General features: G+C 44.0%; 2 protein-coding genes across 4 annotated transcripts; one reads left to right on the top strand and one right to left on the bottom strand.

Moving 5' to 3' along the window:
- Nucleotides 1-341: 341 nt before the first annotated feature.
- Nucleotides 342-62,612, top strand: bmb (brambleberry). Its single transcript, XM_048549238.2, has 12 exons — nucleotides 342-694; nucleotides 20,088-20,216; nucleotides 21,836-22,021; nucleotides 22,432-22,654; nucleotides 33,372-33,488; nucleotides 35,559-35,738; nucleotides 37,699-37,905; nucleotides 46,585-46,711; nucleotides 47,098-47,159; nucleotides 56,550-56,737; nucleotides 58,771-58,856; nucleotides 60,407-62,612. The coding sequence occupies exons 1-12, from the start codon at nucleotides 458-460 to the stop codon at nucleotides 60,519-60,521; spliced, it is 1,857 nt and encodes a 618-aa protein (XP_048405195.1). The 5' UTR covers nucleotides 342-457; the 3' UTR covers nucleotides 60,522-62,612.
- Nucleotides 62,613-65,224: 2,612 nt separating this feature from the next.
- Nucleotides 65,225-83,258, bottom strand: gfus.1 (GDP-L-fucose synthase, tandem duplicate 1). Of its 3 annotated transcripts, none has more exons than XM_048521099.2 (11): nucleotides 83,240-83,258; nucleotides 80,711-80,870; nucleotides 80,124-80,238; nucleotides 79,263-79,391; nucleotides 77,135-77,208; nucleotides 76,846-76,979; nucleotides 74,941-75,005; nucleotides 74,056-74,122; nucleotides 71,928-72,007; nucleotides 68,123-68,222; nucleotides 65,225-66,254 (listed from the first exon to the last, which is right to left on the bottom strand). In XM_048521099.2, exons 2-11 carry the CDS (start codon nucleotides 80,866-80,868, stop codon nucleotides 66,199-66,201), a joined length of 978 nt encoding a protein of 325 aa, XP_048377056.1. In that variant the 5' UTR covers nucleotides 80,869-80,870; nucleotides 83,240-83,258; the 3' UTR covers nucleotides 65,225-66,198. The 3 variants fall into 3 exon arrangements, with proteins under 3 accessions (XP_048377056.1, XP_048377040.2, XP_048377044.1); XM_048521083.2 differs by lacking the exon at nucleotides 83,240-83,258 and adding an exon at nucleotides 82,580-82,706; XM_048521087.2 differs by lacking the exon at nucleotides 83,240-83,258 and adding an exon at nucleotides 82,576-82,661.
- Between the last annotated feature and the right edge of the window lie 17,950 nt (nucleotides 83,259-101,208).

Below are 101,208 nucleotides of genomic sequence, written 5' to 3' on the forward strand. Positions count from 1 at the left end.
TCTCTCTCTGATATGTAACGACTGTATGTCAGATTTATAATTCCTAGATCTCTCATTTATAACCACCATCTCTGTGATATTTAACTACTATATCTCGTGTGTAATTCCCGTCTCTGTCTGAAATGTAACTACGATAACTTTGATATCTGTAATAAAAGACAATTAGACGGACGCCCGCAATGGTCCTGCTCCCTGATTTGATTGCAGCTGACTAACCGCGGCAGTTGTATCACACCTGTAGGCGGGGCCATGAAGGATGAGCGGAGCTGATTGGCTTGTGGTCGGGCCCGCCCCTTGAAGGACGAAAGCACGCGGCGTATTCAAACCGGGAGACGGCTTAACAGCCACTTGCTCGCGCGCTCGCTAACCCACCCTGGACCAACCGTCCCCTCTCAGCGCGTCCCCGGGATCATCGCCCCTCACCAATTCTCCAAGCCCGTCTTCACGGTGAGCTGTCATGGCGGCTGGCTTCCGTGTCCTTTTCCTTCTCGTTCTCTCCTTTGCCCTCGCCACTGCCGGCTGCTCGGAAGCTTTCGGCTGGTTCCTCCGTAGGGAAGTGGCTGGGAGTCCCACTCCTTCTCCCACTACCGCCGGCGACCCGCAGCCCCTCTTCGAGATGACCGCGGTCGACGCGAAGTTTGTGTCCGAAGGCCGGCTACTGGATCTGAGCCTGCTGGACAACTGTCATCGACAGGTAATGCTCAAATCGGTGGGGTCATGTCAAAACAAATACTCGGATTTATATCACCTCGCCTTTTCCAAGTGGTGGTAAATAAGACCATAAGACATAGAAGTGGAAGAAAAGCCATTCGGCCCATCAAGTCCACTCCTCCATTTAAATCATGGCTGATGGGCATTTCAACTCCACTTACCCGCACTCTTCCCCCTAGCCCTTGATTCCTTGTGACAGCAAGAATTTATCAATCTCTGCCTTGAAGACATTTAATGTCCTGGCCTCCACTGCGCTCCGTGGCAATGAATTCCACAAGCCCACCACTCTCTGGCAAAAGAACTATCTCTTCATTTCCGTTTTAAATTTACCCCCTCTAATTCTAAGGCTGTGCCCACGGGTCCTAGTCTCCCTACCTAACAGAAACAACTTCCCAGCGTCCACCCTTTCTAAGCCATGCATTACCTTGTAAATTTCTATAAGATCTCCCTCAACCTTCTAAACTCTAATGAATACAATCCCAGGATCCTCAGCCATTCATCGTCCATTAAACCTACCATTCTAGGGATCATCTGTGTGAATCTCTGCTTAAAGTTTTCATGTTGTTTAGATTTTTTTTGTTCACTGAAGGGATGTGGGCATTGCTGTCACACCATAGGCAGTTATAATGTCTTTCAATATTTTATTCCATATCTCACATTGTGTATGATGAGCCTGCCGATAGTAGTGCTAACATTGCTAAACGAGCTTTTTGTCTTCGATTCACTCATGCGACGTGTGTGTGTGTGTGTGTCGGTCGCTGGCCGGACTAGCATTTATTGCCTGTTCCAAGTTACCCGTTGAGAAAATGGTGGTGAGCTCTCACCTTGAACTGCTGCAGTTCATTTGGTGTAGGAAGATTCATAATGCCATTAGGGAGGGAATTGCAGGATTTTGACCCAGTGACAGCCAAGGAACGGTGATATATTTCCAAGTCAGGATGGTGAGTGGTTTGAGGGGAACTTGCAAGTGGTGGTGTTTCCTCCCATGTGTTTGCTGCTATTTGTACATCTTCTAAATGTGTGTGATTGTAGGTTTTGAAGGTGAGGTCTCAGGAGCCTTAGTGAATTTCTGCACTGCATACAAGTAAAATACTGTGGATGCTAGAAATCTGAAACAAGCATAAAGAATGCTGGAGCAACTCAGCAGGCCTTGAAGCATCTGTGGGGCGAGGCACAAATTTCATGTTTCAAGTCTGGTATGAGAGAAAAGTAGTATTGGACTTGAAACATTAACTGTTTTTCTTTCCACAACTGCTGCCAGATCTGCTGGGTGTTCTCCATTTCCTGTGTTGGTTTGGAAGGTATACACTGCTGTTACTGAGCATCAGTGATAAGTGACTGGCACCACATCCACCTACAATACTCTCAAGCTTCTTGGTGTTGTTGGAGCTGAACTCATTCGGGCAAGAAGGGAATAGTTTGTCATACACCTGATGTGTGCCTTTAGATGGTGGACAACTTTAGGGAGTCAGGAAGTGAGTTACTGCAGGATTTCGAGTCTTTACCAGATCCTATTTGTATGGTTTAAGCCTCCTGTGCCATGCAATGAGGCCATGGTTAATCTGATAATCGTCAGCTCCGCTTTCCTGCCTCTTCCTCCATAACCCTTGTTTCAACTCCTAAATTAAAAGTCAGTGTTGAGGCATCTCGGCCCTTAATAATCTAGCCCCACAATCCCCAAAGGTAAAGAAATCCTTAAATTCACTATTCTTCTGATATTTTGAGCCCTATATATCTAATCCAATCTTTTCCCAATGTCAAAAATGACCTGAATGTCCTTGTTGTTAAGTCACTGAAGGCTAACGTTCAGATGCAGCAAGCTAGCGAGCCTTTGTTTTAAAAAAAATACTTACACCCAGCAGCAGTCTTTACACAGTCCCTTTCTCTGAACTATTGTTACATTTTGAGGCAACTGTGTGACCTTAACTGGAGCCCTCCAGGGATGTGTTCTCAGTCCCCTACTGTACTTCCTGCATGCACACAACAGTGTTGCCAAATTCCAAACAAACGCCAACTAGAAGTTTGCTGACAACACCACTGTGGTAGGATAGAAATTGAACAACATGTCAGAATATTGAAGAGAGATACAGAGGGCTTGGTGACATGGTGCACTGAGAACAACCCCTCTCTGTGTTGGCAAAACTAAAGAACTGATCATTGATGTCCCCATCTACGTGAATGGAGCTGAGGTTGAGAGGGTGAGAGTGTCAAGTCTGTAGGAGTGACAATAACGGACAAACTGTCCTGGACTCCTTATGTAGATATGACAGCCAAGAAGGCACGACAACACCACCTCTTCCTCAGGTGGTTCATGAAATTTTGGCATGTCCACAAGTTCCCTCACCAACCTTTGCGTAAGTACCACTGAAAGTATACTGTCCGGGTGCATAATGGCCTGGTGTAGCAATTGCTTTGTCCAGGATCATATGAAACTACAAAAGGTTGTGTGCACAGCCCCTAGACCATCACAGAAGCCAACCTTTCATCCGTAGACTGTATTTACGTGGCCTGTTGCCTTGGAAAGGCTGCCAACATCACCTGGGCAATACTCTCCTACCACCTCTTCCGTCAGGCAGAAAATATGGCAGCTCAAACACACGCACCAGCTGGTTCAAGAACAGTTTCTTTCCTGCAGTTGTTAGACTGATGAACTTTCTAACTTCAAGTAATGCTGATCTTGTGTAGCACATGCCCTGTGCAATGTAACTTATTTGCCTCTGTCTGCTTTTATTTTGCACCTAATGATCTGCTTGTACAGCTCATAAACAAAGCTTTTCAGTATACTTGGGTACACATGACACTAATTCAATTAAATCTGAGACTGAAACCTCTGGTAGCTGCTTCTTGGAGCTGTCATATAATTTAAATAAACTCTGCTTCAAATCTGTACCCTAGAACTTTGTGGGAAGCTAGGAAACTGCTGGGCCCTTACGGAGATATTAGTATCATCTATAGCCAGGAGTGATGTGCCTAAAGGCTGGAAGTTGGCCAACGTGGTGCCATTATTTAAGAATAGTGGTAGGGAAAAGCCAGGGAGGTACAGACTGGGGAGCCTGACATCATCAGTGGGCAAATTGTTGGAGGGGAATCTGAGGGACAGCATTTCTATGTATTTGGAAAGGCAAGGACTCGTTAGGGATAGTCAATATGGCTTTGTGCTAAGGAGATTGTCTCACTAACTTGATTGAGTTTTTTTTTTGAAGAGGTGGTAAAGAGGATTGATGAAGGTGGAGCTGTGGACTACAATAAGTGTTTGACAAGGTTCTGCAAGGTAGACTGGCTAAGAAGGTTAGATCACAGGGAATATGGGGAGAGCTAGCTATTTGAATACAAAATTGGCTTGAAGTTAGAAGATAAGGCTGGTGGTGGAGGGTTGTTTTTCCAGACTTGAGGCCTGTGATCAGCAGTGTGCCACAAGAAGTGGTACTGGGTCCACTGCTTTTTGTCACTTTTATATAAAATGATTTTGATGTGAATATAGGGGGTATGGTTGGTAAGTTTGCAAATGACACCAAGGTTGGAGGATGTAGTGGATAGCGAAGAAGGTCACTGAGTACAATGGGATCTTGATCAGATGGTCCATTGGGTCGACGAGTGGCAGATGGAGCTTAATCTAGATAAATGTGAGGTGCTGCTTTTTTTTTTCTTTGGAAAGGCAAATCAGGGCAGGACCTACATTCTTAATGGTAAGGTCCTGGGGAATGTTGTTGAACAAGTAGACATTGGAGTGCAGGCTCATAGTTCCTTGAAAGTAGAGTTACAGGTAGACAGGGTAGTGAAAAAGGCATTTGGTACACTTCTCTTTATTGGTCAGTGCACTGAATACAGGAGTTGGGAGGTCATGTTATGGCTGTACAGGACATTGGTTGGGTCACTTTTGGAACACTGTTCAAGTCTGGTCTCCTTCCTATAGGAAAGATGTTGTTAAACGTGAAAGTGTTCAGAAAAGATTGACAAGGATGTTGCCAGAGTTGGAAGGTTTGAGCTATAGGGAGAAGCTGGATAGGCTGGGGCTACTTTCCCTGTAGTGTCAGACTAAGGGATGACTGATAGTTTATAAAATCATGGGGGTCATAAATAGTGTGAATAGCCAAGTTCTTTTCCTCAGGGTAGCTGAGTTCAAAACTAGGGGACATAGGTTTAAGGTGAGAGGAGAAAGATTTAAAAGGGACCTAAGGGGCAACTTTTTCATGCAAAGGGTGGTGTATGTATGCAATGAACTGCCAGAGGAAGTGGTAGAGATGTCCATCCAGGTGCCCCTTTAAATGTTGTATGTCAACAGGAAGGGTTTAGATGTATATGGCCAAATGCTGGACGATGTGAGTAGATTAATACAGGATATCTGGTTGGTATGGACGAGTTGGACTGAAGCATTTGTGTCCTGCTGTACATCTCTGATTCTATAAATCCTCTTCAGGGTTTCATCCCAACCCTTCTGATTTGGATCTGTTACAAACTCCTTGTTCTAAGATAATCTGTTCTACTATTTCCTTTTCTCAGGAACACTGCTCTATGTGCGTAGGACCTTCGTAGATGTGCTGGAAACAAAGTTACTGCTGTAAGCTATGGGCATTTCCCTTGAACGTAGTGAAAACTCTGTCTTCAGAGTCCTCTAGCAGAAATCTTGAGATAGAATTGTCTACCTTGCTACATTGTTAAATCCCAAAATGAACAAACCCATTTGGCTGCCAAACTAACCCTCTCAAATTATTTTAAAATAAATCGCCATGGCTTACAGAAATACGAATTACATACAGGTTTTCTGAGTGCAGTTAATATGTTACAAACTCAAAATTCAAAACAAAACATAATTAAAATATGTATAAATAAAGGTTTATATCACAAAAATCCATTACAATTTATCTAATAGAGGATAGAGGAGAAGATAGGTGGGGAGGCACTCTCCTCTCCACCTATCTTCTTCTCCTCTAACCATCTTCAGTCTGCCTCCCCCTCTCTCCCTATTTATTTCAGAATCCTCTCCCCATTCCCCTTTTCTGATGAATGGTCTAGGCCCTAAACATTGCTTTTGAGCTCCTGAGATGCTGCTTGGCCTGCTGTGTTCACCCAGCTCCACACTTTGTTATCTTGGATTCTCCAGCATCTGCAGTTCCCACTATCTCTGATAGCAATCTTGATGGCTTGAATTGAGAGTAAACAGCTTTAACTAGACAGTACAGATAAGTAAAACGCAGCACCATGCTCAGGTGCAGAGTACGGTAACGGATGTGATTTATTGTAAAAATTTATTTATGCAAGCAGCTCACTAGCAAAATCACTTGTATTAAATTAAACATTGGGTATTAGTGAGGACACACAATAAAACAGCCTGCATTTAATATCCCTTTTTGTAGTAACTGATCTGTTATAGATACGTAGTAACTTTTGTGAGCTAAATTTGAAGAACTCAGATTTGCCTTCCCAATTCTAGAGTCCCTGTGTTCACTAATTGCTCTGATGGTTAATTTAAGGTCCCCTTTGTAGTATTTAATCCAGGAATTCTCCAGTGCCTTAATAAATAAATGCACTACCAGATGTCATGCTGAACTTTAATGCGGAAGAAAATCCTGGCTTTGGTTTCCTGACTGCTTGCCAATTTGATTACTTTCCTATCCGGCTACAATTGGTAAGAAAGTTAGTGCAGAAGGAAAGGAAAGTCTGCCGGAATGCAAAGGATTTAAAATTGATAATGGGATATTTTGGATGGGCTGTCAGTATGAAGAACAAAGAACATTGCAGCAGAGTTTGAGGCCCTTCGGCTCACCAAGACTGCACTGACACATGATGCCTTTCTTAACTAAAAACCTTTTGCATCTGTATGGTCCACATTCCTCTCTTCCCTGCCTATTTGTATATCTGTCAAGATGCCTCCTAATGTTGCTATTTTATCTGCCTCCACCATGTTTTCTGGCAGTGCATTCCAGGCACTTGCCACCCTCTGTTTTAAAACAAAAAGCACCTGCCAGTTGCATCTTTAAATTCACTCACTTATACCTCAACACGTGTCATAGAACATAGAACAGTACAGCACAGAACAGGCCCTTCAGCCCACGATGTTGTGCCGACCATTGATCCTCATGTATGCACTCTCAAATTTCTGTGACCATGTGCATGTCCAGCAGTCTCTTAAATGTCCCCAGTGACCTTGCTTCCACAACTGCTGCTGGCAACGCATTCCATGCTCTCACAACTCTCTGTGTAAAGAACCCGCCTCTGACATCCCCTCTATACTTTCCTCCAACCAGCTTAAAACCATGGCCCCTCGTGTTAGCCATTTCTGCCCTGGGAAATAGTCTCTGGCTATCAATTCTATCTATGCCTCTCATTATCTTGTATACCTCAATTAGGTCCCCTCTCCTCCTCCTTTTCTCCAATGAAAAAAGTCCGAGCTCAGTCAACCTCTCTTCAAAAGATAAGCCCTCCAGTCCAGGCAGCATCCTGGTAAACCTCCTCTGAATCATCTCCAAAGCATCCACATCTTTCCTATAATAGGGTGACCAGAACTGGACGCAGTATTCCAAGTGCGGTCTAACCAAAGTTTTATAGAGCTGCAACAAGATCTCTCGACTCTTAAACTCAATGCTCCTGCTAATGAAAGCCAAAGCACCATATGCTTTCTTAACAACCCTGTCCACTTGGGTGGCCATTTTAAGGGATCTATGTATCTGGACACCAAGATGCCTCTGTTCCTCCACACTGCCAAGAATCCTATCCTTAATCCTGTGCTCAGCTTTCAAATTCAACCTTCCGAAATGGATCACCTCGCATTTATCCAGGTTGAACTCCATCTGCCACCTCTCAGCCCATCTCTGCATCCTGTCAATGTCCCGCTGCAGCCTACAACAGCCCTCTATACTGTCAATGACACCTCCAACCTTTGTGTCGCCTGCAAACTTGCTGACCCATCCTTCAATCCCCTCATCCAAGTCATTAATAAAAATTACAAACAGTAGAGGCCCAAGGACAGAGCCCTGTGGAACCCCACTCACCACTGACTTCCAGGCAGAATATTTTCCTTCTACTACCACTCGCTGTCTTCTGTTGGCCAGCCAATTCTGTATCCCGACGGCTAAGTTCCCCTGTATCCCATTCCTCCTGACCTTCTGAATGAGCCTACCATGGGGAACCTTATCAAATGCCTTGCTGAAGTCCATATACACCACATCCACAGCTCGACCCTCATCAACTTTTCTAGTCACATCCTCAAAGAGATCGATAAGGTTTGTGAGGCATGACCTGCCTCCCTCAAAGCCGTGTTGACTGCGTTTAATCAAGCCATGCTCTTTCAGATGGTCATAAATCCTATCCCTCAGAATCCTTTCTAACACCTTGCAGATGACAGACGTGAGACTTACCGGTCTATAATTGCCGGGGATTTCCCTATTTCCTTTCTTGAAGAGAGGAATTACATTTGCCTCTCTCCAGTCCTCAGGTATGACTCCAGTGGAGAGCGAGGATGCAAAGATCTTCGCAAGTGGCGAAGCAATTGCATTTCTCGTTTCTCAAAGCAGCGGAGGACAAATCTGGTCTGGGCCTGGCGACTTGTCAATCTTAATGTTTGACAAAATTTTCAGCACATCAGCTTCTTCTATCTCTATCCATTCCAGCATGCACACCTGCTCTTCAAAGGTTTCATTTACTACAAAGTTTGTTTCTTTCGTAAAGACAGAAGCAAAAAACTCATTTAGAGCTTCCCCTACCTCCTCAGACTCCCCACACAAGTTCCCTATGCTATCCCTGATTGGCCCTACTCTTTCTTTGACCATTCTCTTATTCCTCACATAAGTGTAAAATGCCTTTGTGTTCTCCCTAATCCGTTCTGCCAAGCCTTTCTTGTGCCCCCTCCTGGCTCTCCTCAGACCCTAGCTTCCTCCACCTTATGTAACCTGCCTTCCTTTTGATGAGAAGCTCCACCGCTCTCGTCATCCAAGGTTCCTTTATCTTACCCCTTCTTGCCTGTCTCAGAGGGACGTATTTATTCATCACTCGCAACAACTGTTCCTTAAACAGTCTCCACATGTCTATAATGCCTTTACCATGGAACAATTGCTCCCAGTCCATGCTTCCTAAGTCATGTCTAATCGCGTCATAGTTTCCTCTTCCCCAATTAAATATCCTCCCATTTTGCCTAATCCTCTCCTTCTCCATAGCTATGTAGAATGTGAGGCAGTTATGGTCACTATCACCAAAATGCTCTCCCACCACAAGATCTGATGCCTGCCCCGGCTCGTTTCCGAGCACCAAGTCTAGAATGGCCCCTCCCCTCGTCGGCCTGTCAACGTACTGCGTTAGGAAACCCTCCTGAACACACCTTACAAAAACAGCTCCATTCAAATCTTCTGCTCGAAGGAGGTTCCAATCAATATTGGGAAAGTTAAAGTCACCCATTACAACAAACCTACTACGTCCACACTTTTCCAAAATCTGCCGACCTATGCTTTCTTCAATCTCGCTGCTGCTATTGGGGGGCCTGTAGTCAACCCCTAACGAGGTGACTACTCCCTTGCTGTTCCTAATTTCCACCCGTACTGACTTGTAGGCAGATCTTCCTCGACAATGGAAGCTTCTGTAGCTGTGATACCCATTTTGTCCATGCCCCTCAATTTTGTAAACTTCAATCAGATTTTCCCTCACACTTTGACACTCGAATGAAAACAAATCAAGTTTATCCAATCTCTCCTCATAGCTAATATCCTCCAAAACAGGTATCATCTTCGTAAACCTTTTCTGTACCCTCCCCAAACCTCCTCACCCCACTGATAGTGTGTGACTGGAACTGTATGCAATATTCCAAATGTAGCCTAACTAAAGTTCCGTACAGCTGCAACATGACTTACAAATTTTTGTACTCTATGCCCGACTGATGAAGAAGATAAGCGTGTCATATGCCATCTTCTGATGCCACTTTCAGGGAACTATGGACCCAGATCCTCTGTATATTAATGTTACCACAGGTGCTGCCATTTAACTGTATGCTTCCCTCCTGCATTAAACCTCCCAAAATACATTACCTAATATTGACTGGGATTAAACTCCACCTGGGCCTCTGGCCCATGTATATCCGCTGGCAATCCTCCTTACTATTTGTAGCTACCCAAAACTTTGTGTTATCTGCACGCTTACTAATCAGATCAGCTACATTCTCCTCCAAATCATTTATTTAAATTACAAACAACAGGTGTCCCAGCACTAGTCCCTGCGGGAGCACCACTGGCTACAAATCTGAGCTGAAAAACACTCTTACACCACTACTGTTTTCTATTGATATAATTATTGCTTCCCCAATAATTATAAGTTTTGCTGTAATAACAATGTGTTCGTAACAAGCTGAAGGTTGCAGCTGTTCTTCCCATGGATGGGGCTGTTACCTCTACTCAATGAAACATTGTTAACTACACTGCCTATCTGCTTATGACAACGTAAACAGTATGGGATGTGATAACATTTGGTCATGTCAGGTAGAGAAATATGTATGTTAATCACACAGGAGGGCTACAAATGTACTGCTTTTATGCTGTACACAGAGGTCTGATGAGAGTCCACCAAGTCGGTTACTCTGGTGTTGACTCCAAACCTCTCGCCGGCTAAGCTAAAATAAACAAGTTAGTGGAACTCTTGTGGGATCCGTAAGGTTTTGAGTCAACGCTATGACCAAGTCAGTTCTATATCCATCCTACCACCTCACTTGTGACTTTACATTTTGGTCAGCCTGCCATGTGGGACCTTGTCAAATGCCTTGCTAAATTTCATGTCAACAATATCTAATGTCCTGCCCTCATCAATCATATATGTCACTTACTCAAAAAAACTCAAACAAGTTTGTGAGACACGACCTCTCCTTATACAAAGTCATGCTGCCTGTCGCTAATACTGTAAGTCCAAATTTTTCCAAAGGTGAGTAAGTCCTATCCCGAAGAGTCATCTTCAATGATTTCCCTACTGCTGACGTAAGGCTCACTGGCCTATAATTTCCTGAATTGTCCCTGTTGCCCTTGCTTTAAAAAAAGAGCAGCATTTGTTATTCTCCAGTCTGTTTGAACCTCACCTATGGCTAAAGACGATATAAAAATTTTATATAAGGCCCCAGTAATTTCCTCCCTCATGTCCCTCAATATTTTGGGATAGATCCCATCAGCTCGCGGGGTCTTGTCTACTTGGTGCTTTTCAAAACATCCAACACCCATCGACGTGCCCTAGAATATCAACATACCCCCTCGAGACTCACCATCCACCATGTTCTTCTCCTTTGTGAGTACTGACCCAAAGCATTTATTAAGGACTTCACCCATACCCTCTAGCGCTATGCATACATTTCATCACTTTTTTTATTGGCATGGACCTACTCTTTCCCAAGCTACCTTCTTGCTGCTTTGCATACTTACATAAAACCTTGGGCTGTTCTTTAATTCTGGTTGCTGAGGTCATCTCACTTAATTTCATAAAGGGAGGGAGGCAGAAAATAGGATTTGGTTTGCTTTATTATTGTCACAAGGATGATCCCTGGAATGGTAGGTTTAACGTAAGATGAATGGCTAAGGATCCTGGGATTGTCCTCATTAGAGTTTAGAAGGTTGAGGGGAGATCTAATAGAAACTTAGGTAATGCATGGCTTAGAAAGGGTGGACGCTGGGAAGTTGTTTCTGTTAAGCAGGGAGACTAGGACCCGTGGGCACAGCCTTAGAATTAGAGGAGGTAATTTTAGAACATAATTGAGGAGACATTTCTTCAGCCGGAGAGTGGTGGGCCTGTGGAATTCATTGCCACGGGGTGCAGTGGAGGCCCGGACGTTAAATGTCTTCAAGGCAGAGATTGATTAAATTCTTGATCTCGCAAGGAATTAAGGGCTATGGGGAGTGTGTGGGTAAGTGGAGTTGAAATGCCATCAGCCATGATTAAATGGGGGAGTGGACTTGATGGGCCAAATGGCCTTACTTTCACTCCTATGTCTTATGGTCTTATATACTGAAATACAGTGAAAAGTATTGTTTTGCATGCTATCCAGGCTAATTATTGCTTACATAAGTACATCAGGGTAGTAAGGCAATGCAGAATATAGAATTACAGTTACATAGGCATAGAGAAAGATCAACTTTAATATGAGAGGATTGTTCAAAAGTCTCATTAGTGAGGAAGAACTTGCTCTCGAATCTGTTTGTACATGTTTTCAAACTTTTGTGTCTTCTGACTGATGGGAAAGAGTATAACTGGGTTGGAAGGAGTCCTTGATTGTGGTGGCTGCTTTCCTGAGGCAGTGGGAAGTATAGGTGGAGTCAATGGATGGCAGGCTGATTTGCGTATTAGTCTGAGCTGTGCTCACAGCCGTCTAATTTCTTACGGTCTTTGGAAGAGCAGTTGCTTTACGAAAGTGTGATGCTTCTGGCTAGGATGCTTTCTATCATGCATCTATGAAAATTGGTGAGAATCACTGTGGAATTTCCTTAGCCTTTTGGGGAAGTGGAGGTGTTGGTGTGCTTTTTTTAATGTAGTGTTGATGTGGATCGACCAGGACAAATTGTTGGCGATAATCACTCCTAGGAACTTGAAGCTCTCAACCATCTCCACCTCATGTCATTGACTACACTTCTTGAAGTTGATTACCAGTTCCTTCGTTTTGCTGACATTGAGGGGGAGATTGTCTTTGCACCATGGCATAAAGCAATGCCTCTAAGCTCTCTATCTCTTCCCTGTGCTTTGTTTCGTTGTTGTTTAATATTTGGCCTGCTATGGTGGTGTCATCAGCCAACTTCTAAATAGAGTTAGAGCAGAATTTGGCCATACAGTTGTGTATATTGTAATGGACTGAGTATGCAGCCTTGAACCTTACTGGTGATGAGCATTATTATGAAGGAGGTGTTATCACCAATCCTTACTGATTTCCATCTGTGGGTGAGGACATCCAGGATCCAGTTACACACGGGGGAAGCAGAGTTCTAGGTCTCGGTGTTTGGTGATTAATTTGTCTGGAATTATGGTGTTGAAGGTGGAGCTAAAATCAATAAGTAAGAGTGAGTTTTGAGAAGATTTGTAGCTCATGTTGAGTTTCTTTTGTGAGTTTGCTCGCTGAGCTGGAAGGTTAATTTTCAGACGTTTCGTCACTTTTTTATTTGAAAAAATATACTTATTTATACACCTACCCAATCATGCAAGCCGCTCTGGGTTACCCAGGGGGTGCGTACACCAACTAAAGGAAAAAAACAAACAAAGAAGAAAAAAAACAAAGCAAAGAAAATACCCTGGCAGTCGTCACCCTGCATAGCCCCAGTTGGCCCCCTGACCAGTTGGGGAAGGCGCCAGCTGGGCCCAGTTACCAGATAGGGCCCTTTTTTCTATTCTGGACGAGGGGTTTCATACCGTGGTCTTTCCCCACTGCGCCTTGGCGGCGGCTGCCCCAAGCTTTAGCGCGTCCCTCAGCACGTAGTCCTGGACCTTGGAGTGCGCCAGTCTGCAACACTCGGTCGGGGTCAGTTCTTTCAGCTGGCAGACCAGCAAGTTGCAGGCAGACCAAAGAACGTCTTTCACCGCATTGATGGTCCTCCAGGCGCAGTTGACGTTGGTCTCGGTGTGCATCCGGGAAACAGCCCGTAGAGCACGGAGTCCCGCGTCACGGAGCTGCTCGGGACGAACCTCTACAGATACCACTGCATCTCCCTCCAGACCTCCTGCGCATAGGCACACTCCAGAAGGAGGTGATCAACAGTCTCGTTTCCCCCCCCCGCAGCCGCCTCGAGGGCAGCGTGCGGTGGCGCAGAGATTCTGGGCATGCATAAAGGATCTCACTGGCAGAGCCCCTCTCACCGCCAGCCAAGCAATGTCCTTGTGCTTGTTTGAAAGTTCTGGCGATGAGGCAGACTGCCAAAGTCGTTTGGCAGAATGCCTCATCTTTTTAAATAACAAGAGTGATTTTATCATAGTATCTTTTAAGTTGTCATGATCTCTACCTCCGATGTTACTAAAGAATTATAATTAGCTGTGGAAAATGCCCACAATTCACTTTGAAGGAGCTCTGCATAAGCTGGTAACTCAGTAACAAGGATTATCTTGAATGATCATTTCCAAATCCCTTGAACACCTTTACTGCACATCCACTACTTAATCTTGCAGGGCCCAGCAAGTAAATGACCAATTGTCTGGTTTTGAAGCTTCACAGGTTTACATTTCATTTTTAGGCGTTTGGTGCTGCTCCTTCGATGCCCTCTGCACTCTTCATTGAACCAGGCTTGATTCCTTGGCTTGACAGTAATGGTGAGTTTTGAGTAGATATGTAGCTCAGGTTGAGTTTCTGGATGTGAGTTTGTTTGCTGAGCTGGAAGGTTAGTTTTCAGACATTTCGTCACCATTCTAGGTAACATCATCAGTGAGCCTCCGATGAAGCGGGACATAACACCAGCGCTTCATCGGAGGCTCACTGATGATGTTACCTAGAATGGTGACGAAACGTCTGAAAACTAACCTTCCAGCTCAGCGAACAAACTCACATCCAGTTGACAGTAAAGATAGAGTGAATTGTATGCCAGGCCCTGAGGTTCTTCTGCGAATGGCTCACAAGTGCCTCATGGATGCTCTGTCTTAACGTGCTTGATCTATTTGAAATTTGTTCCATTTAGTATGGTGATAATAGAGCTCAACATGACGCAAGGTATTACCAATGAGAACATGTTGATGCGGTTGAATTTGGTTGGCTCGCCGAGCTGGTTTCTTGTTTTGCAGATGTTTCATTACCATGGTTGGTAACATCCGCAGTGCAGCCTCTGATGGAGGCTCCATCGGAGGCTGCACTGCGGATGTTACCAAGCATGGTAACGAAATGTCTGCAAAACAAGAAACCAGCTCGGCGAGCCAACCAACTTCAACAACCTCAACACCCACAAGCCGAGCTACAAATCTACTCCAAAACCCAATGAGAACATTTCATCTTTCCTTGTGTTGCTGGGTTAAAATACTGTTATTCCCTCTCCTTTACTGACAATACTTGAATTACTGCAGTCCATTTGATGCAGAAGACTGCTTACTGAAAGTCCTCAAGAACTAGGGATGGTCATTAAATGGCCAATGATGCCTACATTGTCATGAATGAACTCGTTTTTTTAAAAAGCGGAAGTGAAAGGCTACTCATTCCAACCATTCCATAGCATACTCCCCATTTAACTATCCAGCAAAACCTTCTATTCTCTTCTCCCTCATCTGTTTATTTAATTGCTTCTTTAAAATTTATCTATTCTTATTGTTTCTCCTTAATTCCTTTATTGGATTGCTTAGATATCATCTTGTTGGCTTTCAAGGTTGCTCTTTCCTATAAGTGGAAACACTCCCTTTCTTTCTAATCTAATCAAAAGCATACACAATTTTAACAACTTTCCTTATATCATTCCTTGGTATCGTTTTTTAAATCGAGGGGTATAGATAAGGTGAATGGCAAATGGCAGAGTGTCTTTTCCTTTATGGTGGGTAATTTCAAGACTTGGGGGCATATATCTAACCTGAAAGGCAAAAGTTTCAAAAAGGATGCAAGGGGCAACTGTTTTTAAAGAGAGTAGTTTGTGTGTTATAGAGACATACAGCATGGAAATAAACTCTTTGGTCCAACCAGTCCACGTGAACATAATTCCAGACTAACCTAGTCTTGCTTGCCTGCTTCTAGCCCATATCACCCCCAAGCCTTTGCTATTCATGTACTTATCCAAATGTCTTTTAAATGTTGTAACTGTGCCTGCATCTATCACTGGAAATTCATTCTACACTTGATCCACCCTCTTTTTTTTTTTAAAAACAATTTGCCTATGTCTTTTTTTTAAATCTCTCTCATCCTACTTAACCTACTTCCCAGGAGGCATATTTTTATTACGTGCTAATTGCATCAGGGTAACAGAACAGAGTGCAGAATACAGTGTTACAGCTGCAGAGAGTGGTCCATTAAGAAGTCAAATAACAGTGGGGAAGACGCCATTCTTAAATCTGTTCACATGTGTATTCAAACGTTTGTATCTTCCATCCTGTGAAAGAGTGAATAACTGGGGTGTGGGTCTTGGATTATGTTGGTTGCTTTCTCAAGGCAGCAGCAGTATAGATGGCATCAAGTGGATGGAAGGCTGGACCAGGTAACGATGGCAGTTTCCTTCCCTGGAGGACATTTGTAAAATCCCACCTGGGCCTCTGCAGATGTATGGTTATCATTAGATGCTTGATTCCAGATCCTTAATGAATCTAAATGACAACATCTGCCATGGCAGGATTTGAACCTGGATCTCAAAAACATTATTTGGGTCTCTGGATTAACAGTCCAGCGATTAATGCCACGAGGCTGTTGCCTTGTGCAACTTGCCCGATACATTCTCCACAACAGTAGGATTCAAAACTAATCAATAATCCAGAAACTTGCAAAAGCTTCTGCGTAAATTCAAGTCTTTTTAAGATGAGCACATGGAAAAAGCTTTGCTTCCATTGTTTGGAGTTTGATCTGGATGCTATGGGCTGATCACGAATGATATTGGGAACATATGAATATACAGAAGAGGGGCAGGAGTAGGCCATTTGGCCCCTTGAACCACTGCTATTCCATAAGATCGTAGCAGATCAGAAGAAGGGTCTAGGCCCAAAACATCAGGCTTCCTGCTCCTCTGCTGCATGGCCTGCTGTGTTCATCCAACTCTACACCTTGTTATCTCACATCAGAATGTAACCTCTGTTCCATGTTCCTGCCTACATTCCTGATGACCTTCCACTCTCAAGAGCTTATTCACTTCTGCCTTAAAAAAATTCCAAAAAGACTCTGTTTCTACTGCCTTGGAGGAAGAACATTTCAAAGACCACCATATACCCAATTAAATTTCTTCTCATGTCATGAATGGGCAACCCCATTAGCAGTGACCAGAGAAGGCGATAGATACAGTTCTTAGGTCTCAAGGGATCAAGGGTTACAGGATGAAAGCAGGAGAATAGGTTCTTTGACCCCATCAGCCATGATTGAATGGTGAAGCAGACTCAGTGGGCCAAATGGCCTAATTTATGCTCCCATGTCTAAGATTTCAAAATCATCAGGGCCCTTCTATCTCCTCCCTGGTCTCCCACAGCAGCCTCGGATACAGCTCTTCAACATCTAGCAGTTTAAGCAGGCTTAAAATTGGACAATACATCCTCCCTTTTTGAATTGTAATTTTTTTGAATTATATCACAAACCCTCTTCCTGATTCCAATTCATAGAAATGTAGATAGGAGTAGACCATTCACCTCTGAGCCTGCTCTGCAATTCAATATAGTTGTGGCTGTTCATCCAATCCAGTCCCTTGTTCCTACATTCTCCCCATACCCTTTGATCCCTTGAGACCTAAGAACTGTATCTATAATCCTCCTTTTGACTTCTGCTTTCTATGGCAGAGAATTCCCCAGGCTCACTCTCTCTAGGTGAAGAAATTTCTCCTCATTTCAGTCTCTGGAACACCCTCCCCATGTTTTTAGACTGTGACTCTTGGTTATGGACCCTGGTCATCAGGAACATCCTTCCCATGTTTACCCTGTCTAGTCCTGTTAGTTTATTGGCTTGAGATTTCCCTCTTGTTCTTCTAATCTCTAGCAAATATAGCCCTTTCTAATCCAATTTATCTTTATACATTCATCTTGCAACCTCAGGAATCAGTCTGGTAACATTTGTTGCACTCCCTCCATAGCTAGAACATCTTTCCTGAAGTAACGAGATCAAAGTGGCACACAGTACTCCAGGTGTGGTCTCATCAAGTCCAGTACAATTACAGCAAGACATCCCTTTTTCTTGTATTCAAAACCTCTTGCTTTTTAGGCCAATGTACCATTTGCCATCTTCGTCACCTGCTGTGTCTGAATGTTCTCTTCCAGCCACTCATTGCACCTCCCACTTACCAAATATATTGCCATTCGGATAATAATGTGCCTCCCTGTTTTTGCCACTGAAATGGATAACCCTTGTATTTACAGGCAGTCCCTGGGGACCAATGGGTTCCATTCTTGAGTCTGCTCACAATCGGTGCATTCTGACTGGAGTACAAAATGTAGGACAATATAAAGTACCATGTGTAAATACAGGAAATGATTGAAAGGCAGATGTGTAAAATTACAATCTTGCAAGGAATCGCCATTTTATGTATAAGCATTTGTAAGTCACATGTTTGTAAATCAAGGTCCCCTGTTATCCACGTTGTATTTCATCTTCCATGTGCTTGACCACTTGCTGACTGAGTTCAATTCATATTGAAGGATCCCTGCATCCTCTCCACGGTTTATCCACGCAGCTTTGTGTTTCTGCAAACTTGGAGATTTATATTTAGTTTCCTCACTTAAGTCATTTTATATCATGGACCCCAGCTATTCAAGTACTGATCCCTGCGGTACCTCACGAGTCATTGCCTGCCACTTTGAAAAAGACATATTCATTCCTTCTCTTTGTTTCCTGTCTGCCAACGAGTTCCCTATCCATGTTGCAGTTACCCTAGTCCCATGCGCTTTAATTTTATGTTCTTATGTGGGACCTTATTGCAAGCCTTATGACGTGAACTACATCCTGTGGCTAGCCTTTATTAATCTGATCCGACCATGGTTTTCAAAGTGCCCTGCCATTAAATCTTTTGTAATAGCTTCTGCTGTTTTCCCCACTAATGTCAGACTAACTGGTATATAATTGTTTTCTCACTTTTTTAAATAGCGCTGTTAGGTTACATCCTTCTCTATCATGTTTACAGATATAAACTATTCATTTAAAACCTGTCTTCTAGCTCTACCCATTGTTTCGCTTGGGTCCCTAGTGGGCCTACTCTTCCATGATTATCCTCTTGTTCCTTATATACTTACAAAGTGCTTTTTGGATTGTACTTTGTTTTACCCACTAGTGTTTTCTCATGTCCCCTCTTTGCTCTCCAATTTCGTTTTTTTTAAGTAACCTTTCTATCTGCCTCTATGGCTTCTGGAGTTCTGAGCCCTCAGTATCTATTGTAAGCCTCCCTTCTTTTGTTTATTCCACCCCCCCCCCCCCATTTCTGAAAACAAACCTTCCACATTAGACAGGGGTTCACCTGCACCTCCATCAACGTGGTCTGTTGAATCTGTTGTTCCCAATGTGGCTGCCTTTATATCAGTGAGACCAAGAAGAGGCTTGGAGATCATTTTGTAGAATACCTGTCATCTGTTCATGACAAACAACAACACCTTCCAATTGCGAACCGCTCCCACTCCCAGGTTGACATGTCCATCCTGGGCCTCCTCCAGGGTCATAGTGATGCCACTCTCAAACTAGAAGAGCAGCACCTTGTTTCCACCTTGGGAGCCTATAGCCCAATGGCCTAAACGTGGATTTTACCAGTTTCAAAATCTCTCTCTCCCCCTCCCCCGGCTTCACCCCCATGACTTACTTACGTGCTTCCCTCCCTCCCTCCCCTACCTCCCTTCCCCCTCCCCATTTTTGAAGAAGGGTCCCCACCCAAAATGTCAACTTTCCTGGTCCCCTGCTGCCTGGCCTATTATGTTCTTCCAGTTCCATACTGTTACCCCTGTGTGCCTGCTGTCGGATCCGGGATGTCCGGTTTTACCCAAGTATATACACCTGGTCTTTTGTCTTACTGAGGCATGTCTGCCCCATACATCTAGGTGTAGAGCTGGATGAACACAGCAGGCCAAGCAGCATCAGAGGAGCAGGGAAGCTGATATTTCGGGCCTAGACCCTCCTTCAGAAAAAAGTGAGCTTCCCTGCTCCTCTGCTGCTTAATCCGCTGTTATTCCAGCTCAGCATCTTATTATCTCAGATTCTCCAGCATCTACAGTTCCTGCTATCTCTGCCCCATACATCTAGTTTAGTTTTTCTGGAAGGGTTGAACTGCCCTTTCACACTTGCTGATTTTTTTATTTTTATTTTCTGGTGTCTCTGATCTCAGTTCTTTGAGCTTGGGTCTTGACAGGACTTGCCCATAGGCAGCATTGCTCTGATGAAGGTTCCAGGCCTGAAACGTCAGCTTTTGTGCTCCTGAGATGCTGCTTGGCCAGCTGTGTTCATCCAGCTTCACGGTTATCTTGTCTTTTGAAAGAGTCTGTTTTGGCTCAGGCATCCCCAGCATACGTTGCTTTTTGGCCAATTTTGATGTCCTGTTTGAGTTGCTGTAGCTATATTTCTGGACTCCTGTTTTAAGGATTTTTATTTCACTTAAGCAGTTGCAGGCTGCTACTCCAAAACTGGTGTCTTTTTCCCTCATCTCTGCATTAGTACCATATTCAATTATGATACCCAAAAGTTGACCTTTCACTGAGAATGGGTCATGTCTTTATCAGTAAACAAACTAGCAAGCAGCTTTCTGTTCTTGCAGGTTGCAATAAAGACTGAAAGCTGAGACGCTTTGTTTTTAATTTTTTTTTCCTTTCTGTAGGTAATAGCTCAGTTAACAACCTCCTGCAGTGATCTCTCAGAAGAGGAGCTCGCCAAACTTGGGGTGTCCTTATTCAACTGTCAAGCGGCTGCTGAACATCGGCTAACTTACCTATGCACTGCAGATATGGTAATTCCATTGGGTGAATTTCTTTCCCTTGAGGTTGGGAACAGTGAGGGAAGAATTACAATCAAAATATTCCAGTCTGTTAGTTTGTGATTCAGTGTCATGGTTCTTTTAAATAGTGATGTGAATTTCAGGTTAAACTTCATATGGCTAAATTTCAATCCCTTTTGAAATATGCAGTTGAGCAAAGAATCAACATTCTTGTACTGGTAGACCTGTGCTGTTCTTTCAATAAGGTAGATTTGGGTCATGAATGGCAGCAAACTGAAAGAGAAAAACTGATAAATGTTAGGAAATTGCTGGTTAGTCTTTTGAGTAACTTCTGGTGGTCTCCAGAAAGTTAACCTGTGAAAGATAGAACTGGACCCAAATTTTACGCATGCACTTAGTGGTACACACTACAGGTATACAATACGCTACAAATACAGAAATCGTTATTTTGGTCTTTTTCTAGGGTGCTTTGCTAGTTTCTGGTGTTATTATACACCTCCTGGAGCAGGAGGAACTTGAACCTGAGGCAGGTGGAAGTTCACAAAATTGAGAGGACTGGATTGTTGGATTATTTTTCTCAGGATAAAAAATGTCAGTTACTAGTGGGCAAAGGCAAAAGGAGAGAAGTTTCAAGGAGATGAGACTTTTTTTGTTAGATGGTAGTTAGTACCTGGAAAGTGCTGCCAAAAAAGGTGGTGGAGACGAGTATGATAGCAATGTTTAAGAGGCATCTTTATAGGTAGATGAACACAGAGGGAATAGAAGATAGAAAGAGCCAAAAGGCACAATGTATTGGTGTACTTTTGGTGGGCTGAAGGCCTTGTTTCTGTGCTGCTCTATTCTTTATTCTTTGTAGTATCACTGCACCACAAAAAATCCTATTGTCTTGAAATTTTCTAATCGACATGTTCAGGGATAGGATTACACACCTCTGGAATAGATTGGTCTTGAACCCAGGCATCCTGGTTCAGAAGTGGGGCCGCTACCATTGCACCACAAGGATCTCTATGCTTTTTCTTCTTTCTCCCAATGAATGCCCACTACATGTATGCAATTAGTGCCAAATGCACCTTCAGTGTAGAATAGCAGGATTATAGACAATAGGTGCTGGAGTAGGCCATTTGGCCCTTCGAACATGAAGCACCACTTGAATTTACCACTATGATAGTAGCCTGTTCTCAACTCTCATGAGTAATAAGTGGACCATCCAATGATTCAATTTTCCAAATAATTGTTTGGGAAAATGGTGCCCTTTCCGACCCAATTACTGAAAACAGCTAATTTTTCCTGCTGTTTTGTTTCATTCATCAATAAACTGAGCTGAATGCTGCTTTTGGCCCTCAAGTGTACAGTATTTTTGTGACGACCCTGCACAACAAGGTTATCTCCATCTGTCCTATTGATCCTCCTCAAAACCCTGCACTTTTATGGACAGTCCTTTGTGACTAGCTAGGAGTTGGTGGACTTTCCTCCTTTTGTTCTTGTGATGGCACAATGCACTATAGCTGTTCAAAGAGCCATCAGATAAAATTAATGTTGATGATGGAGTAATTGTTGAAAGAAAAGACCTTGAATTTATGCATGTCTGGTATTGACTCTTCTTTTCTTGCTACTAATCTGTTTGCTCCAAGACGTTGGCTGAATGTACAGAGGCTATGGACCCTGACACCTGGAATGCATACCATATAATCAGTAATCGTGCACGCTCTGTGTGCTATGCCACGCGACAGCAGGATTTCAAAAAGAGGACTGAGATGACTGTGAACTCACTAGTGGCTTCAGCTTCCAGTCAGTTAGAAGCCATGAAAATCCTGAAGGTAATTGTGCTGTGACTCTCTGCACTCCGTGTAACCGTTCCTCAGAGAAAGCACCTTGGGCTCTTTCTCTATCTTAATGGCACCATAAAAATCAATGGCATGAATATTTGAACTAACAGGTTGGTTTACACAGGATGTAATGTTTCAATTTGCTTGTTCAATTGATCTTGGTAACCTTTGGTTGTGGAACACAGCATAGATTAAAATGCTGTTCAATAGTTTCCCTGAAGTTAGCAGATCTTTCACTATTAATTGGAGCTAGACTTGTATGTCTCTGACTTTAGCCTCTAACCGTCTTTAGCCTGTAACTGTCTTTAAAACTCAATCAAATGCCTTTCTCCTGAATGGAATGATTCTTTTTCTATTGAAATTCAGTAGTCAGTTTTGTCTTAAATAGTAATTTATCATAGGATGGACAAAAAGAACTACGAGAGCTCACTGCCTCGTCACTTGAAAAAGTCGTTAAGGGTCAGAATGAGTTGCTGGAACAGCAGGAGCAGCTTCAAGGTGGTCAGCACGAGCTGGAGACTTCAATCAATGGAAACCTGGAGAAGTTGACTAAGGAAAAAGAACTTATTGCTAGTGGACACCAGCAAGTTGCCAAGTTGATTGAAGGCATTACATTAACAATAGGTAAGATAGACCTTCTAACTGAATTCACTCCAACTATTGCAGAGGGCTATGCATCTATAAACAGAGTTTATTCATGACACTGATAGATATGTGGGCACTAAGTGAATCTGAGAGAAAAGGGGAGAGGGCAGGAACGTGAAATGCAGGCATTTAATCTTATTAAATAGTGGAACAGACTCAATGGGCCACAAAGTTTCAGCCTGGTCTCTTTCTCATCTTAAAAATCATGAAGCCATTGCCAATTGTTAAAAACAAAACAAAACAAAAATCTGGTTCATTAATGTCTTTCAGGGATGGAAAATTGCCATTGTTCCTTGGTTTGGCTTACGTGTGACTCCACAATTTACAACAATACGGTTGTCTGATCATCACCTTTTGAAATGGCCCAGTCAGCAACTTAGTTGTATCACCTGCTAGAAAGCTTAAAAATGAACCTGGATGGAGAACCTGTCTGACTTTGACACTGAAAACATTAATTGCAAACAGCTTTCTTTTTAAAAAATCATTTGTGGGATGTGAGTGTTGCTTAAATTTACATTTAAATTTATACCAATTCTTGGCCTCTTCACAACAAACAATTTACTTTTTTGAACTGTTAGCTGAGATATTGTAGTAAGTGACCTTGGTACTTTTTTGCACATAATATAGGATATTTTCCATTCAAAACAGTGGGAGGGATATTGCTTAAAATGTATGTGAAAGCTAGTGTTTTCCCCCACTTTAAGTTCCGTTTTAGGGAATGTACCCACCTGATAGGAAGTATATACAGCTATTGACTTCATTCAGTAGTATACTCTTGTCCTTTAAGTCAAAAGTAGCCAGGAAAATTGATACAGATTCTGATTCATCAATTGATGGGGAGGAGATGGCCTAGTAGTGCAATTGCTAGACATTAATTCAAAAACTTGACTAATGTTCTGGGGATAATGGGAACTGCAGATGCTGGAGATTCCAAGATAATAAAATGTGAGGCTGGATGAACACAGCAGGCCAAGCAGCATCTCAGGAGCACAAAAGCTGACGTTTCGGGCCTAGACCCTTCATCAGAGAGGGGGATGGGGGGAGGGAACTGGAATAAATAGGGAGCGAGGGGGAGGCGGACCGAAGATGGAGAGTAAAGAAGATAGGTGGAGAGGGTGTAGGTGGGGAGGTAGGGAGGGGATAGGTCAGTCCAGGGAAGACGGACAGGTCAAGGAGGTGGGATGAGGTTAGTAGGTAGCTGGGGGTGCGGCTTGGGGTGGGAGGAAGGGATGGGTGAGAGGAAGAACCGGTTAGGGAGGCAGAGACAGGTTGGACTGGTTTTGGGATGCAGTGGGTGGGGGGGGAAGAGCTGGGCTGGTTGTGTGGTGCAGTGGGGGGAGAGGATGAACTGGGCTGGTTTAGGGATGCAGTGGGGGAAGGGGAGATTTTGAAACTGGTGAGGGAGGTTGCAGGAACAGCAACTCCTATTCCGCCTGGGAACCCTGCAGCCATATGGTATCAATGTGGACTTCACCAGTTTCAAAATCTCCCCTTCCCCCACTGCATCCCTAAACCAGCCCAGTTCATCCCCTCCCCCCACTGCACCACACAACCAGCCCAGCTCTTCCCCCCCACCCACTGCATCCCAAAACCAGTCCAACCTGTCTCTGCCTCCCTAACCGGTTCTTCCTCTCACCCATCCCTTCCTCCCACCCCAAGCCGCACCCCCAGCTACCTACTAACCTCATCCCACCTCCTTGACCTGTCCGTCTTCCCTGGACTGACCTATCCCCTCCCTACCTCCCCACCTACACCCTCTCCACCTATCTTCTTTACTCTCCATCTTCGGTCCGCCTCCCCCTCTCTCCCTATTTATTCCAGTTCCCTCCCCCCATCCCCCTCTCTGATGGAGGGTCTAGGCCCGAAACGTCAGCTTTTGTGCTCCTGAGATGCTGCTTGGCCTGCTGTGTTCATCCAGCCTCACATTTTATTATCTTATAATGTTCTGGGGACCTTGGTTCAAATCTCACCATGGCAGATGATGGAATTAGAATTCAATAGAAAAAATCTGAAATTTAAAATCAACTGATGACCATGGAACCATTGTTAATTGTTGGAAAAATCCACCTTGCCCACTAATGTCCTGCAGGGAAGGAAATCCTCATCTGGTCTGACCTACCTGTGGTACTAGACCCACAGCAATGTGGATGACTCTCAGTTGCCACCTGAAAGATCCCAGCAAGCCAAGAGTTGTATCAATCGCTACAAATGCTCAAAAAAGAAATAAAATTGGACAGACCATCTGGTATTGACCTAGGCACTGGAAAAGAAAACGGCAGAAACCGTCTGGTTGACCTTGCAAAAGTCTCCTCCTAAAATCTTGGAGTTAGTGCCAAAATTAGGGGGAAACTGTCTCTCAAACTAGTCAAACAACAGCCTGATGTAGTCATGCTTGTGCAATCCTAGCCAAAATTCCCCGAAACCACAATCACCATCCCTGAATATACCCTGTCCCACCAACAAGATAGACCCAGCGGAGGTGGTGGCTCAGAGTACGTAGTCGGGATGGAGTTGCTATAGGAGTCCTCAACATGGACTCCACATCCCTTGATATCTCATGACGTCAGGTTAAATGCGGGCAAGGAAACCTCCTGCTGAATACCATTTGTTGTCCTCCCTCAGCTGATGAATTATTACTCCTCCATATTGAGTAACGTTTGGAGGCAGCACTGCAGGTGACAAGAGTGCAAAATGTACCAGTAGGAAATTCAATGTACACCACCAAGAGTGGCTTGGCAGCAGTGTGACTGATTTGAGCAGTTCGAGTCTTAGAGGACATAACTGTTAGACTGGGTTTCTGGCAGGTGGTGATGGAATCAATGAGAGAAAAGCATAAGACATAGAAGCAGAAATTAGGCCATTCAGCCCATTAAGTCTGCTCTGCCATTTGACTTATTGCTGATAAGTTCCTTAACCCCATTCTCCTGCATTCTCCCTGTAACCCTTGATCCTCTTGACAATCAAGAACTTGTCCATCTCTGTCTTAAATATAGTCAATGACCTGGCTTCCACAGCCGTCTGTGGCAGTGAATTCCATAGATTCACCACTCTCTGGCTGACTAGTTTCTCCTTATCTCCAATCCAAAAGGTCTTCCCTTTACTATAACGCTGTGCCCTTGGGTTCAAGTCTCTCCTACCAATGGGAACATCCTGTCAACATCCACTCTGTCCAGGCCATTCAGTATTCTGTAGTTTCAATTAGATCCTGCTTGATCCTCCTAAATTCCATCAAGCAAAGACCCAGAGTCCTTAAAGGTTCCTCATGTTAAGCTTTCCATTCCTGGGATCATTTTTGTGAATCTCCTCTGAACCCACTACAGGGCCAGTACATCTTTCCTGAGATATGGGGCCCAAAACGGCGTATACTACTCCAAATGCAGCCTGACCAGAGCTTTATAGAGCCTCAAAAGGACATCCCTGCTTTTATATTCATGCCCTGTTAAAATAAATGCCAAAGTTGCATTTGCCTTCCCAACTACTGACAACCTGCAAGTTTACCTTGAGAGAATCCTGGACTAGAATTCCCAAGTCTCTTTGCACTTCAGACTTCTGAATTTTCTCCCCATTTAGAAAATGGTCCATGCTTCTATTCTTCTTACCAAAGTGCATGACCTGACCCTTTCCCACGTTGTACTCCATCTTCCACTTCTTTGCCCACTCTCCTAACGTGTCCAAATTCTCCTTCAGCCTTCCCACATTCTCCTGACCCTCTATCTGTCTTTGTACTGTCTGCAAACATAGCCAGAATGCCCTCAGTTCTTTCATCTAGATCATTAAAGTATAAAGTGAAAAGTTGTGATCCCAACACTGGCCCTGTGAAACACCACTTGTCACCAGCTGCCATTCTGAGAAAGCCCCTTTTAACCCCACTACCTGCTTTCTGCATGACTGCTATCCATGCTAGCACCTTGCCTGTAATACCATGAGCCCTTACTTTACTCAGTGGCCTCTTGAGGGCATACTTGACTTCATCCTAACCGAATGACTGGCCACATATGCAACTGTCCTTGACACTATCAGTAAAAGTGAACATTGCACAGTTCTTGTGAGACCCCTTCACATTGAGAATAACCTCCGTCATGTTGTGTGACATTGTGATAAGTGGGACAGTCTTTGAATAGAACTATAAGACCATAAGCCATAGGAGTGGAAGTAAGGCCATTCAGCCCATCGAGTCCACTCCCCCATTTAATCATGGCTGATGGGCATTTCAACACCACTTCCCTGCATTTTCCCCGTAGCCCTTAATTCTTTGTGAGATCAAGAATTTATCAATCTCTGCTATGAAGACGTTTAAGGTCCCGGCCTCCACTGCAATCCGTGGCAATGAATTCCACAGGCCCACCACTCTCTGGCTGAGGAAATGTCTCCTCATTTACGTTCTAAATTTAACCCCTCTAATTCTACGGCTGTGTCCATGGGTCCTAGTCTCCCTGCCTAACGGAAACAACTTCCCAGCGTCCATCCTTTCGAAGCCATACATTTATCTTGTAAGTTTCTATTAGATCTCCCCTCAGCCTTCTAAACTGTAATGAGGACAATCCCAGGATCCTTAGCTGTTCATCTTACTTTAAACCTACCATTCCAGGGATTGTCCATGTGAATCTCTGGGCGCTCTCCAGCACCGGTGTGTCTTTCCTGAGGTGTGGGGCCCAAAATTGGACACCGTATTCTAAATGGGGACTAACTAGAGCTTTATAGAGTCTCAGAAGCACATCGCTGCTTTTATATTCCAACCCTCTTGAGATAAACGACGTTACATTCGCCTTATTAATCACAGACTCTACCTGCAAGTTAACCTTGAGAGAATCCTGGACTAACACTCCCAAATCCCTTTGTACTTCTGCTTTATGAATTTTCTCACTGTTTGGAAAATAGTCCATGCCTGTGTTCTTTTTTTCCCAAAGTGTGCAAGACCTCGCATTTGGTCATGTTGAATTTCATCAGCCATTTCCTGGACCACTCTCCTAAACTGTCTAAATCTTTCTGCAGCCTCCCCAAATCCTCAGTACCACCTGCCTGTCCACCTATCTTCGTATCATCAGCAAACTTCGCCAGAATGCCCCCGGTCCCTTCATCCAACTAGCAGCTTGGCTGGGCATCCATGAGACGTTGTGGGCAATCAGCAGCAGAATTATATGCCAACACAATCTGCACCTCATGGTCTGGCATATCCCACACCCAACCATCACCAGCAATCCTGGGGATGAACCCTGGTTCAATGGAGAGTGCAGGAGGGCATGCCAGGAACAGCAACAGGCATATCTGAAGATGTGGTGTCAACCTCATGACGCTATCAAGAAAGACCAATTGCATGCCAAACACTATAAGCTACAAGTGATAGATGGAGATAAGTGATCCCACAATCAACAGATCAGATCTAAGCTCAGCAGTCCTGCCACATCCAGTCGTGAATGATGATGGACAATTAAACAACTCACTGGAATAGGTGGCTCCACAGATGTCCTGATCCTTAATGATGGATGAGTCCAACACATCAGTGCAAAAGATGAGGCTGAAGCACTTGCTTCAATCTTCAGCCAAATGCACTGAGTGGACGATCTATCTTGGCCTTTTCCAATGGTCCCCAACATCACAGATAGCAGCCTTCAGCAAATTTGACTCGCCCTATGATATCAAGAAATGAGTGAAAGCACTGGATAATGCAAAGGTCCCTCAGGGTAGCGTCCTAAGCCAAACCATCTTCAGCTGCTTCATAAATGACCATCCCTCCACCAGAAGATCAGAAGTGAGGATGTTTGCTGATTACACAATGTTCAGCACCATTTGCAACAGCTCAGATACTGAAGCAGTCCATGTTCAAGTGCAATAAGAACTGTACAATAACCGGGCTTGGGCTGACAAATGGAAAGCCACAACAATGCCAGGCAATGATCATCTCCAGTAAGAGACGATCTAATGACTGCTCCTTGACATTCAATCTGCTACCATTACTGATTTCCCCCACTAATATATTAGGGTTTACTATTGACCAGAAACTCAACTGGACTCATCACAGTGGCTACAAGAGCAGGTCAGGTGTTAGGAGTACTATGATGGGTAACTCTCACTACCTGATTTCCCTGCCACCATCTACAAGGGACAAGTCAGGAGTGAAATGAAAAAGTCTGCACTTGCCTGCATGGGTGCAGCTCCTACGACACTCGGGAAGCTTTGCACCATCCAGGACAAGCCCCCCACTTGATTGGCACCACATCCACAGGCATCTATTCCATCCACCTCAGCAGCAGCGTGTACTATCTACAAGATGCGCTGCAAAAAATTCATCAAAGATCCTTAGACAGCACCATCTAAGCCCATGACCATTTCCACCTAGAAGGACAAAGGTAGCAGACATGTGGGAACACCACCACGTGTAAGTTCCCTTACAAGCCACTCTCGCTATCCCAACTTGATAATATGTTGCCATCCCTTTGCTGGTTCAATATCCTGGAATTGCCTGCCTAACAGTATTGTGGGTCAACCTACAGCATGTGGACTGCAAGGACAATAAATGCTGGCCATCCAGTGATATCCACATCCCAAAAGTGATTTTTTTTTTTAAAAAAACTATTTTATGGCTAGACCAAGCTAGCTTGGATGTATAGGAAGAAATTTTGGTATTTATTTAGTGCTTGTGTTTCCAGTATTCCAAAGTGTTTCACATAGAATGTGTGAACTGACTTGTGCAGCTTTTTAACCTTTACTTGTAGGCCCTGTAAACTGTATTAAGGTAAATAAAGAGGTATTCTTGACATTTTGTAATGAAGTGTTTACAGGTGTCAGGAAGACTACCTTCAAAATAGCAAATGAGACTTGTACATCTGATTTGAAACACTAGAACAGGTGTCAAGAACTCAGTTTCTTAGATTTTTTTACATAGAGGTTGCAGGTCCATCAATGCAGCACTTGACTGTTAGTCTAATTATTTAATTCCGCAGTGAGGTTTGAAACCACAGCATTCCTGATTTGCATGGAAGTATAATTAATTGAATCTTTTTTTTTAAATTCACTAATGGGAACGTGGATGTTGCTGGATGGTTGGTATTTATTGTCCATCCCTAGCTGCCCTTGGCCTAGCAAGCCAATTAGTTCATTTCAGAGTGTGGTTGACGGCCAACAACTTTGCTGTGGGTCTGGAATCACCTGTAGGCCAAACCAGATGAGGATGACCTGAAGGGCATTTGAACTGACAATAGTATCATAGTTATCAGCACTTTCTTAATTCCAGATTTTTGATTTGAATTTAAACTCCACCATCTACCATCTACCATGGCAGGATTCGAACCCAGGTCCCCAGAACATTGGTTGAGTTTCTGGATTTAATAGTCTAATGATAATATCACTAGGCCATTGCCTAGTTAATTGTCTTCCTCACAAAGCCAATAGGTAGTGGAAAAAGCATTTTGTTTCCTATAGAAGACAACAAAATGTGAGGCTGCATGAACGCAGCTGGCCAAGCAGCATCTCAGGAGCACAAAAGCTGACGTTTCGGGCCTAGACCCTTCATCAGAGACTGCCTGAGATGCTGCTGGGCCTGCTGTGTTCATCCAGCCTCACATTTTGTTGTCTTGGATTCTCCAGCATCTGCAGTTCCTGTTATCTTTGTTTCCTATAGAAACCTCTTTGTGGCATTCCAGCTTTGGACATCCAAACTGCAACACTGCAAAGCAATATATCAGCACTGTAAACATAAGACCATAAGCCATAGGAGTGGAAGTAAGGCCATTCGGCCCATTGAGTCCACTCTGCCATTTAATCATGGCTGATGGGCCACATCTGCTACCTTTTGTACTTCAAATAAGCTATAAATTGCTTGTCTTTTGTGGTATTTATTTTGATTTTTTTTGTGCAGTGTTGGTCTCAATACTTATTGACTTTAATTACAAACATAATGCCGGCATTGAAATGATAGAAAGGAGGCTTTTAGCATCCTTAAAAAGGAAGCAAATCAATGGAATCCCCAGTGGAACGTAAAACACACAATCCCTACAGTGTGAAAATAGGCCCTTGGGCCAATAAGTCCACATCAACCCTTAGAGCATCTCACCCAGACCCATTCCTTTATAACCCACCTAAGCTACACATCCCTGAACACTATGAGCAATTTAGCGTGGCCAATCCACCTAACCTGCACATCTTTGGACTGTGGGAGGAAACCCACGCAGACACTGAGAGAATGTGCAAACTCCACATAGACAGTCAGCCTGGGGTGGAATTGAACCTGGGTCCCTGGCACTGTGAGGCAGCAGTGCTAACCACTGAGCCACTGTGCTTTCCAGTGCAGGAGGATCTTAAGAAAGGAATTAGGAGAGCAAAAAGAGGGCATGATAAAACACTGGCAAGTAAGCTTAGGGAGAATCACAAGATATTGTATCAGGATATCAAAGCGAAAAGGATAATCAGGGAAAGAGTAGGTCCTGTTATGCATCAATGGGACAATCTGTGCATGGAACCAGAGGACAAATGAGTACTTCACATCTGTCTTTACTTTGGAGAAGGAGGATTTTAGGATCTGTGGAATTCCCTGCCCAGTGAAGTGGTTGAAGCTACCTCACTGTTTTTAAGGCAAGGCTAGATAAATTTTTGACCAGTAAAGGAATTAAGGGCAATGGTGAGTGGGTGAGTAAGTGGAGCTGAGTCTCTAAGATCGGCCATGATCTTATTAAATGGCAGGGCAGGCTCGAAGGGTCAGATGGCCTACTCCTGCTCCTAGTTTTTATGTTCTTACGTTCTATGGAGGTACAGAATACAGGAAGAAGGACTGAGGTTCTTGAGCAGTTTCATATAGAGTGAGGAGATGTTGGAAGCTCTGGCAGAATTAAAAGTGGACAAATCCCCAGGTCCTGGTGACTTGTACCCCAAGGAGCAGTGGGAGATGAGGGAGGAAATAATACTGGCTCTGACCCAACTTTTTAATTCCCTTCTGGCCACAGGGGTGGTGCGAGGATAGCCAATGTGGCTCCACTTTAAAGCAGACAGTTGAGGTAAACCTGAGAATTATAGATGAGTGATTCTTGCATCAGTTGCAGGGAAACCTTTGGAGAGAATTAATCACCACCTGGAAAGGCAACATTTATTCAGGAATAGCATGACGTTGTCAGAAGGAGATAAAACAAATCTAGTTGAATTTTTTGAGAAGGTGATCTAGTCTGTAGGTGAGTGCAGTGCAGTTGTTTATTGCTTATATGGATTTCAACAAAGTCTTTGGCAAATAGGAAACTGATAAAGAACGTAAAAACACATGGGATCTGGGGTAAGTTGGCAAGTTGGATCCAAAATTGACTTGGTGGGAGGAGATGGAGGGTGGTGGAAGAAGACACTTTGTTTGTCTGGAGGCTGGTGTCCCATAGCATATCTCAGGAATTAGCCTGAGATGTTTAGTGTTTATGTATAAATGATGTAGAAAAATGTGGAGTGATGACAAGTTTACAGGTGACAAAAAAAACTTGGCCAGGTAATTGACTGACAGGAAGAAAGAATGCATCTATAGCCTCCAAGAAGACATTGGTCATGGAGAATGTAACCTGTTAAATGGGACGTGATGCATTTTGGAAGACTCAACAAGATTAGGGAGTATTCCACGGATAGCAGTACTCTAGGAAGCTAGGAGGGATCTTAGGGTGCTTCTCCAAAGATCCCTGAATGAGTCAGGGATCCAACTTGCCCAGGAGCACAAAAGCTGACGTTTTGGCCCGAAAGCTCCTGGGCTGCTGCTTGGCCTGCTGCGTTTGTCCAGCTTCACACTTTGTTATCTTAGCTGAAGTACTGCGTGCAGTTTTGGTCACTACACTGTATGAAGGATGTGATTGTACTGGAGGCATGGAGAAATTCCCATGATGTTACCTGGGATGGAGCATTTTAGCTCTGAAGAGAGGCTGGATAAGCTTGATACAGCAGAGAAGGTTAAGAGATGACCTGGTAGGGGTGAATGAGATTCAGGGGCATTGACAGGATAGACAAAGCAACTGTTCCCCTTTAGTTGAAGGGTCAGTGACGAGGGGCCATAGTTTGTGGAAGGCAGGAGGTTTAGACGGGATTTGAGGAGATCTTTTTCACCCACACAGTGCAGAATTGCTTGGAAGAGTAGTTGAGGTGGGAAACCCCTCAACTTGGCGGGGGGGGGGGGGGGGGGGCGGCAAAGGAGGAGTGATGACACCTGAAATGTCAACAATCAAGGTTAAAGGCTAAGTGATGGAAAGTGTAACTAGTACAGATTTAGAGTAGTTGGAACATTTTCTCTGGAAAAGACATTGTCTCTTAGCCTAAGCAGATCTTTTAAAATTTAAAACAAGTCTTAGGGTAGTTCTTGAGAAAATGTATTTCCATTTGTAGTGGAGGGAAGGGTGGCTGCAAATGTTCACAGCTAGGATTCAATGCCAGTCACCACTAAATCCAATCAGAACTCTGGAAAAAATCTTAGCTAGATAGTGAGAATATGGCATAGTTTACCACATGGAGTTGTTGAAGAGGCTAGCATCAATGTGTATATAAAAGGAAACCTGATTTAAGCAGATGAAAAGAAATTTCTGAAAAAGGGTCCCGACCCAAAATGTCAGCTTTCCTGTTCCGCTGATGCTGCCTGACCTATGTTCCTCCAGCTCCACACTGTCATCTGACTCCAGCATTGGCTGCTCTTACTACCTCTTGAGTGAAGAAGTGTTGCATTCAATAAGCTTTGCTTTTTTTTAAATAGAAAATGTCACTAAACAATTGGCTCATCAGGATTCGGAGCTACAAGAAGGTCATCGAGCAATTCTAACTGACTTGCTGGAGGTCCGGGCACGTGCTCATCAGGTCTACACCAAACTGGGTAAATAGCCTATTAATTCGGAATGGTGAATGTTGTGCTTGAATATCTGACTATCTTTCTACAATTGTGTAAATGGTGAAGATGGATGTCATTAAATGAGGGCACTTATGGATTTTCACTGGACTAATTTATGACACTGTTTCATTGGGTGTACAGCACTAAACCACATTAACTCATCAGTAAAAGCATCTGTATGCTCCCTGTGTATCTAGTTCACTTGTTTTCCAGCAGTCTGTTGCCTCTGACATCTGGTTCACCATTTGAGCTCTCCTTTGATGACAGGATTGTGGTTTACTTGGTTGCAGGTTGTCTTCCCTTCTCTTGGCTGCATACAATAGAAGGAAAATGACCATTGGAACATCAAGTGACCTAGAAAAAGTTAAACAGCAACTGAGGAAAATCATTGGTCAACACTGGGTCTTCACCCTGTATCAGAACCTATGGCATGAGAAGATGTTGGATACAGAATCGAGGAGAGAAAGAAAAAGTGCTCTCTCCTTTTTCCCCATCCATCCCATTCCTGAGGAATACCAGAGCTATTGAGATTGTAAAATGACATTATAAAATAGATCAAGGTTCAGGGGACTCAGCATCACTGGAAGAGAAGTGATCTTATTAAAACAATGCTGAAAGAATATTTCCTCTTGTAGGAGAGATTAGAACTAGAAGACTTTTTTTTTAAAATGACTGTCTCTCCCATTTAAAATGGATATGAGTTTCATCTCTAAATGGTTGAGAGTCTGTGGAATTCCCTCCCTCAAAGAACAGCAGAAGCAGAGGCCGATTTTTGACTCCTTAAAAGAGTCAAAGGTTTTTGGAGGTGAGGGAGAAAGCCTCATGGGAGAGAAATGGTCTATTCCTGCTTCTAGTTCTTATTTTCTAATGGTCGCTGACATTAAATATTGGCACCAGTGTTGTCTTGAGGAATCCAGTTAGTTGAATGTGCCCCATGCCCCATACTGTACCTTTTTCATTTTGTCTGCAACTATTTATCCAATTCTCTTATTGAAAGTTGCAATTAAATCTGTACCTACCACCCAATCAAAGAATGTATTTCAAATCCTCACTATTAGCATTAAGAAATTTATTTTTTGTCTTTATTCATTCATGGGATGAAGGGTGTCACTGGCTATGCAGCATTTATTGCACATCCCTAATTGCCCAAAGGGCAGTTCAGGGTTAGCCACATTGCTGTGGGTCTGGAGTCACATGTAGGCCAGACCAGGTAAGGATGGCAGCTTCCTTTCCTAAAGGACATTAGTGAACCATTTGGGTTTTTCTGACAATCAACAATAGATTCTTAATTCCCAGTATTTTATTGAATTCAAATTCCATCATCTGCTGTGGCAGGATTTGAACCTGGGTCTCTGGAATATTGTCTGCGTTTCTGGATTAATAGTCCAACGATAATACCATTAGACCATTGCCTCCCCAAAATATTTCATCTTGTCACCTCTGGCTCTCTTGCAACTTGCCTTTAAATCTGTTTTCTAGCTTTTGGTTATTCAGTCATGGAAGCTGTTTCTCAACTTATCGGTCTCCACAGCTTCTGCTTTGGGGGGTGCAACTCCCACTTTTCTAATTTTTATGCCTTGGTCCTGAACCATTCTAGTTAATCTCTTCTAAGCCTTTTTATGCAGAAGTCTGGTTTCCATAATTGAGCATGATACTCCAGCGGGAGTTAAACAAGTCTTTTTAGACTTAATGAAATTTCTTGACCTGTGTATAAAACTTGAGATTGATATGCCTTATTACCTGCAGTTTAGGGGACCATTTGGACTATTGTACCTGCTCATGGCATTTTGATAATTTATATCTACTTGGAACCTTACCACTATCAGGTTTCTTTTGGTTCTCCATTGTTTCCTGGATTTCATCCATTTAGAAAGTACTTCTAATCTATCATTTTTGAAGGTCCAAAATGAATTAACTCACATCTGGATAATAATATTATCTTGGAATCTCCAGCATCTGCAGTTCCCATTATCTCTAACTCACATCTGGCACTGTTCTTATCCATTTGCTTAAATTTATTTAATTGTGTAATGCTGAAGATCTGTTTGTTTATAGATTCGAACCTGGCTTTATTTTCTGCTCACCAATCCCAAACTGCCATTTATTATGATCAGTTAATGGAGAAGCTACAGAAGATGAACCAGACTGTGGGCATGGTGATGTACATGATTGACCACCTTGAGCTAGGAGTAAGCCAAAGGTTAAACAGCATCCAGCACCTCCTGAGCTGGACAGGTAAGTAGTTGATTAGAAGTGGACTTCAATGTGCGGCACTGGAGTGTTTCCCAGACTTTTCCCACTGTGGTCCCATATCAAGACTTGAAAATTGGTACTCGTCCAGTGAGAACTGAGAGCAGAGTGCTGGTCTGTGAGTAGGGGACTGTGAGTTGGTGTTAAGTTGTATTAACTTGGCCATAGTGCCCATCGCTATTCCAGAGATCAGGACCCAAGGATTTGAGCTCATGACGATGCTTGGGACCCCAAGCATACACTTTGGCAATAAACAAGACGTCTCAATGAGTGCAGCTGTTCATGTGAACGTTTCTGATCTTATTTATATAAATGAATGCTCAGAAAATCTGTTTGTGGAATGGATTTGTTCCAGAGCAATGGTTGCCACAGTCACCTCGTATAAATTGTCTAGGATGTGATAGTTTCATTCAAAAAAGATGGTTATCTACTAGAGTAGTGGTATTTGGGTATTAAGACCCTATGTTTTTATAGTAAAGTTGTTAGGGACAATTTTATATAAATTCACTTGTCCATATTTGAGTACTTGCATTTTGGTGGAGAAGTAGGCTAATCCACTCTGCCTCCTTTTCATTCTGTTTTGCTTTCTCTTCTTTCCATGTTTTTCTCTTTTTTTTTTTGCTTTTTTTTTTCTACTGTCTTACCTTCCAGAGAGAGCTTAGTTGTGGAGGCAGCAGTAGCAATGACTTCGTTGGGTCCGGAGCTTGACAGCAGCTGGGGTCCCAGAGCTAGGACTTCGGTGGTCAGCTAAGGGTGTGGCAGCGGCTTGGGGCCTGGAACAGGACTTTGGTTGAAGAGTGAACCCAATGTGGCAATGAAGGAGATTCTCCCCCCCACCCCAGCATCTGTGGCGGTGGCTAGAGCAGGCAACCCGAGGTCTCGGAGAATGGCCCAAAGCAGAAGAGATTGACCTCTTGGAGGGAGTGCGAGCCAAGCATGTCTAACCACTTGGAGACTGTTGAAAGTTTAACTATTTCTTTTTCTCCTTGAACATTACAGTCCTCCTTAGTATTAACTTTTAACTTCATTTCTTTGTTTTTCTACTTTTGTACTGAAGATTATGTACGTAGATACCTTTGTACCCAAGATGGCACAGGGAATGGCAACATAATACACTTCTTGCTGTAGTCAAATAATTCTGTACTTGAGTACATGTGACAATGAAGTCTAAATGTAATTTTTTAAAAATGTAATGATAAATACCTCCATATTGAGTGCTGTTCTAGTGAGATAAACTTACATGGGAAACTTTTAAAATTTTTTTTGGAAGCTTCTATTTATTAAATGTGAATTTGATTCTTTGTGGGAAATTTCATCAGAACATTCAGCTATAAATTTTGTTGATACAATTTTTTAAAGCTGCTGTAAAATGAAAAAAAAGCTATGAATATTGCAGGTCCACATTTCTGGTCAGTCACCTGCTGATGCAATTTCTCTGTCAGGCCCTCTGAGTCAGCTTGTACCGGGTCAGGTATAAGATGTTGCAAAACTGACACCCAGTGAAATGAGCAAGATGTCCTATAGCTACTGAAATGCATTTTGGAGCATCGCATTGCACCTGAAAAATCTGGTCTCTTCCCTGGCATTTAGTCTCTCAGCTTCTAACCAGTCAGTTGTAAAATTCACCAAAGATCAGGTTTGAACTGCTTTCCTGTTTTGTATGGCTGTTTTCTTTTACATTTTCTTGTGCATCATGGGAGATGCTCCAAAAGATTGGCTGTCAGTCTTTAGAAATGCTGAGTGTGCAAACCATTATGATTCATGACCATGCTAGGTCATGACAGTAAACTCTGCTTTTCTTAGTTTTTTTTTTAGCACAGACATCTTTTCCATATATGCTGCTGAAGTGGCCTTCACAGACTTGGATTGCAGTGATTTGTTATTACAGACTAGTCAGTAACCTGGTTATAGAACTTACTTTTCTATACTGAATTTATATTTACAGGAAACAACCTCCATTTGATCTACACCTGCACCGTACATGTCACTTATTTTCTGGTTGCCGCTCTGATCATGACATTCTTGCAAACGCCAAGTTTCTCTCGAGCCGTGTTGTTAATTCTGGTGGTGTTGAATGCTCTCTCCAAGTTCAATCATTGTGTTTCCATGGACTTCAAGTGTCTCAGTCTCTTCCTGTCTATGACGGTGATTGGTAAGTGAAGTGAATGGCTTTTGAATCATTAACTCCGGACATAAAATAGCTTAAAATTGAGACTTATGGAACAGGTAGCGTTCAAGTAGATTTTTAAAAATCTGGCTTGAGGCAGAAAATTAGTTGTGGGAATGATTTCTTTACAAACTGGAGATCAGTTTGTCCCTCAAAAGATAGTTGCTTTATATATGTGTTTCAGCAAAAGGGATAGCAAAGCAATGAGGACTTAATAGCATAGGGGACTTGGGGTTGACATGTTTTGATCTTTGAAAGTCGCAGACATAGAGGGATTAGATTGCAAAAGGAAATAGAATCTTGGGCTTTATAAACCAGTATTGAATGCAAAAGGAAGGAAGTTGTGTTGAACTGCTGCCACAACTAGTGTTATGTACAGATTTGATGATCACACTTTTTAGGAAGTATGAGAGAGTCCAGGAGGGGACTTACCAGTGTTTCTATGAATGAGGGACTTAGCTACCAGGTTAGTTGGGAAAGTTGGGTTTGTTCTCCCTGAAGCAGAGAAGATTGAAAGAAGACTTGTTTGAGGCTTATTAGTTTTATTCTTTCCTGGGATGTGGATGTTAGTAGCTGGGCCAGCATTTGTTGCCCATCCCTAAATGTTTTTGAATGTGAGCTACTACATAGAACATCACAGCACAGTACAGGCCCTTCGGCCCTTGATGTTGCCGACCTGTCATACCAATCTGAAACCCATCTAACCTACACTATTCCATCTACGTCCATATGCTTGTCCAATGTTGACTTAAATGTACTTAAAGTTGGCGAATCTACTACTGTTACAGGCAAAGCGTTCCATTCCCTTACTACTCTGAGTAAAGAAACTACCTCTGACATCTGTCCTATATCTTTCGCCCCTCAATTTAAAGCTATGCCCCCTCGTGCTCACTGTCACCATCCTAGGAAAAAGGCTCTCCCTATCCACCTTATCCAAGCCTCTGATTATTTTATATGTTTCAATTAAGTCACCTTTCCACCTTCTCTCTAATGAAAACAGCCTCAAGTCCCTCAGCCTTTCCTCGTAAGACCTTCCCTCCATACCAGGCAACATCCTAGTAAATCTCCTCTGCACCCTTTCCATAGCTTCCACATCCGAGCTACTACTTTGAACTGATGTAGCCTCTCTGGTGTGGGGAGGCAATGCCCTAGTGGCATTATTACAAACCAACAACCACCCTACGACAGCTACTGACAAACATAAAGGATCCCATACCCAAAACCAACGTAATATATAAAATACCATGCAAGGACTGTGAGAAGCATTGCACAGGCCAAACTGGAAGAAAATTGACAATAAGGATACACGAACATGAACTAGCCGCCAAGAGACATGACCAGTTCTCACTGCCCTCAATACATGTGGACAAAGTACACGAATTCGACTGGGCCAATACAAGCCAGACAGACATACCAGGGAACTCCTGGAGACCTGGCATTCCAACCAGAACTCCATCAAAGAAAGAAAATTTATAGCACAGGAAAAGGCCCTTCAGCTCTCAAACCCTGCACTGACATGCTGCTCATCACAACTAAAACCCCCTGCCCTTCTGGGGAACATATCCCTCTGTTCCCATCTTATTCATGTATTTGTCAAGATGTCCTTTAAACGTCACCATCGCATCTGCTTCCACTACCTCCCCTGGCAGCAAGTTCCAGACACCCACCAACCTGCTGTGTTTTTAAAAAAAAAACAAAAACTTGCCGTGTACATCACCTTTTATACCTTGCCCTTTGTATCTTAAACCTCGGCCCTCTAGTAACTGACTCTTCCACCCTGGGATAAAGCTTCTGATTGTCCTCTCTGATGAAGGGTCTAAGCCCGAAACGTCAGCTTTTGTGCTCCTGAGATGCTGCTTGGCCTGCTGTGTTCATCCAGCTTCACACTTTATTATCTTCTGATTGTCCACTCTGTCCATGCCTTTCATAATCTTAGTCGACCTCTATCAGGTTGACCCTCAACCTCTGTCGTTCAAAGTGAAAACAACCCAAGTTTCTCCAACCTCTCCCTCGTAGCTAATGCCCTCCATACTAGGCAACATCCTGGTAAATCTTTTCTGTACCCTCTCAAAGCAACCACATCCTTCTGGTAGTACGGCAACCAGAATTGAATACAGTATCCCGAATGTGGCCTAACTAATGTTCTGTAAAGCTGCAACATTACCTGGCAGTTTTTTAAACTCAATGCCTCGGCCGATTTAAGGCAAGCAAGCCGTATGCCTTGTTGACTACCTTCTCCACCTGCATTGCCACTTTCAGTGACTTGTGTATCTATACACCCAGATCCCTCTGCGCCTCTGCCTGTCAGTACTGTTAAGGGTTCTGCCATTTACTGTATATTTTCTATCTGGATGAGACCTTCCAAAGTGCATAACCTCACATTTTTCTGGATTAAACTCCATCTGCCATCTCTGCCCAAGTCACCTTATGACCTATATTCAGCTGTATCCTTTAACAATCCTCATCGCAATCTGCAATTCTATCAACCTTTTTGTGTCATCGGCAAACTTGCTAATCAGACCAGTTAGATCAAAGAACGAAGAAAATTACAGCACAGGAACAGGCCCTTCTGCCCTCTTAGCCTGAGCCCATCAAGGTCCTCTGTCTAAGCCTATCATCTATTTTCTAAGGGTCTGTATCCCTTTGCTCCCTGCCCATCCACGTACCTGTCCAATACATCTTAAAAGACACTAACATGTCTGCGTCTACCACCTCCGCTGGCAATGCGTTCCAGGCACCCATCACCCTCTGTGTAAAGAACTTTCCACACATGTCTCCCTTAAACTTTCCTCCTCTCACTTTGAACTCATGACCCCTAGTAATTGAGTCCCCCACTCTGGGGGGGGTAAAAAGCTTCTTGCTATCCACCCTGTCTATACCCCTCATGATTTTGCAGACCTCCATCAGGTCCCCCCTCAATCTCCGTCTTTCTAATGAAAATAGTCCTAATCTACTCAACCTTTTCTTCATAGTTAGCACCCTCCATACCAGGCAACATCCTGGTGAACCTCCTCTGCACCCTCGCCAAAACTTCCACATCCTTTTGGTAATGTGGCGGCCAGAACTGTACACAGTACTCCAAATGTGGCCAAACCAAAGTCTTATACAACTGTAACATGACCTGTCAACTCTTGTACTCAATGCCCCGTCCGATGAAGGAAAGCATGCCGTATGCCGCCTTGACCACTCTATTGTCCTATGTTGTCACCTTCAGGGGACGATGGACCTGAACATCCAGATCTCTCTGTACGTCAATTTTCCCCAGGACTTTTCCATTCACTGTATAGTTCGCTCTTGAATTTGATCTTCCAAAATGTATCACCTCGCATTTGACGGATTGAACGCCATCTGCCATTTATCTGCCCAACTCTCCAATCTATCTATATTCTGCTGTAATCTGTCAGTCCCCTTCACTGTCTGCTACTCCACCAAGCTTAGTGTCATCAGCAAACTTGCTGATCAGACCACCTACACCTTCCTCCAAATCATTTACATATATCACAAACAACAGTGGTCCCAGCACAGATCCCTGTGGAACACCACTGGTCACAGGTCTCCAATTTGAGAAACACCCTTCCAGTTACGTTTTCTTCCAATATTACAAATAGCAAAGGTCCCAACACTGATCTTTTGAGGAACACCACTAGTCACAGCCCTCTGTTCAGACCCTTCTGCTGCTACCCTCTGTCTTCCATGACTGAGCCTGTTTATAACCCATTTTGCAAGCTCACCTCTGACCCAGTGCAACTTTACCTTCTGTAGGAGAGACATGTTCCTGTGAAAATGAGGAATAGAAAAGGCAAGATTAGGGAGCCATGGATGACAAGTGAAATTGAGACTAGCCAAGAGAAAAAAGGAAGCATACATGAGGTCTAGGCGAGTGAAGACAGACGAAGCTTTACAAGAATATCAGGAATGTAGAGCGAATCTGAAAAAAGGGATTAAGAGGGCTAAGAGAGGACATGAGATATTGCTGGCAAACATGGTTAAGGACAATCCCACAGCCTTTTATTCATATACAAAGAGCAAGAGGGTAACTAGAGAAAGGATTGGGCCACTGAAGGACAAAGAAGGAAAGTTTGTGCTGAGTCAGAGGAAATGGGTGACATTCTTAACGAGTACTTTGCAGTGGTATTCACCAAGGAGAGGGACATGATGGATGTTAAGGTTAGGGATAGATGTTTGCTTAGTCTAGGTCAAGTTGACGTAAGGAAGGAGCAAGTGTTAGGTGTCTTAAAAGACATTAAGGTGGACAAGTCCCCAGGTCCGGATGGGATCTATCCAGGTTACTGAGGGAAGCGAGAGAGGAAATAGCTGGGGCCCTAACAGATATCTTTGCCATGTCCTTAGACACGGGTGAGGTCCCGGAGGACTGGAGACTTGCTAATGTTGTCCCCTTGTTTAAAAAGGGCAGCAAGGATAATCCAGGTAATTATCGACCGGTGAGCCTGACGTCAGTGGTAGGGAAGCTACTGGAGAAGATACTGAGGGATAGGATCTATTCCCATTTGGAAGAAAATGGGCTTATCAGTGATAGGCAACATGGTTTTGTGCAGGGAAGGTCATGTCTTACCAACTTAATAGAATTCTTTGAGGACGTGACAAAGTTGATTGAGGGAAAGGCTGTAGATGTCATATACATGGACTTCAGTAAGGTGTTTGATAAGGTTCCCCATGGCAGGCTGTTGGAGAAAGTGAAGTCACATGGGGTCCAAGGTGTGCTAGCTAGATGGATAAAAAACTGGCTGGGCAACAGGAGACAGAGGGTAGTAGTAGAAGGGAGTTTCTTAAATTGGAGACCTGTAACCAGTGGTGTTCCACAGGGATCTGTGCTGGGACCACTGGTTTGTGATTATATGTAAATGATCTGGAGGAAGGTATAGGTAGTCTGATCAGCAAGTTTGCTGATGACACTAAGATTGGTGGAGTAGCTGATAGTGAAGGGGACTGTCAGAGATTACAGCAGAATATAGATAGACTGGAGAGTTGGGCAGATAAATGGCAGATGGAGTTCAATCCGGGCAAATGCGATGTGATGCATTTTGGAAGATCAAATTCAAGGGTGAACTATACAGTAAATGGAAAAGTCCTAGGGAAAATTGATGAACATAGATCTGGGTGTTCAGGTCCATTGTTCCCTGAAAGTGACAACGCAGGTCAATAGGGTGGTCAAGGAGGCATATGGCATGCTTTCCTTCATTGGGCGGGGTATTGAGTACAAGAGTTGGCAGGTCATGTTGCAGTTGTATAGCACTTTAGTTCGGCCACATTTGGAGTACTGCGTTCAGTTCTGGTCGCCACATTACCAAAAGGATGTGCATGCTTTGGAGAGGGTGCAGAGGAGGTTCACCAGGATGTTGCCTGGTATGGAGGGTGCTAGCTATGAAGAGAGGTTGAATAGATTAGGACTATTTTCATTAGAAAGACGGAGATTGAGGGGGAACCTGATGGTGGTCTACAAAATCATGAGGGGTATAGACAGACAGGGTGGATAGCAAAAAGCTTTCTCCCAGAGTGGGGGACTCAATTACTCGGGGTCATGACCCCAAGTGAGAGGAGGAAAGTTTAAGGGAGATATGCGTGGAAAGTTCTTTACACAGAGGGTGGTGGGTGCCTGGAATGCATTGCCAGCAGAGGTGTTAGACGCAGACACGTTAGTGTCTTTTAAGATATATTAGGACAGGTACGTGGATGGGCAGGGAGCAAATGGACACAGACCATTAGAAAATAGATGACAGGTTAGACAGTGGATCTTGATCGGCGCAGGCTTGGAGGGCCGAAGGGCCTGTTCCTGTGCTGTAGGTTTCTTTGTTTCTTTGTATCAGCCTGCCATGAGGGATCTTGTCAAAGGCCTTACTGAAGTCCATGTCAACAATATCCACTGCCCTACCCTCATCGATCAACTTCGTCACTTCCTCAAAAAACTCAACCAAGTTAGTGAGACATGACTGGCCCTTCACAAAACCATGTTGCCTCTCTAATACGCCCATTGATTTCCAAGTGGGAGTAAGTCCTGTCTCGAAGAGTCCTCTCCAGTAACTTCCCTACAACTAACATAAGGTTCACTGACCTGTAATTAGCTGGATTATACAAAGATTTCTCTCAAGGCCCCAGCAATTTCCTTCCTTACTTCTCTGTATTCTGGGGTCAATCCTATCAGGACCCGGGGACCTATCTACTTGAATGGTTTTCAAGACCCCCAATACCACCTCCATTTTGATCTCAACATGACCCAAACTATCTACACACCATTCCACAGACTCCTCATCCACCAATTCCTTCTTTGTAGTGAATACTGATGCAAAGTTCACATTTAATACTTTGCCCAGTTCCTCTAGCTCCAGACATAAATGCCCCTCCCTGTCTGTGAGTGGGCCAACCCTCTCCCTGGCTACCCTGTTGAAGTTTATATACGTATAAAAATGCTTGGGATTTTCATTAATCCTGCTTGCTGGTGCCTTTTCGTAACCACTTTTAATCCTCATGACTCCTTGCTTAAGTTTCTTCCAACTTTCCTTGTATTCCACCCTTGCTTCATATGTTCCCAGCTTTGAGCCTTGATAAATGCTTCCTTTTTCTTTTTGTTAGGGCTCACAATATCTTTCGTTATCCAAGGTTCCCTAAATTTGCCATACTTATCCTTCATCCTTACAGGAACGTGCCGCTCCTGAGTTCCCAGCAACTTACACTTGAAAGCCTCACACATACCAGATGTTGATTTGCCCTCAAACATCTGCCAACATCAGCTCACCAGTCTGCTGCCCTCTTCAGGGTACTTACCTTCACTTGAACACGGATGGTGTCTTGATGAAGTCCACCTTCTGGAAGCAGTGACTGCACTGATGTAGATCTCCCACCCCCCACCCCCCTGTCAGCTAATCAGTGTCTCCACTCTACTTCCCTCTTCCAGTTTTGTTTTTCAGTGGTTTGTATATCGGGTCCCGTTCAATATGTTTAGAAGTGCTGCTAACAGCCTCTGTGAACTGAGGCATATAAATAACAAGCAGGACAGAACACTAACACTTCAGGTGCAATGACAATGTTACCAAGCTGGGTGACAAAATGTCTGCAATCAAACACTGGCATAGCGAGCAGGTCTACAGCTTATAATTGTATCTCTGTATCTCTATAATGGCCGAATGATTAGACCCAATTAACCTCTATTTGGCAAAGTGTGGAACTGGATGAACACAGCAGGCCAAGCAGCATCCTTCTTCAGAGGGTCTAGGCCCGAAACGTCAGCTTTTGTGCTCCTGAGATGCTGCTTGGCCTGCTGTGTTCATCCAGCTCCACACTTTGTTATCTTGGATTCTCCAGCATCTGCAGTTCCCATTGTCACAGCCTCTTTGGCCATTAGTTTAATTTTGATTACTATGTGCGTTTAAGTTTTAAAAGTTGAAAAATTAATTTTGCCTTTTACCATTTCTTTTCCTCCTTCAACCCTAATTTCTGTTTGTATACTCTGCCCCTTCTTATCGCTCTCTGGGTATCATTACCTAAATAACAGTAAGGACCCTGTTATCCAGTACCCAAGCATTTGGAATTCTCATGCAAACAGAAATCTTGCTGATGGTATTAGTAAGTGGTCCTGACTGCTTGTTTCTAAAATGTATGTTCATCTTGTGGCAATGATGAGTCAAGTTCTCCCAGCTATCATTGGTATTTCTCACATAACCGGCACCTACCTTCCCCATGTGTGCCGGACACCAGGGAGGTTACTGCAGCTGCCCTCCAATACTGCCTTTTATTTTGTAAGCTAACATTTCTCCTTGTCTAACCAAACCACCCCACACACAGACACGTGGAGGTGTGTGCGTGTGCACAGAAGGGCAAGGTGATGGTCTAGTGGTATTATTGCTGGATTGTTAATCCAGAGACCCAGGTTCAAATCCTGCCATGGCGCATTCAATAAAATATCTGGAATTAAAAATCTAATTATAACCATGAATCGATTGTCGGAAAAACACATCTGTTCACTGTCTTTTAGGGAAGGAAACTGCCATCCTTACCTGGTCTGGCCTACATGTGTCACCAGATCCACAGCAATGTGGTTGACTCTGAACTATCCTGTAGGCATTTTGGAATGAGCAATAAATGCTGCCTAGTCAGCGATGCCCTCATCCTGTTAATGAATAAAAAAAGACACACGTACACATGCACGTGCACACAGAGACAGGCAAGATACAGTTTCAAGATCTCTCCACAGCCCTAGTCAAGCATGTTGCTGTGGTTCTGTAGTTGCCCAAAAGGTAGATTTCATTCCCTCATGGATATTTGTGAACCAGATGGGTTTTTCTACAACTGTTGATGGTTATTTCAGCACAACATCGTGGGCCAAAGGGCCTGTACTGTGCTGTACTGCTCTGTTATATCCTTGTGTCCTATCAAATATCTATTCCTCAATCAGTATTTCAAATACATGACTATGTAGACATTATCACCTATGATTTTTGGGTGATTGTTGTCTATAGGTCGACTGCATTTCTTATACTGAGGCAGTGACTACTCTCTTCAAAAGTACTTCGTTGTAAAATGTTTTGAGGCATCAGGCCATCATAGGAACTGGTGTATATAAATACAAGATTTTCTTTTAAATAGAATTGTGTTTGCTGATTCTTTGAAAGGGGTGGCTTTTTGTCAAGATGTGTTCACCTTTTTGTTTAGGTAACTGGACGCTGATTAAATATTTCAGTTCCTGGAAGAAGAAATGTCATCCATCTACGCCTGTCATCGAACCTTCAAACATCTACAACTCAATGAAGAATGGATTTTACACCTCCACACCTGAGTGGTATGGGTTGTCCTTTGTGGCTTCTTGACATCAGTTCCCTCCTGTATCACTGACTTGTAAGGATAAGAAACTCTCCTTGATGACCGGTTGACGAACCATTCAGATTTGAGCAATCTTTAGTTTAAATTAATATTTGTCCATTGACCTGACTTGGACAATGACAGAAATGCTTAAAATTTTCCTTTTTTTTTGGAGTAGGGGGTCAAAAAGAGTCAAGAATCATGATTTTCATTGTTATCTAGTGATTAGCCATGTTGGGACATGGTTTATATTTTATTTCATTTATCTGAACTTGCGTGTATATGCATTTTATTTAATTGAACTTGAACGTGCAAGTGCATGCAATAAAAACGTGAAAAAAAAATCTGTTTTACTTTGGTTTCCAGGAAGTATGACATTCTCAGCTTGGAGGAAGGACTTGAGAAACTGGAATGTGACGGCCTGCAAGGTAAAAAAAAAATGCCACAAATGGCATAGGGTTTTGGAAGTGTCATTTGAAAATGTAATTGTCACTTCAATATGTCATGGAGCAGGAATATAAGAGGAGTAGATTTGAATAAAAATTTTGAAGAGCTCGAGTTAATGACGTAAGTATGGAAACTGAGCTCCAGGACTGCAAATGCTGCTGGAGGTCTTCAATTCAGAGAGAAGCTTGAAGTTGGTAGATCCCTGGGGAAATATGAATGGAGAAGCCATAGCATAAAATGTGCAGTCCCTGATGGCATGGTATGCATAAAATCCAGTAAGATCAGTAACAAGTAGATTGTTGCAAATGGAAACATACTGTTTAGCTGTGGAGGATGTCATAAGACTATAAGGTGTAGGAGCATTGAACGTAGAACATTATGATATAAGGCCCATCAAGTCTACTCTGACATTCAATCATGGCTGATGTGTTTCTCAACCCCATTCTCCTGCCTTCTTCCTGTAACCCTTGATCTCCATACTAAACAAGAACCTATCTATCTCTGTCTTAAATACACTCAATTAATTTGGTCTCCACAGTCCTCTGTGTTAATCATTTCCAGATTCCTCCACCCGCTGGATGAAGAAGTTCTTCCTTCATCTCCAAAAGGTTATCCCTTCACTGAGGCTGTGCCCTCAAGTGCTAGTCTCTCCTACTAGTGGAAACATTCTTTCTACGTCAAATCTATCTAGGCCTCTCAGTAGTCTGAGAGTTTCAATCAGATTCTCCTATTTAAACTCCATTGAGTGCAAACCTAAAGCCATCAACCACTCCTCTTACGACAAGCTCTTTATCCCTGAGATCATTCTTGTAACCTGCTCTGAAATCCCTCCATTGCGAGCATATGCTTCTTTAGATGTGGGGCCCAAACTGTTCACAATATTCCAAATGTGGTCTGACTAGAGCCTTATCCAGCCTCAGCAGTGCAATTCCACTCCTATCCTGTAGCCCTCTTAATCGAATGCAAACATTTGCAGTTGCCTTTCAAACTACTAACTGAACTTGCATGTTAACCTTGAGCATCCTGAACCAGGACTTCCAAGGACCTTTGTGCATTAGATTTCCTAAGCCTTTCCCTGTTTAGAAATAGTCAACACCACTATTCTTCCTACCAATGTGCATAACCTCACATTTTCCACGTTATATTAATCTACCACTTCTTTGCCCACTCTCTCTTAGCTTCCCCGAGGATGAGGTCCATCTGGTTCATGCGCTTTATCTACCTTCACACCTTTTAGCTTCCCAGCAACTTCTCCTTGGTAATGGGACTACACTCATCTTTACCCCCAACTCTCTTGAAGTTCTGGTATGCTATTGGTGTCTTCCACTGTGAAAACTGATGCAAAGTACATATTCAGTACTTCTACCCTTTCTTCATTCCCGAATACTACTTCGCCTCATTTTCCAGGGGTCCATTGTCTGCTCTTGCCTTTCTCTTTTTTAAAAAAACCTCTTGCAATCTTTTGTAACTGGCTAGCTTGCCCTCATATATTTCATTTTCTCCCCATTATTGCTTTTGTTTTAGTTTTTTTTTAAAAGGCTTCCCAATCCTCTGGTTTCTCACTAATCATCACCACATTGTATACTTTTTTTCTTTTGCTGTTTGCTGTCCCTGATTTCTCTTGTGGCCATGGTTGTCTCATTCTCCCCTTTAATGTGTTTCTTGTTCCTTGGGATTAATTTTTGCATTGCATCCTGAATTACCCACCGCAACTCATGCTGTTGCTGCTCCATTGTCCGTGAGACTCCCCTTTTAATCAACTTTGGCTAGCTCCTCCGTGATGTCTTTGTAGTTACCCTTACTTGATTGTAATATCATCACTTCTGCTTTCAGCTTCTCCTTTTTCAAAGTGCATATTAATCTTGACCACAAGGACCTTTGTTATTTTGGAAGAGTTGCAGACTGGACTGGTGAGAGAGGCAAATACAACAGTGGCTAGTAGTGGAACAATCCACAATTTTAAGGTGGATGGGAAAATGCTGGGTATTTTGAAAGGTGATAAATGGAACCTGTTGACAGGGAGGACCTAAGTGATTAAGATTGCGGCCAAGAGAATAGGTCTCTTGAAGAATAGGGTGGGGGTGGTGGTGGTGGAAGTAATAATAAGAATACGGAATGAGAAACAACTGGCAGAGTTGAGCAAATGTACTCGATCGACCTATAGTAAATAAAGGGGAAGAGGAAATAAATACAATAACTACTAATTGAAGAAAAAGTCAGAAGTCACATGCCACCAGATCATAGTCCAACAGATTTATTTGAAATCGCAAGGATTCAGAGCGCTGCTCCTTTGTCAAGTGAAATTGCTTCACCTGATGAAGGAGCAGTGCTCTGAAAGTTTATAATTTCAAATAAACCTGTTGGACTATAATCTGGTGTCGTGTGATTTCTGATTTTATCCACCTCAGTGCATCACTGGCATCTCTGCTTGATGACTGGGGAAAATGTTACTAGGGAAACTGTTAGGGCTAAAGACTGATATGTTCCCTGGATCTGAGGTTTGCACATTAGGATATGAAAGTAGCTTCCAAGATAATGGGTGCACTGGTAGTAATCTTCTGAGAATCCATAAACACTGACAGTTCCCTAGTCTGCTGGGAAATTTCAAATGTAACACCCTTTTTTCAAGAAGGGAAGAAGATTTTTAAAAAACTCCTAACTCTAGGCTAGTTAAGTTAATATTTGTTATTGGAAAAATGTTTAAAATCTATTATGAAGCATGTAATAGCAGAACATTCAGAAAAATGCATAATATAATCCAGCAAAGTCTCTATGGCTTCATGACGGGTAAAGCATGCCTTCTAAATTTATTAGAACTCTTTTGGAGAAGGCCCGATAGATAAAGGGGAACCAGTGGATGAAATGCATTTGAATACCCCAAAAGGCATTTAATAAAGGTACTTTATTAGTAGGCTATTTAAGATAATAGCCCATGGTATTGGGAGTAGTATATTTGTATGATCAGAGGATCAGCTAATTGATAGGCTGAGTTGGAATAAGTGATGTAATTTCAGGATGGCTGTGGTTCTGCAGTGCCAAAGGAATCAGTACTAGGCCTCAATTTATGATATAAATTTATAGATTAGATTCCCTACAATGTGGAAACAGGCCCTTTGGCCCAACAAGTCCACACTGCCTGTTGAAGGATCCCACCCAGACCCATCCCCCTACAACCCACACACCCCTGAACACTATGGACAATTTAGCATGGCCAATCTACCTTACCTGCACATCTTTGGACTGCGGGAGGAAACCGGAGCACCCAAAGGAAACCCACGTGACACGGGGAGAATGTGCAAACTCCACATAGACAGTCGCCTGACGCGGGAATCGAACCCAGGTCCCTGGCGCTGAGACTGCAGTGCTAACCACTGTGTCACCGTGCTGCCATGATGATGTGAATGTACAAGTTTGTGGATGACCCAAAAATAGACAGGAAGGCAAATGTGAGGATGACAGAATCTGCAGAGGTATGTAGTCACGCTAAATGAGTAGGCCAAAACTTGGTGGAATAAAATGTGAGGTTATGCACTTTGGCAGGAAGAATAGAGGAGCTAAAAGTTATTTCAATGGAGACTGACTGACTGCAGAAAGGTGCAGTGCACAGTTTTGAGATTTCTTTTGCATAAACCGCAAACGGCTGTCTTAAAGGGTAATGAGCAAGGTAAATGGAATGTTAGCTGTTATTTCATTGAGTATGACAATAGATTTTGTTAAAACTAGTTGAGCCATACCTAGAATACTGAACTATTTTGGCTCCCTTACCTAAAGAAAGGTATTATGATCCCTGACTGAAACGTGGTTTGATAGATCATATTTTGTTTCGTTTTAATAATGTCGTGTTACTCTGAAACATAAATGCGGAATGCTGCTTTTAGTTTAACAATAAACCAGAAGTTTATTAACATAAGGAATGAAATTAAAATGTAACCAACACTATCTATTTGTATCAAAAATTCAAAGACTTTTAACCACGGCGAAAATGTAATCCCTTAATCGCAAGCACACTTTTTTATACATGGAAAAGAAAAACAACAGGTTTTGTGTAGTAACAAAAACACCACTCGCACTGTCGTTCTACCAGAGACCCTGTCATTAGCATGCTGATAGGTGTAACTCATTTGTGACTTTACTTTGAGACTGGAACTGAAGATAACTTGTTATTGGATTTATTACACATCTGAACTTAAACATCTGAACTTAATTAACCTTTTCAGGGGTTTATCCCAATGTTAACTTTAAGGTAATCTAGTTCACTTTATCCTTCCCTTCTCAGATGCACTTCAGATCCATTTTCATCCAAGAGCTTCGCAAGGCTATCCAAAACTCAAAAGTAGAACACAAAGAAATCAATCTAAACTGAATTTTTCTAAGAGATAATGGGAACTGCAGATGCTGGAGAATTCCAAGATAATACAATGTGAGGCTGGATGAACACAGCTTTTTTTTTTTTTTGAAAGTTCAAGAAATCTTTAACAAACCTTAAGGTCTCATGATTTACCTTGCTGAGTTGCACAACAATCTAAGGTAAATAAAAATCCATTATTGATGCGCAAAAAACAATAATTCTAAAGCTAGATCCCCAAAACACACACTAAATAAACCATCATACCGATAGAAACACTTACAAATTAATTTACTTCAGACACCAAAAACCCACGTTACCAATTCAATAGCCAAAAACAACTTGCAATAAATGATTTTTAACCAAGATAACAAAGTGTGAAGCTGGATGAACACAGCAGGCCAAGCAGCATCTCAGGAGCACCTCGTCCTCGGTCTCAACAGCTTCTCTTTTGATTCCTCCCACTTCCTACAGACAAAGGGGGTGGCCATGGGTACCCTCATGGGCCCAAGCTATGCCTGCCTCTTTTGTGGGTTACACGGAACAGTCCCTCTTCCGCACCTACACAGGCCCCAAACCCCACCTCTTCCTCCGTTACATTGATGACTGTATTGGCGCTGCCTCTTGCTCCCCAGAGGAGCTCGAACAGTTCATCCACTTCACCAACACCTTCCACCCCAACCTCAAGTTCACCTGGGCCATCTCAAACACATCCCTCACTTTCCTGGACCCCTCAGTCTCCAACTCCGGTAACCAGCTAGAAACTGATGCCCATTTCAAGCCCACCGACTCCCACAGCTACCTAGAATACACCTCCTCCCACCCACTCTCCTGCAAAAATTCCATCCCCTATTCCCAATTCCTCCGCCTCTGCCGTATCTGCTCCCAGGATGAGGCATTCCATTCCCGCACATCTCAGATGTTCACGTTCTTCAAGGACCGCAACTTTCCCTCTGCAGTGGTCGAGAACGCCCTTGACCGCATCGCCTGCATTTCCTGCAATACATCCCTCACACCCCACCCCCGCCACAACCGCCCTAAGAGGATCCCCTTCGTCCTAATGTACCACCACACCAACCTCCGGATACAACGCATCATCCTCCGACACTTCCGCCATCTACAATCCGACCCCACCACCCAAGATATTTTTCCATCCCCACCCTTATCTGCCTTCCAGAGAGACCACTCTCTCCGTGACTCGCTTGTCCGCTCCACACTCCCCTCTAACCCCACCACACCCGGGACCTTCCCCTGCAACCGCAGGAAGTGCTACACTTGCCCCCACACCACCTCCCTCACCCCCATCCCAGGCCCCAAGATGACTTTCCATATTAAGCAGATGTTCACTGCACATCTGCCAATGTGGTACACTGTATCTACTGCACCCAGTGTGGCTACCTCTACATTGGGAAAACCAAGCGGAGGCTTGGGGACCACTTTGCAGAACACCTCCGCTCGGTTTGCAATAAACAACTGCACCTCCCAGTCGTGAACCATTTTAACTCCCCCTTCCATTCCTCAGACAGCATGTCCATCATGGGCCTCCTGCGGTGCCACAATGATGCCACCCGAAGGTTGCAGGAACAGCAACTCATATTCCGCTTGGGAACCCTGCAGCCCAATGGTATCAATGTGGACTTCACAAGCTTCGAAATCTACCCCCATTACTCCCCCCCCCCCCCCCCCCCCCCCCCCCCCCTGCCAAAGCATCCCAAAACCAGCCCAGCCTGTCTCTGCCTCCCTAACCTGTTCTTCCTCTCACCTATCCCCTCCCCCCCACCTCAAGCCACATCTCCATTTCCGACCTACTAACCTTATCCCACCTCCTTGACCTGTCCGTCCACCCCGGACTGACCTATCCCCTCCCTACCTCCCCACCTATCATCTTTTCTCGCCATCTTCTGTCCACCTCCTCTCCTTATTTATTCCAGAACCCTCACCCCATCCCCCTCTCTGATGAAGGGTCTAGGCCCGAAATGTCAGCTTTTGTGCTCCTGAGATGCTGCTTGGCCTGTTGTGTTCATCCAGCTTCACACTTTGTTAGCTTGGATTCTCCAGCATCTGCACTTCCCATTATTTCTGAATGATTTTCAACCATACTGTTTACATCATGATATACTGGCATTGGAGTCAGTCAATAAAAGGTTCATAGAGGAGATTTTCTTAAAATGTTGAGAAGGTTGGGCTTGTACTCATTGGAGTTTAGAAGAATAAGAGGCAACCTTGTTGAAACAGTTAGGGAGTTTGACAAGTAAATATGAAGAGGCTCATGGAATCTCAGTTGTTACAGTGCAGGAGGCAGCCATTTGGTCCATTGTGCCTCTATGGCCTCTTCAGATGAGCAGTGTTACCTCATGGCCAATCTTCTGTTTTTTTTTGTCCCAATACCCCTTTTTTACATTATTTCTATCCAAATAATATTTCAATTGAACCTGTCTCCTAAACATTTCAAAACCCTAACTATTTGTGATCTGAAAAAGATTTTTCTTCCATCACCCTTGTTTTATTTGCACATCACTTTAAAGCTAAACCCTCTTGATCTTCTTTCACAAGTGGGAACAGTTTTTCCCTGTCTACCGTGTCCAGTTCCTGCTCATGATTTTGAAAACTTATCAAACCTCCTCTCAGCCTTTTTGTTTTAAATGTGAACAGTTCCTGCTGCTTCAGTTTGTTGTTACAACTGAAGCTCCTCATCCTCATCCTTGCCCTTGTGTAAGTCTAGGACCAGAGGGTACAATCACAGTCAAGAGTCACCCAGTCACGACAGGTAAGGAATTTCTTATGAACCTGTGGAATTCTTTATCATAGATGCTGCAAAGTATTTTCAAGACTGAGACAGATTTTTAGTAAATATTGGAATCATGGGTTATGGAAATGAGGAGGGAAAGTAGATTGGATCAGCCATGATCTCATTAAATGGTAAAGCAGACTTAACAGGCTGAGTGACTGACTTCTGCTCCTCTGGAAATATGATAGTTGCAGTTATAAAATGGTTGAGAATTCAGTTAACACTGTTTGTTTCTGAGAAATGGACAACAGCCAGGTTGACTGAGCTCGGTCTCTTTTCATTGGAGAAAAGGAGGAGGAGAGGGGACCTAATTGAGGTATACAAGATAATGAGAGGCTCAGAGTTGATAGCCAGAGACTATTTCCCAGGGCAGAAATGGCTAGCACGAGGGGTCATAGTTTTAAGCTGGTTGGTGGAAAGTATAGAGGGGATGTCAGAGGCAGGTTCTTTACGCAGAGAGTTGTGAGAGCATGGAATGCGTTGCCAGCAGCAGTTGTGGAAGCAAGGTCATTGGGGTCATTTAAGAGACTGCTGGACATGTATATGGTCACAGAAATTTGAGGGTGCTTACATGAAGATCAATGGTCGGCACAACATTGTGGGCTGAAGGGCCTGTTCTGTGCTGTACTGTTCTATGTTCTATGGAGAATTCAGTAGGTATAGTGGGGAGAGAGAGTGATGCTTTAATATTACACCTTTATCACATCCAAGTTTCAGTACATCACCCAAGTGAAATTCGAGTATATGGTGAATTTTACATGTATTGTAAATGGGGTATTACAAGTAATTGTCTCAGTTAATTGGTTCTGCCAATATCTATCACTGGAAGCTGGAGACTTAAGCTAATTGGTGAAAGCAGGGAACACCATTCAATTATTATATTCCTTCTTGGATTAAAAGTAAATAAGTCAGTGACTTGTGTTTTGAGGTTCTTGATTCAAGTAGTGACTGTTTGCAACAACCCATTTTAAATTTACTATGCAGTTTTTGAGTTTAATGCTCATGTCACTGGACACTTCTTGAAGTGAATTTACAAAGGATTTCTTTCCCCATCCTTTAAATGTCCAGAAAAAGGATGCATTGAAGTAGTTAAACTATTTAAATAATGGTTCTTCAATGGCTGCTTATTCAGGATTGACACCTCCAGTTAGTATGCAGATTGTACTCTAGATTGTATCAGGGCTTGCGCGATTTTATTAAAATAATAGCACTGCTCATTGCAACTTGGAATTCTTTGCTCTGGAGAGGTGCTTTGTGTTGGCCATGAGATTGTGTGGGATAGGTAAAGGTGAGGTTTCAGCTGAATTAGTGGTTCTTGCCCTATGCTTCGTTTTTTTTACAAGTCTGAAACTTAAGAACTGAGGAGTTTCTACAGTCTGGGGAGTAAAATGTGTAGAATCTACATGAAATGGTTACAATAGTAGACATGGTCATTGTCTATAGTGTCCTCTCTGCAAGAACTGTTTTCCCTGATCCTTTTCCCTGTAGCCATGCATTTTTTTTTGTTTCTTCCAACACTTACTCCCTTATGAAAACGGTTATTGAATCCACCTGCACCCCCACCTTCTCCCACCCTTCCCGATTAGCTCTGTAATAAAGTTTTCCCTTATGTTGCTGCTTTTTTTTTGCTAAATGATTTAAATTTCTTAAATTCTGATTCCCAATTCTTTTGCCAATTGGAATTGTTTCTTTAGAAACAAAAAAAATTGCAGGAAAAATTCCATATGTCTGGCAGCATCTGTGGAGAGAAGTCAGAGTTAACTTTTTTTGGGTTGAGTTCTGAGGAAGGGTTAAGTCTGATTTTTGTCCACCGGTGCGCCAGACCTGGGCTTTTCCAGCAATTTGTTTTTGTTTCTGATTTACAGTAGCTGTAGTTCTTTTGGTTTTTATTCAGAATTGTTGCTTGCTGTTTGCCCTCTATATTCATGATTTTGCATGCCTCTAACAAATGTCCTCTCAACTTTACAATTGAGAACAACTGCAGATTCTGCAACCTACCATTGTAAACTGAAGTCCATCATCTCTGGAACTCTGCTTATGGAACCTCTCCGCTTTGAAAAGTTTCTTGAATGACATGATGCCTTGATGTTTCAGTCTGGAGTGCTCATTTGAAAAGTACCATTTGTGTAGATTTGGAAATCATAAATATATGGAATTTTCCCATTCCTCAAAAATCTTATCAGGAAAAGAAGGGAGGAACGTGTTAAGGACTAACTTTTTTTTTATTCTCTGTTTCAGACAACTATGATTTATGGAACACAGATTTTGTAAGAAGCGGTACACTGATAAAGACTCCTGCCCAGTCATCATCACAAACAACAACACAAAAGGATTACGTCTCCAAAGTTCCTGTAACCTCCATACCCATATTGAAGAAAAGACTAGGATTGACCAACTCTGCACGTTGGGAGACCAATCTGAGAAAAGTATGTTCCTCCCTTTTTTTAACAAAAGTAATCCACAAAGGGAGCAAGGTATTTGTCTTACTGAACTTCAATTCAATGGAAATACCTGCCCTTTAGTTTGGATCATCTATCTCTCCTTGCTGTTCTTGTTTAATCACAAATGTAACTGGTTTAATGATAGTTCCTTCCAGCAAAGGCCCCCAAAGTGATTGTATTGGTGTAATCTAATTTTCATGGGTAGGATGCAATCAAGAGATACAAAGAAGCTTTAAGCAGTTCAGAACACATGCTGTAACTGTTGATTCTCATTGACAGTCTGTTTTCTAGACCTTCCTTAAGCACAAGAATTTCATGAACTTATCAGAAAGCAGAAAATTCTCTACTTCATGCAATTCCTTTGTTCTTATTAGCAAATCTTGGGACCATTAAACTGTAAAAGATGGTGTCATGCTAACTTATCATTTAGATGTTTACCAAGTAAACTGTGGCAGAAAGCAATTAAATAGTAGTTTCAGGTATAATCCCTATCCAAACAGTCAGTTGGCTTTCACTAGAGTTGAGATGGGGAAGTGGGCATTAAATCTAGCCTCAGCATTCAAGCTCAGGAAGTGAGGAGACAAGGCAAGGTTTCCCATCTTAAAGGGTTTGCAGTCATGGAACAGTACAGCTCAGGAACTGGCCCTTCAGCCCACCATGTCTGCCATTCTAGACTAATCCCATCTGCCTCCACATGCTCTGTATCCCTGTAAATTTCGTTCCTGTCCCTGTGTCTAATTGCTTTTTAAACTTTGCTATCATACCTGCTTCTGGCACCGACTACCCAACTGCGAGATTTTTTTAAAAAACTGCCTCGCACATTTCCCCCCGTTGCCTTAAAGTTATACCTCCTGCTATTTGACACTTCCACCCTGGAGAGAAAGACTCCAACTAACTACCCTAACCATGCGCCTCATAATTTTGTATACTTCTATCAGGTCACCCTCACTCTGGTGCTGTAGAGCAAACAAACAATCCAAGTTTGTCCAACCTCTCCTTTTAGCTAAAATACTTCAATCCAGGCAACATCCTTGGTAAACTTTTGCACCCTGTCTAAAGCCTACACATCCTCCATTTAGTGTGGTGATCAGAATTGCACACAACAAACTGTGTTATAGAAATAAAAGATAGGTATTGGTGAAGCACCCATTAACCATGAAGAACAGTTACTGGAAGGAGTGATTGGACAGTGCATGGTGTCTTGTCTTGTTTTCTAGTGGAAACCATCTCCTGCAGAGGAGGAGAAATTGGAATGTATTTCTGAGGAATCTTTGCTTCAACCAAATTTCAAACAGTTAACTCTATTTTTATTAACTCTACATCAACGATAAGTGTCTGGAAGTACTAGCACCATTAGATCAAGTGTTAGGCTGGATTGACTAGCGGCTTTTTTGTTTTATCTTAGGGGCCCTGAAAATATCCTGTTGGAAAGGGGGGGGGGGGTTCACCTTTGAACTAGGTTACAAAGGCAAAGAAAACATCAAACTAGCCATTTGGTCAGATTTGAAATCAGAGATTCCCTGATATTGCTCTGGATTTTTTTACTAAATTTAACATGGGCACTAGGAAGGATATAATTTAGAAAGTGGTGTGAGTGAATGAAAAATTCGCTGTTGTGTGCTGTGGTGTCCAATCGACATTCAAGACAAAAAGGAATTTCAAATAACAATATCCTTTAGCTCGGATTTGATCACCAGATTTCAAACTTTTGTGTCGAGCTCTTGGGAAGCCAGTGTCAATAATCCAAACAGCAATTCTACTGAGGCAGAAAAATTGAGTGCTTAGTTTAAGGGAATAGCTATAATTAAAGAAAAATACAGGTGAATTCAACAAATCAGATTTTGGGGTTTCAGCTGGACTCCATTTGAGGACGTCTTCCAATCAAGAGATCTGCTTATTACCAAAGGGCTAGGACTAAGACCAGCCGAATGATGGAGCAATTGGAGCATTCAAGGCTTGTGATATTTTTGTTCATTATTGTCTATGGTCTATAAGTAATGCATTTTTGTTGATTTTAGGCTAGGGATGATGCACCCCTGAGTCACCATGCATGGATGCTTGAAGCTGAAACTTTCAATCTCAATAATTCTACTGCCAGTAGTGGGTGAGTATCTCAAGTGCTGCAATGTAAGGCTGGAGTACCATCGAGGAAAAAGGATATTTCAAACCAACAGTTTGGGAAGGCAGATGGTGAAACCAGGAAAATTAGAAGATGAGTGGAAACCACAGAGGAAATGAAGAAAGCTAATGGGAAACATTATTAGTTGATTTTTAGTAGTTAATTGATGCATATAGTACAGATACACTGGTAATTATGTGTGAGAGCATAGTAAAGTAAGTAGGGGGTCTTAGTGAGCAGGTACAGAACTATAAAGATCACCAGTTCATCTGGCCAGCCCGAGTTGGAAACATTTCATCACCTCCGTTCTACAAAGTTTCTCTCCGATACTTCTGTAGCTGCTACTTGCTGAGGTCTATCGCCTCCTGAGGTAGACCAACCTAAACAATAACTCACTGTGAAGAACTTTGGGCTGACAGGTTGTGAAAGGTTTTTTTGTTTTCCCCTTTCCTTCATACTTTCTCCGCCCTGACCCCCCTCTCTTTCCCTTTTTCGTTTCATTTTTGTATTTCTTCTTCTCTGGACATCAACAGTAGTTTCTTATCTGGGAAGTGAACTTATCTGGGAATGCTCAACCTGATATTTCCCTTCAAGATCTTGTTTACATTATTTTTAATAAAAGAAAATAATCACCCTTTTGTATCTAGGGATACATATTACTTTGACAGAATGTGGGCTTTGTCGATCCCTAATTGCCCTAGATAAAGGTAGTAAGCTGCCACCTTTAATCGCTACAAGTCTTCAGGGTCTAGGTATGGTCAGTGCTGTTAGAGAGGCATTAAAAGCAAGCAGGCAATCTACATTGAGCTATGTCTGGAGTTATTGGCTAATCTTGCAGGAAGGATGTAAAAGGTGCTTTGTAGAATTCCTGGGATCTCACTGGATTAAATGTTCCAGCTGTAGAAATATTTAAGAAGCTGCATCCTTTTCCATTGGACCTGAAAAGTTTTTTTAAGGGATGAAACAAATGAACTTTTGCACAATTGTAGACAAATATTAACTAGATTGTTTCCAATGGTTAGTGAAGATGCAATGTAAACATCAATTAATGATCTCAATCGACATAGATATTTGGGAAACATTGAGGGTTATGAGACTGCCTGATTCTTCAGTTACATTTGCCAGATGGATCTTTTAAACAGAAGGATGAGTTGTGCTTATTGTGATTGAAAAAGCATTGACTTTATATAAAGTACCTGGTTTTTAATGCTGTTTTATTTGGTTAATTGGAAAGCCACGTTCTCATCAAGATGTTATTATGCCAGAAACAAAACAGACTGGTGCTGTCATTTCACTCCATGCTCGTCCCTTCTGGAAGCAAATGAGAATCCATAAAGACGAAGTACATTTCTACCTCTTTCTGGTTTTCCCCCACTCTTTTTCCTGGATCTTTGCTGATGTCATGCCCATGATTTAAATCCTGGTCACTGCACTGTACTCTGGTAGGTTCCAGCCACAATGAATGAGCAACCAAGATGTGGTTAACAATGCAACTAACCTTTTTTTGTTTTTAAAATCCCTCTCTCTAATGCCAGGTCGCTATCACAGAGGCAACCATGTTGTGCCATCACAAAGACTGGTCAACCATGCCGAAATAAAGCAGTTACTGGCCAGGAATTCTGTCGAGTCCACAGTTCAGGACAATCTTGATACCGTTAAATTACTGCTGATTCGTACAAGAATATTGCAGCAGTTTTGAATTTGATTAATTTACTATGTGTGTTTTGAAATTATTTTATTTTAAACAGTGATGTCACTGAATCTGGTACTGCTAATTCTGTAAAAAACATTGTTTAATAATGGCTTATTTTTCAATAATCCCTCTTTCCCTGCCAAAACTGCAGAATCAGCAGAACTGTTTAGAAGAAGGCACTGGAAGCATAAGTGATTGTATCATTTAAAAACCTTGTACTCAGTCTGTCTAGTTCTAACTGAGCTTGACGTTACTCTTTTCACTGTCTGCCAGAAGACCTGACATGTATTTTCAGCACTTTTTCTTTGATCTCACAAAAATATTGATTTAATCCTTTATTGGAAAGCAAATTGTGGTTATTTCCCCCTTTTTATTTTAAAAGGGGTATTTAAACTTTTTTTTGTATGATTGATTCTCATCCCTGGTTACAAACCATAAGTGAGTCACTGCCAACATGCAGTGCCTTCATACTTTTAAGTGTCTGAAAGCCAACATTGGCTAGATTCTGGCTGTCGATGAAATAAAAATAGGACTGGATTGCTGTCACAACACCTGCATACAACTCCCAAAAACGAGTTTGGCAAAGCACTTACAACTGGGAAAATTGGCCAGGTGAGGGGATGTAGGAAGAATAGCTTCAGAATTTTGTACTCCATTTTGTCCTGTCCCTTTTTTTGAAAGAGGTCAGATTAGGAAAAACTACAGTGTAGTCTCAGGAGACTTATGTTAATTTGCACACTTGTGCTTTAAGATCGATTGAGCCTGTCTTCCTAGTACGTGCAGTGTTGGTTCACAAAACACTAGCTGTGACTCTGCTGCTAAAATCAACTTTTGTGCACTGCTTGTACCAGTTCTGTATTCAGTTAGGGCTTACCTGTTCTTTGTTTGTTCGTTCATTTACAGAATTACCTTGCTGTCTGTTGCTCACTGCTCAGGCATGTGTTCTGTGTCTGCAGCATTGCTCAGAACACAAATATCCTTTGTATTTGTTAATTTTGTATTGCCATGTCACTGCAGATATCCATACAAAGAATTCTGAGGTGGATGGATAGGGGTTTGACAAATTGGTGTGGTTGGCCTACCAAATACCCCTTTAGTATATAAAGATTTTGAGAAGATTTGTAGCTCGGGTTGTGGACGAGGTTGTAGACTTGCTTGCCGAGCGGTGTATTTGATTGCAGACATTTTGTCACCCCTGTTAGGTAACATTTGTCAGTGCACCTCCTGTGAATCATTGTTCTGTCCTGCTTGCAATTTACATATCTCTGTTTGCTGAGGTGGTTGGCATCACTTCTGGTTCTGTTTTTCAGTGGTTTGTATAATGGGTCCAGTTCAATATGTTTGTTGATGGAGTTCCGGTTGGAATGCCAGGTCTCTAGGAATTCCCTAGCATGTCTCTGTTTGGCTTGTGCTATTGTGGATGTACTGTCCCAGTCAAATTCGTGCCCTTTTTGGTCTGTGTGTACTGAGACTAGTGAGAATTGGTCATGTGTCTTGATGGCTAGTTGGTGTTAGTGTAATCCTTTTTATTGTCCATTTTCTTCCAGTTTGGCCTATGTTATGTTTCTCACAGTCCTTGCGTGGTATTTTGTGCATTACATTAGTTTTAATAGTTGTGGGTATGGGATCCTTTACATTCATCAGCAGCTATCACCGGGTGGTTGTTGGTTTGGGGCTACCTTGATACCTAGGGTTCTGAGTAGTCTTGTGGTTATTTCTGAAATGTCTCTGATGTACAGTAGGATGTCTAGTTTACCTGGCTCTGTTGTGCTGTCTTGTTGTGGTTTGTGGCAGAGGTAACGGCAGATTGTGTGTGCTTTTTGAGTATCAATTCCTTTTAAAAACTCCATAATTGTGCCTGTTGTTTGGATGCCCGAAAAAGCACAATCCACTGCTACCTCCGCGACAGACCACAACAAGTAGACACACTAGTCACCCTACTATACATCAGACACACAGACTACTGCAAGACTACTGATACCCAGGGGTTTCAGCATAGTAAACCAACAACCACCCCGCGACAGCTACTGATGAAGGTAAAGGATCCCATATACACAACCAAGAAAACTAACATAATATATTAAAATACCATGTAAGGACTGTGAGAAACACTACATAGGCCAAACAGGAAGAAAACTGACAATAAGGATACATGAACACCAACTAGCCACCAAGAGACATGACTAATGCTCACCAGTCTCCATACACAATACAACAACGCTCAAGACAAAAAAAGGCACAAATTTGACTGGGACAATACATCCTTGATAGCATGAACCAAACAAACGTGCCAGAGAATTCCTGGAGGCCTGGCATTCAAACCAGAACTCCAACAACAAATACATTGAATTGGACCTGAGATACAAACCATGGATGAGGCTGCTCTGTAATGGTTGTGGTGCTCCAGGAATGCAGTATTTTTTGTGTTAAATCTGTACTTTATTTTGCATGAACAGATAATTGATATTGGAATTCCTATTGGTCTTTTGTTTTCTGGTTTCCCTTGTTGCTTTTGAGGCATAACCCTCTGAAGTGATTGCAGTCAAAATTAAAAAGAATGATCAGATGTTAATGAACCAGTTAAATACTCTTACTAGACTAGGTTTCTGATTACGGTACAGGTTTGTATTTGAACAAGTTGGGTTTGAGGTTTTGTTTACCTTTTCTACTAAAGGAATCCATCGAGGTAAATGTTAAATTCTTTGAAGCTTCTTACTGTTTGATCATGTAAAGTCCCTTTTTGGCATTCCAAATGATGGAACTGTTTAGCCTAACTGATTACTCCGCCATTTAAAATTAAGTTGGAGTTATTCAAAATCAGGATTAGCTATATTCTTAGGTCTGCTGATTAATCTACATTTAGTTACACTGAACACTGACTTTTTTTGAATTGTTTATCAAAAATATTAATGCTTTTTGTGATTAAGCATTCTTAAGGTCATATTTCTAATAATCACTCACTGGTGTCAGATGTAATAATGTATTTTATAATTTTAACTGTAAATTTTTAACACTTAAATAAATGGATATCTCAAACTAGAAACCTTTTTTTTTTAAATTACCTCCCCTCTAACTGAAGGATCTACTAGTCCTTTTTTTATTTCCATGTAATACTGAAGGATTGCAGAACTACTATTGTTTAAGATAGATGCTAAACCAAATTTCAGTCTGCCCTGGGTGCTTTTAAAAGACTGAAACTAGGAGGAATTAGCTATTCGGCACATCAAGCTTGGCAGAACATTCAACTGTGATAATGGCTGATGCTATGCATTCACTCTCCCCAGCTGTAGATTTGGAACAATAGATTATCCAATTCAATTCAGGGTGAACATTAAACTGCCACCCTTTACCTCAGCCCGTACATTTACAGGTTTTTATTTTCATTAAAACAATTTCCTTACCCCCACCATTTGCCAAGGATTGACTTGCACTGCTGCCAATATTTTGACAGGTAAAGTGTTCCTCTCAACTCTTTTATTCCTATCAATCTGCAGAGCAGTTTTGCGAAGGAAGCAAGGTCCAAAATGTACAGAGGTGGAGTCATTAAAATGATCTAACAGTGGAGATCATTCATCCTTTCAGAGCCATGTCAACTTCTTGATCAGAACTTGAGGTTCTAAAGAATATTAAAATATTAAAACCCAAAATATTAAATCTGCTACTCTTCATTTTGCTGCCAGACTTAAACAAAAATTGCAAGAGAAATTCATTATGTTGTCAGACTTTTTTTTGCTGCCCCTCTTGCTGGGACTGGTTGATTTCAAACAGTTCTGAATTATTCACAAATGCATTTTCCCATTGTCTAACAAGAAGTTTAAAAATCTGGATCCTACTCCTTGTTGCTTTGGGACTTGCACTGCTGTTCCAAGTTGAGAGTGCACTACTCCTTTCCAAAGATTTCTTTTGTGTGTCTTTGGAACTCTTCCTTTTGAAAGGAGATGGAAGTACAGATAACAAGATGTGAGCTGGATGAACACAGAAGGCCAAGCAGCATCAGAGGAGCAGGAAGACTGATGTTCTGGGCCTAGACCCTTCTTCAGAGAGACTGAATATTAAAGTTGGGCAGCTCTGTGCTTAGCGCTGCTGCCTGACAGCACCAGAGACCTGGGTTTGATTCCAGCCTGTCTAGGTTTCCTCCTAAAGTCCAAAGATGTGTAGGCCAGGCGCATTTAAATGAGAGGTTATGGGGATGCTCTGCTGCCAACTTGATGTGCCAAAGGGCCTTTTTGTGCTTTGTAGCAACTCTGATTGTAGTGGTACATAGATGGTGGGTAAGGTAATAATGTGGAATAGTCAGATTGGGGTTGAGGGGTTAATTTGCATGTTACCCTGCTATTACCCCTGGGAAACTGGTGAAGTGTCATCTGCCTCAGCACCTAGTTTGATGCACAATTCAGCTCCCACCCTCTATTAAAATGTTGGAATAAGACAGCAGGTTTTACCATGAGCCCTGAGGAATGGGTGAGGGGGAAATTGTGCTCATAACTCCATGGGAGTTCATGCACATAACATGGGAAACACACAGACCCCTTTGTCACACTGCTACAGAATATGGGCAGATACCTCAGACCAATTTTCTGCTGTGACATTTGTTGACAAATTCCATTGCCCACACACAGTTGCAAATGTAAAATGCTTTTTGAGATTATGTAACCACAGGTAGTGTAATTCTACTCTTTTATTGTAGCTAATGTAAACAAAATCACTCACCAGGAACAGGAGCTTCCAAAATAATTGGCAGCAGTATCTATAGTCTAGACAGATGTCCTAAAGATAGCTACATAAATTCTTGTCTTCAAAGACCATTTTTTACAATCAGCAAAACAGCACTCATTGGCAGGATGGGAGAGAAAGAAGATTGTCTGCTGGTGGAGTGGGAATGTCACTGGGCTAGTAGTCTGCAAGTCCAAGCTAGAGTTCTGGAGAAACCAGTTAGAACTCCACCTAGTGGAATTCAAATTCACTGCTGAATCATTTTGAATGCTACTTCCAGCAAATGGTGGCCACACCGCGAAGTATTGTTTTCAGGCTATTGCACCAATATTCTCTCAGGAAGGAAATCTGCTATCCTGTCTACACATGACTCCATAGTCAAGGACAATTTGGAACAAGTAACGAGAAGTGACCCACATTTCATGAATAATAAAACCATTTGACAAGCCTGGGTTGGGCTGAATTGCAACACTACTTATACATCCACCATCGTTCCCTGTCTTTCAGAGAGTAAGCAGCAGCTTGCTGCAAACAAGGGAACTATCTTCACTGTCACAGTCTCGGACAGGATCAGAAGGAAGAGAATGTTGAATCGCACGTGGGACAGAATTGGTTTTGATTTGGTGAGACTGATAACATCCAACCTTCAGCCAACGTTCCTCAGAGACAAGAAGATGACTGCAGTCGCTGGCATAGGAGCTCCCTTGTTAGGATCAGGCAGTGAGCTGGCCGAGAGGCTGCACTTGGGGTGAGGGGAAAGGTCCAGACAATCAGAATCTGAATGTGGGTTCAGCTCCTCCCTCTGAACTAGACCCATTGCTACACTATTGTACAGATATCTACTTTTAGCCCAACCCCATAATTATCACGTGCATGTCTGACCATGGCAGCAGTCCAACAGTCTGAAGTTCAATCACCACCTCATTTTCTTGCCAGCTCGTAATTGGCCACAAACCAATCGCAGGTCTCCTTGACAGCTGAAACAAATGAAAACTTATCCTTTTAGTTTTAGAAAGTATTTCATTTTTTTTTGTGCTTTTTACAGTAATCTATCAGCTGGTAAAATGACATCAGGAAAAGAAAACGTGCACAATCCAAAATGAGCGGGGAAATTGTGCCATGACACGAACATAGAACATTACAGCATAGTACAGGCCCTTGATGTTGTGCTGACCTGTCATACCGATCTGAAGTCCATCTAACCTACACTATTCCATGTGCTTGTCCAATGATGACTTAAATGTACTTAAAGTTGGCAAATCTACTACCGTTGCAGGCAAAGCGTTCCATTCCCCTACTACTCTGAGTAAAGAAACTACCTCTGACATCTGTCCTATATCTTTCACCCCTCAATTTAAAGCTATGCCCCCTTGTGCTCACCGTCACCATCCTAGGAGAAAGGCTCTCCCTATCCAAGCCTCTGATTATTTTATATGTTTCAATTAAGTCACCTCTCAACTTCTTCTCTCGCATGAAAACAGCCTCAAGTCCCTCAGCTTTTCCTCATAAGACCTTCCCTCCGTACCAGGCAACATCCTAGTAAATCTCCTCTGCACCCTTCCCAAAGCTTCCACATCCTTCTTATAATGCGGTGACCAGAACTGTACACAATACTCCAAGTGCAGCCGCACCAGAGTTTTGTACAGCTTCAGCATAACCTCTTGACTGGATTAGTGAACTGATCCAGCAGTAATAGGGAAACACAGGCTTGAATCCTCCTACAGCAGCTTCTGGAATTGAAAGCTAGTCTCTGTAATGTTGACTACGAAACTACCAGATTAGCAGAAAAACCCATCTGGTTCACTAATGTCATTTAGGGAAAGAAATATCCCATCCTTACCTGATCTGGCCGACATGTGACTCCGGACCCACAGTGATACACTTCACTTTGCAAGTTCCCTCGACTAGATTCAAACTACTCAGTTGTTTAAAGTGGCAGCACACCATGCCCTCTAAGGGGGAATGAAGAATAGGTGATAACAATGAGCCACATTGTTATGGGTCTGAAGTCACATGTAAAGATGGCAGCACACTGACCTGGTTTTTCCTTTCATGACAATGGAGCCAAAGCCAATTAAAAACATTCTCTGCCAACATCCCCAACCAGCCAGGAAGACATCAGCAAAGTCATCGAGGGCCGAAGGGCCTGTTCTGCGCTGTATTGTTCTATGTTAGTCCATTATACAGTATGACCATTGCTGAATTCCACAGCATCAATAACCATTACAGAGGTCAACACTGGCCAGAAACTAAAATGGGCCAATCATATAGCCACTATTTATAACCGCATGAATTCTGCTGAAAATAACTCACCCCCTGACTTGCCAACACCTGTCCACTATCCACAAGGCACTAGTTAGGAGGGTGATCTCACTTGGTCAATACCGATTTGACCGCCATAAATGCAGCAGTGTGAACTACAAAATGCACTGCAGCAACTCATCCAGGCTCCTTCGACAGCACATTTTAAAACCCACGACCTCCAACTTATAGAAGGACAAAGGCAGCAGCAACATTGGAACACAACCTCCAAGCTACTCACCATCCTGCCCTGGAAATATATCACCTTTTCTCCAATGTTGCTGGTCAAAGTCCTCAAACTCCTATGAGTCGACTTAAATCCCAGAGACTACGGTAGTTCATGGTGGTAGCTCACCACCACTTTCTCAGAGGCAATTAGGGACAGTTAATAGATAGCCAGCAAGATTCACATTCCACAAAATTGATAAACCGAAATGCAGAAAATATAAAGAGTGCTGGAGGTAAACACTGCTTTACTGTAACTTTTGAGTTTGTAGTAGTGAAGTGAATGGAAGACAAACATGCTGAAGACATCGAGACTCACCTTGGCTGAAGGGGGTAAATTTGAAGTCTGGCAGGTATTTCCTCAACTTGCAGTTACTTGCTGTCTTCTTGTACTGCCCATCAGATTTGCTGGTGTCAAACTTGATATTCATAATTAAGGAAAAGAGAGAAGGCACACGGGATGACCTTGGCTGCCTGAAGATTGAATTGCTAGCTAAGCATGGATTAACATTCCCCTCCACAGTACAGATTATTGAGCTCAATGCACCCGTGAATACCTTGCCTGTAATCCTACAGTGTGAATGCAGCAAATTGTCACACTATAGAATGGATGTGACAGGTGAGGCTCAGTCCCATGTAGGACTCCACTCATTACCAACCTCACAGGAATTGAGGGTTAACCTCTCAGACAACTATGCTGAACAATACCCAAAAAATGTAGGAGCAAAACAGATTGGTCAGGACTTTTAAACTCCAAGTTGGCAAGTAATGTTGCAGATGTATAAAACTTTAGTTAGGCTATATTTTGGAGTATTGTACGCAGCTCTGGTTGCCACACTGTAGGAAGGCTTTGGAGAGGTTGCAAAAAAGGTTGAGCAGGATGTCACCTGGATTGGAGAGTATTACCTAGAAGGAGAGGTTGAACAAACTTGGGTTGTTTTTGCTAGAGCATTTGGAGGCTGAGGAGCGATCTGATGGAAGTGTATAAAATTGAGAGGCTTGGATAGAACATAGAAAAGTACAGCACAGTACAGGCCCTTCGGCCCACGATGTTGTGCCGTGGAATAATCATAATCCAAAAGTAAAATAACCCAACCTACATTCCCCTCAATTCACTGCTGTCCATGTGCATGTCCAACAGTCGCTTAAATGTCACTAATGACTCCGCTTCCACGACTACCACTGGCAAACTATTCCATGCGCTCACAACTGTCTGGGTGAAGAACCTCCCTCTGACATCTCTATACCTTCCTCCTAACACCTTAAAACTATGACCCCTCGTGGCAGTCAATCCTGCCCTGGGGAAAAGTCTCTGGCTATCGAATCGTCAGAGTCTTTTTCCAGGTGTAGAAATGTCAAATACAAGGGGGCATAGATTTAAAGTAAGAGGGGGAAAAGTTTAAAGGAAATATGCAAGGCAAGTTGTTTTACCCAGAGGGTGGTAAGATGCCCGAAATGCGCTGCCAGGGGATACGGTAGAATCAGATATGACAGCAACATTTAAGAGGCATTGAGACAGACACATGGACAGGTAGGAAGTAGAGGGATACATGTCATATATGGGCAGATGGGATTAGTTTAGAATGGCATCATGGTTAGCACAGAGATGGTGGCTGAAGGGTCTGTACCTGTGCTGTATTGTTCTATGTTTAGAAGGAGCAGAAGTTGGCCAATTGATTCTGTGCCACCATTCAATAAAATCATGACTGATCTGATAATCCTCCACTCCACTTTCCCACCTTTTCCCTACAGCTCAATTCCATTATTGATTAAAAATGTCTATCTCAACCCTGAATATTCTTAGGACATCCACGAGCAAAGCCACAGAGACCATTAAATTGTCTTGAGTGGTACAGAACTTCAACATAGCTGAAGAGAGCACTGTCGTTAATGCGTTTCAGTCTGGGACTTAAATCGGACAAACACTGGAGTATCAGGTGACCATAACGACACTCCAGGGCAAAAAGGACACTGAATAATTCGCAATATAACAAAGTGTGGAGCTGGATGAACACAACAGGCCAAGCAGCATCTCAGGAGCACAAAAGCTGACGTTTCGGGCCTAGACCCTTCATCAGCCCGAAACGTCAGCTTTTGTGCTCCTGAGATGCTGCTTGGCCTGCTGTGTTCACCCAGCTTCACACTTTGTTATCTTGGATTCTCCAGCATCTGCAGTTCCCATTATCTCTGAATAATTCGCAAGTTGCCTCGACTGACTGAGGTAATATTATGGAGAAACCAATGGGGAACTATTAGCTTCCCAAGGCCTCAGAGCAATTCAAAAAGGCACAAGACCTTAAGGCATTCTGTTTATTTGCACAGAACAGATCCCTGTTATGAGGCAGATTACCAACTCAAATGATTTTCTTACATAGCTTGTTTCTGAATCTATTGCACAGAGGGTTGTTCAGCAAGTGCTGCCCAACTGCAGATCACATATAAAGGTAGACATTTGTTTTGTGTATGGTGAATAAGTTGAATAGTGTTCACCCAGTTCAAGGAAGACACTCAAGTGAGAGGAGGACAAGGGGAGTGTTTGAACTACTCTCTGAAGGCCTCCCTCAAGAAATACAACAGAGATCAACCCTCATTCAGAAGAAACCAACTTGGGGAAAACTTCTGTCTGAGGGATGGAATTCTTTGAGCACACTCACTGGCAAGAGGCGGTACAGAAAAGGAACTGGAGAAAGGAATGTCAGCAAACAGGCCAAGATCAAATTTCACCTCCTGGAAACCTGTCAGACGTTTTGGGAATTATTGGGATTGTATATTGTTGATGTGGCTCCAGGATCGGGCTCATTGTCCAATCGAAGATCCACAGAACACAAAAGTCAGATAGAATTCCCTAGGTGGATAAATCATATTTTGTTGTTTTATAGTTTGAAAAAAGTGTCCTTTCACTGAAACGTAAAGACACAAAGCTGCAGTTCCATGTTCAGCAATTTATAGCACAAAACCCATGAAGATAAGACAAATTAAAACAAACTATTTACATAATTTAAGGATTTTGGAATGCCCAACAACATACGATGCCATAATCCCCAAAACACACCTTTAATGCACTTACACCTGAGAGAAATCCCTTCCCATTCAAATTTTTAAGGCTTCAGTTCCCTGAGGTTTAAACGTGTGGTCTCAAGAATCTGACAGTGTCTTCCTGGAACCTTCATGCAACTGAGCTTAAACTTTCTCAGCTTCAACTAACCCCTTTGCAGTTTTAACTTTTGGTCCAGAACCTTTTGACTGACATTGTCTATATGGACTTCAACAAGGCTCTGCATGGTAAACTGGACAGCAAGGTTAGATCACATGGAATCCAGGGAGAGCTAGCCCGGCGACAAATTTGGTTTGAAGTTAGGAGACAGAGGTGGCAGTGGAAGGCTGTTTTTCGAACTGGAGGCCTGTGACCAGTGGTATGCTGCAAAGATTGATGCACGGTACGCTGCTTTTTGTCATTTATATAAATGATCTGCGTATAAATATAGGAGAGATGGTTTGAAAGTTTGCAGATGAGGGGCAACTTTTTCATACAGAGGGTAGTGTATGTATGGAATAAGCTGCCAGAGGTGGTGGTGAAGGTGTGCACAATTATAACATTTAAAAGACATCTGGATGGGTACCTGAATAGGAAAGGTTTAGAGGGAAATGGGCCAAATGCCAGCAAATGGGACTCATACAGTTTGGGAATCCTGGTCGGTTGGACCGAAGGGTCTGTTTCCTTGCTGTGAGACTATAAAAAATACTCGAGAACGAGTAACTGCCAACAATAATGTCTGTACAAACAACGAAAATTTTGAAGCAAAAGCTGTGTTCTGTCCAATTATAAAAATATTGACATTAGTGTGGGGCAGAACAGGCTATTTGACCAACACGCAAAGTCCATCCAATCAACAAATTAAGTCTTACTTTCCAACTGGTGGAGTGAAACTAAGGCACAACAAGAGTTAATGTGTCAATTGGTTAATAGTGAGAGTGTGGAGTTGGGCAAACTCTGAGACACAGACACACAAACACAATGAAGGATCACTATCAGCAGCTCAAGGCCACATTGATCCAGTGAGGATGGTCCTGGACCTGGGATGCTCTCAGTGGGTGTAATATAGGCCGTTGTACGTGAAGGATACAATGACTTCCCCCTTGAAGTCCATAGCTGCCACGATGCACTCTGCTGCCTCTTTTATGGACACTTCATCTTCCTCACCCACTGCAGATGGAAACACAGCAACAGGGCTCAGAAAAACCTGAATTAACCAGTATTCAAATACCTGTTCTCACCCATAACCAACCTCTTCACAAACTCCCCCTGTAGGAAGACAACGGGCTCCTTGGAGAAGGTCCTCACCAGAATCAGGAGCAAACAAGATGTAGAGCTGGATGAACACAGTAGACCAAGCAGCATCAGAGGAGCAGGAAAGCTGACGTTTTGGGCCTAGACCCTTCTTCAGAAACTGGGGAGGGGAAGGGGATTCTGAAATAAATAGGGAGAGGGGGGAGGCGGATAGAAGATGGATAGAGGAGAAGATAGGTGGAGTGGAGACAGACAGGTCAAAGAGGCGGAGATGGAGTCAGTAAAGGTGAGGGTAGGTGGGGAGTTAGGGAGGGGATAGGTCAGTACAGGGAGGACGGACAGGTCAAGGGGATGGGATGAGGCTAGTAGGTAGGAGATGGGGGTGGGAATTGAGGTGGGGGGGATAGGTGGGAGGAAGGACAGGTTAGGGAGGCGGGGACGAGCTGGGCTGGTTTTGCGATGCAGTACGGGGAGGGGAGATTTTGAAGCTGGTGAAGTCCACGTTGATATCATCGAGCTGCAGGGTTCCCAAGCAGAATATGAGTTGCTGTTCTCGCAACCTTCGGGTGGCATCGTTGTGCACTGCAGGAGGCCCAGGACAGACATGTCGTTCAAGGAGTGGGAGGGTAAGTTGAAATGGTTTGTGACTGGGGGTTCTGTGCGAACTGAGTGTAGGTGTTCCGCAAAGCGGTCCCAAGTCTCCACTTGGTTTCCCCGATATAGAGGATGCCACAACGGGAACAGTGGATACAGTCTCCCACATTGGCAGATGTGCAGGTGAACATCTGCTTGATGTGGAAAGTCTTCTTGGGGCCTCGGATTGGGGTGAGGGGGGAGGTGTAGGAGCAGATGTAACACTTCCTGCAGTTGCAGGGAAAAGTGCCGGGTCTGGTGGGGCTGGAGGGGAGTGTGGAGCGGACAAGGGAGTCACTGAGAGATTGGTCCCTTCTATCCGCCTCCCCCTCTCTCCCTATTTATTTCAGAATCCCCTTCCCCTCCCCCAATTTCTGAAGAAGGGTTGAGGCCCGAAATGTCAGCTTTCCTGCTCCTCTGATGCTGCTTGGCCTGCTGTGTTCATCCAGCTCTACACCTTGTTATCTCAGATTCTCCGGCATCTGCAGTACCTACTATCTCAGAATCAGAAAAACACAGCTTTCCCCTTCCAGTTTCAGCAAAATTCAGAAACTGCATCAGTTAAATTGAGTAAAGCTCTCTCTACTCTTTCAAACTGAAAGTAAACCTTGCTGTATATTGCCCCATTAACCACTCCCAGCACAGGGACAACATGGGCTTACATGCAGAATAAAATTCCCTCTGCACTATCCCCAAACACTCCCAGGACAGACACAGCCTGGGGTTAGATACTAAGTGAAGCTTCCTCTACACTGTCCCATATCAAAGACTTCAAGGGCAGGGACAGCTCAGGATTAGACAGAGTAAAGCTTTCTCTGCACTGTCCCCAAACACACCCAGGACAGGGATGGCATGGTGTTAGATACAGAGTAAAATTCCCTCTTATAGTGTCGCCATGAAACACTCCCAGTACAGTAACAGCACAGGGTTACACACAGAATAACATCTCTACATTTCCCCATTAAACCTAGGACCGCATGCGGCTCAATATAAAGCATAGCTCCCTCTACACTGTTCCCATCAAACACAATGAGGACAGGGACAACATGGGGTTAGATCCAGCATAAAGCTTTCTCCACACTTCCCATCAAACACTCACAGAACAGGGATAGCATGGGGTTAGATAGAGTAAAGGTCCCTCTACACTGTCCCCATCAAACACTCCCAGAACAGGGACTGCATGGAGTTACAGAGTAAAGCTCTCATCTATCTAAACTGCAACGGATACAGGCCCAACTTCTCCAAACTTTTCCAGATAGAAATCTGCATTTGAATGGCACCCCTGACAAGTCATTGACAGAAGCGCAATCACACAAACAAATCATTCATACCTGACAGAATGATGGGCTCAATCTCATCATACTCTCTCAAAACCCAAAGGAAGAGACGGGCCAAATCCTGGAAAATGCAAATTTTGTTATCAAGTCCATTCATGAAGCTCAAATACCTCACCCTATTTTAATGCAGTTCTCTGTTTACGTACATGTCATATACTGAGGACACAGTGGTGATGGGATGGTGAGGTTCGGGAACCTCGTGCTTCCTAGTTGAGAGAGAAGACCAGGCAGACCCAGCATCAATGCAGACTCTCAAAGGGACCTATCAATCCCACTGGGCAGATATAGATTGCTTCAACCCCACTCAGTTTTGTAATCGATTTCCTCACCTCAGACAGGCGTCTCCACACAACTCAGCACACAGTTGGCTGAGTATTTCTTTTGTGGTAATCCCCTCCTGCTGCACCACTTGTGGATGGGGAGAGATACAGAAGATCCCTGTGATCTACAGATCTGGTTTCAATCACTCAAGGGGCTCAGTGAGGAATTTTCATTTCTGTGGAATTCACGAGCCCAGAGTGTCCTGGATGTTGGGACATTGAGTAAACGTAAGAAGGAGACAGACAGATTTTTAATTAGTAACGGGTTGAAGGGTTACAGAGAGTGGGCTGGAAAGTGGAGCTGAGGCCGAGACGAGATCGGTCATGATTGTACTAAGTGGCAAAGTAGGCTCCTAGCTTTTGTGTTCAGGGAGGGGCCACGGAGGTAGATGGAGGATCCAGCCCGGCTACTACCTGAAGGTACCCAGTGAGTAGCCAGGCTGGAGTTGGACACGAGAGGCCCAGCTAACAACTAGCCAAGCTCCAGCTCTCTCCAAGATCTGTTCAGAGGGTCAGATGTGCATGATGGAAATGGACCCTGTTTGGCCCGGTAACCTACCAGAGAGTATATAAACTGCCTCTTGGGTTTGCCTGATCCCCAGACTTCCAGCACTGTGCCATTTCCTGCAGGAAGGAACCGACAAGAGGTCAGTAATTTGGCTCTAACATTGCTCAGTAGGACTGCAGTGCCTTCTGATCAAACAAACAGGAAATTGACTCACTTCTCACACCCACCTCCGCGCACCCCTGCTCATTCCGTAAACTGATCCAGCCCCATAACACTCAGAAACCCTCACTCTCCTCCAGGAGACTGAACCTCGGTTACATTGCACAAGTTTGGTTTCTTTACTCAAAGGGGAACGCACTTTTATTGGAAGCCACCCGGAGGAGAGCCAGCCAGCTCATTTCTGGGATGGTGATGGTGGGGGCGGGGAGGGATTTATGGGGGAAAAAGTTGAGTAGATTGCCAGGGGGAGTTGATGGCCTAGTGGTATTATTGCTGGACTATTAATCCAGCAATCCAGATAATGTTCTGGGGACCGGAGTTTGAATCCCCCCATGGCAGATTGTGGAAGTTAAATTCAATAAAAATCTAGAATTAAGGGTCCAATGATGACCACGAGTCCACTGTTGACTGTCAAGGGGGAAAAAAAGCCCACCTGGTTCACTAATGCCCTTTAGGGAAGGAAGCTGCCAGCCTTACCTGGTCTGGCCTACATGTCACTGGCCTCTTACCTGCCCTCTGGGCAATTAGAGATAAGCCAAAACCGCTGGCTTAACCAGCGATGCATTAATCCTATGAATGAATTGAAAAAAAATACCCATCAGAATTTAGAGGAATGGGGCGCCGTCAGGAGGTCCCCAGGCACCTGGATGATGGATGTTCAGGAGTATTCCCACTCCCCAACCATGGCACAACAAAAGTGTCACTGTTTAAGAAGGAGTCACCTATCTGAGACAGGTGGAGGCGAGGAAGAATTTCTTCTCTGAGGCTCGTGAATTTGGATTTTTTTTTAAACCACAGAGGGTGATGGAAGCTGGATCACCAAATAGAAACCAATACTGAGTGAGACAGATTATCAATCGACAAAGAGATCTAGGTTTAGAGAATCACGCAGAAGAATGGAGTCAAAGCCACAGCCAGATCAGCCATGATCTTATTCGACGGCAGAGCAGGCATAATAGGCTGAAGAGCCGACTCTTGTTCCTTTTTTCTTGATAATCTCTGATTTTAATTGCTCCACAGCTTCTCATGTCCATCTCTGAAATTGGCCGCCATGCCTTCAGCCCCTCCCTAAACTTCTACAACCGTGGCTGCAAGTGACATAGTTGTTGAAAGCTTTTCCTGTTTGCTAGTCAGAACAGACGCAAGAATGCCAAACATCAGAGGCTGTTGACTAGTTGACTCTGCGTGGGTAAGGCATTCCCATAGAGTGTGCACCAGCTAACTGTTGCCCGTCACGAAGGCATTGTTCATTCCGAAAGTGGGCAATGCCTGGACAGGGTCCAATTGCCTCCAGAGTTTAAGTCCCTGTCTATATATGCACCTTATTTCTCGTATTATAGAAAGATTTAAAAAAGACCAGAGGCAACTATTTTTACAGAGTCATTCGTTTGTGGAACGAACTTCCAGAGGAAGTGCTGGATGCGGGTAGTCACAATGTTTAAAACGTTTGGGTGGGTACATGAATAAGAAAGTTTTGGAGGGATATGGGCCAAATGCAGACAGGTGGGACTGGTTTAGTTTGGAATTATGATTGGCACGGACTGTTTGGACCAAAAGATCTGTTTCCATGCTGTGTGTAAATTATATCCACATGGGTTTTGTCACTCGTAGCGTTCAAAGTCTGATTAAAAATGATTTCAGGAGATCACAGGAAACTGGCCGTACAGAGGAATGTGTTAAAATCTAACTGGTCATTCAACAAACAAAAGAAAACCAACAAACAATGAGAGACTCAACTCTGCGCCAGATACGTCTTGTGAATCAATCCAGGCAGAACGTGACCGTCCTCGATATTAAAATTGTCGAACTTTCCGAAAACGTTGGTGGGGATCACGGAAGTGAACATACGCCCATGTTGCTCAGAGTAGGCACTGCAACAGAGATGGTGCAGAGTCAGCAGCTAACTACACCGGAGATAGGGTAACCCCAGATCTGCTGGGGCAACACAATCTGGTCCAGTAGGCAAAGAGATGAGAGAAAGAAAAATGTGGGAACTAGAGGACAAGACTCTATTTAGGATGCTTACCGGTTCTGCACATCAATCATTCGCTTTGCATATGAATATCCAAAGTTTGAACGGTGTGGGGGACCATTGTGGATCTACAAGGGAGAAAGGGAGTTTTTAAAAATTATTAATTTATACCATCCATTCAGTTCCAAATCCCGGATGGTAATGTCAACAGGATTCTCTCCGTAACTGGATGTCAGCTAGCTTTAGACTGCCTCACCGGGAGCTGGAACAGTGACTGGCCACCAGCTGGTGTCCAAATGCAGCTTTGAAATTGGCCAAGAGCCAGGATGGAGTTACAGAACCTCACTCGGAGGGCCAGAAGTAGGCCCTTCAGTCCATCGAGTCTGAGACTGGCCTTTGAAGTAGCTATCCAGGTAACACAACACTCTGCACCTGCCAAAACTGCTCTTTCTCTAGAACCCTGCAAAGATTAATCCAATTCCTTTTGGAAAAGTTATTACTGACATCCCCTTTCACCTCCTTTTGAAGCAGAGCATTCCAAATCATCTTGCAAAACCTCTTCCCAGCTCCTCACTGTCTCTCGTACCAATGTCTGTATCCCCTCTGGTCACTGAAACAACCTCTCCTTAGTGACTGCCAAAATTCTTTATGATTTTCAACAATTCTATTAATCAGGCACTTAGCTTAACAGGACTTGAACTTTGTTGACATTTTGTCTAATCAGCACTCAGCAAAGAAACGTCTAAAAGGTTGGTAGAGGTAGGAGTCCTCACGACATTTAAGCATTATTTCAATGAGCACGTGAAACACCACAGCATACAAGGCTATGGGCCAAGTGATGAGAAACGGGGCTAGAATAGATGGATGTTTGGTGACGGCCTGAACAGACTATTTCTGTGCTGCAAAAACTCTGATGATCAGCACAGCTGCAAGAATACCACCTTTTAAGTAATCTCAACAAGATACACCACTGGAGAAAAGGGTTCGGATTAGTTGGTCAGAAAAACTTCTATTGGCTAATGCATTGCCATGGAGAAAGCAATGGGGATAGGCGACTTTTCTTTAATTATCCAGGAGTTCGAAAAGAAACAGGCTTGAAAGTATTCTTTTTGTTTGGAGAGAACTGGTCCCTGTGATATGAAGGTATTCACGTCAGATAAACATTCAATGCGCCAAGGTCACAGCTTGATAGATCATCTTAAATTGATCATTACTGTAACTACAAGTGCAATTGGGATGGTTGAGCAATTGCTGCCAATACAGGATCTAACTGGAGACGCTTTGTTTTGGCTGGTTGACTACAGTCTCCACTCGGCCAATTACAAACAACAAAGGAACATGCTGTCTGATTCAGTTAGCCACTTGCTGGGATGTCTGATCTCCAGCTCTGGCATCACAGCAGAACTGAAATTCATACATCACTGCAGCTGGTCAGATGGACTGAAGGCCTTTTTTGGAGAGAAGGCACTTCCTGTGGGTGGGAGCACATCAGTGCTGCCCAGTATATGGGACTGTCTGTGTGTGTAAATCTCCAACTCAGGAAAGCCAACTGTACCCTTGATGCAAGGACTGCTCCAGGAGGGGATACTGCGTCACATTATCTGAGATTCCTAATCAAGTTCCTGACAGGACAGATAACTAGACGGGGCTTCCCCTGGGTGGATACAGCTGGAACTTGGCTATCATTGTCTTATGATAAAGAGTCAGCCATTTCAGATGTGATGAAGAAATTTCTCCTCCTAAGGGCCGAGAACTTCTGGAGTTCCCAACTCTGACAGATGTGGATGCTTGGCTGCTAAGTAAATATAAGAATGAGAAGGTTAGGTTTCCTGTTACTAAGGGAATTGGAGAGATGCAGAAATCATGCAGATTGGAATTGAGGAGATCATCCATAATCTTATTGAGTAGCAAAGCAGGTTTGATGGGCCAAACAGCCAGCCGCTCTGTTTGTTTTTACATGAGTACAGAACTGGAAAAGGTTCCTGGTCTACCCTTTTCACCACTTTCCTGGAGTCTCTACTGCTCTTATCTGGATTGATCACTGTCATGAGCCTTTATTTTTCACACTTTCAACTGATCTTTATATTTAAGCCTTTTATCCCAGGCATGACATTTGATATAGTGGGTGTGTAAAGTGGGGGACAGCGGAGGGTGGAGGAGCGTCGGGGAGAAGGAATCTCACCATTGTTTCGTCAATAGGATAGCTGGTCTTGTCTGGGAAGATGCAGGTCGAGAGGCAGGAAACAACCTTTGTAACTCCGTGCAGATGAGCAGAGTGTAGCACATTGTCATTAATATGAACATTATTCCTCTGGGAAAAACAAAACAGAAAAAAATCAGTTGCAGGAGACAGTCAGCAACTGTGATCTGACTGTCTGAACCCCCACCTCTCCCTCCGACTGTATCCTGATCCAACCATTTCTCAACTCCCAGCAATTTCAGTGTCTCAGAAGGTGCTTTTTCCTTTTCTGAAGGAAATCTTGGAGAGAGAGCAGGAGCTGTTTTCTTCTTCATAGGAGAAATGCTTCCACTGTATTGCAGGAGCCAATCAAGGAGTTGTTCCTATGCTGAATACTTCTGAATGCACTACTGGTCCCGGTTGAAAAACCAGTCAAACGTCTGTCACTGAACAAAACTGGTCCTGAACACCATTCAATGCTTAAAATAAAAAATCATATTGCATCTGCTTCTTTTGCCATCAACATTAAAACTGGTCGACCCGGTTGGCAACTTCTTAGCTGGTTAGTGTCCATAAAGTGAAATGTTTTCTATCAGAACCCCTCCTAATTTTAAACAGCTCTTTCAAATCCCTCCTTAGCCTTCTAGAGGCACAACAGGAATGGCCTCAGGCTTTTTCAGTCTTCTCAGGTAACTAGTGCCTTACTGCTGGGAGCCGGAATTCTAATTGATACATTCGCCACCTTCACATCCTCCCTAACAACTGGAGTCAAAAACAAGTCATGCCCAGGCGACTGTGTTACCCTGACACTCCTGTGGTCAGACGCAGTGCTAGGACAAAGCTGTTTAACGCACCATCACTCACCCAGAAATCCAGGTTGTATTTCATGTTCCGGAACAGTCCGCCCACCATAGCTGCCAGGTGAATGACATGTGTGGGCTGGTATTTATCAAACAGCGCACTGGTTTCCGCAGCATTTCTGAGGGAAAGACAAAAGACTTTACATTTCTAGAATGAATCTCACTATCGCTGGATTTTCTGTGCTTTGTGTGACGTGGATGTTGCTGGCTGGGCCAGTATTTATTGACTGTCCCCAACTGCCCTAGAGGAGGTGTGGTGAGCTGCCTTCTTGAACCACTACAAGCCATTTAGTGTAGTTAAGGAGGGATTTTGTCCCAGTAACACTGAAGGTGATTTATTTCCAAGTCAGGATGGTGAATGGCTTGCAGGGGAACTTGAAAGTGTTGATGTTCCCATGCATCTGCTGTCCTTGTCCTTTTGGATGGTAGAGGGGTCCCTAATGTTCAGATCCTTTAATTTAGAAAGCTGCCTAAGAATGAACTATCCTCCAACAGGGAGAAAAGTTGAAATGGTGAGAGGTGAAGGAGAGATGAAAATGAATGAGTAAAGACTGATATCATCAGCCCAACTCCCCCATAACACGGACTCACGTTAAATCAGCATCCTTTGAAGATAGGAAGATCCACTCCTCATCTGCTTGGCCCTCCCCCTCTTTCACCAACTGCTCAATGGCTTTGCCAACCAGTCCCGAGCCTCCGGTCACCAGGATCCTCTTGCTTTTCATTCTCATCCTCTCACCATCTGCCATCTCTATGATTCAGAAACAGACAGCCTGATCTCAGTCGCACTTAGAACACATTTGCTACCCAGAACAGAACTGAAAATGTGCATTACTGCAGCACATCCCAGGTATCTTTACAGGCAAAGTGTAGTCATTGTTTGAAATAGTGTCAGGAATAATGCATAACTTTAAAATAATTGAAATTTGAGTTAAGGTGGTGACCTGGTTTCATTCACGTTTGTTATAGCTGTTCTCGTAAGGTTGATGTCAGGATGCTTGGAGGCCTTGTATGCGTTTTTCAGTTTTTTAATAATTTTTGCATTTTTAGAAAATTTTTAATGACCCGAGAAGTAGAGAGATGGGGTTTAACAATTCATTGTGTTCAAAAAGATACCGTTGCCCAGCAACAGGGATTCTGAAAGAGACTCCCAGAAGGGAGTCAGTCAGTGGAAATGCATATATACATCCTGAATGCACGTGTCAGATTGTGGAGGCAGGACTGTGAAACACTCTAGGGAGAAATCCCTCAAAGCCAGTTGGAACTGAGTTGAGGGAACTCAAGTTTGCTCCAAAGTTAAAGTAATGTTGAATTTACTTTTAAGTTTGTTCTGGGTCTCTAGGTGTAAGAGATACCAAACGAGTAAAAGCATTTTGTGAACGGGCAGAAATTCACCGAAAGGAAACTGGATGCATCTGTGCTGGCCTGAACAAGCAGCCTTGGTATGGAGATATGGTCACTCTTTCTTAGAGTTTTCATATTTGTAAAGATTTTGTCAGGAATAAAAGAGACAGTGAGAGTCTGGATCATTTTCTGGTGTTTGTGATGAAATCTTTTCAACCTTCTTGCCCAGTGTAACACAGTTCATGCTTTTATTTCATTCAGGTGCTAACAGTACAGTTGTAAATGTCTTCAGTGATTGATCTCCAGAGTCAGCAGAAACACAGTTAGGGCCTGTTAGGTCAGGTAGTACCCTGAGACCTGAATTGTCAGGTATACGCAGATCTGAGATTGTAACGTGTGACAGAACAATGGTAGGCAACATGCGCACTGCAAAATCTCACAAAGAGCAATGTGACAATGAAAATTTATTTTCACACAGTTGGCTGAAGGATAACTATAGATCAGAACAAGGCACATCCACTTTCTACCCCAGAACAGGGAAAAATACAGTCACATTGATACCCTGGGGCAGAAAAGGTCTTCAACAAAGACACAGGTGAAAACTAGACCCTCAAGTGAAAAACAGCAGCTCGCTGATGAGGGGTCTAGGCCCAAAACATCAACTTTTGTGCTCCTGAGATGCTGCTGGGCCTGCTGTGTTCATCCAGCTTCACACTTCGTTATCTTGGATTCTCCAGCATCTGCAGTTCCCATTATCAATGACCTCCAACAGTTGAGACACTGAGCAACTCCTCCTCCCCCACCTCACAACAGGTGAGACACAGCATCCCCACCCCCCCCCCCCAGACAGGTGAGACACAGGGTCCCCACCCCCCAGACAGGAGACACACAAGGTCCTCAGACAGGTGAGACACAGGGTCCCCACCCCAACCCCCAACTCCCAACTCCCAACCCCCAGACAGGAGACACACAGGGTCTCCACCCCCCCGACAGGTGAGACACAGGGCACACAGTCCCCGACGCCCCACACAAACCACCCTCCTCCGCCAACAGTCAGACATGTATTTCTCTCCGCCCTCCCCTGTCCCTCTCACTTTCACCCCGCAACTTACTCACTTTCTTCCTCTTTCTGGTCTCCAACGTGTCGCCAGGCACTTCCGGGAGCAGAGTCCGCTGCGACTGCGCAGGCGCGGAGCGTGCCGCGGGGCCTGCTGGGAGTTGTAGTCCGCGGGGTTCCCCGTCCCGCCGAGGAGGAGGAGACAGGGAGCGAGCGAGAGAACATTTATCCTTCAGTCGCTGTTTATCCGTGGGACACGATATATCGAGCCCCCAGTAACATGGTACCAGAGGTGGGCCAGTGGTATAACTAACCCTAACCCCCCCCCTGACTGAGGACGAGCGGTTACTCCTCAGGAAGGGGCTCACCTTCGTCCCCCTCCACCGACACATCAACAAATACCGGTCACTCCTGGGCATTGAGCAGCTTACGTCCGCCTCCGCGCCTGCTTCTTCAACCGGGAGCCTAACCCTCCTTCCACTGACCCCTTCACCCGCTTCCAACACAAGTCCTCCTCCTGGACACCACCCCCAGGCCTCCTACCCTCCCTCGACCTCTTCATCTCCAACTGCCGTCGAAACATATAGCGCCTCATCTTCTCCACCCCGGACGCCCACTCCAACCTCTCCCCTGCAGAACGGGCAGCCCTCCGCTCCCACCCCAACCTCACCATCAAACCCGCAGACAAGGGTGGTGCAGTGGTAGTATGGTGCACTGACCTCTACATCGCCGAGGCCAGACGCCAACTCTCCGACACCTCCTCCTACCGCCCCCTCGATCATGACCCCACACCCGAGCACCAAACCATCATCTCCAACACCATTCATCACCTCAGGGGACCTCCCACCCACAGCCTCCAAACCTCATCGTTCCCCAACCCCGCACGGCCTGCTTCTATCTCCTTCCCAAAATGCACAAACCTGCCTGCCCTGGTCGACCTATTGTCTCCGCCTGCTCCTGCCCCACCGGGTTCATCACATCTGGACTCCATTTTATCCCCCTTGGTCCAGGAACTCCCTACCGACGTCCGTGACACCACCTCCTCCAGAACTTCCAATTCCCCAGTCCCCAACACCTCATTTTCACCATGGACATCCACTCCCTGTACACCTGCGTTCCCCATGCAGATGACCTAAAGGCCCTCCGCTTCTTCCTTTCCCACAGACCCGACCAGACCCCTCCACTGACACCCTCATCCGCTTAGCCAAACTAGTCCTCATCCTCGACAACTTCTGTTTTGACTCCTCCCACTTCCTTCAGACAAAGGGGGTGGCCATGGGTACCCACACGAGCCCAAGCTATGCCTGCCTCTTTGTAGGTTATGTGGAACAATCCCTCTTCCATACCTACACAGGCCCCAAACCCCACCCCTTCCTCCGGTACATTGATGACTGTATCGGCGCTGCCTCTTGCTCCCCAGAGGAGCTCGAATAGTTCATCCACTTCACCAACACCTTCCACCCCAACCTTAAGTTCACCTGGACCATCTCTAATACCTCACTCTCCTTCCTGGACCTCTCTGTCTCCATCGCTGGCAACCACTTAGAAACTGATATCCATTTCAAGCCTACTGACTCCCATAGCTACCGAGAATACATCTCCTCCCAACCAATTTCCTGCAAAAATGCCATCCCCTATTCCCAATTCCTTTGTCACTGCCGCATCTGCTCCCCAGATGAGGCATTCCACACCCGCACATCTTAGATGTCCTTATTTTTCAAGGACTGCAAAGTTCCTCCCCAACAACCTCAGTCGTCGAGAACACCCTCGACCGTGTCGCCCCCATATCCCGGAACTCATCCCTCACATCCCCTGCCCATAATAAAAACCAAAACAGAAACACCTCATCCTCACGTACCACCCCACCAACCTCCGGATCCATGCATCATCCTCCGACACTTCCGCCATCTACAATCCGACCCCACCACCAAAGACATTTTTCCCTCCCCACCCTTATCTGCCTTCCAGAGAGACCACTCTCTCCGTGACTCCCTTGTCTGCTCCACACTCCCCTCCAACCCCACCACACCCGGCACTTTTCCCTGCAACCGCAGGAAGTGCGACACCTGCCCCCACACCTCCTCCCTCATTCTCATCCCAGGCCTCAAGAAGATTTTCCACAACAAGCAGATGTTCACCTGCACATCTGCTAAGGTAGTATACTGCATCCACTGTTCCCGTTGTGGCTCCCTGTACATTGGGGAAACCAAGCGGAGGCTTGGGGACCGCTTTGCAGAACTCCTACCATGGGTTCACACTAAACAACTGCACCTCCCAGTTGCGAACCACTTTAACTCCTCCCTCCATTCCTCAGACAACATGTCCATCCTGGGCCTCCTACAGTGCCACAACAATGCCACCCGAAGGTTGCAGGAACAGCAACTCATATTCTGCTTGGGAACCCTGCAGCCCAATGGTATCAATGTGGATTTCACAAGCTTCAAAATCTCCCGTTCCCCCTACCACATCCCAAGACCAGCCCAGCTCGTCCCTGCCTCCCTAACCTGTCCTTCCAACCACCTATCCCCTCCTCCCACCTCAAGCTCCATTTTCATCTCCTACCTACTCACCTCATTCTGCCCCTAGACCTGCCCATCCTCCCTGGACTGACCTATCCACTCCCTACCTCCCCACCTACACTCACCTTTACTGGCTCCATCCCCGCCTCTTTGACCTGTCTGTCACCTCTCCACCGATCTTCTCCTCTATCCATCTTCTATCCACCTCCCCCTCTCTCCCTATTTATTTCAGAGCCCCCTTTCCCTCCCCTATTTCTGAAGAAGGGTCTAGGCCCGAAACGTTAGCTTTCCTGCTCCTCTGTTGCTTCCTGGCCTGCTGTATTCATCCACCTCTACACCTTGTTATCCCAGAGAGTACTGTCAGGGCTTCCATGTCTTTTTTCTTTCACTGCCATTTTCCTAGCTGTTTAAAGGCCATCTAAGATGAGGGAGTGGGCTCTGGGAGGCAGTGGCATAGTGTTAATGTCACTAATTTAGTAATCCAGATCTCTGGGCTAATGTTTGGGGGTCAAGAGTTTGAATCCCAAAATGACAGTTGGTGAAAACTGAATTCACTAAAGATCTGAAGTGATAAACTATTCTAATGGTGACCACATACACACAATTGTTGCAAAAAGTCATCTGCTTCATTCATGCCCTTTCTGGAAAGAAATACACCATCTTAACTGGTCTGGCCTACATGTGACTCCAAATCCATAACAATATGGCTGAGACTTAACTGCCCGCTGGGTAATTAAGGATGGGCAGTAAAAGCTGGCTTGGCCATTGATGCCCCCATCCCTTGCATGAATTTTAAAAAGTTACAGAAACAAAATTCGGGTCATTATCATGTTTCTAATTATGAGGCCTTCTTGTACAAATTTGCTGCTGCCTTTCCTGAAGTGTAACAATGAATACACCGCAAAAGATTTTCCTTCCATTGCTGTGGTGTCTTCTGAAGTCATGAAAACTGCGAGACAAACATAAACCCTGAGTTTTCTTTTCCTTCGCTGCCATCTTAACTGTGTAACATGTTCTATCTACATGGCTTTTGTTAGGTAAGGGTGTGAAAGAATGTCAGTCAAAACACGTGTCCATGCTCAACATAATCCCAAAATTAAACTTGTCCCACCTGCCTGCTCTTGGCCCATATCTGTCCAAACCTTAACTATTCGAATGTCTGGGTAAACTCAGTTTGAGCTGTGAATTTGAGATATGTTCCTTGATAGTTCTGATTGAGTATTTGTTTAAAATCTGATTGAGTATTTATTTATAAAATGTGTCCCTGTTTTAATAATACTGAAATATTATCAGATACCCTGGCGGGATATAAAAATCTTTAACTGAATTAATCCGTCATCCACCTGTTTTGTTGATATTCCAGATCGAAGTGCAGTGTGGCTTGTCAGTGAAATGATCCCCACAGAGGTCAGTGCCCCGTCACCAGGTCACTCTTTATTTACACATGTATTGTACTTGACACCGGTCTGGCTTCTTCAGCGGAAATGGAACCTCTCACACTCCTGTTGTTTCTGTCACCAGGACTCTGTGATTGGACCAGATCAAAAGCCCCAATCAGGGAACTCATATGCTATGAGGTCCACTTGGCTGACCTTGTTACAATCGCTACATCCCTCCCTTTCTAAGTCTGAGGACGTAGGCCTGTTCTTTTTCTTGTAGCCCTTCCTGGGGCGTTTTCACACTGTGTCCCGTTCCTCCAACTCAGCCTCCGATACAGGAAGGGTGTAATGGAGCATAGCTTGCCTCTTGTACCTGGGAGCATCTTGGAAAAAATTCATCCTCTCCTTCAGTCAGTAACAGCAATGAGGCTGCGACATCCACCGTGTCCATCTCAGACTCCCAAGGTGTTCTCAACGCTACACGGACGGGAGTACCCTTTCTGGCTATAATGGGCCAGGCATGTTTAGCTCCTGCCCCGTTTGCCACTTTTCAGCTTTCTTATGGTCCATGTGCTTGTTCAGGACCGTCTCACCCACCCAAACCCATAACAATGTGGTTGGGTCACCTAATACTCTTACCCAAGCAGGGCCATTTCCGTGGGTCCGACACCAAATTTCATCCCCTGAAGTAAACTGTCTCTGTTGTTTAGAGGAGTCTTGTGACTTCCATTTGCATTCCTGATGCCATTTCACTCCTCCCCCAGGTCTGAGAAGATCAGATTTAATCCAGCACAGAGCCTTACCTCGATTAGAAACTCTGCTGGGCCTATCCCTGTAGTTACGTGAAGGATGGACTGATAATTGACTAGGAACCAGGACAGTTTGATATCGAGTGATGCTATAGGCTATTTCTTACCCTACTGGCCATTCCTCTCCACTGGGCCATCTGTGAGCCAACACTACCCAATGCCATTTGGGGAAACATCGCATATCAGCACATTATTTTGTCTGGGATCGTAGTGTGCCAACACCCCAGATGATGATAGCTGCTTCTTTTCTTGCCTAAAGGCTATGTCTTGCCTGCAGGACCATTTCCAAGGCTGACCCTTCCTTAGCAGCAGATATATGGAAGCCAGATTATGTATGAACTTTCTGAAATAATTCATCAACCGAAAGAAAGACCTAAAATTTGGCACTGATGTGAGAGCCAGGCCACCTTTAATCACACTCAAGTTATCTTCCAATGGGTGTAACCTGGTCTTGTTGACTCGGGGTACCTAGAGCACACATGTTTCCCTTCTTAGGCAAATGCCCACCTTGGAGAAACATCTGAAGACTATTTCCAAGTGCTCTAAATGCTGTTTGTTGGTCTTCCCTGTTACGACAACGTCATCCACGTAAATGATGACCCAGGATAGACCTCCTAAAATGTTCTCCATCATCCACAGAAAAATGGCACATAATACTCCAAATGGTAGTCTCACATATTGGTACAAACCCTTAAATGTATTAATTGTAGCATACCTCTGGGAACCCTCATCTGAACACGATTGTGGGTATGCATGGCTCATGTCTAGCTTTGTGAAGGACAGCCCCCTTGCCAGCTTTGTGTATAAATTCTCTATTTAAGGGAGTGGGTGTTTAAACAGCTGTAAGAAGCAGTTTGCTGTTTGTTTAAAATCCCCACAATGCAAACTTACCCATCAGGCTTCATACTCAGTTTGCCCGGTGCTGCCCATTCCACAAACTCTACTGGTTCGATGATCCCTTCGCTCCCCAGCCTCCTGATTTCTGCTTCTCCTTTTGCCTGTCAGGCAAATGACACTGGGCGGGTCTTGCAGAATCGTGGAATTGCTTCCTGGTCAACATGCAAGGTGGCCTTGGTGTAGCTGGATCAAAATCCCCTTCTTATGGCAGTCATGACCCAACTTACAGCTGTTTCTTTTACTTTGTTCTTTCCCTTTATCACATCTCCTCTCACTTGATTCCTTACCCTGACTATTCATTTGAAGATTTCTGTTCTGCTATAGTTACACGACTTGCCAGAATATTTGACTGGTCAGTGTGGGTTGATACGAGTTTTGTTTAAGCAATATTTAAGGACAGGCTGAGTCATTTGCATCCAGAAGTAAAGAGATCTAGTGTGGCTTGTGAATCTGGTGCACAGTAGGCACTGAACACTTGTCCACAAATTGTGTATGTGGTCAGTTCAGTTTTAGCACAGTTTTATATAGAACTTAGAACATTACAGAACAGTACAGGCCCTTCGGCCCTTGATGTTGTGCCGACCTGTCATACCGATCTCAAGCCCATCTAACCTACACTATTCCATGTACGTCCATATGCTTGTCCAATGATGACTTAAATGTACCTAAAGTTGGCGAATCTACTACTGTTGCAGGCAAAGTGTTCCATTCCCTTACTACTCTGTAAGTAAAGAAACTACCTCTTGACATCTGTCCTATATGTTTCACCCCTCAATTTAAAGCTATGCCCCTCGTGCTCGCCGTCACCATCCTAGGAAAAAGGCTCTCCCTATCCACCCTATCTAACCCTCTGATTATTTTATATGTTTCAAATAAGTCACCACTCAATCTTCTTCTCTCTAATGAAAACAGCCTCAAGTCCCTCAGTCTTTCCTCGTAAAACCTTCTCTCCATACCAGGCAACATCCTAGTAAATCTCCTCTGCACCCTTTCCAAAGCTTCCACATCCTTCTTATAATGCGGTGACCAGAACTGTATGCAATACTCCAAGTGCAGCCGCACCGGAGTTTTGTACAGCTTCACCATAACCTCTTGGTTCCGGAACTCGATCCCTCTATTAATAAAAGCTAAAACACTGTATGCCTTCTTAACAGCCCTGTCAACCTGGGTGGCAACTTTCAAGGATCTGTGTACATGGACATCGAGATCTCTCTGCTCATCTACACTGCTAAGAATCTTACCATTAGCCCTGTACTTTGCCTTCTGGTTACTCCTACCAAAGTGCATCACCTCACACTTGTCTGCATTAAACTCCATTTGCCACCTCTCAGCCCAGCTCTGCAGCTTATCTATGTCTCTCTGCAACCTACAGCATCCTTTGTCACTATCCACAACTTCACCGACCTTAGTGTCGTCTGCAAATTTACTAACCCATCATCCTTCTACGCCCTCATCCAGGTCATTTATAAAAATGACAAACAGCAGTGGACCCAACACCGACCCTTGCGGTACGCCACTAGTAACTGGTCTCCAGGATGAACATTTCCCATCAACCACCACCCTCTGTCTTCTTTCAGCAAGACAATTTCCGATCCAAACTGCTATATCTCCCACAATTCCATTCCTCCGCATTTTGTACAATAGCCTATTGTGGGGAACCTTATTGAACGCCTTGCTGAAATCCACATACACCACATCAACCGGTTTACTCTCATCTACCTGTTTGGTCACCTTCTCAAAGAACTCAATAAGGTTTGTGAGGCACGACCTTCCCTTCACAAAACCATGCTGACTATCTCTAATCAATTTATTCTTTTCTAGATGATTATAAATCCTATCCCTTATAACCTTTTCGAACACTTTACCAACAACTGAGGTAAGGCTCACTGGTCTATAATTACCAGGGTTGTCTCTACTCCCCTTCTTGAACAGGGGAACCACATTTGCTATCCTCAGTCGTAATTAATACTGAGACATGGGGAGAATTGAACTTTCATAAGTTGAATAACCACTGTCAGGTAGATTGTAAATAGTGTAGGAGCTTATTTAAACCCTACCTAGAATACAGTTTTGGTCTTAATTGAGGAAAGAGATTGTTGCCATAGGGGCAGGTTCAGAAGACTTGTTCTAAAGATGGTGAGACTGTCCTCTGAAGTGAGATTGTGGAAGTGGCCTGTATTCTCGAGAATTTTGAAGAATGAAGGTGAACTCATTGAAAATTTACAAAATTCTTAAAGGGATGGACAGGATAAATGCAGTTCAGATATTTCTCCTTGATTAGGAGTCGAGAACCAGGGGTTGTAATTTTAAAATAAGGCATTTAGGACTGAGATGGGTACTTTACTTTTGCTCAGAGATTTGGGAATTTTTGGAATTCTCTTCTTCAGAGGCTAGTGGAAGCTTCGTCTTTCAGTGTGGTTAGAGTCACAAAATTGTACAGCATGGAAACCAACTCATCCATGCCGACTGGGTATCCTAAGTTAATCTAGTCCTATTTGTCAGCATTTGGCCCATATCCCTCTAACGTTTTTACGTACCCATCCAGGTGCCTTTTAAATGTTGTAATTGTACCAGCCTCAACTATTTCCTCTGGCAGCTTGTAGCATACACGCACCAAGCCCTGCATGGAAATGTTGCCTCCAGGTCCTTTTCAAATCTTTCTCCTCTGACCTTAAACCTATGCCCCTCTAGTTTTGGACTCCCCAACCCTGGGGAAAAGACCATGGCTATTCACCCTGTCCATGCCCGTCATGATTTTGTAAACCTCTATAAGGTCACCCCTCAACTTCTGACACTTGAGGGAAAAAAAACGCAACCTCTTTAGCCTCTTCGAATAGCTCAAACCCTCCAACACCAGCAACATCCTTCTAAACATTTTCTGGACACATAAAAGTTTAACAACATCTTTCCTATAGCAGGGAGACCAGAACTGAATACAGTATTTTTAAAAATATCATGTTGTGACTGTACAGGACATTGGTGAGGTCACATTTAGAATACTAAGTTCAATTCTGGTCTACCTTCTATTAGCTAGGTTAAGTAAATGGGCCAAAATATGGCAGGTGGAGTTTAACATGAAGAAGTGTGAAGTTATCCAGAGATAATGGCAACTGCAGATGCTGGAGAATCCAAGATAACAAAATGTGGAGCTGGATGAACACAACAGGCCAAGCAGCATCTTAGGAGCACAGAAGCTGACGTTTCGGGCCTAGACCCTTCATCAGAAAAGGGGATGGGGAGAGGGTTCTGAAATAAATAGGGAGAGAGGGGGAGGCGGACTGAAGATGGATAGAGGAGAAGATAGGTGGAGAGGAGAGTATAGGTGGGGAGGTAGGGAGGGGATAAGTCAGTCCGGGGAGGACGGACAAGTCAAGGAGGGGGAATGAGGTTAGTAGATAGGAATTGGAGGTGCGGCTTGAGGTGGGAGGAGGGGTTAGGTGAGAGGAAGAACAGGTTAGGGAGGCGGGGACGAGCTCAGCTGGTTTTGGGATGCAGTGGGGGAAGGGGAGATTTTGAAGCTTGTGAAGTCCACATTGATACCATTGGGCTGCAGGGTTCCCGAGCGGAATATGAGTTGCTGTTCCTGCTCCTGCAACCTTCAGGTGGCATCATTGTGGCACTGCAGGAGGCCCAGGATGGACATGTCATCTGAGGAATGGAAGGGGGAGTTAAAATGGTTCGCGACTGGGAGGTGCAGTTGTTCATTGCGAACCGAGCGGAGGTGTTCTGCAAAGCAGTCCCCAAGCCTCCGCTTGGTCTCCCCAATGTACAGGAGGCCACACCGGGTACAATGGATGCAGTATACCACATTAGCAGATGTGAAGGTGAACATCTGCTTGATGTGGAAAGTCATCTTGGGGCCTGGGATGGGGGTGAGGGAGGAGGTGTGGGGGCAAGTGTAGCACTTCCTGCGGTTGCAGGGGAAAGTGCCAGGTGTGGTGGGGTTGGAGATGAGTGTGGAGCGGACAAGGGAGTCATGGAGAGAGTGGTCTCTCCAGAAGGCAGACAAGGGGGGGGATGGAAAAATGTCTTTGGTGGTGGGGTCGGATTGTAGATGGCGGAAATGTTGGAGGATGATGTGTTGTAGCTGGAGGTTGGTGGGGTGGTATGTGAGGACTAGGGGGATTCTCTTTTGGCGGTTATTGCGGGGTCGGGGTGTGAGGGATGAATTGCCAGAAATGTAGGAGACTCGGTCGAGGGCGTTCTCAACCACTGCGGGGGGGATGTTGCGGTCCTTGAAGAACGAGGACATCTGGGATGTGCGGGAGTGGAATGTCTCATCTTGGGAGCAGATGCAGCGGAGGTGAAGGAAGTGGGAATAGGGGATGGAATTTTTGCAGGAAGGTGGGTGGGAGGAGTTGTATTCTAGTTAGCTGTGAGAGTCGGTGGGCTTGAAATGGACATCGGTTTCTAGGTGGTTGCCTGAGATAGAGACAGAGAGGTCCAGGAAGATGAGGGATGTGTTGGAGATGCTCCAGGTGAACTTGAAGTTGGGGTGGAAGGTGTTGGTGAAGTGGATGAACTGTTCGAGCTCCTAGTGGGAGCACGAGGTGGCGCCGATACAGTCATCAATGTAACGGAGGAAGAGGTGGGGTATGGGGCCAGTGTAGGTGCGGAAGAGGGACTGTTCCACGTAACCTACAAAGAGGCAGGCATAGCTGGGGCCCATGCGGGTACCTATGGCCACCCCCTTTATCTGTAGGAAGTGGGAGCAATTGAAAGAGAAGTTGTTGAGGGTGAGGACGGGTTCAGCTAGGCAGATGAGGGTGTCAGTGGAGGGGTCTGGTCGGGCCTGCAGGACAGGAAGAAGTGGAGGGCCCTAAGACCATCTGCATGGGGAACGCAGGTGTATAGGGACTGGACGTCCATGGTGAAAATGAGGTGTTGGGGACCGGGGGAATTGGAAGTTCTGGAGGAGGTAGAGGGCATGAGTGGTGTCACGGACGTAGGTAGGGAGTTCCTGGACCAACGGGGAGAAAATGGAGTCCAGATAGGTGGTTGCCCATTTTGGTTATGGAATTAGAAAGGCAATTTATTATCTAGATGAAAAGAAACTTCAGAGTGCTTCAGTGCAGAGGGATCTAGGTCTTCATGCAGGAACACCAGCACACAGGCACAGCAGGTAATAAGAAAGGTAAGTGAAAATATTGTTCAAGGAGTAGAGTATAGAAGTAGAGAAGTATTATTGCAAGCGCACAGGGCATTAGTGATATTCCTTCCGAAAATCCACAAACTGGACTGCCCAGGCAGACCCATTGTTTCAGCCTGCACCTGCCCCACAGAACTCATCTCTTCCCACCTTGGCCCAGTCCCTACCCACGTACATCCGTGAATCCTCTGATGCTTTACGCCAGTTTCGGAATTTCCAGTTTAGAGGTTCCAGCTGCCCCTTCTTTACCATGGACGTGGAATCCCTTTCCACGTCCACTGCAACGCCAGGATGGTGTTGGAGCTCTGCGCTTCCTCCTGGAGCAAAGGCCTGAACTGACCCCACCCACCACCACCCTCCTCTGCTTGGCCAAGTTTGTCCTCATCCTGAACAATTTCTCTTTATACTCCAGTCATTTTCTTCACGTCAGAGGGATGGCCATCGGTACCTGCACAAGCCCCAGCTATGCCTGTCTCTTGGTGGGGTACGTGGAACAATTCTTGCTCCAGTCCTATCCCAGCCCCCACCCAAAACTCTTTCTCCGCTCTATCATCGGTGCTGCTTCCCTCTCTTGTCCGGAATTGGAAAACTTCATCAATTTCGCATCCAGTTTCCATTCCGTCCTCACTTTCACTTGGTCTGTCTCTGACTCTTCGCTTCTCTTCCTCAACACCTCTGTTTCCATTTCTGGGGATAGATTAGCCACTAATGTCCACTATAAACCCATCAACTCCCACAGTTATCTGGGCAATACATCCTCACACACTTGCTTGAAGACTCCATTCCATTCTCCCAGTTCCTCCATCTCCGCCTCATATGTTCTGATGAGGCCAACATCGACAAGGGAGCCTCAAAAATGTCCACCTTCTTCCTCAAACGAGGATTCCCCAGCTCCATTGTTGACAAGACCCTCAACCAAGTCCAACCCATCTCCTGCATTTCTGCCCTCTCCCTCTGTCTTCCCTCCCACAACAGCTCTCAGGTTCCCCTTGTCCTTACCTACTATCCTACCAGCATGCGCATCCGGAAGATCATCAGCTGCCATGTCCGCCATCTCTAGCAAGGTGCCAGTACCAGACACACATACCCTTCCCATCCCCTGTCTGCCTTCCACAGGGATCATCTACTCTGGGACCCAGGCCCACTCTCCTTCAGTCCAAGTATTCCCCATGGCACCTTCCCCCGCAACCAGCAAAGATGTAACACCTGCCCATTTACCTCCTCCCTCCCCAGTATCCAAGGGCCAAAACATATCTTCCAGGTGAAGGAGCACTTGATCTGCTCTTCCCACAATCTAGTCTATTGCATTTACTGCTCACAAGGTGATCTCCTCTACACTGAGGAAATGAAGCGTAGACTGGGCGACCGCTTTGCAAAACATCCATTTTCTGCCCACAGCAAAGACCCTGTGCTTCCTATTGGCTGCCATTTTAACACACCACCCTGTTCCCTGGCCAGCATCTCTGTCTCAGGCTTGTTGCAGTGTTCTAGCGAAGCTCAATGCAAGCTGGAAGAACAACACCTCATTTTACGCTTGGGGACCCTGCAGCCCCCCAGACACAATATTGAGTTCAATAATTTTAGAACCTGAACTCTCCCATGTTCTAACTCCCTACCCCGCATACTAGGCCTTGTTATCACATAGACTGTCTATTGTTGATCACTAACAGTTTCCTTTAACAGTTATTTACCCTCACAGCCAGATTGCTATCCATTCCTTTGTCTGTCTATAGAGATAACAAGGTGTAGAGCTGGATGAACACACAGCAGGCCAAGCAGCATCAGAGGAGCAGGAAGGCTGACATTTCGGGCCTAGACCCTTCATCAAAAATTTGTCTGTCCAACTGTTTTTATCTCTCTTTGGGCCTATCTTCATTTATCGTTTACTCATTCCCCCCCCCCCCCCGCCACCGTAATCTTCTCCATTAAAAAAAAGCACATTTTCCTAGCTACCATCAATTCTGAGGAAAGGTCACCATAACGGAAACTTTATCTCTGATTTCTCTTCACAGATGCTCCTCTGATGCTGCTTGGCCTGCTGTGTTCATCCAGCTCCACATCTTGTTATCTCGGATTCTCCAGCATCTGCAGTTCCCATGATCCTTTCAGGCTTCTATGAGACAATAGGAACATGAGCAGGCCATTTGGCCTCTCAAGCCTATTCCACCATTCACATGGTCATGGCTGATCCCACACTCATAAGAACATAAGAACTAGGAGCCAGGAGTAGGCTGTTTGGCCTTTCGAGCCTGCTCCGCCATTCAATAAGATCCTGGCTGATCTTTTCATGGACTCAGATCCACTTACCCGCGCTCTCACCATATCCCTTAATTCCTTTATTGTTCAAAAAGTATCTACCTTAGCTTTAAAAACGTTTACTGAAGTAGTGTCAACTACTTCACTGGGCAAAGAATTCCACAGATTAACAACCCTCTGGGTGAAGAAGTTCCTTCTCAATTCAGCCCTAAATCTGCGCCTTGTAATCTTGAAGTTATGTCCTCTTGTCCAAGCTTCACCTGCCCGTGGGAACATCCTCTCTATTTCTATCTTATCTATTCACTTCATAATTTTATGTTTCTATAAGATCCCCCCTCAATCTTCTGAATTCCAATGAATATAATCCCAATCTACTCAGTCTGTCCTCATAAACCCTCAACTCCGGAATCAACCTACCGAACCGCCTCCAGTGCCAGTACATCCTTCCTCAAGTAAGGAGACGAAAACTGCACACAGTACTCTAGGTGTGGCCTCACCAGCACCTTGTACAGCTGCAACATCACCTCTCTGCTTTTAAACTCAATCCCGTTAGCAAAGAACAAAATTGTATTTGCCTTCCTAATTACTTGTTGTACCTGCAGACCAACCTTCGTGATTCATGGACAAGGACCCCCAGGTCCCTCTGAAACTTTTTACCATTCAAATAGGGCAGAAATGGCTAGCACGAGGGGTCATAGTTTTAAGCTGGTTGGTGGAAAGTATAGAGGGGATGTCAGAGGCAGGTTCTTTACGCAGAGAGTTGTGAGAGCATGGAATGCGTTGCCAGCAGCAGTTGTGGAAGCAAGGTCATTGGGGTCATTTAAGAGACTGCTGGACATGTATATGGTCACAGAAATTTGAGGGTGCATACATGAGGATCAATGGTCGGCACAACATTGTGGGCTGAAGGGCCTGTTCTGTGCTGTACTGTTCTATGTTCTAAATAATAATCCCTTTTACTATTATTCGTACCAAAATGTATGACTTCACATTTATTTACATTGTATTCCATCTGCCAGACCTTTGCCCACTCACTCAATGTATCTATATTCCCCTGCAAAGTTTCACAGTCCTCTGCACACTTTGCTCTGCCACTCATCTTAGTGTCACCTGCAAACTTTGACACCCAACACGTGGTCCCCAACTCCAAATCATCTATATAAATTGTAAATAATTGCAGTCCCAACACCGATCCCTGAGGCACACCACTAGTCACTGATTGCCAGCCAATGTTCGATAAGGTTCCCCACAATAGGCTATTGTACAAAATGCGGAGGAATGGAATTGTGGGAGATATAGCAGTTTGGATCGTAAATTGGCTTGCTGAAAGAAGACAGAGGGTGGTAATTGATGGGAAATGTTCATCCTGGAGAGCAGTTACTAGTGGTGTACCGCAAGGGTCAGTGTTGGGTCCACTGCTGTTTGTCATTTTTATAAATGACCTGGATGAGGGCGTAGAAGGATGGGTTAGTAAATTTGCAGACGACACTGAGGTCGGTGGAGTTGTGGATAGTGACAAAGGATGCTGTAGGTTGCAGAGAGACATAGATAAGCTGCAGAGCTGGGCTGAGAGGTGGCAAATGGAGTTTAATGCAGACAAGTGTGAGGTGATGCACTTTGGTAGGAGTAACCAGAAGGCAAAGTACAGGGCTAATGGTAAGATTCTTAGCAGTGTAGATGAGCAGAGAGATCTCGGTGTCCATGTACACAGATCCTTGAAAGTTGCCACCCAGGTTGAGAGGGCTGTTAAGAAGGCATACAGTGTTTTAGCTTTTATTAATAGAGGGATCAAGTTCCGGAACCAAGAGGTTATGGTGAAGCTGTACAAAACTCTGGTGCGGCCGCACTTGGGAGTATTGTGTACAGTTGTGGTCACCGCACTATAAGAAGGATGTGAAAGCTTTGGAAAGGGAGCAGAGGAGATTTACTAGGATCTTGCCTGGTCGTCTTAGTGTCATCTGCAAATTTACTAACCCGTCATCCTTCTACGCCCTCATCCAGGTCATTTATAAAAATGACAAACAGCAGTGGACCCAACACCGACCTTTTCGGTACACCTCTATGGAGGGAAGGTCTTACGAGGAAAGGCTGAGGGACTTGAGGCTGTTTTCATTAGAGAGAAGAAGGTTGAGAGGTGACTTAATTGAAACATATAAAATAATCAGAGGGTTAGATAGGGTGGATAGGGAGAGCCTTTTTCCTAGGATGGTGACGGTGAGCACGAGGGGGCATAGCTTTAAATTGAGGGACAAAAGATATAGGACAGATGTCAAGAGGTAGTTTCTTTACTCAGAGAGTAGTAAGGGAATGGAACGCTTTGCCTGCAACGGTAGTAGATTCGCCAACTTTGGGTACATTTAAGTCGTCATTGGACAAGCACATGGACATACATGGAATAGTGTAGGTTAGATGGGCTTGATATCGGTATGACAGGTCGGCGCAACATCAAGGGCCGAAGGGCCTGTACTGTGCTGTAATGTTCTATAAAGGTCTATAAGGAAGAGCACTCATTTTATTTCCAGTCTTTGCTTCATAGTAGTCAACCCTCTATCCATGCTAATACTTTACACCTAATGCCATGCATCCTTATCTCATGCAGCAGCCTCTTGTGCGGTGCCTTGTCGAAGGCCTTTTGGAAATCTAGGTACACCACATCCACTGGGTCGCCATTGTCCAACTGGCTCGTAAAGTCTTCATAGAATTCCAAAATATTGGTCAAGCATGACCTGCCCTTCATGAACCCATGCTGCGTCTGCCCAACAGAACAATTTCTTTCGAGATGCCTTGCTGTTTCTTCCTCAATAATAGTCTCCAGCATCTTCCCCACTGCAGAGGTTAAGCTAACCGCTCTATAATTCCCCATCTTGTGTCTACCTCCCTTTTTAAACAGTGGCGTCACATTTGCTGCTCTCCAATTTGCTGGGAGTGTCCCAGAGTCCAGTGAATTTTGGAAAATTTCTGCCCGTGTACCAGCTATTTCTCCAGCCATCTCATTTAGTACACTGGGATGCATTTCATCAGGGCCAGGAGACTTATCAATCCTTAGCTCCATTAGCTTGCCCAACACTACCTCTTCTGTAATAATGATTGTTCCCAGGTCCTCACCTACCTTCGTCTCTTTGTCAATTATGGGCATGTTATTAGTGTCCTCCACTGAAGACTGATACAAAATACCTGTTCAATGCCTTGGCCATTTTCACCACATCCCATAACTAAATTCCCCTTCTCATCCTCTATAGGGCCAATGTTTACTTTAGCCACTCTTTTTCGTTTTATACATTTATAGAAACTTTTGCTATCTGTCTTTATATTCTGTGTTAGTTTTTTTCTCACGTTCTATCCTGCTTTTCTTTATAGCTCTTTTTGTGGCTTTCTGTTGACCTCTAAAGTTTCCCAATCTTCTAGTTTCATGCCGTTTTTGTATGCCTTCTCTTTCAAGTTGATAGCCTCCCTTATTTCCTTAGACACCCATGGCAGATTAATGCTTTTCTTACAGTCCTTCCTTTCCACTAGAATATACTTTTGACTGAGCACGTTGAAAAATTGTTTTGAAAGCCCTCCACTGCCCATCATCTGTCCCACCATAAAATCTTCATTTCCCGTCTACTTTAGCCAAGTCCTCCCTCATTCTGTTGTAGTTCGCCCTTGTTCAAGCACAGGACCCTGGTATTGAATTTTATCTTCACGTTCTCAATCTGTGTATTCTAAATTGAATCATACTGTGATCACTGCTTCCAAGAGGATCCCTGACTAGGAGGTCATTAATTATCCCTGTCTCATTACACAGGACCAGACCTAGGATAGCTTGCTCCCTCGTCGGTTCCATTACGTACTGTTCCAGAAAACTATCATGGATATGCTTAACGAACTCCTCCTCGAGGCTACCCTGACCGAGCTGGTTCGACCAATCCACATGTAGATTAAAATCATCCATGATAATTACTGTACCATTTTTACAGGCATTAGTTATTTCTTTGTTTATTGCCCACCCCAATGTTATGTTATTATTTGGTGGCCTATAGACTACACCTGTCAGTGATATTTTCCTCTTAGAATTTCTAATTTCCACCCAAATGGAATCAACCTCATTCTCCATAGAACCCATATCATCTCTCAGCACCGCCCTGATATCATCCTTGGATATCAGAGCTATACCACCTCCCTTACTTTCCTGTCTGTCCTTCCGAATAGTCTGGTACCCCTGGATATTTAACTCCTAGTCGTGACCATCCTGTAACCATGTCTCTGTAATGGCTGCCAACTCATATCCATTTGCAATGATTTGTGCCGTTAACTCATCAACCTTGTTACGAATGCTACAAGCATTCGGGTAAAGTGCCTTTATGCTAGCTTTCTTACCCTCATGATTTCCAACTTCTCTAGTAATATCACCTGAGTTATCCTTCCTTTTTGCTTCATTCATTGTCTGCCTCGAACTTAAATCCTCCTGCTCACATCTACATTCCTGCATTTTCCCTGTAATCCTTGATTCTCCAACTGATGAAGAAGCTATCTCTTTCAGCCATAACTCAGTGACAAGGATCTCCAAAGACTCTCTGAGAGAAGAAATTCCTGCTTATCTCAGTCTTAAATTGGTGACCCGTTATTCTAAGACTATGCCCTCTGGTCTTAGATTCTCCCAGGATGGGAAACATCCTCTTAACACTTACCCTTTTAGGTGGAATTTTTTATCCATCGATTTACTGTTTGCAAGCACTTAACTCCGCTCTGCAACAAAGGGTTTTAAAGCTCAAGTACTTTTAAAGGTACAGGCTTAAATAAAAGGAGAAAATGCAGGAAATCCTCAGGAGGTTAGAATCAGCTCCTATTTGTAGACCTTGGCAGGGATGTGAATGGGCAAATGTCATTTCATGCTGCTAGCTGGCATTACCAATGCCCACCCACCACACCCCGACCCCAGGTCATTTCCACCCTGTTTCTGGGGTTGGGGGTGGGTCTCAGCCAAAGAAATGAATTAAAGCATCGAGTGATAGCTAATTTGATTGAAGCGTACACGATCCCAAGTGACGTCGACAAGGTGGATGTGAAACGGCCGTTTCCACATGTAGGTCATGAACTGGGGTCACTGAAAATTTCGGGCTGCCATTTTGGACAGTTGTGAGGAAAATGATTAGATTAGATTCCCTACAGTGTGGAAACAGGCCCTTCGGCCCAAGAAGTCCACACCACCCCTTGAAGCATCCCACCCAGACCCATCCCCCTATAACCCACACACTCCCCGAACACTACAGGAAATTTAGCATGGCCGATCCACCTCGCCTGCACATCTTTGGACTGTGGGAGGAAACCGGAGCACCCAGAGGAAACCCACGCAGACACGGGGAGATTGTGCAAACTCCACACAGACAGTCACCCGAGGTGGGAATCGAACTTGGGTCCCTGGTGCTGTGAGGCTGCAGTGCTAACCACTGAGCCACCGTGCTGCCCCGAATGGCTTTTCTTATCAGAGGGTTGTGTGACTTTGTAATCCTCTGCCTGAGAAGATGCAGGAGATGGGGATTGGGGAGGGAATCATTGAGTATTTTTAAGATGGGAGTGGATAGATTGTTATTAGTTAGGAATGAAAGATTATTAGGAGTGGGGGAGGGATGTGGAATTTGGAACACAATCAGATCAGCCACAATCTTGTTGAATGGTGGAGGAGGGCCGAATGCCCTC

The sequence above is a fragment of the Stegostoma tigrinum genome, chromosome 2 (genome assembly GCF_030684315.1).
Source record: "Stegostoma tigrinum isolate sSteTig4 chromosome 2, sSteTig4.hap1, whole genome shotgun sequence".
NCBI classification, from domain to species: domain Eukaryota; kingdom Metazoa; phylum Chordata; class Chondrichthyes; order Orectolobiformes; family Stegostomatidae; genus Stegostoma; species Stegostoma tigrinum.

What these genes read in the sequence shown, in the direction of transcription:
- gfus.1 (XM_048521099.2), bottom strand. Translation starts at nt 80,868, where the DNA reads ATGGCAGATGGTGAGAGGATGAGAATGAAAAGCAAGAGGATCCTGGTG. An exon ending in ACTTCAAGGGGGAAGTCATT is followed by an intron (nt 68,223 to 71,927) that starts GTATCCTTCACG and finishes ATGAATATCAAG; the next exon opens with TTTGACACCAGCAAATCTGA. An exon ending in ATTTACCCCCTTCAGCCAAG is followed by an intron (nt 66,255 to 68,122) that starts GTGAGTCTCGAT and finishes CATTTGTTTCAG; the next exon opens with CTGTCAAGGAGACCTGCGAT.
- bmb (XM_048549238.2), top strand. Translation starts at nt 458, where the DNA reads ATGGCGGCTGGCTTCCGTGTCCTTTTCCTTCTCGTTCTCTCCTTTGCC. An exon ending in TCAGGTCTACACCAAACTGG is followed by an intron (nt 33,489 to 35,558) that starts GTAAATAGCCTA and finishes GTTTGTTTATAG; the next exon opens with ATTCGAACCTGGCTTTATTT. An exon ending in AATTCTACTGCCAGTAGTGG is followed by an intron (nt 58,857 to 60,406) that starts GTGAGTATCTCA and finishes CTCTAATGCCAG; the next exon opens with GTCGCTATCACAGAGGCAAC.